The 103422-nt window shown below is 42.6% G+C and overlaps 1 protein-coding gene and 1 pseudogene across 2 annotated transcripts; one reads left to right on the top strand and one right to left on the bottom strand.

The window, feature by feature from the left end:
- Positions 1–12336: 12336 nt before the first annotated feature.
- LOC118604743 lies at positions 12337–12459 on the top strand (annotated as a pseudogene).
- A 953-nt stretch (positions 12460–13412) lies between these two features.
- Positions 13413–71998, bottom strand: GPAM (glycerol-3-phosphate acyltransferase, mitochondrial). 2 transcript variants are annotated; one of them, XM_016159761.2, is made up of 21 exons: positions 71770–71998; positions 43408–43538; positions 42110–42232; positions 40058–40131; positions 37635–37748; positions 35817–35963; positions 35068–35164; positions 34301–34437; positions 31504–31603; positions 30985–31197; positions 28848–28961; positions 27653–27738; positions 26825–26940; positions 24859–24929; positions 23762–24026; positions 23042–23184; positions 21755–21832; positions 20968–21108; positions 19401–19590; positions 17977–18035; positions 13413–17282 (listed from the first exon to the last, which is right to left on the bottom strand). In XM_016159761.2, the coding sequence occupies exons 2-21, from the start codon at positions 43507–43509 to the stop codon at positions 17166–17168; spliced, it is 2487 nt and encodes an 828-aa protein (XP_016015247.1). In that variant the 5' UTR covers positions 43510–43538; positions 71770–71998; the 3' UTR covers positions 13413–17165. The 2 variants fall into 2 exon arrangements, with proteins under 2 accessions (XP_016015247.1, XP_016015248.1); XM_016159762.2 differs by lacking the exon at positions 71770–71998 and adding an exon at positions 45446–45743.
- Between the last annotated feature and the right edge of the window lie 31424 nt (positions 71999–103422).

The raw sequence follows: 103422 nt of genomic DNA on the forward strand, positions 1-103422 counted from the left end.
CGAAGGGAAATCCCCCCTCGCCCTGCAAAAGAAAAAGAAAGAAAAGAAAAGAAAAGAAAAGAAAAGAAAAGAAAAGAAAAGAAAAAAGAAAAGAGAGTCATTATCCTCTGGAGCCGCCTGCTGAAATATTCCTGGATAAAACGCTGCAGCGTCAGGGACCCACTCTGAAATCTTCCGGGCGGGGAGCGGAGGGCAGAGAGATGAAGCGGACCGGCCCCAAGCCGGCAGTTGTCGAAACTGGATGATGGGAGCGTGGGGGGTTGTGCTACATCACTCACTCCACTTCTGTATGTGTTTGAAATTTGCCGTGATGAACAAGAATTAAAAAATATATAAATGAATGAAAAGACCCCCTGGCCAGCAGACTCCTAGCTCTGCTGCCGGCCAGCTGGGGCCCTTGGCCCGGCCTGCTCCTGGCTCTCCCAAGGCCACAGCCTCCTCTGGGTGAGGATTCCTGCCTCGCAGGGACTGGTGTCTAGTACGGGCCCCGGCACTCTCAGTTATTTCTGTTATTTATTCCTTTGTTTGTTTGTTTGTGTTTAGTCTCTGTTTCTTTTGGGACATTCTCAGCAGGGCACCAAATTACTGGATTATCCCCCAACAGGGCTCAGCTATTTTTCACTTTCTCAAAGGAAGTTTGTTTGATACCCAACTCAGTCCAGGTGAGTCCCTGCTCGGAGTCACCCTGACACCCTGCAGGGGCTCAGCACACTGATACCCACATCACCCTTGTGTTGCTGTGGCCTGTTAACTCATCTGCATCCCCCATTAGACTCCTAGCTGTCCTTGGCACTCGGTAAAGATTATTTGACCAACTGAATAAATGAACTCTGGGCTTCTATTTTGCAGAAAGCATTCTGAAGATTAGGCTTCAGAAATATGCCTTCTGAGCTTTGCTCTGTCTCTGCTTTGCTGTGTGGGCCTGGGCAAGAATCTCGATCTCTCTGAGCCTCACTCTGCAGTACACAATGGATAGAAGCTGGTTGTGGCCCACAGACTCCTGGTTTCTGGTGAACCTGCTTCTCAGCACTATCCCTCTACCCATCCTCACCTTCCATCCCTCCATGCCACCCCGACCCACCACCCTCCATCCCCATTAGACGCCTTCCTGTTCCACACAGGCTCCGCATGAGTCCTCAGGCTCGGGACGATTTTCATCACTCAGACTCTTGTGATGATGAAAATCATCCATCAGTGACAGTTAAAACCAAATATATCAACACTCAGACAAGACCACAGGCCACTGGCATCGTTAAGGCGGGCAACCCACACCAGGACTGCGGGAGCATCCAGGTTGGCAATGTTCAGAGATGCTGACGGAGAGAATCACTCCAGCCGGAACCCTGCAGACATGACCCCCTGCAGCTGTGGGGGCCTCCGTGGACCCTGGGGGTCACACAGGCCACAGCGTGAACGGTCAGTCTCCCTAGCTTCTCCAGAGAGCTTGGCCCCATGTCCGAAGGCCAGGGTGTTATAAAGAAAACCTCCCCGGCTGGTTCCCGGGTCTGGGGCAGCCTGGAGGAGATGGCCGAAGCCAGGAGCAGGGTGGCAACATGGGTTAGGTCCTGGTTCTAGGACAGTGGCAGGCCCAGGCGGTCACTGGGCCAAACCCTCTGCAGGACGCAGGTCCTGGCTGCCTGTCTGCACCCTTCTCCACGTCTCCAAGAGCAGCTCTGTGCCCGCCCCTCCTCCCCCACCCCTTCCTCCTCCGGCTGCTCTCCTTCCTCTCCCTCCAGTCTCCCCAGCTTCTGAGCCCATTCTGCAGGACCAGCTGAGCCGCGTCTACACCGCCTTGTCTCAGGCTCACTGTCTCCCAGGGCAACACCACTGCCCTATCAACGGCTTGCTGGGAGCCGACACCCAGTAGGCACACAGGTCCAGTGGACATGATGAGCTCTCATGAAAACAGGATCCAGCTAGGCCTTGAAGGGCAGACGGACTGGGACAAAGATGCCGAAGACAGGCTCTCTTCCCAGGAAGCTGCCAACCAGGGAGGAGGCCAACTCCCACCCCCACCTCCCGGGCCCCACCCCCGCCCCACGGGCTCCAGGGCAGGCGGACGCTGGGGCCAGCGCAGGGAGCCTCGCTGACGTTCACCACAGCTGCCCAAAGTCCCCAGGTTCTGGTCAGGGGCCCCCACTCCTCAGGGCTGCGCTGGCTGTGGTTGGGCCAGAGCTAGCCTGTGAGATGCCCAAGGAAACAGCAGTCACATTTGAGCAGCAGAGGGGAGGAAGGGGGTACAGGGTGCATGAGACAGCAGTTCCAGGAACGGGGGTATTTCTGCGGTTCCTGAGATACCCCAAACCTCTCCCGCTATCAGCTCCTTGGAAGCGACACCAGCGCCCTCTACTGGATGGAAGGGTTTTTGGTCTTAACAGTCTCCACCTGGCGCCCCCAGCTTTGGGGCCGTCGACCCTGTGCCTGGGAAGGAGGGTTAGTTCCCAGGGCAAAGCTGTAGAGCACAAGGCCCTTGCTTTCCAGCCCCGACATCCATTCCCCGCTTTGCCTTTCCTCAGAGTTTCCCCATCTTCCCACAGATGCCAAACACAGAGTTACGCATCCTGCCTTCTGCCCGACCTGGCTTGCTCTGTGGAGCTCAGCTTTACCAAGGCACAAAATTTACACTATAAAGACTATTTAGTATGATAGCCTTTTTAGGAGGAAGTCAGTTTGCAGCCAGCGGTCTTGGTAAGGAGCGAGCTTCCATATAATTGGGGCTTACAGTAGGCATTTCTGGGCGGCAAGGAGGTACCCACTCTCCCCTTCTGCAAGGCAAGCTGAACTATAGGACTCCCGAAACCATTTGCACCCCACTTTTCAGGGCTGAAGAAGTGTAGAGGGGCATAAGAGAGATCCAGAGCTCACTGCTTCAGCCATAACATGAAGGCTGAGTGGGCTCAGGTTCCCTGGGCACAGAGATGGGGCCCACCCCAGCCCCATCGCCCTCTGCAGCCTTCGCAAGCCTTCCTCAGACAGCGGGTGGCAGGCGGCCTTCCTCAGTCACCTGTATTTCCAACGGTGCTTGTGTTGCGGAAGGAAGGCCACCCAGGAAACCCCTTTTAGGGACACCACTATTAATGAAGCATAGTGCCTGCCCTCAAGGAGTTTCAAGTCTGTCACTCGAATGTCAAATCATTTGTCCACGCCGCCTCCCCTGTGCCCACAGTGCTGGTCGCTCAATCATGTCACTCTTTACCTCTGTGACTACACAAGGTCTCGAACCCCACCCCCACAGTACTCCAGGAAGCAGTGGCCCCACCCCAAGCCGCTGGAGCTTGACCCCACCCCTTTGTGATGGGGAAGATCTGCCCCGTCCAGCTCTGGGACAGACACGAATCCGCCCACTTCCCCAGATCCCCACCCTGGTCCCACACACCCCCAGCACTCTGCACTGTGGTCCCTGTTCTCCCCCTTCCTCCAGCCTTTCCCCCCAGTGCCCCGGAAACACACCAGCAACAGCACCCTCTAAAAGGCCAAAACCTGGGTGATTTCCCTTCCACGGCTCCCAGGGGCTTTGTACGCTGGCTCTGGGCTCGGCCACTGAGTTCCAGCCTCTCTCTGTTTCTCTACGGTCCAGTCTCTTCCTTGTCATAGCACCCTGCTCCTACGGCTCCTACTGCAGGACGACCCCCTCCCAAGTCCCTGTTCACAATGCTGGCTCTTTCCCAGCCTTGGGGCTCTCAGCTTAAATGTCAGTGTGCTCAGAGAAGTCTCCCCCAGCCCACACCCCACAATGACGCCCTCCCCCAGCCCCCTACTGGTCTCAGTCACTGCCTTAGAGAAGTTGACACTCTGCTCACACTCCCGTCCACCCCTTTTAGTCGCATATCACCAACTAGGATGTAAGCTGCACACGCGTTAAGGGGTCCGTATCATTCATCATTGTACCTCCAGCACCTTGCTGCATACAGTCGGTGCTCAATGAATACTGGGATGGATGAATGAATGGATGAATGAACGAACGAATGAATGAAAGGGTCCAGTGTCATAAGAGAGATGGAATGAGACTTCAGAAGACTGAACAATCACTTCCAGGTGACTCAAGACCAAAAAATAGTAAGACCTGGACATGGCCGAGACGGTGACGAGGAAACTGCAGACGCGAAGGCCAGAGAGAGGACGGAGGGTGCGTCCGAGGAAGCCTCGCGAGGTGGGGTTTGACTGCAGTCATCGCCCAGGGCCAGGAAAGCAGAGGCCGTCTGGGAGGACTCTGGGCATTATCGACAGGAGGAGGAGCAGAAAGGCTCGTGGGAGGTGGACGGAAGGCAGAGGTGGGCAGGGCAACCAGAGGGGAGTTCATGTCTGCCTCCCAGAGAGTGACAAGAGTGGCCAGAGCCTGGAGCGGCACAGGACAATCCGCAGAGACAAGGCCACAGACATGGGACCACGGCAGAGGCGGCCTCAGATCCCATCCGTTCACATCCTTGTTCCAGCGAGACAGCAGTCAGGAAATGGAGATGAGGGACACAGGAGACCCGGGGGCCCCTTATATCCCACTCTCCCCACTTCCGTCTCTTCCCTGCCCTTTCCTACATTTGGAGAATCCATCTTGAAGTCTCATTTGCCGGTGAGAAGCCCCACTGCTAAGGAGCCTCCCATGGCCTCTCCTAGGGCACACACTCTAGTCCTCTGGTCTGGGCGGTGGCCAAACTTTTTTCCAGCTAGACGTGGTCTAGGAGCTCTAGATGGAGTTCGAGCGCCCCCTGGTGGACAGAGCTGGAATGCGCGGCAGCGCCACACCCTGCATGCTGGCGTAGGTGGGGGCCCAGCTTCAAGCCCATTTGCTACCGAAAAACTTCATGATCTCAGGAGGGCTGCAGAGGCAGGGGAAGCACAAAGACTCATCCTAAACACGGTGCCCCTGTCTATAAGGCGGCTCGCCTGGCGTCTGTCAGAGTATTCCGGAAACCCTGGCTGCAGGAGCAAGTGGGCAGGTGGGGGCAGGAAAGTAGAGTCCTGCGAAAGTTTCCTAAGTCACCCGGAAAGGTGCAGACCTTAAATTTATAAAGCACTTACTGCATGCCAAGCCTGGTGCTAAATGTTTCGTGAACATTTAGGGGTACTTCACTGTACCCCTATTGGGGGGTGCTTGGTGGGCAAGTGCAAAGCTGGGATTTGAACCCAGGCAGCTACGACTAAATTCTGGGCGCAGAACCGCAAAGCAATAACACCTCAGTTGCAGCCATGTCGCAAAGACAGTTGACCCAGAAGCCTCCAGACTTCTGCACAGGACCCTACCTGTCCAAAACTCTAGTTTGTTGGCTCTGTACCCAACGACATTTGGGGTTCTGTATCCAAAGAAAGTGTGAAAATGGACTCACCCCCGACCTCTGGGCCTAGCATCCTTTTCAGTCATGGGATTGGTCCCTCCATCATGCTCAATGCCAGCTCCCACTTCCCCTCCTGCAACAGCTGTGGCCTCTTCGCCCCCGGATTGGGAGGGTTTATCTCCTGAGGCAAACACGTGGGTCCTGAGAGGCGAGTTTAGATGGTGGTGGTAATCATAAACCCCTGCTTCCTGGGGCATTGCCGGCCTTCTCCCTCCACCACCACCCCCATCCCTATCCCACCCCTACATGTGGTGACCGTGGGGACTCACCACACCAAAGTCATGGAATCCACACACTCAGGAAGAAGCTCAAAGTCAAGAACAGCCCAGGGTTCCGTGGCAAGAGCAGGGGTTTGAGCACCAGGCCTTCCACGCTTCCATTAGAAACATGAGGCGTTTCCCAAGACTTTCACACCTCTTCTCCTTGCCTGTCAAACCGGGCGTGGCTGGCTGGTTGTGCCTGCAAAGCTGTTAGCTCAGCGGCTGGCAATTAGTTCATGCTCAGTATGTGTTACTTTATTCTCCCCTGAAAAACAAATTGCCTATCTGCAGACTCAAATGGCTTTCTTTTTCCATTTTAAACAAAGACACACATTTAGAAACATTGCCTTCTATTTTGAAAAGATAAAATAAAACAATAAAACTATGCCAGCCCAATGTTTCAATGACCTCCTGACCCTTGACCTCAGTGCCAGGGCACAACGAGGCAAGGGAAACTGTAGCAAACTAAGAGGCCCAGGCCCCATCTAATTGACCTCTATTCATTATCGACCCATTTTTTCATGTCAATGCAGACCCAGTGCTGCCAGATCTTCTAACAATTTTAACAAAAGCTAGAATTTTACTAGAACTGTCGATTTTAGAAAAATCTGACATCTTTAGCGTCGACTTTATTTATTTGACAATTTAAAGTTACCAAACTAGGCACAAGCCTGCAGGTCACCAGTGTGCACCGACCCTGTACATGAGCACTTTACAGTTTAGTCAAATTTAATTATCAAGTGAGATTTTTGAAGGGAGTCCCCTTCCCACTGGGTGGTTCTCACCCTTCCTTCCAGACCCCATTAAAGACTGACTCTGCCATGTGTCCCTCGGTTGCCATCGGGACTTCTCACGGCAAGTCCTGCATTTGCCGTGACCAGCTACGACATAATTAGGTGACTTTTCCTGGGTAAAGTCCTGTGTCCTCTAGGAGGCAGTGAGCTGCCCCCAGGCGAGCACCGTGCTTTACACTCTGTATCCTCTTCCCTGCCTAATCTAGACTCCGTCACTGTTAGTTATTGATAAGAATAACCCTCCCTGAACTTTCGGCACCCCGAATTCTAATCTCTGGATCCAGAGCCCTCTGTTGATCTTTCTCACTGCCGAGCAGCAAAGGAAACAATGTTTACAGATTGGTTCTCATCACCATCTTCCCACATGGCTCTCGAACTGGGAATTAGAAATGCTGGGTTCTCGTTCCCGTTCCCCTCTCCCCTCACCCCCCCCCCATTATTCTGCCACTCAGTATCATAACGCGTTGGTAAGTCTAACAGTCTTTGATGTCACTTTGTAGCCCAGCATCTAGTCGGTGAATAGTTATGACAACTTAGTTTGAGGTCCCCTAAAGGCAGCTACTAAGACAAGAATTTGGCTGCAAGTGCTGGATGTGTGAGCATCAGTAAGGGACGGGCAAAGGGAGCCATGGAAGGGGACAAGCCAAGGAAAGGGTATAATGAGTGGGTCACTGCTATGGCCAGCTGGAGCTGAATCCAACTGAGGACCCTCCACATTGTTCCACAGGGGCGAAGAAGCCGGGCTATGGATCTTCCAGTGCCCACCCCCTGCCTCGGTTGACACTCCACTGGGTGTTCACTCCCCAGCACTTCCGGCATGCTCTGTGGACCCCACATGCTCCCAAGACAGAGGACGCCCTCAGCAGGGAAGTTTAGACAGACACCGGGTGCAGGAACATCCTTGGGGACCCCCATGTGGCCGAGCAAAGACAAGTAGGATGTTACAGAATCTTCTACACGAACTCTGCCTCAAGAAAACCTTGATGTCATGACACTTAGAGAATAAATTACATTTTCAAATCTCTGCTCACTGGGCTTCCCAATACTCCTATTAGAGATGCAGGGGGGTTTTGTTTGTTTGTTTGTTTGTTTGTTTTGTTTTGCCCTAATTTACGAACGGGAGAAATCAAGCATCATATAATCAGTTATAACTTTAATTTGCAGCCTCGATAAACTTCACATTACTAACGACCTTGCCAGGAGCTTAAGCAACGGCATCTCATCACCCTTTAAAATTATTTTGTAGTTTTTAAAGTTGGTTTGCTTACAGCTTCTCAGGAATTCATCCGGTTCTTGGAGTTGCCTGTCTCATGCCTGCGTGGTCCACTCTGCTGCGGTAACCCTCACGGTCAGTGTCTGCCACCTCGCAGTGTCACAAGACCCGAATGCCCCTTCTGACAATGCCCCTGCTTTCAACCTCTACAATCACCTTTTCTTTGTTTTAACATAAAATTATTTTTCTGGACACTGACAAGATTTTATTATTAATAAAACTGATTTAAAACAGCAACCACGGACACACCATCTAAGCCAACCCTCCTGGGTCAACAGATTAGAGAAGCATGATGAATTCTCATGGAGAATGACCTCAGTGCAAGATTGTTGCCAATAAAAAGTAAGTTTCATCCTGATCAAAGACAACGGCTGTGTTCCATTGCCAGTTGTAGACATATTTTCCAAAGTAATGTGCCTGCTCTGTGCCTGCAGTGAGCAGAAACGTCTGTGGGGGAAAGTTAATGAGGCTGGAAGGGTCCAGCAGAACAGGTTCTGTAAGCATTACAGACATGAAACAAACTTTCTCTACAAAATGACTCGGTTATGTAAAGCACGATGTAGCTGTGGCCCCGTTAATACCCTACGACCCCAGGATTGAAGATTTAGAATGATTTATTCAGTGTTTTGGAGGAAAGGGGACACCTCGTGACCTCCACCGGAGGGGCCAGGGGTGCGGCCCCCAGTGTGAGAGGGACAGAGTGGGCAAGGTGCTGTCTCTCTTCCCTCCGCATAAGAGACAAACTTTTCCAACCCAGTGAACACAGCGGAAGAACTCAAAGCGAGCCCAGCTGCAGCCTGCCTTGCACTCGAAGTGCCTCCCAAGCCAATGCCATCTGCGGGTTCTGTTTCGATGTTATTTGTTCTTTCTTCCAGACGTGAACCCACCAGGGATGCCGAGTGCCTCCACTGAGCATTTTAAGACAGAACGCTGAAGATCAAGTCTGAAAACCACCCCACCCCCTCACCCCCAGCCTGCCAGCAACATGACCTCGAGTTATTGCTTATGTTCAGGTTCCGAATGGGGTCTTTAGGACCACCACCAAGTGGTCGGCATGGGGCCTCACGCACGAGCTGATAAAAATACTAGCCCATCGTTGGCTCTTAAACTGGCTTTCATACACAGAGAGCAGCAAGAGAAGGCAGAAAGAGGCAGACCACTCCAGACAGCCAGGCAGCAGTCTTCATAAGTGGTGGACTTACATATGAGGCTTGACCTGGGCCACCAAAGACGAGTAGATCTTCCGCTCACCAAACATGTAAAAGTTTATATAGAGGCCTTAAGTGCGTTCATTCACTACATAGTCCGAACAGATGGTCTCAACACCTTTCTCTCTCAGGGCTGCGTTCTTGAAACAGCAACTAGTGCAGGAATAGTGGCTGGACGTAACTTCCAGGGTCAGGGTGAGGAGCCTCCCGCTGCAGGAGCCAGCACGCGGGTCAACCAGTAGTCTCACTCTCCATGACTTCCTCCAATGCTAACCGTTGCTGAGTCTGGGCTCTGCACTTAAATCTGCAATAAGTGGTAGCAGATTCTAGCCATCTTCAACCTTAAAGTCTCTCCTGCTCAACCGTGTGCTAAGAGCACAGTCTAAGAGGCATTCTGTGGAACCTTTGGGCTCGTATCACCTTGGCGAACAAGGTTGCCCTCTGTTTTCTACGGGGAGAGCCTCACAACGGATTCTCGGAGAGGAAATTAGGTAGAATGGAGGGAAAGAATCCTTACATTCTGTTGCCCCCTCTACTGACGAGACATGCATGCCCTGTTCCTCCATGCCTCTGTCAGCTGGTCCAGGAAGAAGGCAGAGTTTGCGAACCATCAGAAGAAGTGCATCACCATGGTCAAGAGTTAGTTTGAACTCTGCCTTGGCAGAAGTCTTCAGCAAACTCCTTCGCCCTGAGCCTTCGTTTCATCTCTGGTGCAAAGGGGCTAACAGCACCCACCCCAGAGGACTGAGCTGAGGCATATAAAGTCCCTAGCACAATGCCTCACTCTACATGTGCAGGTATGAGCCCCTCTAGCACAAATTGTTTTGCTGGAGCCAATGAACTTCCTTCCGGTTTCACATCATCATATAATTTTCCAGGATCCACGCCAAACACATGGATTACCACTACTTCACTGGATGGGAGCTTGATCATCCTGCTTACTGGTTCACATGCCATTTGGCTAGTGGTCATGGGATGGAAAAGCAAACCATGACACTTCTGTTCTAGACTATTATCAACTTCCTGTGCAAGCATGGGCGATTTTCTCCTGTAAAACTTGAAGGCTGAATACTAGGTAATTCCTAATATCCCTTGTTGAGATAAATGTTCTGTCCTAAACAGGAAACAGAGAACACCAAATACCACGCAGCTGCAACTCTTTCAAGCTTACAAAACACATTTATTCCACTTAATATCGTCTTCAAAAATCCATTGTGAGACTGTCCCTATACAGTACAGAGGACAACTTTGTGCACTGAGGTGATGTGACTGGCTAAGAGTCATCTACACATGCACAAGAGAGCCAGACCCAACCCTAAGTTCACTGCTCCATGCTCTATCTGCTATAGTCCTTTTATTAAAAACGATAATAACTGATTTGAAAGGCTATATAAAACTCTCACACAGAACAAAACTCGGGCTAGCCTTCCTATTCATAGACCAAGGGCTGAGAAGCACTCAGATGGCAAGTCACATCACGCAGGAGCTATGTTGTCATCTACGTAAATAGCTAAGTAATGACAAGGCTCGAAGCTACCATTTCCCAATGCAGAAGCATCTTAACATGTATAGAGGGCCCAAGCACCAGTTTGGTCAAGTTACCTTGATGGTTTTAATCCATCTCTCAGAAGCCATTTCAGAAAGAGTGTCCATTATCCATCCCCAGCCCCCCCCCCCCACACACACACACTTTGTTTCCAGAATACACTGTGCAAAACTGTAAAACTCCAATTTTTTGCCAAGGCCACATGGCTAGAACAGGAGTTCTCAAACTTTATGTGCTTAGAATCACTAGGGACTTATTCAGTGGGATTGCTGGGCATTGGTGTGGGGCCCAAAGCATTCGCTTTTCCAACAAGTTCCCAGGTGCTGCTGATGCTGCTGGTCTATTAATCACACTAATCTCCAGGGAGCAGCCACATTAAAGCCCTCCTTGATCATGTCCCATGCTATTCTACTTCCTCCTTACAAGGCGAAGGGAGATGGGCAGCTCTCTTCCCCACCATGCAGCTCTAGACTCGTGCAAACGGAAGTGGGAACGTTTTCCTCACCCCTTCAACAGAGAATCGTGAAGCATGTGAATTTGGCTTCAGAGCATCCAAAAGTACTAGAGGAGGGCCTCGTGGGGTTTCCGCAAGCAGGGAGAGATTACGTGGGAAACATCTGGGTGGTTTCTCAGCTGTCTCCTCCTCAGTGCTAAAATTGGTTCCAGAAGCAGCAGGTAGATATTCATACACATTTCCTTACAAGTAAATGTGAAGATGGTTGAAGTTCTCAGGTGATAAACACCTGAACACACACACACACGTATACATATACATACTAGCTCCTTTGCCAACTCTAGCAAGACCCTCTGTCACTGGCAGCCACATCTCCCACGGATACAGTGACCATATAATCTATTACCCAAACATATACTCTTCTGAGAGTCAAAGGCAGCATTATTATTAATCATGAAGGATCATTGCAGGAAAATAAGAATCAAGGTATGGGATCAGCACCCCAATAAGACCCCAGAAAGAAGCAAGGAGGAAGGTGTCTACCTCTGCCCTGGCTTATGCAGCTGCCTCATATCTACGAAGTTCTGTGTCTTAGCCGCGTAAGCTGACTTTCAGCAGACATCAAGGGTCTGTCTATATGCGGTCTTTTCCTTCTAAGTTTCAACCAACCCGCAATATGAAGTGGCAAGACGTTTTCCCAGAAGGCTGGAAATCCATTTTGCTCACTCGGTTGTCTTAATCACTTCATGTCGTACGTAGCTTTTACACCAGTACCGAGCCCACTGATTGGCAACACTGGCTCGTGTTGACATAACTCTCTCCTCGATATGGGTTTGGCAATGCACCTGACATCGCGGGCTGCCTCATGTGCCCATTGCCCCTTTAAACATCACCCAGTGGTCCTCATCGAAGCCTTGCTTCCAGATGTCATCCCTGCTTAACTCAGGTGAGCAAGGTCAACCTCTTCCCAACAATAGGAGGCCTCCGGCTCCTGGAGGGAGTACTTTGAATGGGTCCTTTCATTAACTTTTATCCTAGGCCAGAAAACATGAGCTGACAAGATGGAAATGTCCCCAGAGAGGCAGTTCATATAATCCACAGTCTGTTGTACCAACATGTAAAAATTGGGTGTTTTCATATTTAAAAAAGTACAAGTTTTGGACCAAAATTGGTTGTCTCTTAATCGGAGGATCCGGCAGCAACGCTAGGACCATCTGGTAAAGGGTGAGAGGCAAGAAGCGTTGGAGAAGAACGAAGTCGTGAAAGAGGCTGCAGAGGAGACGAGAGGGCCACGGGAACCAAAGGAGCAAAAGCAGCATCTCGGGGAGAAGCCAGGCCGTGGGGAGGGCACCACGGATGCTGAGACGGCAGTCGGGAGAACTGCTCCGCAACTGTCGAGCAGGTACGTCGGAATCTTAGGAGATACACGTGTTGAAGACGGACGGCGAGGTATTAAAACAGGGAACGAACGGTCTACGGCCATGCCACCCTAACTGAACGAGCCCAATCCAGTCCGATCTTGAAAGCTAAGCAGGGTCGAGCCTGGTTAGTACTTGGATGGGAGACCACCTAGGAAGACCAGGTGCTGTAGGCATAAAAAATAAAAAAATTAAAAGAAGAGATTGTAAACTGATAAGGTCCTTGCAATCTGTGAGGTCAACCAAGGTTGCCTTCCCTAAAAAAAGAAAAGAAAAGAAAAAAGGAATGAACGGGTCTAAAATTAGCAAGTATAGGACTAAACATTAAGAGACTAGGCTTTAAAATCAACATCCACTTAAAGAGAGTGATTGGTCGTAAAAGTCAGAATTTTGCTCTGATAAGGGAAGGTCATGTTCGGGGGCAGCAAAAGAAGTTGCTAAAGCAAAAGAAAGGATAAATGCACAAAAGGGTGAGGGCGTAGTCAGGGCAATGATATCCCAGAGGAAAGCAGAGGGGTTAAGGCACAAAATTCAGATAGAGGCCAGCGGAGAACGGATAGGATGGTCCTGGGGGTCGGGTTCACAGCCATGTCATGCACCCAAAGGTCATGAATGGCATCGCGAGGCACGTCTTACCACACCTTCCAAAGGGCACACTCTTGAGAAAAGGCTGCATTTGAGCAATCTTGAAGGATCCACAGAAAATGGTGCTCTAATAATATACTTGCCTTACTGAAAAAGTAAACTGATATTTTTTTGAGCAATTGTTATGAACTAGTGGGGAAAACCCAACACTTCAGTACATACTTTTATAAACTTAAACATAAAAATATGACAGAAGCACCAAGTTTAAAGGAATTTTTACAGACATCCAAAGAATAAGTCTGCAATGTGAATATTTACTAAGAATAGCAATAGCTAAAATGTAGATATCTACATCTCCAATGCTTGATCATATTTGAAGAGCTCTGAGTCAATAATAAAATCATGCACTGCAGCTTCATGAATTGATGTACGGTTATTTCTTGCATGCATTTTAATAAAGTTCTATGTAAAGTTAAACAAGAACAATTGTTTGTGTGATGAATTATGTAGGGAACTTTCAACTACAAATGCAAGACATCGAGAATATGTTCATTTTTTGGTTTATTAAAACAAAACTACACTTCTGTGCTTCTTACAATACATTAACAGGCATAAAAATCAATCAGTGTTTCCAAATGTGTTGCTCACAGAATCACACAGTGTTATTTCACAGTCCTTTATAGTAATTCTTTTTACAATTTAATGTTCCTTTGTACAACAGGCAAATAGTTTAACACCTTCCATAAAGGCATTTCAGAGCTTTAGATACTTAGAAATAAAATCAAAAGTCTCTTTCAAATTCAATCATTAGTTTGTATTAAACTAAAACGCCAAATGCCAAGTCTCAAGTTCCATAAAAAGTGTTTTAAAAAACAGATTTACATCCTGATTAAGTCTTATAAACTTCAGTGATAGGTCCTGTCATTTCTAAACGCTAGAATTATCTGTGGATAAAAATCTACATTCAATTGTGTGATATTTTCTTCTAGATCTGAATGGAAATCTTCATTATTTATCCCACTTAATCTCTGTGTTAATTTTGCTACTTTCAGTGAAAAACCCAGGATCATTGATGCCTGATCTTTCCATCAAAGGAAAGAGCTCCGACTACCTATATTACTGTTTTCTGTGCTTATTGTCTCAGGGGAGAGAACATACATCCATTAAATGTAACATTTGATTGTACAAAATACTCGAAAACTCTGACTCAGTGCCATCTGTTAGTTATTGTCCCCTTAAGGAAGTACCTAACCTAGTGTTTGCCAAAACGCTTTCCGCAGGATACTAGTGAGAGGTTCACAGATGACCTAAAGGAGATAAAGGTCCAGGGGTCACAAGTTTAGAAATGCTGGGTTAGGCAGACTTAGTTCTGCAGGTCCTGAGTCCCTACTGTGCTAAACTGCACTTAGTAGTTTATAGGAAAGAGGATCCAGGTCCAAATTCACTTTTCCAGTGACCTTTTTTTTCTATGAAACGCTTGTGAACATCTCACAGAGCACTCATATCACATGGGGAACAATGGGAAACGCTCTTCACCTTCAGGTGACTGGAAATTCCACATCTGAGCTTACATTCATTGCAATCCCCCATGAATTTTCTCCACTCACCCTCATGACTTCAAGAGACGTCATAGATCTGAGAAGGAAGACTCAGTGCTTTCTCCATTACTAATGCTACACATTTCATATCAGGTCCTTCTGTTTTCATTAAAATTTAAGAAAGCAAAAATTTCTTCCCCTCTTCTGAATTACTTAGGACATTCTCATTTTGAAAGAGTGCAGTTTCTTATTGCTTATTATTGGGATTTTTTTTTTTTTTGGTCTGTTTTTGTTTTTTAACTTGACTCACAGTCTTTCCCTGGAGGGCATGCATTTCAGCTTTAGAGAAATGCAATAGAGTAAACTGTAATAAATTATTTACAAGCACCTAGTTTGTTTGATCTTACATGGAAGCCATTCGCTTTTGGAAAACAATGAGAATAAATCTTTAAGCAAAATAGTGCTATGTGGAAGCCGAACTGCGATGATGTATGTGTTTTCGGTAAAGAGGCGCTGAAGAATGAGTTGTGCTAGAATTAACTCAAGGGTCAGCTTGTCTGGATGAGCATAACTTTGGTTGAGATTTTTCTTCCTTAAAAATAAGGTTTTCAAAGCACCAGTTAATTACAAAAAAAAAGCATGCATATTTATTCTCACAGTGAGTTAAGTGGCGAGAGAGCTTATGAATCATACATTGCAATCCCCAAAGCATCTGATTAAATTTCTAGAAAACAAACCAAATGTAAGGGGAAAATAAAGCCGGGGAAGCCATTGTTCTCTGCTCAGGCTGGCAAAGCAGCAGCTCTCCGCAGAAGTCATAGGCAAGGCAGCAGCAGCCACTAGGAAGCTCATCCCAACCTTGACGTTCCAGATAACTAAGGGAGAGTTTGAGCAATTCTTGATCTTTAATTTAGAGGATGTATAAAAGAGACTAGTGATATGTTTGCTGGCCTAGATAAGGAATACCCAAGGAAATAAATAAGCCTCCCTGTGTGTTGCCCCAAGCACAGAGCTCCAGCCAAAGGAAGCAGAGTCTTTTGGCCCTAGTCAGTAAAACGGGATGCTACAAGGTGCAGATCCCGCTCCCCATCAGGCAATGGCTGAAGGGGACGTGAGTTCCTATTAAGAAAGGATAGATTTTAAACAGGGAATTTTAGAAGAGTGGACAATCACAACAGCACGGGACTATGTCTATGAGTTTCCAATGAGAGGTTTCATACAACGCGAAATATCAGTCAGTAGCCTTCCATCTCCCAACACACACAGAGTATTCATGGGATACGATTAGTGTTTAAAATCTAAGCTTATGAAAGTACAAATTTACTTCTCAGTACTTTTATATTAAATTCAAAGACTATTGCAATATTCATCAGGAAAAATCCCTCATTCCATAATACCCTGGAGAGAAGGAACAATGAGCTCTTAGAAAATGTTTTAATATTACATGATCGTTAAGAAATCACCATAATTACCACAATTAACTAACACTATGCTCCCTGCTCACAAAAAGGCACCTACCCATCATGAACAGACAAGTTTTCATAATTATTTGCCAGTACGTAGCATCAGGGTTTAGGCATATCACCCATTAAATTTTTAAAGAACCATGGTTTTTCCTCAAAGCTAAATATCCACAGATGCCTCAGAACATTTACCAGTCAGTGGGGCCACCACACATATTGCACAGGTTGTACACGGCACACCTCAGGCGGGTACCAATCACCTGGACTAGGTGCAGTGCGCAACCTGTATACAGTACCTGTGAGTCCTGGGTTAAGAGCCTACAGCCAGAGCACTGTCTGCCAACACAGTCCATCAGGTCAAGCTAATCGAGTTAGGACAGATGCTATCTGGTTGGAGGGTCTCCAAGAAACAGCTGTACCTATGAGAGGCAGGTGCCACCTGAGGGGTGCGAAGAGGTACAGACATAAAACAGAAGTTGCTCCAAAATACTTGCTGGTCGTTTAAAATTCAATGGCACTTTTTTTATATGGGCAACATGTGTCAAAGTCAGTCTTCTGACCAAGTTTACCTTGAATTTTACCAGGCAAATTTTCTTCCTGGTGTTAGCTGTTGGGTCACATTAAATCTACTCCTGACCTAATCGAATATTGTGTTTTCGTGTAGCTCTTTAAACACTTTCTAAATCTGACCGCGAAGGACAGCACAGTGATACCTGGGTGTGAAGCATGCTAGCCCATCCTTTTGTAAAGCACTTTGGGAGGAAAGGTGTTACCATTTAAAATTCAGCTACGATCTAAAAAGATAAAACTGAAAAAAAAAAAAAAAGCGGCAAATGGATGACTCAACTATTTTTAAAGGAAGCATTAATCATTAATCAGAAAGTATACCAGTGAATTCCCTGACAGCTTAAGTATATTATACAAGATTCGGCTCTAGAATACAACTACATTTTTGTGTCCTTCACAGTAATTAGTCCTTAACAGTTATACTTAAAATGTAAATCTTTAATAAACTCAAAAATAACTTTCTGAGATTTCTTTTTGTTATCTATTGATTAGGAATCGCAAGCAGAGGCTGAGAGCCCCCCAAAGTGTTATCTGTAGGCTGCTGTGCCATCTCGGGTTTGGGATGGGCACAGATCCACGGAGGGGAGAAGGCACTTGTCTTCCAGGAGGTCACGTCAGGACAGGTCAGGCCTGACCACACAACGGCACCTTCACCTCTCGAGCTGGAGGCTGGAGCCTACGAGGGACTCGTCCCATGCTCGTCACTTGTCAGAGGTGCCCCGACGTTACCTACAGCACCACGAAACTCAGGATATATTCTAGGAGTTTTTGCCGGTTGCATTGAGGTAGAAAAGTGCTGCTGAGTTCTAAAACAGACACTCTCTTTTGTTTGGTCTCTTTGAAAACCTGGAGAGAAAGTTTAGATTAAATTAAACACAAACCAAAAAGAAAGGGGACATGTCTGTCACCAACCCTGACCTGCGTCCTTGTCCCCAAAAAAACAGTAAGGCATATAAAACCATATCCTAGCTTTAAGTACACGTCCGCGTGGGCATGTATGAGTATGGGGTGGGGAGATTACGGGGGCAGGTGTGGTGTTTTTTGGGGGGTGTGGGTTCAACCAGTGTACTATGCTCTAAAACTTGCATTCGAATAAAGTCACAAATAGTTCCTTACAAAGACCACTAGTACCTCCATGGAACTCATGTCCCACATAATACATAAAATTAAAACTACCTGAGGCTACTTCGAGCGATACTCATTAAATAACAAGAAAATAACTGAAAATCATATGGCATACTTAATATCCCTACCAAATTGTAGTACCATCTTGAAACACGTTGACACCTATTATATACAAAAAACTTTGGAACGAAGATGAAAACTAGGAAAATTCTGGAACATTCAAATAAATCTGTACTGATGGGCCTCACCTTCAATATCCCCCTCCTCTCCAAACCCCAGAAATGCCTTCGTAATCAATCCAGCAAAAACTGCTTTTCTCAGGGTCCACCCCAACACGAGGTGGTTCAAATACACTAGATCTAAATAGAAACAGAAGTAAATACAAGCTTTTATACCATAAGCGGCGGACACTTACCCCAATATCCTTAAACATTTTCACAGCATTCTTCACAAGACAGTATGTGGCACTTTCAGCTGCAGAGAAAGGATAAGACCCTGTCACATATTTAGGCCCAGCAAGACCCCAATATCCACAATCAGAAAGTATGGAGGCTACGAAGAGGATTAGAGCCAGACAGCAGACCACAGTCAAGCTCCATTTCTGCTACCGGTAACCTCAAATAATTGGCTGTTTCTTTAAACCTACTTTGTCATCTTTTAAAGAGACAGAGATAGAGACAGAGAAAGAGGGAGAGAGGGAGGGAGGGAGAGAGGAAAAGAAGAAAGGAGGGAGGGAAGGAAGGAGGGAGAAAGTGAAGAAAGGAAGGAAGGAAGGAAGGAAGGAAGGAAGGAAGGAAGGAAGGAAGGAAGGAAGGAAGGAAGGAAAGGAAAGGAAAGGAAAGGAGAGAGGGAGGGAAAGAGGGAGAGAGGGAGGAAGGAAAATTAGGAAGGGAAGGAGAAATACCTAAAACATCTAAAGATCAAATGAGAGAGAGCAGAAATTCTTTTAAACTGCACAGTGATGCACAGATGACTCCTGCAGCAGTGGAACCAGAGAGAGCACAAGTCTAGAGGTCAGAAGAGTTCCAAACCCAGGTCTGTCCAATAACTAGCTATGTGACCTGGGATAGTTTCCTCATCTTTAAAGTGAGGTGGCCCTATCTCTAGACATTGATCCAGATCAGATCTCTATGTATCTCTAGAGATAGATTATCTCTAGATCTCTTCTGTCTCTAAAAATTACTGATTCAAAGCGGTTTCAGTTCTAAAGCCTGGCTGTATAAGATGCTGTTCCCATCCCAATCACACTGTTCCGTAACAGACAATACCGAGTGCTGGCCAGGATGCGGAGCAACTAAAACAGACACTGCTGGTGAGAGTGCAAACTGATACACCGCTTCGGAACCACTTGGCAGGCCCTGAACATCCACACCCTGGGACTAGGCAGGTCTATCCTGAGATCCACACCCAACTTACTGAGGACACACATTCACGCAAAGGCATATCCAAACATGTCCGTGGCAGCACTATTCACAGTAACTCCGAACTGCAAACAACCCAAACATCCATCAACAACAGAATGAACAAATAAGATGTGTTAAATATTTATACAATGAACGACTACAAAGCAACAAGAATAAACAAACAACTACACGTAACAACACATACGAACCTCGCAAATCATGGTACGTGAAAAATGCCAGATATAAGAGTAGTTAAGTATCTCACTCAATTTATATGACATCCCCGAATAGATAACGGTAGTAACCTATGGATTACTGGTGAGAGGTGATCAGAATAATTTTGCAATCCCCCCTCCCCAATTTTCTATAATTAACAGATCCCAGTAATCCAAAAAGTCATAGCTTTCAAAAGAAGCCAAACTAGTGACACGCGTACCGTACACCGCAATGTTTCTTTCTGTCCTGGTCAGCAGGTATTTGTGCAGCTTTTGCAGGTATTCCGGCTCCGGCACAGGCCCGCTGAAGTTGTGAATGAAGATGGCCGCGGAGCTATAGGCCTCCAGCAAAGGCCCCAGGAGCCTCTGCAAGAAGGTGATGAACTGCTGGTGTTCCTTGGACTGGCTCACCTGGGAGTGCGAGAGCGAGAGGTCAGGTCTCAGAGGAGGGAGAGGTGGAAGCAAGACACGCTGACGGAGGGACCTCCTCGCAGAGCCAGCAGCCTGAGGAGGTGCCCTCTCACGGGCACTCACAGGAGCGGCCTACTGTGCCACGTGCACAAAACCTCTGCTGGAAACGAATGCTGGTTTGGGGAAATGCATTCTCTACTGTAATCATGGACGTTGACGGTATTTGAGATTCTCGTTCATTGAGCAGCTGCCAGGAAGAAAATGTCATACTCGAATGGCATAATTATGACATATCGTCATCACTGAAGAAAGCTGGTCCCGAGGCTAGGCCCTCCCGGGTTTGAAGCCTGGCAGACAGCGGCCAAGTGTGCAAAAAGGTCACCTGTGCACATGGCAAGACCACGAGGATCATCTCAGTCATTTCGAGTCCCCACTTCCTGCCACCCCCACATGTCCTCATGCCCACAGTCTGGCAGAATCGGGAGTGATGGCGGTGGTGACTGGTGATTTGGGGTGGGGGACTCTCGCTGTACCCACTCGACACATGCATCTTCAGATACGCCCCTCTGGAGTGAGGAAGCAAAATCACTGCCCCATCTCAAAACTAATAATGCCCAAAAAGGAAAAAAATAAATGTCATCTGGATACCTCTAGAAGCTATACCTCCTGACTGTGTGTGTGTGTGTGTGTGTGTGTGTGTGTGGGGTAAACTAGGGTGGTTATCCCGCTGCAGAGAAAGTAATCCACTTAAAGTGTTCAAAAAAGATGGGTCATTATTGTTAATTTTTAAAATTATAAATTAGACAAAATTGATTTTTCTAAATCAGGGACAAACTTTTAAAAATCCAAATTTTCTCTTGCGCTAGAATTTGTTTGAAGGCGAAGAGCTCTCAATGTATGAAATTTTTGGAGAGATGGCAAGACTGAGAATGAATCAAAAAGGGCAATCAGGCTAATTACAGCTGAATATTAATTTCTCTACCATATCCAGTACGGTGTTGCCTCGTTTTGGCAATGACTGAACAAAAACACTGCCCCTTCAGGTGTGAGTGCAGGTGTGGGTAAACAGGTTTGCACCTGTGCATTCTGATGAGGGGGACATGAAAGTATCATCCAGAACATTCGCCTTCCTGAATTTTTAGATTCTTGTTTCTTTTCCCATTAACTTATACTCAAACTGAACAATTAAGGTATTAATTCAACTCAAACAGCTTGAGCATCTTTATTTACTAGGTCGAAAGGACCACAGCTGGTTTGTGAGTGCTTTAGATACGAATAAGTCACCAGAGTCCCAGTTTATCAGAATCTCATTAACAAGCAGCAACTTAAATCTCAACTCATCACTGTAACATCCACCAGAATTCTTCAGCAAAGTACCTTCAGGTAGCAATCTCGCTGCTCCTCACCAAAATCACTGTCTTCATCTTCTTCGTCACTTCTCCAAGACAAAGGTTCAGGAAGCTTCTTGTCCCATTGCTGCTCGGCAAGACCAGGACTAATATCTTCCTGATCATCTTGCTGTGCCAAGGAGATGACCAACAATAAACGAATATGCACAGGCATACAAACACCTGTCGGCTAGATCCCGGCCAAAGCGGTTGTCACTCATTCCCTTCCCTACTCTTCTCTAGCCTTTAAGAGCATCAATCCACTCCCTTTTCCAAACTCAAAATCACACAGAAGACAGTAGAGGAGGAAAGAAAGAGCAGAGGGAAAGTTACCAGACAGATTAAATAAAAATGTCTTCACCTCTGCTAAATTGCTATCTACTTTCCCAGGCCATACCTTCTATATCAAAATTAAAACAAAAACTCAAGAGAAAAATATGTATGTGTAAGCTACAAGCACAAAGAGAGGTAAAACACCTCATCTTAGAATGCCAACTTCCGGATGCCATGGAATTAAGACATTTTAGAGAATACCAGTTACACAGAAGGAACCAAAATAATAAACAATCCCAAAAGGCATTTACTCTCCCCATTCTGATTTTTCGCTTCCCCCCATCTGGACTTGACTGAATATCTTCACCTGAACTTGACTCTATATGTGATTATTGGTTAAAATAATTGGTCATAATATTGGTTAAAATAATTAGTAGAAAAGATAAGGAAATGAAGAGCAAGAAACTAAATAAAGACAAATACAGGAAAGCTATTCCTCTTACCTCTGCCACTATAAGAATGCCATACTGGATAAACCTTCCTACTGTTTCATGGCAATTTTGGGAAAATGTCTGGCACGGCTGAAAAGAAAAGACATTTAACTGTCACTGTCCTATACTTAAAAAACAAAAAACAAAAAACAAAAACAAAAATACTGCACAAGGTAGCCACCAGATAGATAGCAGATATCTCCATGATATCACCCACCTCACTCCACTGGGCACATCCTAAGATTTCTAATGCACACCATCTTGACTGATAAATGTGCATGATCATAGGCAAAGCCAAGGAAGAGACCTCGTTCGCCTGACTGGCAGGAACCCAGTGCAGTACCACCTGCAAAGGGTCCTCCTGAGCTCGGTCTCCCCTCAGCAGAACAAACTCTCAGAAGGGCTGCTTGCCAGGCCCTACTACCTGCTGCTGCTTCTTTATTGGACAATTTCTCTGCGAAAGCTAGTGTACAGTAAATATTGTACACAAAGGTAGTGGATGAGGAAACACAATATTTAAATAACTCAAAAAAGGCCCAGGAAAAGGATAAGGGCATTCTTGGGAGCCTTATCTACCCTGCCCCCTCCCACTCTGAATCCCAAGGTTCATGCAAAACAGACCCCCCCCAACAGAGCCACCAGTACACCGTATACAAAGAACGTGGAGAAGGGCTGTACTCATAATAAACGTACTCATAAATGTCCCGGAACACATTCACATAAGTGGGAGAGAATACTAGACTGGAAATAAATATGAATCCTATTTGTCAATGATTTTGAGGGAAAAAAAATGTCTCTACTGCTTAATATGTATACCTCATTTTAAATGTCTGTAAGTGATTGAATATAACATAAATGCTCATTAGTACTGCTGGGCCTTAGTTTTCCCCATTTGTAAAGTGAGAGAGTTAAGCAGATGATTTTGAAGATTATTTCTGACTCTTCCCTTCTGTGGTTCTACCATCCACGACTGGGCATGTTAATTACTCACAAACCTCTGACCCAGTTCCTTATGCACAATGAGAGTTCAGTAACCTTGGCACTGACTGATGGAGAACTTTGAGCAAACGTCCTATCATGCCTCTCGGCTGCATAAAGGGTTCACTAGAGCAGTCACCCTGAGGGCAACCCCAGATAGTAAACAACGTATTGGTTTGGGGGTCATTGAAACCCAGGGGTAGAATGTAAAACTTCAAAACTGGACAAAAAATTCTCTAAGAAAAAACCAAAGGTGGTTTATGTTGTCATAAAAATGCTGGAGGAAAAGAGAAGAGGTACCGCTAAAGAAAGGTTACTTACGAGAGAGATGGTGCCTTCGTTGGAGAGTAGATAGCACAGGCTGGTGGCCTTCTGCACCAGCTGCTCCTGGCTGACCAAACCGGGGGACGTGCCAGCAGGCCCTCCTGCACCCCTCTTGTTCAGAACTGCGTGCAGGCTGCAGGCTGAGGAATAAAAACATCAATGAAGCTGGAAGCCTTAGAGCCCCAAGAACAACTTCAACTGGCTCAGATCATTTGGATTACCTTAATAGACTGTTAATACATTAAAAAGCATTGTCTGCATTTATTGGAGAAATTCAAGTAAATCCTCTCATAATTCACTTCTCATGAGTCCATGTGATCTCAACTCCAACAGACACCTTCCTCAGGGGCTTCAGGCCCCTCTGCTCTTCTTCTCTCTGTTCTCTCTTGATCACAAATGAGCCCTCAACTCACTTCACCACCAGGTGTATGTCTCATCTCCCTTAGATCTTCAGCTCTCTTGGACAGCAAGACAGCTTACCTCTCCTCCATAGTCATAAACATAATACTGTGCATACCATAGTTCAGTAACTACTTGTTGAATAATAGATGTAAAAAGAAGCTATAAACAGTGATACAATAGATTATATTTTTATTTGAAAACTATAAACATAGCAATGTTCTTGTAAACAAGGTGCTATCATCCAACTGAAGTAGACACCACTAAGTATCTTAGGCCCTTTTATTTTCTATCAAAATAGTTCAGGAACCAACATACCTATGATGGCCTCCATGATGAAGACCTGAAGTACCCCGTTGCTATAGAAGTTAAGTTCAAAGACTGACGGGACAGTTGTGCTGGGAGTAATAAAAAATTCATCATTCCTGCTGGTATGGGTGATTGTGACGCAATTTCCCAGCAGCTGTATGGCATGCATGACGACATCTTCCGAATTTCCCGAGAACCCCAGGTCAAAATCACGAGCCAGGACTTCCTCCTTCATCACAAAGAAGTCCTCCACCAATGTGGAGAGATCGATTCCCTAGAGAAAGACAGGAATTGTCTCAAGACCATGGAAAACCTACTTCCACAAGGCCATTCCATGGTTTTGTTGTTTTTTTTGTTTTGTTTTGTTTTTTTGGTTTTTTTTGCCCTGGCTTTCCTGCAGCTTCCTGTTAGCACATGGAGGAAAAGGGCCAGAACGCCAATGCAAAGAAAGTAAAAAAATAAAAAACTGGCTAAAAAGCTGGTTCCTCCAGGAACGTCAAGATACTGATATTCCACGTCCAGAGAACATTCTAGCCACAACACATGACACGAGCACATAAGATCACAAAGAGAAGAAAGCACCATCTGAAAGTAAGAAGTGTTCACTTTTAGCAAGAATTTCCCTCATATTAAAAATTTACCTGACAAATATTCCTTTGGTGCCTCTCTACATACTGGCACCGCGTCTGGGGTTGAGGATGTGACTGTGAGACAGACAAGCCTCTCCCATCACGGCACTTAGAGGAGTGGGAGGGTGGAACGTGGATTCTAAATGCAAATCAAATAGCTCGGAAACCACTAGCTATCAGAGTACTTACTGCATGCCAATGAAATACGTCTATTTAAGTTAACTATATTAACTCAAAGAATATCTTACTATTATATATGTTAGGCAGTCTGAGTTGTTGGTTTCCGCCCCCTCCCATGTAGATTTCTTCCTCTATCGGGTTTGAAAGCTCCTATGGGCAGGGTCCTAAGTTTAGATTACTGTCTACCTCACGGTACTAGCCAGGAGTGGGCCAGATCTATCGGTGAATAAGTGTCTGAACAGCTGACAGAGCAGTCTCATGCTCACCACTTAAGTCCAGGTGGCACTGCAGACGTACCTGCCTGTGTCTGTAGAGGAGCAGGCAGGCCACGATGTGTGTGGACATAATGGCACAGGACTTGCTAGCAGCTGAAAGGCAAACACAAAGCTTTAGTTGCACCTGAATCTTAAACAGGAGTATTCAAAACTGTAAAAGTCCTCTACCACATTTCCCATAACTGATTTACCAAAGGGAAATTGCAACATTATACCATGTTCTGGGCTACTGGAACCTCATTAGAGATCACTATTCATCATAGAGCAGAATTCAGTCTAAGATAGGTCCACCGTCAATCCAGGACAACGGAGTTTAGTTACTGAATGACCAAGAGACACTTTTATGGAAATACCAAGACCCAAGGTATGAGCCGTTCTATGAGCTCCACAGGGTATCCCATTGTGTTCCTTGCCCTATTCCTGGCTGCAGCCTATGATACCTGCAGTTCTCTGCAACTCCGGCAGCTACTCACCGCCATGTTAAAACAAAGGTACAGGGGGCGGGAGGGAATAGACCTGAAGTCCAAAAATCTGGGCTCAGAACCTAACTTGTACACTAATTTCATGACTTGGAGGAAATTACTTAGACTCCCAAGCCTCAGCTTCCTCGCTAGAAAAATGAGAATACCACCTAGTTCATTGGGCTGTGTGGGAATGAAATGGATTGGCCTGCCACAGGATCCGTAGTAATGGCACTCCATATATTTTCATTTCCTCTTTCAACCTAACTCAGAGGTAGGTCAGAGGTAGGAAGTAAGGGGACAGCAATACATTTGCGAATGACTGTAATCCATAACCCAATAGTCTGAGTTTGCAGAAAACTATAATCATATAAATCAAATATGGGACTGTCTAAGGAACATCTGAAATAAAAGCACCATTTGTGAGTTTTCTGAGATAATAATGAATTCATGAATACTTCACTCACAATTGATGTTGTCTTCAGTCTTTGAAAAACAAAATAGTAACCAGTACCATGTTTATAGCCATTAAAAAGAAAATTTATAAAGTGTTTTTTAAAAACATGAATATTTGTTACAAAGGGAAAATAGCACAATACAAAACTGCAAAAAAATATTTCTAGAGACTAGACAGCAACATCCCTGATTACTTGGGTAGTGGGTTTTATCTTTAGTTTCCAACTTTTCGACATTAAGGATGTATTATTTTTAGCATTCAGAATCGAAGCATGGGCGAGAGACACAACCAGATGTGCTGAAGAAAGAATGTTCTGGCCCAGAGTGAAGCAGGAGTAGGAGCGGCCGGAGTGGAAGGGGCGAGAGAAGGTGAGGAAGGCTCCACGTCACTGTCAGCAGGAAGAGCCAACTCTGACCAGATGGGAACGGGGCACAGGGAGAAAGACGAGGTGACCCCACCAGGCTGTGCACTGAGGCACCACGCTGCGGCCATGAGATTATAAAGTGGCCTCTACAACATGACACAACACTGCAGTTTGGAACTTAAGGAAGTCTAATTCTGCACTCACCTCACTCTGTCCTGAGTCACTCCCGCCAAATTATGTCCACACAACTATCCCTCTAAGAGCAGAAGCCTTTGAAGCATAGAACCATTAATTACTCCATTTGAATGCCCCGTCAGCTAGCACAAAGTTTTACATATAACGGCTGTTCCATATTTGCTGAGTAAAAATGGTCATGGGGTCAGAGGAGAAAAGGGCATGCGACTATAAACCTAGATGCTTTACTACAAGTTAGCTCAAGGAAACAAATTCATCAGCGGGAGGCAACAAATCACCGTGGCAATATTATTTATTTAAAGCATAAGAACTATCGCATGAGCATCTACTAATCATCAGGCACTGGGTGAGATGTTTTGCTCAGCCTCATTTTTTTGCTAATAACTTACCTAGCACCACCTATACATTCGGTAATAGAATGAGAAGTGGAACCAAACTACAGCAGATTCCAAAACTTGTGTGGTTTGCACTGCAGTGCGCTGACTCTGAATTGCAGAACTATTCTACTTACTGAAGAGAATGTGCTCGCCCAGATTCGCGATCAATCTCCTCCGGAAGGATTCATTTGTTACATTTCTGGACTCATTAGTGGATGTGTCTGTACCTTCATCAGCAGCATCATTGGGTCTGAAAAGTTTTTATTTTTTTTTTAAATTAGACTTCTACAACCCCACTCTTTTACAAAGCAAACTGTATGGGCCTAAGGTATAAATGTATTAGATACTTTAAATTACTATGTATTCTAAATTTAAACCACAGAGAGATTGTTGTTTTCCTCCATAATATACTTTCTTATGTTTAATACACTCTCCTGGCCAAAACATGTTATTTAGTTATAACTAAATAGTCTACTGTTACATCAGTTCCAAACACACTGGCCAAAAAAAAAAAAAAAAAGCAAGATACCTCATGTTAAAACATTTATAAAATCTTGACACTTGATCACATTAAAGAGCTTAATAGTCAATTTCTCTAAGTTACAATTCCATTTAAATTCTAAAAAGTTCACAAGAAAAACTCTTTATACATTTATGTACAATATGCATAACCTATCATAATGAGCTCAGTTCACAGTTCACTCAAAAGTGTAAATCAAATAACTCCTACTTGATTCACAAAATCAAATAAATTTTATAATGCAAATAATCAAAAACCTCCGAAATTATGAAAACACATCACTTCAATATCCATTATAAGGCCAAGAGAAAAATTACTCAAGTAAGAAAGTGAAAGCAAGAAAAGACACATTCTTATTAAAGTGAACCTACTTATCTATGCAATATAAGAAATAACAGGTATTTGATACTCTAGCTAGTATAAAAAATTTCCACAAATTTACCTTGAAGGAAGTATGGCTGGCAACAATGCTTGCTCCAGCGAAAGTGCAGTGGAGACAGCTTTCTGACTTTGGCTTTCTAAATATTCCTTGGGAAAAAAAAATAAAACAGTCATTTACTCCCATTGTCTCACTTACCTAAACATATATACAATACACTTGATCTTCAAAAAGTAAAAGGGAGTTGTTTTATAAAAGGAGCCATGCTAAGGAAGATGAGAAATACTTCCCACATCCTAATCAGAAGTCCAGAGTGACTCGTAGAATATTGTCAAGCACGAAATCTAAGAACTGAAAGTTTGAAAAACAGGATGATGCTTAAGCAAAATTATTTAAAAATTAAAGAAAAATATTTACCTTTTCTCACATCTTCAAGAAATTATTTAACATTCCCAATATTATTATTAGTGATAACAGATGCAACCATTATTTTTAAAAGAAATCTGGTACCCTAAGGGTCACCTAAGATTCAAAATAACCTCAATCTCAAAGCAATAGTTGTGTTTTTTTTTTCATTGTTGTTGTCGTTGGTTTTAAGCGTAAGAAATGACAAGCTTCCACGAAAGCACTAAAGACCAGAAAGCATCTAACACACCTGTTAGAATCTTCTAAAGTAAAGCCGCGAAGTGGAGCAGGAGGAGGGGCAGGACCTCTGTTCCTTCTTCCCAGGTTCCTGACTCCCTGACCCATTCTTCGTTTTCTCCTTTACTGATTCAAAACTCTTGGGAATTTAAAACTGCCAGGAACTCAGGGACCCGCCACATGAGGGTGGTGCCATCCCTTGGAATATTAGGTCCTGGATTCCACTCATTAGGACAGAGCAACATCCTGGATTGTCAGTTTTACCCAGCTCTGAGGGGTCGTGTTTTGAAAAATTTCCCCTAAAGGCAATTTTTAAATATATATAAATATATAGCATAAAGCAACATGCAAAATTCTCATGAATTTTTTTTTAAATAGCAATAAATGTTGAACCTGATATCTCCCAAATATAGTCATTTACTGTCTTTTTCAACAGGCATACTTTGGTAAAAAAAAAAAAAAAAAAAATTAGAAATGCCATTCTTGACACAGTCCTCCTCATTTAACAAGAGAAGAAAGTGAGGCTCCAAGACACGAGAGGAGGGGATAGAAACAAGGCAAGAGCCCAGATCTGAGCTATGCCAATGCTTTAATAAGCATTCCAATAGCCACTCACCTTTAAGGAAAATGGCTGTGCAAAATCCACTCTGACACACCCATAGTTTTTTCGTAACATTCTGACAACACCTCTAGCCACACTCCAAATGCTCTCATTCTTCTTAGGTTTTCCCTAAATTACAAATTTGAAAGAACAACATGGTAAGAAATAAAGCGAACACATATGCAAACATTCTGTTATCCAAAGAATAAAGTTTTTTTGTCCGTTTTTGTTTTGTAAGGAAACTAGAGGTTTGTTTTGAAAAAGACAACAATGAAGGAAGAAAGAAAGTGTTCATAGACTGACATCTCTCAGAAGATGTTGGCTTTCAAAGATTCTAAAAGATCAAATCATGTCATCAAAGAGCGTTAATTTGGTCAATGAAAAACAAAACATTTAACCTGAATTTATTTACTAATCCATTCACGAAAATACAGATGTAAATTAATAAAGTATAAAAATGATACCACAGGCTGAAAAACTGTTTTGCAGTTCTCAGATAAAAATAAGATGTCCAAGAGACCACTAATCTGAAGTCTAATGACCACCAGAATACAAATATCTAACATTAAGCAATTGAATGTCAAATCCTAACCCACAGCAGCTTTTAAGCTGATTATTCATTTAGTAAGCACTTACTGAATATTTAATATACATAAAGGCACAATAATGGCATATGATGGACACAGGGCTCAGATGTGATCTCGTGAGATAGTCAGGGTGACTGGAGTCCGCATTCAGAACAGATATAAGGAGAAGTCTCATAAGAGATACAGATAATATTCCAGGTCTATCGCTTAACTTTTAAAGTCTCCAATTATCAAGTGTCCTTGAGCTTCTGACATGTTTTGGGCGGTACGCTTGAAATAAGTACCTTGCCCAAGACTTCCATACTAAATAAGAACAAAATTAAATTCTCCTGGAACTCTCACAATGCCGGCGGGAATGGCAAGGTGGGAAAAGCATTTTGGAAGACTGACAGTATTTATTAAAGCTGACCCAACAATCGCACTCCTAGGGTCCATACCCAACAGAATGCACACATGTGGTCATCAAGAGAAATGTACAAGAATGACCATAGTCAAAAATGAGAAACCAAACTGTTTTTCGACATTAGAATACATTGTGGTATTTTCATATATTGGAATACTATGCAGCTATGAGAATGAACAGATTTTAACTAAATACAACAACATGGATGCATCTCACAAACACCTGATTGATCAAAGGAAATCAGAAGCAAAAAGACCACAAACTACATAATATCATTCCTGTAGAGTTCAAAAACAGGCAAAACTATTCTGTAAGAAGTCAAGATATACCCTTGAGGCAACAGTGATAAGAGGGGCATACAGGGAGTTCCTAGGGTCCTGACGATATAGCTCCTTGCACTGGGTGCTGGTCACATGGGTGTTCTCGCCTTGCGATAAGTCAAGCTACATGCCTATGATTTGTGCATTCTTCTATAACTATCGTACTTACTTCAATGAAAGGTTGATAAGAAACATTATTGCCATTTCTCAAATTCACTTATAGTTGCTCTGTCAGCATGATTCTACCAGTTCCTCAGGCTTAACTTAAAATCTGCATGTAAATAGTAAGCCCTGGAGAGAACAAACCACATAAACCTCACCGGCCCCGCCTCTTCGTGGTTGAGATGGCACCTCAGTGTCTAGTGTTTTTTTCATTTCCCAATCCCATGACCAAGGCTGGCGCTGATAAATCTAATCATGTCACTTCCTATAGGTGTAGGTAAGTACCACATTAGCACTACCAATCAGGCCAGGTAAGAGATGACAGCTACTCACCACGCCACCCTATTATGCTTCCTACAATGCTTTAAAATTAGAGAGTACTAAAAAATATCCTTCATTATATAGTCAATAATATTGTAATAACTATGTATGGTTCCAGGTGGGTACTAGACTTATCGGTGGGGGGCGGGGGGTGGTGGTGGATCACTTCGTAAATTACATAAATGTCTAACCACGATGCTATACACTGAAACTAAAATAAAATAATATTGAATGTCAACTGTAATTGAAAAATAAAGAAAAATTTGAGTTAAAAAAAAATTCCTAATTAATTCTAAAAGCACTTATCTAAAGGCCAAGACTTGAAAGCGATGACGACCTTGGGCGGGCAGCGCTCTTACCAGCTGTTCGCCATTGTAGTGGCCTTCAATAATACGGTCATAGGAGATTCCGACAGGTATTATCAAGATGTCTGGGATGGTATTAGAAGACAGAGTATCTACCACAACTGACAAAAGTCCTGCACGAGCATAGGCGGTTTTTCCACTCCTAGACCGTGTGCCTTCCAGAAAAATCTCCAAGAACTGCTGCTGTCGAAGTAGTTCCACTATATGCTGGGATACGAAGAGAAAGTAAAATGTGAATTCGAGACTACCCAACTCAGCAAAGTTAAATCTTAAAAAATAATCATAAAATTAAAAAAAAAATCCCAAAACCTATGGCAAAATATTATATTCACATAAATAATAAGACAGCTTTATTTTGGTGAGAACAAAAAATCATCATCAGACCCATACCCAAGCTATAATTACTCAGACAACAGTTTCGTTGTTTTTTTTTAAATCTCAATCAAGTCTCTTTTTTCTTCTGCTGTAATAAGTGCCATAGCGACTTTAAGGGTAATGAGAGATGACACATACCCCATTGAGCAGAGCTCTGTAGAGAATGTCCTTCCGTCCATCTGGCGTCTCATCTAGCCTCCGTCGTATGAAAAAGCCCCCCAGCTTATGGATCAAGGTACTATAAATTCAGGAATGCGTTAATTATTTATAAAGAAAAGTGTAAAAAGAATACTTATATTCCAAGTTAATTCAAAACATTTGCCATAGGAATAAAAAGCACACGTGTTGTTAGAGCTGCTGACAGTGAGACTGTGGACATTTTCCCATGTTCCATATTATTGACATGTTTCAGTCATTTACAGTCTTCATGAGCCTTTAGAGCATCACCTCGTATTCCAAAGCTCTATTACATCTGTTCCAAAAAAGTCCCTATGCTATCTTATGCTGCAAAGGTGATGCTATAGACTTTGAGATGTATGTAATACTGCTAAATTTTAAAACCCGGCCCAGGATGATCTCAAGATACTGACTGTTAGATATCCCGAAATTTGCCTGTGGCACATATAGTACAAAATGAATGTGATGTTACAAAAGCTACTTTGGAGAAATTTTCTCAAATAAGTATTGCTCAGAGAGTGTCTTTGAGACAAGGATACTTTTACCAGACTGAAACCAAGCATAACCATCTTTCCAAATCCTCAAACAAGAATTTGCCTCATGTACCCACACATAGGAATAAAACCATTCTCACAACCCCAGGTCTCTCCCACAGCACTGGTGGATTTTGATGTGAATGTGTAATTTTCTAATACTTAAGTCAACCTTTCCAAACTCAGATGTTCCTCCTACTCTTTTGAAATAGAACGATACTAATATAAATAGAAACATCAATATATATTTTCAGTATCTTCTATACTCAGTATAAACAGACAACGATAAGATGTCTCCCGAGCTTAACATCATCACTCGTTGAGAGTGAACCTCTGTAGATAAGTTCGTAACGAATGAGATGAACCACCCACAAAGATAACCCACCCTGAAAAGCGGTTTGTGAATGTGCAGACTGGCGTGCAACAAAAGGAAGCTGCAAGTAAACAAACCGGATTGTCTATAATCTGTCATGTCTGAAGGACTGATGAAGCTAAGCAATGACTAGCATATACTCATGAAGAGGACAACTGGGTTACGAGAAATTATCAGTTTATCGAGCACTTCCGAGAGATCCACGTTGAGAAGCTGGAGGGAATAAGAACATGAGTTATTCTGATTACAAAAGAGGCAAACCATTATGGGGCAAGGCTTCTCTGGAGCCTAGACTTTGCTCTAAGGCTATGCCTACCAGCAACATTCTGATTACTTTCTAACTCAGCTTGCCAGCAGACACTGGGAAGAAGTGCCCAGCCGAGTAAACATAGATATTCTAGGACCTGGAAAAGCACATATACCCTGTCGGGTCATATCATACTGTATTACAGCGAGTTGTCTCTGGGTCCCATCAGATTATGAGCTATTTGAAGGCAAAGTCTATGTATCTTGCTCACTCCTGTCGACAGCACAGCTGAGTAAGCATCAGCTGAATGCATGAATGAATGGCTTCCCTTCAGTCATTCACAGTAGTCTAGTCAGCCACAGAACTCTGAGCCAAGTGATAAGGAAGGCGCTCCTTAGACTGTGAGGCTGAGGATCAGATTTCAGGGCACGCGAAGATAGCTGCCATTTTGAGAGGCCTTACCTGCCCAGCCTGCTGGCCCGCTTCTCTTAGTCACTCTCTAAATTCACCCTCCTCTTACTCTCTCCTACTCAGAGAGCCAGCCTTAGAGATGCTTCATGCCTTAAAGTTTGAAACTGCAATTTCCCTAACCAACTAAACCTGTTCCTCACCAGTACCTCCTTGGTGATCAGCTGCACTATCTACCCACCCTCCCAGTGGCAAACACCTGGGAGTCTTCCTCCCTCCTCTCCCCTTCCGTTGAGTCCTACATCTGGAATACGATTTGATCTTGCAAACCGAACTCACTAGACACTTTTCGAATCTATGCCCTCCTCTCCAAGAGCACTCCATGTTTTTAATTTACGCCTTCATTATCCTTTGCCCGAACTACTGCAAAGAAGTCAGAGTTGTTTTAATTCTCTCTAAACCAGAAAGACTTTTCAAAATGCAACTCTCACCCTGTTATTTCTCAGTGCAGGATACACTCTAAACTTTGGCTTAGGAACTGTTTCGATCCAGCTCTCACTACCTGCGCGGCCACCACCTCCAGCCTTGGGCCCTTTCCAGTGCACACTACCTTCCAGACCTACTGAACTCTCTGCCATTTCCTAACCAGACCACGTGTTTGAATCGCTCTGCCTTTTCACGTACTGTTTCCTCTGAGTGGAATACGCTACCTTCTGAAAACCTCTAAAATTCGCACCTTCACGTTGCCTTGTAATTTTTACAGTTTCCTCGCCCTTCCAAACCGTGAGCTGGAATCCAACCAGGACGATTCTCCTTCCTTTCCTTTACACCATCACCACCGCCCCAGCTCCCCGCCCTCACGTCCCTGCTGCCAAGGCTGATGCGGTCATTTGCTATCTTGTTATTCTGTCTTTTGTCCATTTGATAATTATTAATCATCGCCCATAAAGTTTAGGTATTCACGGTTCACCAAGTACCCCATGTAAAATACAGAAATAATGGTGACAGTCTTCACGTTTCTTTTTTCTATTTTTCAAATTGTCCACACAATAAACATGCATGACTTTTATAATGGAAGTAAAAAAAAAAACTACCATCGTCTTTACAGTAACATTGGTCAAAGGTATAATACAAAAAAAAAAACATTCAAAATAGAATCTTTTTTATACCTTAAATTTAAAAATAAGCTGATCTTACCTGAAGATGGGAATGTTGAGATTATTGCCTGAAGCAATATATGGAGCCTTGATGTTATGGCAGAAGAGAATGAAAGTGAGCAGCAGATAGTCAATGTGTGATCTATGAACCGGTAGAAATAGAAGCGGCAAATTCATCTAGTGAAAGGAAACATTTTAAAATTGAAATGTAAAATTCAATCATGCTTTGCAACTTAATAGTTGGTTAGATTACTCAAACATTGGCTAATCAGTGACTCATTCTTTAAAAACATGTTCTAGTGATATGAACCTCTCTCAACTTAAAATTTATATAGCTAAAAAAAAAAAAATCTACAACAACAAAAAAGAATCAGGGAAGGAGAAGAGCAATCAAAATTTCAAGTTGAGCCTACATAGCTCCTGAGAGGCAGCCCTGACCATGTAAAAGGAACACAGGTTTTGGTGTCGAGCCTAGTTTGAAATCTTAGGCAAATCACTTATTAGCTATCACTTGGAAAATTTTCTTCATCTATCTGAGTCTTTATTTCCTCATTTGCAAAATAGGAATTGTTCGACCTGATTCTCAGAGCTGCTACAAGGTAACCCAGTAAAGGATTCATGCATATGGCTGGTGGTCCCTTTTACCTCCCCGTGTCTACCCACACACAACTCTGTGGTCATCTCACAAGAGGACACTCCTGAATAGGTTGGAATGCACAACAGTACACAAGAGAACATTCCAAGAGAAATCTAAAAGCAGCCTACAAATGTGGAGCAAATGGAATGACAGATGAACAGATTTCTTGCCTCGGTCGCAGCTTTAACCATTTCCAGTTGACCTTTGTGAATCTGAATGTTCCAGAAGAAGCTGTTGAACAGTTTTAGGAGCACCCATCCAGTCAGTCTGAAAGTGAGAAAACAAAAGGAAATGTAGAAACACATAGGTACATATACATAGAGATACATACACACATATATATACACACATATATATTTTACTTTTGTCTTCTAAATTTCTGAAGCTATAGCCTAACTGTGCTTGTAAGTGTGTGTGTGTGTGTTTGTGTATGTGTGTGTGTGTTTGTGTGTGTGTGTGTGTGTGTGTGTGTCTGAACTGTGGCATTAAAAAGCAAACTTTACAAATACACTACTTATAGAAGTATCACTTATTAGGGAATAAAATCTTATATTTGACTCTAACTTTGCATTTCAGAGGCAAGTCGACCAAGCAAATATTTAGGTGAGCAGATGAGAGAAAATCACTCCTTTGAAGACATGGATATATGAAACCTGACAACTAGTCTAGGGAGCAAACAATGGTAGTACAATAGCTGCTATCAATTAACAGAGATTGAGGCACCTTAAAGCCTACCACAGTGGGACTGCCCGTGGAAGCTGAATATGAAGACTATAAAGCAGAGTTGGTTTTAACATCAGACTATGTTAAAACATCTTTGCGCAGCATCATGCTAGGAAAGGAGAGTCCAGTGGTTCAGTCCTGTTTCCTCAAAATACGATGGCTCCCACTGAAAACTCTTTGCCTTGCCTTTTAATACCTGATCATTGCTGGTGAGACAGTGGCAACCATTTCTTGAAGGATCCTTTTGGCTCTCTTTCTCACTTTATTGATGGCTTTTGATTGCTGCTGAGCAGAGCCATCAGGGTTTAATTCAGCAGCCACTTCTGCAATTGCCTCTTGCACTCTGATTCGAAAATGGAAAGAAGACAATGTAATCAGTTCTGTGCGACGTTCTGTATTCAGTATTTTCTAAACCATAGCTATAAGTCACAAAACGAAATGTACTTTCTCTCTATTATGTGGTAACATGAGAGAATAAGCTCAAGTTAGAACTGTTTTCTTTGGTCGTCTATTAAATATTAAGGAAATCACTCCTAAAGCAATGAACCTCCGAGGACTCTGGAAGGTTGATTTAGGAATTTAATTCTAATTCACTGTGTAACAACTATATAAATTTGAATGTTCTAGTTATGCCGTGAGGCTCAGTATAGCAGAGGAGAGAAAAGGAAAGATTGTCCGTTTAGGCATGTAATTCAGAGGTATCCAAAGCCCGCTACCAAAGTAATGCCTGATTTTACTTTTAAAGGCCTAATTATTCATTTATAATGTGACTCTATTAGAACTATATATAAAACTCTCTAGGATAGATAAAAGAGGGAAGTAAATATTAACAAGTATTTTCAAATCAAAACAGTTATTTGAAAAAGGCAGAGCTCGAGATTAAAACTGCAGAACAAGAAGCAGTGGGCTCAAAGGAAGATCAATCCAGTTTTGTGAATCTTTCACATGACCTTGAGAAGAACTCCTTAAATCACTTCTAACATTCTAGCTACTCATCAAAATATCTGGATAGAATGAAACATACTTGAAGGTTTTTTATCCAGGAAACAGAATATATAATCATCCAAGCAAATTGAAAATAATTGTGTGTTCTCCTGCTGATTTTAGAATAGTGTATAGCAAAGCTCCACAAAACGTCATAATTCATTAATATAAAAACACCAACCTCACAGGATGGCGATGTTGCCTAAATCTATTCTTTGAATAGCATGTATTTCAACTTGGCTAGAAATGTTTTTATAAGTAATTGACATGATTATTACATTTCCATTATCAATGATCCATTCATTCAATATTTATTGAGTACTTATTGTGTCCAGGCCTTAACAACCATACCATAGGGCCTGCGTTTCTAAGCATCTTTCTATCCAACCCAGCTTCCAGCTCCCCAAATACAGGCAGATGTCAAACATGGGCCACACCAGTGAGGTGGGACAGAGACCAACCACCACCCAAACTCCCACATTCCAACACCTAAACTTCAGAATGATTTCTTGTACCACTCCACCTGAGTTCCAGTCAGTCCCTTCCATTTGGAACCAAGCTCCCTAAGAGCAAAGACAGTATCTTATTCTCTTAAAATTTCTAACGATGACTTTCTAGTACAAGAATGTGTGCCTAGGTACTTGATAATTCTTTGACAGAGATAGCAAACTCACTTCTTTTTCAGCTATAAAATAGAAAATGCAATGTCCCAAACATGCATCTTACAGAATATTGCACTGAGAATTCTGGAGATATATGCCATTTCTAACTCCGACTTGCCTGTCCCATATTAGAAATCCATTCATCTGCCATCCCATAAAACAAGACCACTATTCCCACAGAGCACTGCTCGGAAAACCATCTCTTCTCTGCCTTTCCTTGGTTTCCCTGGGAGCTTACCATTTAACTTGGAAGTGCAAATGCCCCTGGAGTGCCAGACAAACCAAAGGTTAATAAAGAAGACGACTTCCTCACTCTGCTCCGACCACCCGTCCTTGCCTCTCCTTTCACAATAGCACCCCCATCTTACCTATTGCTGTTCAGCACATTTTCAGTCACATTGGTAGCAAACATGCCTTTATGGACATCTCGCTCTTGAACAAAAAGCACGTAAGAAAGACACCTTGCAAGCCATCCTCGGTGCCTGCAATATGAAAAGCATTTAGCAGAGAAAAAAACTCTAGGAAACCCTAAAACAAGTTGCTTAAATTACACAGCGCATTCCCTCCTGTAAAAACAAGGCCTCATTTGATCTGTTCTTGAGATTGGGTTCTCCTATAGCAAATTCTCTTTACTAGTTCAGGATGCTATGCAGAGAATTTCATTCCTAATTTCTTTCATGTACTCAGATAAAACTTAAACTTGGAATTTATGTACTAATGTTTGAATACTGTTACTCTGCCAAGTAATAAACCAAAAATAAAAACAAAAGAAATAAAAATAACTTACTTTACTAGTACCACAAAAAGAAGCAAATATGTTGAATGCTATCCATATGCTATATAGCTTATAGCTATAGCTATGGACTATAAAGATAATTTGGAAGCCTTTTCCTACCATGAAGGGCTAATTTCCTTTTTCGTTAGTAATTCTTCTAAGGTTGTACTCTGGCTCAAGAAGGCAGAAGTTCTTACTCTTTTTTTTTTTTTTTTTTCTTAAACACATTCAACATGCCTAAGGGATAGGACATATTCCTATCAATGACAGTGGGGGACAGGGATCTCGGAACAAAAATGCTACAAACTATAAGAATGCAAAACATTATGCAGTGATTTGAAACCATTCATAATGATTATATAATGCCTCATTATCATTTCCTCCAAAATGATATTCATATAAATAGAAGATTTCAATTATAATTCACTAATTCTCAAATATCCAAAAAAGCCATTGATCGAGGAAAAGTAACTGGAGGAAGAAGAATTGCTGATGAATCACATGTTCCTTCATCTGTCCTGCCTGACGTTCTCTTTTCCTTCCTCTTTTCCTTGCTCTCAATTCTCTGAAAACTTGCCCCAATGTGTTAATGTTAAGGGTTGAATTCTAAAGACTTCCTTCAGGGAAAACTTTTCGGAATTATTACTCAAAAGTACAAAGTCCAAACTCTCTATGAAATCCCTTTGCAATTGACCGGAAGCTGTGTGTGTGTGTGTGTGTGTGTGTGTGAGAGAGAGAGAGAGAGAGAGAGAGAGAGAGAGAGAGAGAGAACGAGAACGTTTAGGCTTTGCTTCATGTAACACACAGAAGAGCCAAAGAGCCAGCTCACCTGCACAGGTGGCTTGGTACACTGAACAGTTTAATACTGTCTCGTCACTGCGGCATATGCTTCTTCCCCCTTAACTGCCTCCAATTGAGGGCAACAAATGGACCCTCTGGCTTTATATACGAAATGTAGAAGAGACCCAATGAGATCTCTTTTCTTAGGATTTTAGTCATATCAACCAAGAGAAAGAAAAAAAAAAAATCAATGGACCAGAATCTTGCCTCCCTTCTCCAAACTTAAGAGAGGGGAAGCAGAAAAGGAGGGAAGAAAAGGGGAGGATAGCTTGTAAATGGGGAAAAAAATATGTCCCTTGACTTCAGTTCTATTTAAAAAAAAAAAAAAAAAGTAATATATATGCAGGTATTGTCACAGTCTTTCATGATCTCATCATCAAACCTGAGCAGTACCATCAGAAAGATTTAAAATTTAAGTATTTGACTTCTTGGATCAATTTTTCATGGAAATTCAAGTACTTCTCATCACATAAGCATACTGCTTACCTACTCCAGGCACTTACTCTTAGAATTACAAGAACTGGTAGCATTTCTGGCTGCCGTTTCTCTCACACCGCAAAGACATTCACAGGACCTTCCGTTCTCCTTCCTCATCCCCTAGCCTAGGTTCGCAGAAAACAAAGCTGCTTTTCTCTGGGGCCTAATAGTCTATCTCCATATGCCTGGAATTTGGAAGTAAGAATTCTAAGAAAAGTCTTAAGCTAATAATAAATAAAAGAACATTTCCTCAATAAAGGAAAATATCTTCTAAAACTCTATAGATTAGGCATATTTCAATCGGTTCCACTTTTTTGAAATCTAAAATAGTCATACCAGATCATAAGACATTCAAACCTACATTTCTCCTCAGACAAATCTTCAAAATTTGGAATACTTCGAATGCAAAATGTATGAATAAATAATAAAAAGCTCTGACCAATACCTATACTCTCAAGAAAATATGTACTATATCATTATGGCAGTGGCAATAGTATTAGGTCTCTCAGGTAGCTGTACTGTTTCCAATTTTTGGACAAAGTCTCTTGTACCAGAAACTCATACCTATTAACTCTCAAAAACATAATGAAAAAAAAAAAACCAACAACCCAGAATGAGATCCATCTTAAATTGCATTAATTAATTAATATGGAGTGTTTCTTTTAAGATGTGTTAGAAGCATAAGAAATTTCTTTTTACCTTGTGTGAGTTTCGTTGATATAAATAACATTCCGCAAACCCAAAGATGGGATACTGGGGTTGAAAAATTTATCCTACATAAAACAAAATAAACATAGACATAAATATATAACTGGCTTGCTGGCAAAGTGCTCACATTATTTATATGAGTAGTACTCGATAACTTTTAAAATTCAAGCATAAAGTGAGGCATTGCTTCAAAAATCTAAGTGATAAAAAAAATTATGTTTTATTGAAAAGTACTTTTTAGCCTTCAAAGAAGGTTACAAATTCAAAATTAATCCTTAACATCTTGTAAAGAAAATAGTGTCTCTGCTTTTTCTGACCCAATCTCCCCTGCTTTAAACAAGAGTTGAAGCCACAAATAGTTTGATCATTGACAGAAATACTGTATTCTGTCACATCCTGACACATAACAATTATTATCCCCATTCTATAGACAGAAAAGGGCTGGCAGATGTTTAGGATTCAATCCTAGATCTTGCTCCAAAGAGAATGGTCTTTCCATTTCCCTCAAATGACTGTTCCACTTAATGAAATAATGTCTGGTTAAATGCCATCCTCTTTATAGGTAACCTTGAAAGATAATCCAGAAATAACTCTGTTGAACAGAAAAAGTCTGTAACTTTATCTGTGTGGACAAAGGTAAACTTTGCACAAATAAATGCTGAGAAAGCATAATGTACCCTTAACAAAAGATGTAAAAATACTTAAATAAAATCTCTTTAGAGAAAAGGAAAATAGGATTTCAGAGAAAGGGTGACAAGTATCAAAAAATTACTATAAAAATATTATCAAGCAGTAATATTTTAAATAAATATGCGATGAAAGAATTTGAAGATCAACTTCAGTTCCATCAGGTACTATATTTAGGCAAATATCAATTATTTGTTATACAACTCACCTATCCCTAACCCAAACCATCACTACTACCAAATAATTTCCTATACTCTCTCCTGATTTAAGAACAGCTTACAGTTAGGGTATTCTTTTGATCTTTTAGGTATTCAAAATTAGAATTTGCTGAGATGCCAGACCTATTTGCCTATTAATCTGAACTACCCTTATTCCTGGACTAGAAATTTCCATGATCCTTCCATCCTACCAAATTCTTGCAATAAGGCACCTGTGATTTAAAAGAGACAATATTTCTATCAAGACATTCTTGAGCAGACCTGAATATTTAACATAAACTGCTTGGGTCCCACACAAATCTCTCCCAGGTGAGTAAATCTCTTTATACCAGACTCAGAATTCTACTTCCTGCCAAGCCAACCCTGAGCAGAAAATTCACACAACATAGTTAGCTATTCACACAGGTTATAAGAAATCTCTATAAATGACAGGTACTTAAATGGCAGAACTCCTATGTCCTGATAACCAGCCCATCTCAGAGAGTATTTAACATCCAGGTATACCTTTTAATAGGTAACTAACACATTAAAACACCCATATTAGATTCTACAGCCATGTGCTAACACATCCCTCTGACAAACTGTCCTTTGAATCATCCCTCTTATGCAACAGACTCCCCTCAAATATTGATACCAGCACCATGACATTGAAGACTTTGTATAGCTTGTATTTTTTCACCAAAATACAAACAAACTCTTACACACTCTTTTTTATATCTTCACCTAACCTTTTAATGGTCATTCTTCACTATCACAAAGTCAACAGATGCCCTACCCCCACTGTCCCCAAAATAGAAACCTAGAAAGACTAGAGCAAGCCACAGTGCTGAAGTTCAACATCTAGAAGTTATGTAAAGTTTCCCACCAACTCTTTGGAAGAGCTAACTGAAAGTAAGATCCACTCTCCCCTTAAAGTCACACTAAAACTACTAAAGAACCAAAATCGCAACTATTGGACCAATAAATGAATGGAAAGAAAAATTGAGTCAACATCTTCACCTGGAATATATGGTTTATAAACATGGCTCTAAATTCTAAAATGAATAAAACCTATTAAGGCCACCCAGCAGCAAATTCACACAAAGTTGGAAATCTATGACATATATTTCATAGGTTCAATAAGCAGGAGCATCCTTACCCAGCTCTGGGGAGTACAGGAATAACAGCATCTTCCAACAAATGGCCTTTTCCGGCTCATGAAGCTTTCTTTCCATTTTAAGGTTGCAGATCTGAAGACAGTAGGTCTGAAACCACACTCACCCTAATAAATATTAAGGGGAAAAATAGTCGCTGAATGGCAAGAAAATTATACTTATCCAAGTGATGTCCAAAACTAAGATATTTCAGATAGAAGAGAAACTGATGACATATTTTCCTTTTGGTAGTTGTATAAGTATGTGTTTTTCAGAGTGATATTTATTCAAGGTACTCCCTACATGATCAACACTTGGAATATGAGCAAAGACTGAGCACCTAAGAATAGTAATAGCTGGCAAAGTCTACTGCACACTCAAAGCAGCATTCACAGTTTAAAAACAAAGTCATAAAAGGTCAAACAGCCTCTGATGATAGCAGAATAAATAAAATCAGATTCTTGGATCCCTATGCTAACAATCTTACTCTCTCTTAAATCACACTCTCCCAAAAGAACTACCAAGGCCTTACATAGTGAGAAGCTGTTATAATACAGCTTAATTACTTTAATAAAAAACAAGTACACTCACGAAGCATTCCTTTATTCTAACAAAAGAATTTAAAGGCTGGAATTGAAATTATAGTTGTTCCATACGATTAGGGTCAAACCCTGCTTTTCTGTTCTAAACATTTTTCTCTTAACTTTGAGTTCATTAGTTACTCAAATCTCACTAATATAGCATTCTCAAAAATAAGCAAAACAAACCAAAAAAAAAAAAACCCCTCCATCATCATTTTTTACATAAAGCAGAGAGTGTTCAAGAAATATTTTAAACATGCCATGTTATGTTGAAATAGGGAAAACAATCCAAGATAACACATGACCTTTGGATTGGGTTTATGCCAAAATTTATTTCCTATTTTTAAGTTTTAAAATAAACTTTATTTCTATCACAGAATTTACACTTACTAGATATGATTATGGAAGATACAGAATTTTTAAAAAATCTCTTTATAACTACACCACTCAAAACAACTACTAGCAGGTTTTTTCCTATGCAAAAGTGTTTTACTTTTTAGCATAATCATTATACTTAAATTTCTTACCCAATTTTTCTTCTCAATTAACATAATACCATTAAACTTCATAAACATACCTTTTAACAGCTAGAAGAAGTTGTTGTAGCTATTACCCTTTATTTGATATTATGTTGCCTCCATTGTGTCTATCTTTATAAATAACATTGAAATGAACATCTTTAGGTCGAACACTTTTAATCTGTATCATAATCATAAACTTACCCATTCCTCGCTTGCGTGCTTACATCGGCCAACATTGTATTCTGATGAATTTGGCAGGCAAGAAACATCTATTGTGCCAAGGGTCAGTGCAGATTCATCCATGTCACAGAGTGTAGCTCCCAAATCATGTACTGTAAAACAATATATACCATTTAAGTTAATGAAGAATCTAGAGAGTAAAGACCAGAATTCAAAATTCATGATTTAGCTCTATAATAGGATGTCAAATGAACTAACGATGGACTTCCACCATGTTAGGTCGAAGTATAAAAACAGACTTTGATGTGTTTCTACAAATTCAGTTACGCAGCCTTAATTTAAAAAAAAAAATCAACTTTTGTATCTTTAGACTTCCTAAACAAACCAGTTATGAATTTGCAAGGGTAAATAATAGCTTATTTTAAGTACATGATGAAGAATTATTTCATTTATGTTAATAACTGAATAGTTTCTGGGAGGATGAAGGCATGTGTTTATTATTTTTATTTTATTTATTTTATTTTATTTTATTTTACGTTACGTTACGTTACGTTACATTACTTTATTTTATTTTATTTTATTTTATTTTACAGCAGAATAGAAAAGCTTTATTGGAAGCATAGCTCAAACGCCGCATGTGTTTATTTAATTACATGGAACACACAAGTAGATAATTTTTAAAAATTATGTGCTAGGAATTTTTGGTCATGCATATTAAGCAGTGTAAAATGGGTGAAGGCGATGAGGGCACCTCAAAAACTTCACACTTAAATCGAATTAAGCTCTTAATTTTGTGATGTCTTAAATGAAGTGATATTTTGTATTTTTAGTACATCTACGAAGTTCTAAAACAAAACCACCCTATTTGAAATAACTAAGTTTTCATACTTTTCAACAATTTTTTTCCTACCCTATGAGAAAATGCTAACAGTGAACTGCTAAAGAAAATTGATAGATACCAACCTAAAATATAAAAACTTTCTGATATAATTCTCAAATAGTTTTTAAATAGCTTTTGGCTATTTCTCACTTGGCCTTAAATTATTCCTTTAAAACCTTGAAAGGTCAATTGCAGGTTAAAAGTGTTTCTAGGAGGGCATATTCTGATTTTTTTAAAATAGCCACATGAGTTTGCTGCTGTATCTGCTATCCTCAGCCTAAATGTCCTTAACAATGTAACATGAGTAACAATCTAACACAAAAGGCGAGAGGAGAGAATAGTACAGTAATACACGTGGCAAGAAAACTCTTCGTTATTATAAAAGTCAGCTATCCGTTTCAGTTGCAGGATGTTGCAACTACAGAGGGAGCTCCTCGCAGCCTGGGAAAATGAAGAGGCTGCTGGCCTCAGCGACGAGGGGAGGAGGGGAGGAGGAAAGGGTTCGGTGCCAATAGGAAGTCCACGCTTCGCTCCTCCCTTCCCACGGCGTTTATCCAAGGTCGAGAGAGAGAGAGAGAGAGAGAAAAAAAAAAAATCTGGAGGTACCATGGGCTGAGGGAAGCCAACTGTGGGTTCTGAAAGGGACAGCTCTGAAGCCAGACATGCCCGAGTTCAAAAGCCCCACCGCTCACCATCTGCGGGACTTTGGACAAGTTGGTTAACTTCTATGCCTTGGCTTCCCCATCTGCAATGTGGGCATAATATGATAGCTCTTACCTCCTGGGAAGCTGGGAGGACTGGGACATACATACAAAGCGCATAGCACAGTGCAGTGTCTCACACCCAGCGAGCGCTCAGTCCGATCAGTGGTCATCTGTCACCGGAATGTCCCCGGCGCCAGCCTGCTCTCCGAGCACCCCTGCTGCCTCAACGCCACAGCCAATGCCCCCACGCCCCATGCAGGGGCGCACGGTACTCAGTCCACAGCGGACGCCCGGCCTCGGCCTCAACCGAGTCTCCCGTGGGGGAGGCACAATCCTGACGGCCACCCCAGCACCAGCCAGAACCCATTTGTCAGGGGGAACCCCGGAACTCGGGGGAGGGGGCCCAGGGGGGACACAGACCGCCCCGGCAACTTGCAAAAGTTGCATCGGCTCCAGCGCCGAGGCGACCACGCACCTGTCCCGGCGCTCCCGGCTGGAGCGGCCTCCCGTCACCCGCTCCCGCCCTGGCAGCTCGCACCCGCAGCTCCGCCGGCTTCACGGGCTGAAGCTGCCTGCACTTAAAAGTCTCCACCAGTGCCTGCTGCAATGTCGCACCATGATGACGCAACGGGCTCCTGGGAGTGACGGGAGCGGCCTCGAGTCTGCTGGCTCCGGGCCACTCGTGGCCTTGCGCGCTGGGTGTGTAGCGTGTGTGGCCACGAGTGAGAGTCTCTGTGGCTAAGCAGGGTGCACACGAATGCCTAAACGAATGGTTCTAAGCGCTGAGTCGTGTGTGTGTGTGTGTGTGTGTGTGTGTGTGTGTGTGTGTACACGGACCTAAGTCTGCGCTGTGTAAACTGCTCCTCTGGGAGTTTGTATCTACACCAGGCTCTGTTAGGAATGTGCGCCGTGGGTTGTCTGGGTTGCTGTGTGTATGTGTGGTCTGTCTTTTTATGAGATTTGGAAGATTATGTCGAATTTATTAGGGATAGGGGAGGTGGGGATTGGGAATGGTCCTGCTGTGTAATTTCCGTAACAATGGTCGAGTGCCTTTTCCTTCAAGGAAGAAAATGAGGAACTAAAGAAATAAGACTTGAAAGAGTCTGAGTCCAAATTTGCCTGCTGTTAGCCCGTCAAACAAAGTAACACTGAGCACAAAGAGGTTCTTTGACTATATTTGTGGTGCTGTAGACAAGGCCAGTGGTTATCCAGCATATTAGCAATTTAGAAGGAAAAAGATAACCTTCTACATGCACTTAAGCAGCAAGCATTAAGTATGAACTAGTAGCTGGGAATACAAAGATGGTTAAGATATAGTCCCTGCCCTCACACCTCTGCCCCCAGTCCTAATCTCTGCACACATTAACCCTAACCCTCTCTTCAGAACAAATCTGTCCATATCCACCCATCTAACTCCCCACAGTCCAGATGCCTAAGCCTGGCACATGAGGCAGCCACAGGTAAGCCTCTACTTTTTCCACTATTCTCCAGCAAAACTCCCTTACTTCATTCACCCTCTCCGATTGTCCCTAGCCATAACCTGGACACTCATACTCCTAACTGTGCTAATGCCATTCTCCCCTAAACGCTATTATTCCTTCCTGAACTAGGTCTCCAAGCCTTCTCTAATCTCTCCAACCCCTCAATATTTGCTGTGGTACCACACCTTGGGACTTAATATTTCTTCCACAAATAATGAACTCATCATCAGTATTAGTGACTTATCTTAGTTTCTTAGGTAACACAGCAGTGCTTTGTTATGTTAATTACTCAAGAAATGCTTGTTGAAGCTGAGGAACAAGAAGAAAAACAGGAATTTCTTCTATTGAACTTTCTACTTCTAAGTCCATCCCAAAATGCAAGTGTGACCCTCTTTTAAAACAATCCAAAACAGAAGAAGTGGTTATTCATTAAAAAAAAAAAAAAGGCTTCTTGAAGTCAAAGACCCTGTTTTTATCAGCCCCACTACACCTTAGCTCTAGGCACACACCAAAGTACTCAAAGACCATGTTGATTAGAATAAGATGAATTTGAATCCCAAAACATTGTGAAATTTTATGTATAGATTACTGGTCCCTGACCAAAAAAGAAAAAGATAAAAAAGTGGGGAGAGAAAACAGGAAAGCCTCAGAGTTCTAGTCATTACTAAAGAGAAAGTAATGAGAAATGAAGCAGAGAGAATGTCACAGGAATTAAAAGTCAAGCCAGAGGGGGAAATTAAATTGTCTTAAAGTTTATTTGTAGACAGCTCTTTTGTCACACTCATTGCACAAAGGGTTACTGTACTCACAGGAGATATGCATTGCACATCTTCAAGTTACTTAATGAGAATCATTTTGGAAAAAGTGACACCCTTGATAATCTGTTTTATCAGCAGTATCACAATAACTTAAAATAATCCAGTCTAACCGGCCAAGATGGAGCAACAAGGACTGAATTTACTCTCCTAAGACAACTAAAATAAATAAACAATGCTGCTCTGGTTCTACCTAACAAATTCCAATTAGCCCCAAAAGGATTGAACTGTTTTCAAGAATAAAATGTCCCAGAACAAAGCGCAAGAATACTTACAGGAAATCAAAAACATCCAGCACCCAATAAGTGAAATTCACAATGTCTGACATGCAATCAAAAACTATCAGGCATGCAAAAAAGAAGCAGGAAAAAAAAATTATTCAGTTGAAAGAGTCACAGAAATAATAGAGATGATAGAATTAGGAAACGAGAGAATTTTTAAAAATAATAGTCTGTGTCTAAGAAAGTAGAGGAAAGATTGAGTGTATTAAGTAGAGATGCAGAAAGTCTTTTAAAAAAGGCTTATAAAGCCATCACCTGGAATTTTTAATACATGGTAATTCCACTTATATAGGACTAACAGCAGATTAAACATTACTGAAAAAAAAAAGATTAAAGAACCTGAAAATATTGCAATAAACACTATGCAAAATGAAACAGAAGGAATGGAAAGAATGAAAATAAACACTGTCAATGAGACTAATATACGTGCAATTAGAATCCTTGAAGGAAAGGAAAAATAAGAGAACGAAGAAGGGTCAGGGAGGACAGAAAAAAAATATTTCAAGAAATAATAGCTGATATTTTTCCAAATTTGGTAAAAACTATAAACTCACAAATCTAAGAAGCTCAACAAACTCTATGCAGAAACATTAAGAAAACTACACTAATGAACAAAACAATTAAATTTATTAAAACCAGTGATAAAGTGAAAATATTAAAATCATTCCCCCCAAAAAAAGACATTACTGTGCAGAGGAACACAGAGAAGAATGACAGCAGAATTCTCATCAGAAATTTGCAAACAAGAAGACAGTTGAGGCAACATCTTTAAAGTACTGAAAAAAACTGTCAATCTAGAATTTTTCCCCCAAATATACGCATTTCAAAAACAAGACAAAATAAAGACATGTTCTGACATATAAAAGCTGAAAAAAATCATCAGCAGCAGATACTTGCTACAAGGAATGTTAAAATAAAATTCTCTAGGTAGAAAGAAACTACAGTCAAATGGAAAGATGAGTCTACAGAAAGGAATTAAGATCTCAAGAAATATGTAGGTAAATAAAAGTTTTCCTTTAAAAAAAAACACTTTTAAAAGGTAATTGTTTAATGCAAAAATAAAAGCAATATTTTGTGGGGTTTATAATATATGTGGAAATAAAATGTATGACATTACAAGGTCTAAAAATGGAGAAGTATTCTGTTGTAACATTGTTATGTTAAGCATAAAGTAGTCTAACATATTTCAAGGTAAACTGTCATAAATTGTATACTCTAACTCCTAAAGCAGCTACTATAAAGGCAAAATAAACAGCAATATCTAATACAGCAACAAAAAATATAAAGTACATTTATTTAAAATCACTCAATGAATCTAAAAGAAGATAGTAAATGAGGACAAAGGAAAGAAAGAATAGATGGCCTAAAGAAAAAACACATAGCAAAATGGTAGATTTAAATCCAAACATATAAGTAATCACCCCAACTAAAGGCCAATTGTCAGACTGAAGAAAAAAGCAAGAACCAACTATATGCCACTTAGTTTTAAAAATCACTTTAAATATAAAGATAAAAGTCGAAAGTTATAAAACCATATACCATGCTAATGCTAATCAAAAGAAATATAGGTAGTTACATTAATATCAGACAAAGTATAGTTCAGAACAAAGAATATTACCAGAAAGAGGATCATTTCCTAAAGATATGAGTCAATATTTAAAAGAAAAATCAGTTCTAATCCTTTATGCATCTAATATAGAGCTTCCGCATACATAAATCAAAAACTAACAGAATTGCAAGGGGAAAGAAAAATCCACAAGGATAAGCCACTTCAATACATCCCTCTCAATAACTGACAGAGCAAGCAGGCAAAAAATCAGCAAAGGTCTACAAGGTTTGTACAATACTGTCAATCAACTTGGGCTAATTGACACTACACCATCCATTGTAAGTGCACACTTTACTATAAGATGATACCCGACAACAGGAGATTGTCTCTTTTCACGTGGGCCATAAAAGGAGGCTCAATAGATTTATAAGGATTCAAATCATTTAAAACACACCCCAAATGGAAATTAGAAATCAGTAATGTCCATATATTTTCAAACTAACACACTTCTAAAAATACCCATGGTTTGAAGGAGAAATAAGAACGGAAATCAGAAGATACTTTGAATTGAACAATAATGAAAATACAATATGTCATAAGTCGAGAGATATACCTAAAGCTGTATTTTGTGAGAAATTTATAGCAGTAAAATAACTACATTGGAAAAGAAGAAAGGTCTCAAATCATTTATCTCAGCTTCAACTTTAAGAAAGACAAGTGAATTAAACTCAAAGTAGGCGAAACAAAAATAATCGAGGACAGAAATCGAGGAAACAGAAAACAGAAAAAAAAATAGTATTGAAACTGAAAGCTAGTCTACGGCCATGCTACCCTGAACAAGTCCCATCCTGGCTGATCTCAGAAACTAAGCAGAGTCGGGCCTGGTAAGTACTTGGATGGGAGGCCACCTAGGAAGACCAGGTGCTGTAGGCATAAAAAATAAAAAAATAAGGGATTGTAAACTGACAAAGTCCTTGCAATCTGTGAGGTCGACCAAGGGTTGCCTCATCTAAAATAAACAAATAAACAAACAAGCAAGCAAATAAATAAATAAAAGAAAAAAGAAACTAAAAGCTGTTTTTCTGAAAAGATGAGTAAAACTGATTAACCTCTAGCCAGATTTATAAGATAAAAAGAGAGCGAAAACACACATTACCAATATCAGGCATGAGAAAAGTGACATTACTACATATACAGTAATCCAGTCTTCCCATTGCCCAAACTTGTTGCCTTTTGATTTCAAGGTGGTGTTTCAAGACACTGGAGTCCCTGCTTTCATAAGGGGTGTCTGATTAGATCCCATAAAAAGCCGGTCCCACTGATCATAACAGAAAAGACGCTTCCAAAAAGCCAGACTTTCCCCACCCTACATTTGAGAAAGTGATGGGCATCTATTTGTACGCACTCTGTGTTGTATTTTGTTTCATCCTTTTTCCACTTTCTAGTCTTTCAAGATATGTTTAAAGTTTTTTCTGCCACACATTGACACACCTGCTAAAATATTAAATTAACATGACTCATTGACATAATGATCCTGCAAGATGTTATGATCTTTGATTTACGGATAAGAAAAATGAGGCTCAGAGAAATTTAAAAAGTTGCCAAAATTACCCAGGTAAAATGTAGCAGAGAAGGGATTTGAATCCTGGCCTTTCTCTTACTAAAACCTATTTTCTTGCTATTAAAGCCTGTTCAACAGGCTTCCCTTCACACTGACTCAGATTCATTGGTCAAAACTTACCTGGAGACATTTGTTTAAGTTATTCCTATTATGGAATAATTTCTCTGCAAGAATATTACAAGGAACATTGTCAACCGAATTGCAGAAATCCCATGATAAAATATCTATGGCATGCCCTTATCTGAACTATAACAATTATTCTATCAAAAACTTTTCTAAAAAATAAAGTAAGTTTGGCCTGCATTATTCTTACCAAATTCATACTGTTCTCACCATTTACCTTCCTCCAGATTCCTTTTATTTATTCATTTGTTCAATTAGTACATATAGAAAACCTACTGTGTGCCACGAATCCTATTGTAGATACAGCAGTGACGAGACAACATAGTATCTCCTCTCACAGCTTACCCTTAGGAAACTTACACAGCTTCTTTTTAATGATTGTTTCAAAGAACTTTCGAAAATCAACATCAAGTTGATTAGCCTACAGCTTTTAGAATTCACTGAGTTGATTTGGGGCAAGCACTGAGACCTGCCTTTCCAATATCTATTCCTACCCAATTCCTAGCTATCAGAAAATGATTTAATCTAGGGTGATCTTTTGTCCAGCCCTAAACAAAGAATAAAACAAATATCTAGGCTAATTATGATCATTTAGTTCCATAACATTCTAACTGTCCCTGCATCCAAGGTGGTCAATGTGACCCAGTTCTGGGCAATGAGCCCTAAGAGGAAGTCAAACAAGGATATCTGGGTTTTTTCTTTCCTAGTAAAAGGAAACAAACACACCTGGCACTGCTTCTTCCTCCCCCACCCGCCCACACCCCTGGGTTTTTTTCCTATTTGCTTTGTAACATAATCTCCAAACCCAACACCGCCAATCACACAACCCTGAATTTTGTTAAATCTCTGTGTTTAAAACCACTGTAATCTTGTTTTCTGTTACTCCCAGGCAAATGCATTCCTGACATTTAGTTTTGAACACAGTTCTAGCCTCTAGAAAAGCATAAACATAGAAGGAGGGAGGGGGAGAGAAAGAGAGAGAGAGAGAGAGAGAGAGAGAGAGAGAGAGAGAAGAAATGGTTTCTGCCAGTGTATCATTCCAGAAGATGGCAGTGGAAGTGACCTTAGAGCCTACTATTTAGAAAGTACCTTAGGCAAGACGAGAATGGAATCCCTCTGACTCACTCCTACCACATCTGTGGCAGAATAAGGACTTCAGTCTAGAATGAAAACTGCTTTATCATTATATTAAACTAGAACTATCAAATAAGCCCAGCAGAGGCTGTCAGGTTTCTGGAGGGATTAGTCCTGGCAAGTCAAAAGTGAAAAGCTACTTGACACGACTCACCCACCCTGTACCTCCTACCCCCACTCCACGAAGGAAGGCTAGCAGAAACTAGGTAGGGTTCCAGACTTCCAGCTCCTAGTTCTAGAGGGCACCTGGGTCACTGGATTAGATAGCTGGTAGAGCATGGTAATTAAGAAATTAGTTTGTTAAATCAACTTTTTTTTTTTTTTTTTTTTTTTAGAATTGTTTGTTATTTCATCCTTAAGAAATGAAAGGTGTTTTATTTTTTCCTTCTCCCAGGAATATGTATAGCCAGGCTCTGGATTTAAATCCTGAGGTTCCCTAAGCACTTGAGGAAGGCTGAATAATTGCATTTAACAGGTTTTTTATTTTGTTACTCAAAGCCAAAAAAAAAAAAGAGAGAGAAACTGTTGCCTGGGGGTTGCTTGCCAAGAAGACAAAACCTACGAAGGCCCTTGTTTTTCGTGTGGAATCGAGCTGGATTGTGTGAGCTGAGGTTGTCCAGGAAGGGCGCAGAGGTCAGAATGGCCCAGGCACTGAGAAGAGGCTAAGGGTTCAGGGTTCTGATTGTGGTTCCTATTTGAGATTCCTCCGACGCAGGGCCATGGGGACGACAAGTCTTTAGAAGGACGGCGAAGGTGGGAAGACTGTGAATAGTCTAGAGTCTCAGGATCCTCAGCGAAGGTCTCACTGGCTAAGCACATTGTGGAGGGAGTGGAGCTCCATGCAGCATGCAGGGCCTGGGCAACAAGCTATGGCGAATGAGGCCAGCCGAGCTGGGTCAGGCTTCCTGCACAATGCAGGCGCCAGGGGAAGGGAGAGGAGGGGATCCCCAAAATGAGCACCACTGGGCTTCTAGCGATCTTCGACATGAGCAATTTAGAGAGATTAATTAAACGTCTATTCATTTATAACACATTGACTGACAGTCTGTTTTGTGCGAAGCATCTTTTCTGGGCACTAAGGATACACAGATGAAGAAGACACACATAGATCCTGCCTTTGTGGAATAGTCTAATGGCTTGTGGCATGTTGGGAGGAAGACAGTAGGGAGAAAGAAATAGACAGATAAACAAATGAAATCATAACGAACTGTGGAAAGTACAGTGAAGATCCAAACAGCATGCATCACAGAGGATGACAGACGTGACCGCATTTGACAAGCTGGCAAAGAGGGCCTCACTAACGGAGGGGCAGCAATGCTGGGGCTGGGGTGTGAGGAGGATGTTCCGTGGGTGATACCCAGAAAAGACCTTTCCCAGAAGGGGAAACGATGCTTGCCAAAGCCCTGAGGGAGGACAGAGCTTGGCGGAGAGAGCTGGACACTGTGGGCTGGAGTGGATAAGGGAGAAAGTCACAGAGAGAGGCATCAAAAGGCCAGAGCGGCCAGATAAAGCAGCGCTTTTCGAGCTGTATTAAGAAGTTTGGAACATTAAAAATAAAATTGTGATAAATGTCATTAATGTTGGAGGAATTCACATGCCCTTCACCCTGTAAATGTTAGAGAAGAATGAATGAAAACAGAAGCCCAGGTCCGTGGAGTTGAAGGAAGAGGAATGGGCAGTGACTCAGGAGCTGTGACGTAGGTAGGGGCCTGCCTGGGACAAACTGGCAGTAGAGAATCTAGGTAAGAGGAAAGTAAGCCATTTCATAAGCTACCATTTATCGAGCACATATCATATGCCAAGCACTGTTCCGAGTACTTCATCGGCGTTATCTCAAGCAATTCTCTGTTATCCACCCTAACACAATCTAGAAAACATGCCCAGGCCAGACAGTCAGTAGTGGGACTTTAACACGGAGACCTACTTAGAAAGGTCTTAGACGAGCTGAAAGGATGAAAGGGGTGGTGAGGCAGCCCAGAGATTAGCAACAAGAGAAGATCACTACCCTTCAGAGGGCTGCAGTGACAAACCAGGTTCTTAACAGAGCCAGGTGACAGCTGGGACCAAGGAGAGAGGGGCCGCCTAGAAGGAGCCAAATCCACAGAACTGTCACTGCTGGAGATGCCACCTGAGAAAGAAGGAGACACTCTCTCTGGCTTTTCCCACTCTCCGGTCTCCCATCACCTGCCAGCTCCTCTGACTGGCTGAAGCAAACTGCAAGGCAACCTAAAGAATGAGTTAGGCCACCCCCCTTCCCCCCGCCACACGCACACCCCACAAGATGTAGAGGATTGTAGAGAAAGATGGGGAGTGGATCTGTGGGTACATAGGCAAAAGAGACATCTTCTCACCCTCTCAACAGCCCCATAAATGAAGAACTATTATTGCCCTATTTTTTATATGGGAAAACTAAGGCACCAGAAGAGGCCCTGGTAGGAGAGAGGCAGAACTCCAAATTTAATTCAGATCTATCCGATTCTAGAATCCAAACACATTATTGATATCTTATTCAGCCACCTTAAGTGAGAGCCTGGTAGTTAGGACTGGGCCACGAGATCCCAGGTCTGAAGAACATATCTTGAGGTTAAATCTCATTCTGTAAAGATTGTCAGATTGGGTTGGCTTCAGAACCGATCCACGCATTGAGACATCAGTGGATAACTCTGAGTCCTTCTAGCAGAACGTCTGAGGCTCTGCAAGTGCTTTGGAGCCAAACAGCTTGGGTTCCAGTCTTGGTTCTGTCACATACTAGCTGTGTGACCCTGAGCAAGTTATTTAACCTCTCTGAACTTCAGTTCTCTCATTTTTAAAGTGGATTTGCTAATGTCCACTTACTTATTGCATAATTATAAGATAAAATGGAATAATGTGTACAAAACAATTAACATGGTGCCTGCCACATGTTAAGATTCACTAAATAGTAGCTATTATTATAGCCGTTGTTAGTTTCTTCTTGCAGAGACTCCTGGGGCAAAAGAGAGATTCTATGCCTTTGAGCCTGAATCCTGGTATAGAATTTGTCCTAAAGTCTTTGGAACACTTATGAATCCTTAAACTTACTTTATTCTAGGAAGAGTGTCTCTGTATCAGTCAGGATGGGCTAGTTTATGATATAGTAACAAATGTCACATAGTCTTAAAACAACAGTTTATTTCTTGCTTATGGCGCAGGTTAGTAGAGGGGCTCTGCTCATAAAGCCCCTGAAGGAGGCTCCATCACAATCCATGCTTTCTTGACGCTGAGCCTGGGAATAGGGTATAATGAACCACACAATGGCTCTTAAATCATACATCACTTCCACTACCATTTCATTAACTAAAGCATCATGTAAAGCAAAACGGTGAAGAAATGTACTCCAACATTGTGCCCCAAATAAGATAATTAAACATTCATGAACAACCCCAATGATTATCAGAGCAACCTCAGTGAACCTTCTGGTTGAGCTGGATAAAGTGAGGGTCCCAATCTGGAAGAAAGAGATTTAGTTGCTTCTAACAGGCCAGACTACACTATGTGATGTCCTAAAAGTTTGTAGTGCCCAGAATTGCATCTCTAAAGACAACATGACTTTTAGGAAAAAGTTTTGTTCCTAAATATCGCTCAAGACCACAACCCTGAAAATCACCGTTGGTTCTTGTAAGATATTGTCTAAGGGTCATGGAACTGAGATGCTGGCTTAAAACAAAGCATCTTATCTTCCGAAAGAGGGATTGTTGCATAATCTGATGTCAGATTATTGGCTATTGATGTTTTGTTGAGAAAGTTCAAGCCCTAGGTGTGAGGAGCAAGGCCTTTTCTCAACTTTTACAACGCCATGCCCTCCTGGGGTTTTTTTCTCACCTACCTAGATGTTTTTTGTTGGCATCTTCCACTAGCTCAAGGTCCTCTTTCATTCTTACTCCATACTCTCTACTTAGTAGACCAGGAATCTGGGAGTAATTCTTAACTTCTTCTCACATCCAACACAACACTAACTTGCAGTAATTTTATCTTTTGAATCACTTTAAATCCATCTTCCTTTCATCTCCCCCTCTACCTGCTTTGTCCTAATTCAGCCCACCACTATCTTCCCCGGGAGGCATTAACAATGCACTACCTAGACTTTTCATGTTTGCTTCCCACTCATCACCCTCCCAAACATCCCACACACTGGCCAGAATGAACAACTCTGTCAAACACTCCCATTTCTTTGCCTGATCCCCACTCCGACTGATTAAAATCCTTTCAATTATTCTTGATAGTGTTTTAGTGTCTGGCACAGTTCGTCCTTGCTAACTTTACTACCCTCACCTCCTCCCACTCACCATTTTTCTCTCTGGCTTTGGCCGCTCTGGCTTTCTTCCAGTTCCTCGGCACAGACTCTGCTCTTTTCTTGCACAAACTGCTTCTTCTTCCAGCAGCGGTCTCTCACATAACCCCTTCTTTCTCTCCAAGTCATGCTTTGTAATAAAATCTCACCTCCTCTTAAAAACCTTCATGGACTCTTAGACTAAGTCAGGCCCGTTGTCATATACTTTTTCTTCATGGGACTTATCGCAATTATAATTAAATACTTAATATAGAATTATCACTTACTATCTACCTCTGTCTCTTAAATGTCCTTGTTGACTTCTCCTATTCCCTTCCTCTGTGTTCCTAACACCTAACGGTGCTTTTGCACAAAACGGATGCTCAGGGTCTATTTGTTGAATGTCTAAATACAAGACACGAATAGCTAACTATTTAATAAAGACAGTAGAAATGGCTGTGACAACTGTCGACAGTCCTGGACAAGGTTGGTACTAGGAACAGAAGTCTTTAAGAAGGAATACATGAATCGAGTACTGGGGCCTCAGGACTCTACAGGTCTTAGAGAAGCCATATAACCAAGCTTGATAGAGACAGAAAGTAGATTTCCCACTCTTTCCCCAGGCCACTCCCTGGGCCAGAATAGAGGGAGCAACATAACTACAAGGGAGGATGGGGGCCCAGGTCTCCAGTGGTGACCAGGAGGTAGTGGCCCACCATGGAACAGCATGCCACAATTGAGAACAGGACAAAGTAGGGACTGGGAGGCAAACACACACATGCCCAGCATTGCTGAAAAGAATTTGAAAACACTAGAAAGGGAAAGCTAGCCATGGCTAAAGACAGACATTTCTCTTTCATGAATTTTTTTTTTCTTTTTTTTCATGAACAGGACAAGGAAAAGCAGTACTATGCATTTAGGTTATTCTATTTCTAATGAGTTCAAAGTGAGCTAGAACCTTACTTATCGAGTCCAACTGGGAGCAAGATCAATCTAAGTCCAAGATTCATCTTTAGAATGCTTTTAAAGAAATTTAGTTTTATTACTTTTGAGGACATGGCTCTAAAGTTTTCTTGTGGAAATTTTACTCTCTTGGATCTTCTAAACATACTCCTTGTAACTGTCTTTAGCTTTAACTTACAGATTTCCCTAAAGAAGAGGTTTCTAAAGTACAGTGTTATCAACGCAGTTATCTAAAATACCTGCTGTTAAGCAAAACCTGAATAAACATAATCCAATTCACTGCAGTTTTAACAAAATCTTTTCTGACAATCACCGTATTATTCTAGAAAGTATTTGAAATGTATCACAACGATGATCTCCAAACATGAAAGTAAGATATTGGATAATAGGCTTTCCATAATCCAGGGTCACAGGGTACAATCCCTTCTCCAAGCCCCACTTTGTTATCCAGCTGATTGGTTGGGTCATTGATCCTGACCTTTCACTCAAGGAGCCTTATACTTCACTCATTCTTACAGCACATTCAAGTCTGCCTAGATGACAAAACATTTCTGCTCATTATCAAGTTATTTTAGTTACTTTTTTCAGAGACTCTCAGTTCTGGTCCAGGATTCCTACTTTACCCCCATAAATCACTAGAACACATGCAAATTTAACACATACACATGAACTGTAGAATTCCTAGTAACCACTATAGGTACAGATGGGATTAAATGAACTTTAGTATCCATAATACTGGTTTTTCTCTAGGTTATTTATAAATGATGTTTTGAGAGGGTAGTCCATCTAAATTTCTAGGTCACCAGCTCATTAACTATTGAACAAATATAATCTAGGTAAAGAGTGAGTTATATCTAAATCCCAATCAATTAATTGAATCCTAGAATGAATGAGATTCTAACTTCCCAGAGATAAGGTTTAGTTAATTTTAAACTCTACAGGGTTATGACATGCTTAATATACACAGCATAAATTTTTTAGTGGTGATGATAGTTATAACAATAAAATTATCTACGTGGTCAGTAGCTCCATTTTATAAACCGTAGTAACTCTTGGCCAAATTCTAATTAAGCAGAGTGGTCAGCTGGCTCTTTGCATGTGACCTGAAATCTGTTCTTATTTGCAAAACCAGAGGTGACACATATAGGAATCTTGTTATTAATTAGGCCACCATGTTGTAATCATGGCCATCATTCACATATCCAAAATGATAATTATTTTAAACCATTCATTACAGCCTGACAAACTACATTATCCAGAACCGTGAAGGGTCTTGGAATGTTGAATGTAAACTTAACCTATGGTTTCAATCTCTCCCTACCTCATTTTCCTCATCTGTAAAACAAGGCTAATAATACTAAGTACTTTATAAGGTGGTTTGTGAGAATTAAGTGTTAAAACATGTAAGGCACTGGGCCTGTACCTGCCACATGCTGGGCAGTTGTAAGAGTTCCTATGAAAATGTCCGGTCCTCAAAAAGGAAGGCTTCATTTGGTCCAGGTATTTATTGCTGCCATAGGCCATCATCAATAAATGTTTTATTTTAGAATCACAGGCTTCCCTCATCCAGCCATAGCAAGCCTACGTTTTCTAGTTACAAAACTGCATAGAGTTTTCTTTTGATAACTATATAGATGGTCCCCACCTTATGGGTTCCATTTAGAATTTTTCGACTTGATTATGGTATGAATGCAATACGCACTTAGTAGAAACCACACTTTGGACTTTGGATTTTGATCTTTTCCCCAGACCAGTGGTATGTGATTTGTTACTCTCCTGGTGATGCTGGGTAGTGAGCCCCAGGTCCCAGTCAGTTAGGGGATCACGAGGGTAAACAACCAATATTCCACAGTGTACTGAACTTTTTGGATATTATATTCTGAACGCATTTAAGGTAGGCTAGGCTAAACTATGGCGTTCAGTAGGTTAGGTATATTAAATGCAATTTTGACTTATGATAGGTTTATCAGAATGTATCTTTGTCGTGGAGCCTCTGTGCTTTGATTTAGTCAGTGAAATCTTTAAAGCAGTAGCTCCTAACTTTTTTATTCAGGGTACACTTTGAGAATCTGATGAAACTCTTTAGACTCTTTCCCAAGGAAAGATACGTATGTAAAAGTTAATATTCAATTTCAAGAGGTTTCTAATACCCATCTGAGGTCATTCATGGACCCCAGATTAAGAATCAGTGTTTGAAAGCATGATTTGGAAGGTACCAAACTTGGATTTCATTCCTTTAACAATGTCTAAAGCAAGATGAGACAGAAACATATATTTGCACATTTTAAAGGAATTATTCACTACGATTAGCTAGCTATGTACTTTCCAACAAAGGGTTTTGATGATGATGAAGGGTAAGGAAAATAAAGAGAACAAGAAGAGGAGGAGGAGTCATTCAAAATGGATAAAGGTAGGTAAACTAAGGTATACTTTTACCTTTGAGTGAGCCAAGTATGTAGCAATGCTTTGAAACTGGGACTGGATAGCGGTTATTATTAGATGTTCTGGAGGCAGAGTGAGTAACTGATTATGTCTAAAGCTTGCTTTTAAACCTCAAACAGGTAAAATATTATCACTGGGGCTCTTCACACCTGTTCAAGGATTCAGACACAATGGAAATGCTAATTATGGGAACTGAGCTGTGAATTCTGAGTGACCCTAGGGACAAACTGATTATCTGGCAGTCTTTCGTTGCTGGAAATTTATTAGAGGGTTTTAATATTACATTAACTGATTTTCACCTTAAGTGCTCCACCTGGAGAAGCATTAAAGGTTCCTGATAAGGGACATTTCAGAGAAGTAGCGGCACTGGCCAGATCTTTCGGGTGAGTCAGGGGTACTGTAAGGAGAAAAGCTCAAGTGGCTGTGTCCAGCAGGAGCTGTGTGATGAGCTTGCCACACCAAAAGCTGCCATTTGACTAGGGTGCACTAGTTCCCCACTCACTTCCTGTTTTCAACAGTCACCAGTGCCAGAGACCAAAGAGGAAGAGTAATGTATTTATAACAAGGGTCACAGAATGGGGCTAAGGACCAGTTACATTTCTGCCCCATTATGGTCTCATATTGAACCCCTGCCTCTAAAAGCCAAACAATCTTCTCAGGGTCTGCAAGTGTCGACACGTTCTTACCCATGCTGACCTCTGCTCCCTCGTTCTTTCCCATCTCCCTTCCCTCCCTCTGCCCTTGTGCCCAAGGCCTTCTCTCTGCTCTTGGACCATCCCAAGCTCATCTCTGGTGCAGGGCCTCTGTGTTTATTGTCTCCTCTGCCAGGAACATTCCTTCTCCAGATATTTGCGTGGCTCACTCATTCTTATGTTGCAGTTTTAGCTTGGTTAGCAACTTTCTGTCCCCTGCCTTGTCATTTTCTTCCATATCATCCTATTTTATTTTATTTATGGCACTTAATATCTAAAAATAATGTGTTGATTGGTTTTCTTCATGTTATCCATCTTCCCCGTTGGAATGTGAGCTCCGTGAGCATAGGCACCTTCTATGTTTTGATCACTGCTGTAGCCCCCAGGCATAGCACAGAGAAAGCACTTGATATTCATTTATTGAAGGAAGAAATGAATGCTCATCATAATAGCTACCATTTATTGAACACTTACTCTGTGCCAGTCACAGAGCTCACCAGATTCTCACAGCGACCCTCCAGGGTAGTTATTTATCTGCTATCCCAGTGGTGCAGATTAGGTTGCAGAAAGGTTATGCAGCGTTTCCAATGTGAAAACTAGCTTGTTTCAAGCCAGCAAGTAACCAAGACCTGATTTGAACCTAGGCATGTTTGATTCCACAAGTCATACTCTAAATCAAGAGTCAGCATGCTTTTCCTGTAAAGGGCTAGAGAGTAAATATCCAAGGCTTTGCAGTCCATATGGTCTCTGTTAGAACTACTCAACTCTGTTGTACTATGAATGCAACCACAGACAATCCATAAACAAATGGATGTGGCTGTGTGCCAATAAAACTTTATTTACAAAACAAATGGTGGGCAGGATTTGGTCCAGGGCCATAATTTGCAGATTTCTTCATTATGTCATTATTCTATATGCTATGCTAAAAGGAGGGGTTACAAAAAAAAGAGAAGGAAAGTAAAAGAAAAGCATTAAAATGTGTGCTCGGTGCCTGGTGAGCCCTTTTCAAATAAGAGAGACAGCAGGTGGACAAACTAAGTTAGAAACACAAAATCAATAATAAGGTTTTGATAGGAATTGTGATTCTACTGATTCAACTTCCCAGCTAAATTATAACCATCGCTTAAGACTACAGTAGAGTTTAATTCAGATAAAATATTCCATTTTAACCAAGGTTTCATTCATATTATAATTATTACACATGATTTCACCTGCTAATACCCAAACAGATCCACACAAACTTTTACCCCAAGCAGGCCCAAAATAGTAATTATTAAAGGACGAAGTATATCAAATCACCGTAACTGTTCACACTTCCTCTTTCAACCTTTGAGCCTGAAAATAGTTCAGTCTTTCTTTCTCAAGCAAACGTATGACTTATTGGCAAGGTGAAAGACACAAATCGCAGGTCTGAGCCAGCCCTGAGAAATCTCTGCTACCTCATTGGGAAGGTGAACATTATTGGTATTTAGTTGTTTATTCATTCAGAGTGGCTCTCAAGACTGAATATCCACATTAAAGCAAAAAATCAGCTCAGTCTGGGTCTGAGATGGGAGACAGAGGACAAAGGCAGTGGTTTCTATAGTGTTTATCTGTGTATAAGTGACAGGCTGGTATGGGGCTTGACCCTCGGGGGGAGGGAGTGACAAGACTTCCTCATTGCACCCTGTTTTTCTCTCCTACGTCATTAGAAACACATTAGACAAAATATTATTTTCCTCATACCCTAAAGAAAGAGTCCTTCTGTGAATACCATGTGTGTCTTAAACCAAAAGTCACATTTTCCTCAATTTGTTTGCAATTTTTTAAACATGGGTATTAAATATTTGAGCAGGTGACAAAGATTAAACTTTAATTAGGCTCCTGAACCTTCTCCAAGGCCCAACTATGCACTTTGACTATGCACTTGTAAAATCCAGTTTTCAAGAACCCTGCTAAGTCAGTTTAGCTAGAATTCTCACCTTTGGTATTTAATCAGGTTCCACATCCTCCACCTTCCCCCAGGTGAGGTCTAGACCTCTCTGTCTTAAGCAAAGAATCCTATTAAGCCAGTTTAGCCAGAATCCCCTTACCTCTGATATTACCGCTTAGTAATTTTCCATCCACTGCCCCCAACCCTGCTCTTCAGCTATAAATTCCCGCTTGCTTATGCCGCGTTCGGACTTGAGCCCAATCTCTTCTCCCTCACTGTAAACTCCCATTGCAGTGGTTCCTACACCTATCATAATGGTCCTGAATGTAGTCTGCCTTACCATCTCTAACAAGTATTTCTGATTTTTTTTTTTCCCCTCTAACCCATGAAGGTAGCCCCAGCATGGCAAAACCAGCATCTGAAGGAGAATCGAGAGGTGTAAGATCTGTCCCAGCCCAGCCACAAACCAGCAGTGTTGTCCTGGGTACCTCTTCCCCTCACTTCCTTTGTCTGAACAGAATTCTTATCTGTAACAGAATGAGTCAATCTCATACCTTTTCATCTACCCAAGCACCCATCTTTTTATTATCTATTTAATATTTGTTATATTTATTATCATTTATAAGCTACTACTCAAGATGACTCATATTATTAACAAAAATGGATTCCTACTGAGCATTTAGTATTTGCTATATGCTTTCCATGCATTCTATTATTTAATTCTTACAACCTCTTTTGTAGGGGGGCCCTTGTTATCGCAGACTTTGCAGAAATGACAGCTGAGGTTCGGGGAGGTGACATAAACTTCCCAAGCTCCAATAGAGAGTTAATAGCAGAGCTGGGATTTGAGCCTGAACCTTTGTTTTCTTTTCTTCTTTCTTTCCTTTCTTTCTTTTCTTTTCTTTTCTTTTTTCTTTTCTTTTTTTAAGAACTACACTGTCTTCATGTGCCTTGTAACCCTGGGTCAATGTCTGACCCAAGAGGAAAATACAGATTCAAACTCCCTTGCCCTGACCTCCATGAAGCCTCTCACCATGTCAGGCTATGAAATACCAAGGTGTCTTCCCTGGAGGAGATGGTGCAGGAGCTGCCATGGGCAGCCAGCACACAGTCTTTGCCTTTGAGAACCCAGGAGAGATGATCGAATCCATGGCACAATCAATGCCTCAGGAGGAATGGCGCTGATAATTCACACAGCAGGAGCGATCTCACCCTCCGGTCCTTATTGTCATTTTTGGGCACAGGCAAACACGAAACAATGACATCTGCAAACCTCTGGTTATTGGAGAATCTTTGTCTTTGCTAGGGAGAGGCAATCCCTTTAAGGAAGGACAAAGTCAACAGTGTAGTGACATGAAATATCTGGGGGCTCTCCTTGAAATGAACAGTTACTTTTAATAATTCATATCAGGCTGGGGACACACGGTGGGATCAGGACAGATTCCTAGAGAAAGCAGAGCGAGGCTGGTAAAGTTAATATTTTGTGCACATCTGATCCTCTCGGGGATGGGGGCGGGGAGAAAAAAGAGGAACGAGTTTAATTACTGACTATCTACTATGACCTAAGTACTTTTATACACAGTGAGCACTAGGTCCTGTCCACAATATGTAAAGTTGATGTTTTACAGATGACGCTAGTAAGAATCTAAACAGGAATTCTATTTATTTTTCACTCTTTGTCAATGCCTGTGTAGACACTAGCCTAGCTCTAATTCAGATTTACATAAGGTAGATGGCATTTTCTCAATAGAATATATGTGGAAAAAAATATTTAGACTACTAAACCTAATACAGTGCCTAGCATAAAGTAGAAACACAATAAAAGAGGATGAATTAACAACTATTAATGTGTTTTTTCAAACTGGGGTGGAAATCATCTGATTCAGTAGTTGTCAACTAGGGGTGATTTTGCTCCGCAGGGGACATTTGGAAATGTCTGGACATATCTTTGGTTGCCACTAAAGAGGGGAGGAGTACTATTGGCATCTCGTGGGTAGAGGCCAGGATCCTGCTAAACATACTACAATGCACAGGACAGGGCTGCAGCAAAAAAAATGATCTGACCCATAATGTCAATAGTTCTGAGGCTGAGAGATTCCTATGTAATCCAATCTTAGAGATGAGGCGACCATGAGCCAGAGAGATAAAGAGACTTGCCCAGGTCCATACAATCAGTTGATGGCAAAGCCGTGACAAGAAATATCCCCCAGAGACTTTCTACAATGTTCATGTCAGATCTCAAGCTGTTGACCAGCCAGAGGACTCTACCTGCTATGACAGGGACGGGTCCAGTGAGGAATGCTGTGTTGGCACAATAGCCAAGGCAAACCAAACACAATTAGGTAAATATGAATGGACGAAGCCTGTCGTTCCTCAGTCTGGATATCTTCTCAGTAAGCATCCAGGGAAGGTTCCAGAGAACGAGGAAACCAAGCTTTGGACGGACTGCCCACCTAGAGGCTTTTGCTGCTCGCCAGCTTCTCTAAACTCCCACTCCTTCCTTTTCTTGAGTTGCAAACCAAGACACATTATCAAATCGAAGAAATCATTTTCTTTTAATACTTAAATAGGCAAGTTAAAAATATTATTGATTACATGGTCATATTAAGTCAAGGTAGAAATGGCCGGCAACTGATTCTCTCCAAAACATATTAGTCGTTTACTTTATCATTTTCACCAGTAACAACATTTTGGCTTTCTATGTGCCAAGAGCTGTGTTGGGTCTCGGGGGAAAGATGGGCAAGAGGAGAGGGTGTTCGCCAATATCATTTGTAAGGCATACCCTTGACCTCAAGAAGCACTCAGTTCAAGCATGGAAGTCTTGGCAATTGCGAAGTCAACATTGCAAAATGGGTAACACAAAACCCTCCTTAGAGCTAACTGTCTATGCCTAGCCTGACTCGCTTTTTTTTTTTTTTTTTTTCTTAACAACCTTTAGCACAGAAACATTCAGCTACAGCCCAGGAGTTTGTACTTTACCATCCTTATTATTAAGATTTGGCCTGCCTGGTGGGCATTTTTTTTCTATTCATTGATACCCCAGAACATATCTAAAATGACAGAGAAACCAGATGCAATATGGGACCTCACTGAAACACTGAATCCCCTAACTTAGCAGGTAAATGGAGGGCCCCAAAAGCCGGGGTGCTGGCACGTTTTCCAGCAGTCTCTAAGCTGCATCTGAGTAGAAGCTGGTGGTCTGGGTTAACACACTCTAAAGATTGACTTTTATCTTGAAATTTCAATGAAAAATTAAACATGCTGATAACATTGGGTACTAACGGTTCTTATTTCCATTGCAACTGCCTTCTGAGACGGATAATTTCTCTTTAGATTTTCATGAGTTTGGCCCAGAAATCAGATACTCAAGGCATTAAACATACAGGAGCCTGAGATGCCAAGAAAACAGTAGTATCTATTTAAGGATTTGCCTTCCACAGCCAGCTAAGTGTCTTGGAGAAGTGAGTGAAATTTAAATGTATCAACTCTGCCGCTCTGCTACAGACTGGGAAATGAGACACGAAGAAGGGCACCCCAGAGGCCCCCACTGGCACTTGGACATGGGTGTCAACCTCGCTGACAAGCAGCTTGTTGGGCGCCGCTTCCCAGTGCACTAAAGTAAGGAATGCTAATTTCTATTCTGCCCTGCCACAATATTAAAATTTAAGTGAACATCCATGGACAATCTAAAAACACCATCATTTGATAAAAGAATGTTCAAACATTGTAACAAGCAGGAAGGATAGACTCTCAAAATAAAGAGAATCTCCTCAGATTGAATACCTACCGATAACTGTATTAAAGACTCACTATTTTGTCCTTACATCACTGTAGGCTGGGGGGGGGGGGAGGGAAGCCAGAAGGTAGGCCAGGTAGGTGGTCGGCAGCTTGAGATCTGACATGAACATTGTAGAAAGGGGTGACTATGAGGAACAAGGACCCACGAAAATTGAAAACCTTGGGACTGTGAGTTCCGCTTGGACTTGGCAATGGGAAAACAAGGGGGATCGAACAGGGGGTGCTCCCCACCCCCATCCAGCCCTGCTCCTGCGCAGATCACCAGCTGCAGGGACCGTGGGAGACGAACTGATCTTTCACTCACTGGTTCCCTGGTACCTCCCTGGGGCAGCGGTAGGCCTGACCCTCATCCCTTCTCCTTGGGACACATTTTAGTTTGTCTAGTGGAATGAAGCTCAGGGCGAGCCCACCGGGGAGGATGGAAGTGGGGCCTTCTCCACCACACCAGCCGGAAATGGCACACATGATTGGATGAAAGTGTGCCCTCTACTTCTCAGATTTTATGGGTTCATGAAACAGCACTGTGTATCCCCGGTACTTTGCTATCACTCTTTCAAATGTCTGCTTACTGTACCATTACCCCTTCCCCGCATCTAAGCAGCTCCGTGACTCAGGGCAACAAGGCACAGTCACTATTCTCAAGGAACTCACAGCCAAGGAAGAGACAGGTAATTAAACAAGCAGGTGGGCACAGCATGGCAGCATGGAAAGTGGCATGGAAAGTGACTCATTATTCTCAGGGCAGTTCCTGTTCCCCCCAGTTCTTGACCCCTCACCCCTTCCTGTCCTTGACCTGGAATGCCTCTGGGTCTCCATCCTAATTCTTTCGCAAGGGACTCCAGTGGCCACTCATAGTGCCCACCTTCCTGCCACCAACCCCTACAGCTTAAGAGCCCAGGAGTGATGATGGAGGGTTTTCATTGGCACTGGCTCAACTTGCAACCAGGAGCCTCATTAAACACCTGAAATGCTGCTCAACCGGGCTCCACCCACAGTGATGGAATTAGCAAGGCTTTGGGTCCTGTGAACTGAATATTGAGGGTGGGTTTCTCATTGCAAATATCCTGCTGTTTTCCTCTTTTGACCTTTGTGGAGGAGGAGATTTGATTTGGGTTACAACTTGCTATTCAAAGTCTCTTTGGAAATGCTCCAGGTCTGGTGCGTTATTTACTGGAAGGCATCTCCGTTCCTTCTCAACATCCAATCCTCTTTGACACTCCCACCAAACAGAGGTTTTCAAACCCTATAATCAGGTGAAGACAGTTGTGTGCTTTGAAGTATCAACCCCATTGCCTGTCTTCCCACCATGACTGCTCTCTTCTGGAATCACTTGTTAAAACACTGATGTCCCTGGGAGGTTCTGCTGAGCTCTGTGGCCAGCCAACAGTAGGTGAGCATGAGCCCAGGGAGGAAAGAGGAGGTGGAGGGAGAATTAACATGTCTCTGGAGGTCAAGGGTACAGGGTTGCCCACAAGGGAAGGTGGGAGAGAATTGAAGATGCTGACATCACCGTTCTTTTACAAGCCCAAGGCCAGTCATTTCCTTTCATCATTCTCTGTGAGCTTAGCCTTCTCATCACCTCCCAGAGATTCTAGCTCTGTCTGGGGAAAATGCTAACCAGCTCTTCACAATTGCTGTCACTAAAGTCCTGGCCAGAGAGCTCACAAAAGACACTGTGTGCAGTGCAAGAGGAACATGGTGCTCCTGAGGGGAGCCAAGGGGTAAGGAAGAGGGCGGCCTCGGAGCACTCATGGGCAGCCAAGGAAGACAACGAGCCCATTCCCAAATCCTCGGCCCTGCCCGTGCTGGAAATTTGATAAAAGGTGCCCGCCCCAGGTGGGTTAGTCATCCAGGCTGGACACGTAGGAACTTGGGGGAGAAGGACACTAAGAATTAGTTTTTCTTTCCCCAGTCCCTGGGAAGGGGCTTAGGGATTTTTATGAGAGGAGTGACTTCAAGAGAGTGGGGATGCTGGGCCCCAGCTAAAGAGTAGGAAGGAGATGCTGAGAGAAAGGGGATTCGAGAAGACGGAACTGACCAATTCTTCTTCCTGACCTCTTTGAGTTTGGACCCAGCCTCTCTCCATCAGAGGTGACACCGAACAGGGGATCAGGAGGCCCTCTATATCACGGGGAGTCAAGAGAATCACCAGTGGCAGAGACAGGTGACTCAGTCCTAGGAACCATTCAGTCCATCCCCTCACTGAAAACTCACAGAGCATGAGTCTCAGAGAGCTGCAGGCACTCAGCCAGGATCACATGCATTGAGCACCTACAGCATTCTGGTCGAGGGGGCATGTTAGGTGCTCACCAGCTGTTGATTCATCAGGAGGGCTTATCTCGACTAGTTCCCCATTTCCTTCTAAATTAATTACTTTGTTCTTTTTCTCATCGCAGTTGGGAATGACCAATTTAGCTGTGAGATTTCTTTTTTTTATGCCTACAGCACCTGGTATCCCTGGGCGGTCTCCCATCCAAGTACTAACCGGGGCCAACCCTGCTTAGATCAGATGAGATCGGGCATGTTCAAGGTGGCATGGCCGTAGACGCTGTGTGATTTGTTTAATGCCTCTTGCCCTCTACCCTCTATCCAGCTGTAACTTCTATGAGGGCGGGGCACTCTCTGCCTCATTCTTTGCCATACCCCAGTGCACAGTAGGCACACACCCAGATTTACTAAACTCAGAATATCTATTCTCAAAGGAACCCCATGAGAGAAACATTACCCCCGTCTTGCAGACAAGGAAACGGGTGCTTAGACAATTTAAATTACAAGCAGAAAAAAGCAAAACTCAGCAATGGCGCTGAATGACTCTCCCCCATGCTGTATTACTCTTCCGATGAGGTTTATCAGACTCGGGAGGTTCCTTAAGCTGGGGGCCATGATTTAGGCTTCTCCAGCTGTGATGTTCTAGCACCAGATGCCCCAAGAGCACTTCCCAAGAGAGAAGGAGAGTGGGAGGGTCACTCTGGGACTGAGAGCAGCTGAGAGCCAGGAGCCCCAGGCAGGTTACCAGTCTGGCCAAGCCAGGTGCTAGATTGGGATCCAGGTAGGGAAGACAAGGCTGAGGACCACCAGCAGTGAGGAGGTCCCTACTCAGCAAACGGAGAGGCAGATAGCAAAACGGGAGTATCTGTCTGACAAGAATATGAGGGGACCAATCACCAAAAAGGGATGAGTCCGAAGCTAAAGGTCTGTGAAGCCCCAGGTCTATGGGAAGGGTGGGCTCTGAGGCTAGACGTACCAGAAATTGAGTCTCAGCTCGCATACTTACCAGTTTGGGCCAGTTAATTATGTTTTCTTAGCCTTAGTTTGTTCCTCTAAAGCATAGGATGATGCTAATCCGACTACCTCACTAGGAAGATAAATGAGATGTGCCAGGGAAAGCCCTCAGCACAGTACCTGATCTAATACGCGCCTCCAGCCAAGTTTAGTCTCCTCACGCACTTCCTTCAAGGCTGGACCAAATGCCTAATTTGGAACCCCTGTCAGTTTTTAGGTGGGAACGCGCAAATATTTAAACCTGACGACAAAGGTAGGTGAGAGGCTGCTGGGGAAAGCAGATTCTGATAGAGAGAGTGAAGCTCAAAACCAAAAGCCTCTCAGGCCAGTGTCTGCTTAAAACTGTGTCCTCTGAGGCTCGCTCACAACGTGCGCTGTGGTACACAGGCAGCAGGCTCAGCTGAGTGAATGGGCCCAACGGGTCAGGTGGGAGAGTTGCCACGTCCGACCATCAGCCCGATATCATTCATCTAGTTTTCACTGACTCATTCGGCACCAGAGAGGCGTCTCCGCATAGGAGTGAAAGCACGGGTTTCGGAGTCCACGATTTACAGTGCTGTCTCTGCACTCACTGTTTCTTCAGCTGTTACATGGGTTGACACTCACCTCACGGGCTTGTTGTGAGGAGTGAGTAAATACAGGCAAGGGATTTAGAGCAGTGCTGGACAGGGTGAAGGCACTCAAACAGTGTTCGCCATTGCTACTGATAAGAGTCTGCAGAGCATCAGACATTGCTAGGCTCTGGGAGCCAGGCCGGGAGCGAGGTCCCCGCCTCCACAGAGCTGCCCGTCTAGTGGAGCCAATGGATCAGGAAACAAGCGATCATAAGACAATGTGATTATTGACCCAATAAGGTGCATTCCAGGGAGCCCTAATCTAGTACCAGAGAAAGCAGCTTTACTCAGAGACCTGACAAATCTGTTAACTGGGCCAGACCAGGGAGCAGGGAAGGGCGGAGAGGCCTCTAAGCAGCAAAGATAACATGCAATAAGGTTGACCATGGTGAGTGCAAGAAATAGTGACCCCAGGGCAGGGCAGAGATAGAGAACAGTGAGGCAAGAGTCAAGAGAGACAAGCAGGATTCGGACCACTCTTCCAGATGACAGCGGAGGGAGGAAATGCTCCCAACATAGCAGAGAAGAATCGGGCCCAGAAGGTGTGTCCCCCTGCACTGGGCTTGTCCTCCACTTTTTGACTTTTCCCTTAAAATTACAAAGGGGGAGCATGATTCAATTTAATCAATTTCTCACACCAATTACTCTGAATCGTCTCAGGAAATCCAACAGGACCTCCCCAGAGAAAACTCCCTGCAGAACCACAAAGCAGTCAGCAGGAAGAAGAACCCTCCATCCCATGGAGAAGCCATGTGGGACAGCGCCTTGCCAACATCCCACCCAGCCGACGAAGCTGGGACGATCTTGAGGATTAAGACAACAAGGACAGACACGTTTGGGAATTAAGACGGCCACCAAAACTAGAGAAAAAAAAAATCCAGTTAGCATGGTTATTTTTTAACCTCAAGTGCAAAGGGAAAAATCAGGTTTAAGAACATCAATTTACCAAAAAATAAAACCACTCTTTTCCACTTAGTGCCAAAATGAAATTATCGCTTTCCTTGGTTTTGCATCATAGGACCCCCTCCTCGGCCACCTCCAGCCAAACCTAACAATTGACAGAAATGACAAGGGCCACTCTTTCCATCTCTCTTTCGTCTTCATTCCAGGTGGTTAAATGCCTTCTGCCACCACAGGAGTCCAGCTCTCATCCATAGCAAGGAAATCCTTCGACATAAAGTTCTGTCTGCCCAACTCAAACTTGGAAAGCACACCCCGGAGTTGGGAGTATGATGGGAGTGAGAAGAGACAACGCACACCAAACACAGATCTTGGACAAAGTGGGAACCAGATTCTCACGTATGAGGTGCTTGGCGCCACTTCCCTTTCTCCGTAACCAGCATCACGGGGATTGGTGCCACCAAGTAGAGCCTTGGAAGGGTATGTCCCATTAGCAAATCAGACTTGATGTTTCGAGTTAAAGCAATTGGGTTTCTCATAAAGTGTCCAAAACCCTTTAAGAACTTTGGAGTTCAGAGCCAGAGGGAAGGATGACAAGGAGGCCAAGAGAGTAGCTAGACCTCAGGAAGGATTATACGGGGAATAAAAGCATGCAGACGTGAATGTCACACCACGATCCAAGCTCATGCCTCTCTCCAGCTGCAAACAGCTCACATCTTGGCTCAGCCTTTCCGGAGAATTCCAAGATTCTGAGTTCTATTTTCTTCCACTTCCTTCCTCTACTTTCTTTGCCTCTCTTGCTTTTTGCTTTGCCACCCACCCCATTTTACCCCCATTTCTAATGTCATGACATTCTAAGAAATTAGTTCCTCCTTCCCCCCCCCCAAAAGAAATTTTTTAATACCTGTATCCTTGACTCTGTGGTATCTGAGGAATTATTTCCAACCAGTTGATTAGCCAGCTGATCAAGACTCTGGAGAAGACAGCCTCAGCCTGTGTAGCAGTGAATAAAAAGCTCCACTGAATGCCTTTTGTATAGCCAGAGGCTGAAGGACTTTAGGTGCTCAGCAGTAACCTCAAAAAAAAATTCCCCAGGAAACAGCAAACTCTCCCAGCACAGTTTTGAAATACCCCAGGAGGAGGGAGCCTCTTTAATCAAATAAATAACCAGCCAGAGATAAGGCCTGCTAGGCTGAGCTCAGCCAGCCAATCACATGCTTCCTTCTGAGTGCAAGGACAAACAGACCCAGACTTCTGGAGTGAGTTTCAGGGCTTATAATAATTTAATGATGCTGCACGTGGTGTCTTCTTGGCTGTGCCTGGTGGGGGTTTTCTGACAGGGAAGTGAAGCTCTGAGCTCAGGGACCTCATTCTCAGTGGAGGCATGTGGCTTCGGGGCCGTAGGTGAGGATCCTGGGTGATCACAGTGGACGCCAGCTCCTGACCTGGACGCTTCCACATTGCCCAGAGGTCCTGCTGATGCCAGGCCTGAGCGGAGCTGAGCCAGCCTGGGTCACCAGGAGACGAGTACATTTGACACTGGATGTGCATCTCATTGACTGTGTCCCTGAAGAGGCTGTGGAGACCCTAGTGACTTGCTCTCACATGTTGGAGATGCTTAACATATACTTCCATGGGTTCTTACCCAGAAATGACTTTGACTTCTCTATATTTATCATCCTTTCAAGGCCCCTCCCCTTCCACTGCAATCAGTACTCTGTTAGGACACAGAGGTATCATAAAGAGGGCAGGTTCTGGGGGCTATCCAGGTCTGGTAATGAATAATGGCCCTACTTGTTTCTAGCCTTGTGACTTTGAACATGTCACCTAGCCCCTTCCTCGCTGAGTTGAATTAACTGGGAGAATTCTGCCTTGTCTTGATAAGGTTCTCATAGGCCCTCAGGAGATGTAAACAAACCCTTGAAATGGCATTGATATATTAGAGCTCCATATTTAAAGGAAATTAAGGGGATCCCCTTTGTTATGTGAATAATAACCTAGCCATCAGCAGAGTCAATTTTAGGACATTCATTACCACGCCGCTGCCCCGCAAAGAACCTCTTCCCCTCATCAGTCATTCCCATTCCCCACCATCCCCACCTCTACCATTTCTAATGCAACCAAAAATCTACTTTGTGTTTCCCACAAACTTGCCAAATCTGGACATTTAGTGTAAATGAAATCATATACTATGTGGCCTTTGTGGATCGCTTCTTTCACTTAGCATAATGTTTTCAAGGTTCGTTTTATTTCTTTTTATTGCCAAGTAATATTCCATTGTATGGATATATCATAATTTGTTTATCCATTCATCCATCGATGGACACTTGGATCGTTTCCATGTTTTGCTGTTGTAAATAATGCTTCTATGGATATTCATGTACCTACCCACAAATTCACAACCACAAAAAGGAAAACAAAAAGGAAACAAAGAAGATGAGAAAATTAACCTTTGGAGGACTTCTCTCCAGCCAAAAGTTAGACTCTCATAGCAGTAGCTGAGTATGGTATTTGCAGACTTCAATGATGCATAAAGCACCATCGCACATTCCATCTTATGTAGTCCTCCCACAACCCTAGGCATGAGGGACATATTATTTTTATTGCCATTTGAAGATGAGATCATGAGGAATAAGAAAGTTTGAGTAACTTGCCAAAAGTCACCCAACCAAGAATTAAAGCCAGAATTATTAAGCCCTATGTTCTTTCTACTCCAGCTCCTCACATACAAAACATCTTTTTTCTTCTCTTACATATTCAATCTTGGCTTCTAGGATGTGTAGTTCAAGGAGAGAAAAGAATCAAGAAATAAGAAGAGCTTCATTATTATTTATGAAGAAAATGGCAATGGGGAGAACACATAGTTGTTGCTGTCCGCATTTAAAAATTTGTATGTAAGGCTCAGAAATATTAAATGTTTTAACTGAAGGCACACGGAGCTAGTAAACCAGCCGTTGATGATTTAAAGGGAGATACGTGATTCCCAAACACAAGCTAGATTAACTTGCTTGTTTCCTGTCATCTCATCGAGAGCAATAGAGGTCTTGGTTGTTCAGAGGGGAACAGGGGTAACTTTAGAAGGGGCACTGCAGGTGAGGATAGGTCTGGATGAAGGAGACACCACACATAGCAGGAAGTGTAGAAGGATTAGGGAACATGAAAGTCTGAAGATGTCGAGAAAAGATGGTTACGAAGAGAAGATGAGCAGGAAAGAAAACAGTGAGAATGTGGATAGACTTCTGCCGAAAGGCTGTCCAAGTTCCCAGTTTGTCCCATGGCTAGGAATGTTTCATCCAAATCCTTGAGGTTGCTTGATAAATAATATGAACGGGCACTTGATAAACAACAGGAACAGATGTTCAGGGTAGAATGATGCGGGAAAGACAGCAGCCAGGGGTAGCAAGTGTGATGGCAGAGCTAGAGGGTCCACCCAGCTTCTCATCACCTATCCAGCCCCAACCAAAAAGCACAGCCTTGGTGGAACAGCACCCAAGGGAATCCTCCTGGAAGCAGGAAGGCAAAACTCTCCACAGGAAGAGACGAGGCTGAGAAGGCCAGATGAGCAAAGGTGAGAGGCCCAGCCCCAGCTCGCCACTGAGGTAAAGATTCCAGCACAAAGTGCTTCTCACTCAGGAGTGGGGGGTCACAGGATGGACAGCAGGGGTGTCAGAGGTCTGAGACCTGCCAGGCACCTCCCGGCTCCTGGGCCTTGACTCACTGTACCGAGATCATGCCAACTTCATTTGATTTTCTTGGGCCCATTACTTGTAGAATGCAGTATACACAAGGGGAGCCACTATCAAAAAAGTCGGTTAGAAAAGCTCTCTAAGAATTCCCACGCTAGTTCCAGGCCCCTCAGATTCCTGAGCCATCTACAAGAGCCACTTCTGGAGGATGAAAGGGTACCTTCAGATCTGCTCCCACTTCGGAGCACCAAGAGTATCAGGAGGCAGAGCAAGGCAAGCACCTGTCAGGAGGTTCAGCTCAGTGAGAAAAAACAATGTCTATTGACATCTACCACAGCCATGTCCTGGATAGATGCTGTCTCTGTCATATCTTCTCTTCACAAGAACCCTGTAGGGTAGTAATATTTATGCCATTTCAGAGAATGAAAGAGTCCAGCTTGGAGAGGTTGACATGTGATGGAGCAGAGACTTGAGCCTGAGACTATCTTTTTATTATTTCTATTACCCATGATTTTTCTATTATTTCATGTTACCACTCATGAGAGAGTTCTTAGATTTATTTTCTTTCTGTCTCTCACGAGGTGCCATTTATTTCCATTCTCCCTTCGGTGACTTCTTTTTCATTTTTGTGTGTATTGATACATAACATATGTGTCTAGATTCATTCTCACATGTGTCTGTGAGAATAAATATCTGTGTACATGTACTCATGTGTGTCTCCTTGCTTTTAGCGAGCTGCATGTGTTCGGTTGCTTTCACAGAGGGTGCAAGCAGCTTTGGTTTTAATTTCCTCAAGGCTGTGTGAAAGTTTATCCTGAGATAATTGATTGATGGCAGTCTTCCTATTGTATGTCAGTTCCTGAGTAGAGAAATTGGCTCCTATGATGGGGCAATTTCCCTACTGCAGGCATCTTCTCAGTGCCTGGTCCCAGGATGGCTCTGTTATCCCACAGAAGAGCTATACAAATTTCCGTTAATGGAGATACCTATTGATGGGACCATAGGCGTCTATGTCATAATCACACACAACGCTCTTTGATTTGGGCTTGATCTGCACTGCCCTAAGGACAGAAAACACACACACACTTACACACACACACACACACACACACACGTTTGTCAATTGAGTAAGAAGACTATCTAACACATCACAAATTCAAAAGCATCTTAGCTGGACTTGTCTGGGGAATCAATTTGTAAATTACATGGATATCTAGCTACTATGCTATGAAACCTGAAACTAGTGTAGTATTAAACATCAACTATAATAGAAAAATAAAAATTTAAAATACCTGAATAAAAGAACCACTGTGGGGAGGAAAAAGCATCTTAGTACCAGCAGATAATATAAATGAGAAAAATGGGTTAGGTGTAATTAATAGGTAGTGGGGGCTGAGATGGACTGGAGGGAACATATCCCATCTAAGGATATCTACCAGCCAAAAGTAGCCATGGGAAAATGTAGGCTCAGTCTTTTCAGATTTTGTTATCTTTAAGAGACTGGAAATATGGATTTTAATGTGCAGTTTCTCACACTTTAAAAAATATGGCAACTATTCAAAGAGATTAAATAATCCTCAGGCCCAAATAACCACACGTATTTGCAAGGTAAATTCAGTATGAGCTGCCAGTTTTTGCCTCCTAATGTAGACAAAATAGGCACTCACATACGTGCACTTATTAACTCCAGCAGGTGAACAAAGCTTCTAAATAGACTGTAAGGACCAATCCTCCGAGTGGCTTGTGGGTCTCTCTCTCTTGTTCCCTTAGTTTAGAGACATTAAAGTGTGGTCAGAGGACCCCTGCATCAGAAATTTCCATACAGAGATTTCTGGGCAACTCCCCAGGAGCCCTGGGTGCAGAACCTGGGAGTCTGCATTTTAACAGGATCCTCCAAGTAATTCTGAGATGCAAGGTAAGACCATACATCTTCTCACCAGTTTCTCCTTACAAAGAGCTTCTCTCTTGCCCTTTATTCTAAAGATGATTTTCTCATCGGGGCAAGTGAGCTTGAACGAAGAGGACAACATGTAAGTCTTTTTACACCTGTTGAATTCCTGCAAATCAAAACAAAGAGAGAAGTATTTATGCAAATACAGATTCCAATGGATTTTTCTGTCACAAAACGGTGACTATAGTAAGAATTGAAATTTTAAAAAAGGAGAATCTGAACGAGAGAATGTAGAAAACTGATGGCTGTGATAGAATAAGAAACGTGTATTTGGTCTCTGCCCCTCTTTCCTGTCACACGGCTACTAAAACCCTTGGACTCTCCGAAGCAATGTGTCCTTTTGGATGCCTAGGTGACCAACGCCTGAATGAAGCTGGTTGCCAGTGGGCCCGCCAGCTGCAGCTCCCACCCTCCGCCAGAGGTTGAGTTAATCGTTAATATCCAGAGGTTTAATCAATCATGTCTAAATAATGAAGCCTCTATAAAAAAAACAAACAAACAAACAAACAAAAAAAACCCTAACCAGAAGGATTCGGAGAGCTTCCTGGCTTCCTGGTTGCTGAACACGTGGAGGTGCTCAGAGGGCGATGCACCTGCAGAGGCCTCGGAAGCTCTGTGCCTTTTCCCCACACCTTGCCCTGTGGGTCTCTTCCATCTATCTGTACCTGAGTTGCATCCTTGATAATAGTTACTCAGAGACCTATGCTGATTCAGGCCCCAGCTTGCTACATGTTTCCACAGTCGCTGTGGCAAGGGAAAAAGTTTGTGAATGAAGCACAAAAAAGGATGTGAATTTTGCCCAGAACAGATACAGAATTTTTGACAGAAGTAGGTCACATCACCAAGCCTGTTTTCAAAGGTGATGGGAAAGGACGATTCTACAACATGCTCCCCAAGAAGGACCACCAGAAACAGTCATCGAATAGCACTGATGATTACCACATTGCCTCATACTTGAAAGATGGCTGCCACCCTTTCACACAGCACATCTACATTCAAGAAGAACAGGAGAAGAGGGAAAAGGAGTAAACAGATTCAGTGCTAGGCTTCTGCCCTTTTACCAGCCAAAGCATTCCCAATATCCCCTCACCCCCAGCAGATTTCCGCTTACATCTCATGGGCCAGAATTCTATGATATGACCCCCCATGGCTGGAAGGGAGGCTGACCACAATGAGTGTCTTATTTTTCCAGCCTCAATTTGGAGGTGGGGCAATGAAGAGAAATTGCTGGTCAGGGTAAAGGAAAGGCACCTACCACACCTTCCCTTATCCTCTTCTCCCTGTCCTTGAAATCTCATGAAATGGTCATCTTATGCAATGGCAGAGGATGTGTGGGTTTGAAGTGGGGGCTACTCCTTGATGTGTGAGATTCTGGCCCCAGCACCCGCTGCCCTGAGTCACTGCCTGTCAGTTTCTCTTGGAGCCCAGCTGCACAGACTGTTTATGAACTGCCTAAATATTTTCTGTACTATCTGAGAGCATTCCTAAGGGTCTCTGAACCTGACCCTCGGGCTTGAGGTTCTTGAAAATAGAATTTTCAAAACATAAGAGGAGACAGGGAAGATTTGGGAACTTCCGGCTAAGCCTGGAGGCAGCAAAAGACAGACACCAGCCCACATTTGGGTGGGTCTACCTGCTTTCCAGAATCCTTTTATATTTATTTTCTCTGTAGACAAACCCACCAAGGTCAACTCCATTTTACAAAAAGGGATCAGAACTCCAACAGTTTGGCTCGGATATGGTGATCTTGGCCTCTGTGCCACTGTTAGCTGTGTGGCCTTGGGCAAGCCACTTAAGCAATCCTGGTATTGCCACATCTTTAAAAAGAAAATGAAAAAAGAGTCCGCTCCATAGGATTACTCTGAGCACTGACTGAGTTCAAATACGTGAATTCTTAGAACAGAGAAAGGCATGTGCTGAATTCACATTAAATAATAGCAATATGTCATCCCAGACTCAGTGCCCACCAGTGATGCCTGACAAGTTCTGCTGCCCACTGAGGCAAGTCAAGTCCCTGACTCCCCTCTTCTCGAGCCAATCCTTCTGGAAGTAGTTGGTCCAAACGACCCTGTCCAAAGGTTTTTGTTCCCACCGGGGAATTTATACTATGACTTTCGCCTCTTCTCATTTCAAAAGTGGAGCAAATGGTCCTGCCTTTAACATGAACTTCTTGTGTCTCCTCTATCCTTGCACTGGGATCAGGTCCCTGAAACCATGGACCCTGCAGCCAGATGGCCTGTCTTCAAATTCCAGCTCTGCCATTTACAGGCAGGGTGACTGTGGTCACAGTCCTCTACCTCTTTGTGCCTCAGCAGTCTCATTTGTAAAATGGGGATAATAGTGCTCACAGAGTTATTGTCAAGATCACATTAGTTAACATGTGTAAAGTTTATAGAACAGCTCCTGACATATCTTAAGGGCTATATTCATATTATCATTATGACTTTTTTTTTTTTTTACTACAGAATTTAAACTTTTTTCATTGTGGTAAAATACATAGAATACATACACAGAATAGCATAGAATTTGCCAGCATAATCCTTTTTAGGTGCACAGTTCAGTGGCATTAAATATATTCACACTGTTGTGTGGCCCATCACCGTGATCCACCCACAGAACATTTTTTATCTTCCAAAACTGAAACTCTGTACCAATTAAACAATTCCTCATTCTCCTCTCCCCCCACCCCTGGCAACCAGCGTTCTACTTTACGTCTCTCTTGATTAGGTACCTCGTGTAAGTGGAATCACACAGTATTTGTCTTATCATAACTGGTTTATTTCACTTAGCACGTCTCTAAGGTTCATCCATGTTGTAGCACGTGTTAGAACTTCTTTCCTTTTCAAGACTGAGCAGTACCGTACGTATCTATCACACTTTGTTTATCCATTTATCCATCTACCTTTTGGCTATTGTGAATAACGCTGCCATGAACATGGGTGTATAAATATCTCTTTGAGGCTCTGCTTTCAATATGGGAAATCCTAGACCTAGAATGAGAATTGCTGGATTACATGGTAAGTCTGTTTTTACATTTTCGAGGAACCATCACACTGTCTTCCAGAGCAGCTGCACCATTTTACATTTCGGTGTTTTACCAAAAGTGTCTCAGGGTTCCCTTTTCTCTACATTCTTACCAATACTTGCTTTTCTCATTATATTTACATAATAGCTGTCCTAATGGGTGGGGGGGGGGCGTCGCATTGTGGGTTCGATTCGATTTGCATTTCCCTAACGTTAGTGATGCCGAGCACCCTTTCATCCATTTATTGGCCACTCGTATATCTAATCTGGAGAAATGGCTCTTCCAGCCTTTTGCCCATTTTTAAATCAGGTTGTTTGTTGTTTTGTTGTTGTTGTTGTTGTTGAGTTTTCATCATGATTCTTAAGCACTGAACCCCTGTAATCCACATGATTTGGAGTCTGGTAATATTCAGAAAATAACAATTGCTCAATTTCCAAATGCCTTCCAAGGAGGGAAAAAACAACCTCTTAAAATTGCAGTCAGAAAATTAAAGGAAAGGCCATGCTATTGAATTCAAGTGCCTTTTATTCTCTATACTTGTATAAACACTGAGAGACCAGCATATTAGCATGAAATAGCATTGGCCATCAGGAATAAAAACACCTTTTGTTGATTAATAGATATTCAGAGAATTTTATTTGAATGGCTGATACTCTAAGGGAATTAACATAAATCTTGAGACATAAGATTATTAATAATAATATGAACTGATGAGATGGACAAGATTCAACTCAAAAGGCCAATAATTGGAACTTATAACAGTCACCATCATCTCCAAACTAAAAGTTCATAAAAAGGATACAAGACTTCTGTGTACGCGAGAGACAGATTTTATGTTTAGGTGATGTTTATGTCTAGATGTCTATAAGAAGAAAAAAATATATGTATGAGCATTAAAAAATTCAGGTAATCATAATTTATTTCTATTCAAAAAAGAATAATTGAGCAATTTGAAAATTAGGATTCTGTTTGGTTCTTTGTTACCTAAGCTAACTATTTCATTGCTTCTACCTTGAGATGCATGTTGAACATATGAAAACATCACTTCATTTTATGGCAGGAAACAATAATTTTCCACACAAAGTGTTCTGTGAAAGCAGAAAACATGCAGCTAATACATTTCTTAGTTTTTCTAATTGGATTGAAAAGTCTGGGGGCAGAAATCATGCTTTGGGGATTTTATTTTCCTCCACAATGGGTAGTATAGATCATATACATCATAATATAACCATGACTATGGCTAGCACTTTATATAAAATGTGGCTAATAACCTTGCAAAGTAGATACCATTATGCCCATTTTATAGATAAGAAAATTGAGGCTCAGTAAGTTCAAATGTGTGACAGTAGCATCGTGGATATGTTTTATAAAAAAATACAGCATCTTTATGTAATGTCGGGGATTTCAAAATCCTCGACATTATATAAATGGGGATCCAAAATCACACGAGAGGGAGAAGTGGATGAGGCTAAAGATGTAACAAAATTTGCCATGAATTGATAATTGTTGAAGCTGGGCGATGAATATATTCATGGTCCCTTATATGATTCATTATTCTATATTTTCATATTTTTCTGTAATCTTTCTGTTTTTTCACGATGTATGGAAAGGAAAGACGTTCTTCCTACTACTGCATCATGAATTATAGAGCTTAACAAATATACGGTAGCTAAATGAATGGCTTTGACCATTGTTTGTGCCTCATCATGAATATTGGCAGGTTTCCAGTCATTAGGAAATCACACATAAACTCACACATACTTCTATAGATTTCTTTTTTTTCCCCCATGATTCATCAGCATATAAGGACCCTCAATATTAGAAGCTTATATAAGGCCAAGAACCTGCACAGTCACTACCTAGCACAGAGCCTAGTGCTGGGTAGGTGCTCGGTGAATGCCAAGTGCGTGGAAGAAACAGGTGGGAGTGAGAAAGGCGGAAATGATTCAGAACACCTAGCACTTACACTTGTCATAAAGCCTAATGAGGACATTCCAGGTTTTCTTCCAGGAACTCCTCTTCGAACCTGGAGCACACATTGTTCCTGACAGTCTCAGACTGTTCCATCACAGTCCTTTTATTATTGCCTTTGCCAGTATTTAACTCATATTTGTTTGTTCAGGTGTGCATGTCTGGTCTTCCCAACTTGACCACGAGCTTCTTGAGGATGGGAACAACATTCCTCAGGTCTCTGTAGCCTCCAGGCTTAGCACAGGGCCTAGCACAGGTCCTGACACGGGTGTGCATGCAAACAGTGCATCCATGGCAGCGATAGAGGTACACTGCTTATCTTACCCTTCAGGAGAACCTGCTGCAGGAGCACAGTTCACTGTCAGCCTCTGGGTCTGGCCCCTTTGGATCTATCGCACTTTGCCACCAAGGCCACTCGTCCCCCCAGGCTGCTCCTGGTCAAGGGCTGGGCATGATGGGGGCACTAGAGCCAGTCCTCTCGTGCCCCATGCAGTATTCTCCCACCAGCCCAGCAGAGATGTTCACGGGGCTGCACTGTGGCCTGACGCTATTCCTACCCAACCCTTCCTTCTCTCTCTCCTTTCACAGGGCTCAGGCCTGTCTCATGCTCTGACCTCTTGCTCACTATCTTTCAAAAGCATTTCTCCCATTAATATCTTGCATGTCCACCACTGTTTTAGCACCCGCTTTTTGGATCACCCAAACTGTTAAACAGTTTAAGTGACTGATCGCTAATTACCAGAGATTCCATGCTCCCTTTCTGGTACATGGAAAAAATTCTATTGACCTCTAAGTTTACATTTGAAGACTTGGTGTAAAATTCTATCCTAGCATCATTTAAATAAATTCTGCCCGAAACTGGGATGTTCACTTCAATGCTGAAACCACAGGTTGTAGTGGAATGAATCACGAACCCTGGGGTCACAATCCGTGGCATTGTGACCTTGAGCAGGGCACCTTCCCTGATGGTGCCTCATTTTGTTTATTCTTAAAATGAGGCAAATAAGATCTTCCTTATGTTGAAGTAAATTTCTAGACTCAAGGTGGAGATGCTTCTGCCCAGGGTGTCACATTATCGAACCAAATCCTGGATAACTTTCACTTCCTTGTAATGCACAGCCAATCTCCAAGCATTCCTGCCCCCTAAGAAGTCAAGTTCCCATACAAATATTAAATAGGTGAGTTTTTGCCATTTGGTATCAACCAACCCTTTTGGAATCTGATGATATAGCCATGGACTTTCTCCATAGGAAATTCACATGTACTGCAATCACCCCCAAGCTTTACAGCCTCCAGGATCACCTCTTCATCTGTACCTAAACAATAATCTCAGATGAGTTCATAACTTAATCATTCCCATAGGCTGCAAATGTCATTAAGCAGAACACCTAAAGGCTCAGTTTGAGGCACATGCCTCAGGATTACTCCTCTTCAGGGCCTTCCTGTTGATCTCATGTAGGTGTCAACCTCACAGCCACCCAACAAGGGGTCTCCCAGGGGTCCCTCCCAGAACAAGTGAGTGCTGTCCTAGAACAGATTTTAGCTTCTGGTCTAGAATGCATAATATGCTATATTTTCACAACATGGCACTAACCGGAATCCCTCGCTCCACACAGAAACAAATTACCCACAATTTCAAAGTCCACAAAGAGATACCAGCAGTGGATCAGCCCCTCTAGCAACCCACCTGAGAGTCCTTGGCTTCTAGAGACTCTTGAGGGTGGGAACCGCTTTGTCAAATCCTGGAAAGCCAAGCGCTTGAAGTTCAAAGCTTCAAGACACTAAGCCTCCTGGCCCAGGTATCACTGCACGCCTTTCCACTCCACAATTCCACCCTCCCAGCTGTCATAGCCAGCCAGTCTAATTTCACTACCAGGATGTCTACATGGGGAAGTAAAGGAAAAAGAATTCTAGGGAGCAATTGGTCAGGGATGGGAGGATCCTGAGTAGAATCCCCTGGCACTGTGATCTCTTATGGAACAGGATGCAGTTCCCTTTTCATAAGTGAATTTTCTCTGACCTCTACATATACAATGGCAACTCCCCACCACCACTTAGAATTTGTTAAACACACTTAATGAATAAATAAATGAATCACACGTGGCCATATTTTTGGAAACTTGTTCAGGCTTTGCCTTCTCTGATAGCTCTAAGGATCACACCATTCTTTTCTGTGGCACTCCCTTAATTTTTCAACAAGTTTTTATTGAGCACCTACAATGTGTTATATCCCTCACCAGGCCTTGGAACTATAGGAAAGACTAAGGAAAGTCTTTGCCTTCAAGTAACTCACAGCATAGTTTAGCACATACTAAGCATCCAGTACGGGTCTCCAATTGCTTCCTTATTATAGTTTTTTCTCCCCAAAGAGCAAGAACATACTGAAGAAGGGAGCAGGCTGACATTGCCAGAGCACCTGGTATATCCTCAGCCTGATGACATGTGCTCTTCTGTAACCAAGTGGGTCTTTTTTCCATTGAAGGAGGGCCATCAATGAGCAGATGATGTGAGGGGACAGAGAGGGGACTTGAAGAGCACAGAAGTCAGAACCCAGAGGCTGAAAGGGAGCAGGGAGCCATTTCTCATTGTAAATATACGAGGAAGCTTGGAGATGTGGAAAAGAATCACCAGGCTTGGAGTAAAGAAGCCAGGTTGCACCCTGAACCCATGTGACCTCGGGCACACTGTTTTCCTTCTCCTGGACGTTTCCATATCAGAAAAGGCAACTGGTTGCCTAAATGGCCTCCAGATTTCTTTATGTGCAAATATCTATGATCCTTTCTAACTGACATAGCATCTTCCTCCTTTACTTCCTGTGGACTCTCTCCTTATAGAAAATGACTTACAGTGTTTCCATAAATGTGTTTTTTTCATAAAGGAAGGCGCATCAAACCTGAACTTCTACTTCTTAAAGAAAAATAGTTCGAAGGTTGAGGGGCCATAACAGAGCTCAGTGGTTTCTCTATTCTATTCTTTCCAACTGCCCCGAGAGCCCTCTCTCATGCTCTGCCCTCCCCTCCGTCACTTCTCTATCTTGGAGCCCTTCCATTGGCTGTCCTGTTTCTTCTCTTGCTTAAGTGATTTACCTGATTGGCTATGAGGCCAAAGCCCAATTGTCTCTTGTAATCACCAAAGGCTTTGACTTCTGGCCCTCTGGCCTCCCATAAGGTAGAAGCAAGCAAGACTATTCTCTCAAGTGACTTTTTCCTCATCACGCTGGTCCCAATGGCTAAAAAAAATGGATTGAGCCAGGCAAATAAACATATGAGCTTATGACATTCATTGAGCAATTGGCTCTCATCCTACTCCTGCAAGTGGACAGGCAGAGGTCAAGGTTCCTTCCCCAACCTTACCATTTCCCAATTGCACATCAAGAACTGCCTGGCAAGAACTGCCTGGTTTTTGAAACCATAAACAGCCCAGATCAATTTATTCCAAAGGCTCATTGGGCAAACACACTGCCCAACCTCCCTGACCACGAGGCTTCCTGATGACCACCACCTGAGCAGAAAGGCAAGAACACCGGTCCCTCAATTACAAAAGTCTAGGATGCACCAAGAAAAGTTCAACTAGTTGACCATATCCCATTTACAATCACAATGAGACAACATGAGCTGAATCATAGCCTCCTCACTAATCATTTCTAGGTCTTCCCAAACACAACCTCTCTTTCCAAAGTGTTATTTTACCACTGGACTGGGATATGTTGCTAGTAGCAATAATTAAGTAATGGATGATGGGCAGGTGAAAATATTCCGTAAAGTAAGGAGTCCTACAGTGTCATTTTGACCACTCTGCTTAGCATTTAAAAAGCAAATGTCATTTTGTGTTTGTGGGTTCTATAAAGATGTCTAAATCAAAAGTGTCAGAAATTTGTAAACATTCTATAATCAAGAAATCAGAGTTAAAATCAGACAATCAAACCACTAATATTTATTATCTATCATTCACAAAGCACTGCTATGGGTTGATATATGGAAATATAAAACTTAGCCCTGGACTTAGAAATGGTGAGTTGGTCACTGAAGGGGGTTTGAGGACAGAAAAGTTATAAAACAACACAAAAAAAAATTGAATGAAAATAGTCAGATGTTACAAACTCCCACTGAAATGAACATCTGAAACAGGTACCTTGCTGGATTGGGCCCCATCAAGTTCTGATGTCAGAGTTAGTAATTTTACACAGAGCCTGAAGAGATAAAAGACAGACATAAATAATGTTAGATTTTACAAAGCATCATGCGTCTTGAATCAGTTAGGAGAGCATTCAGCTGCAAGTGACAGAAAACTAACAGACAAATAGTGGTTTAAACAAGTATGAAGCATATTATTCTCACTCAATATGAATTCCAAAGGTAGAGCGCTAAAAGCTGGAGAAGGAATCATGAAAATCATAAACAGTTTCTACTGTTTTTCTGCTCCACTATCCTCTGCTTGTGGATTTTTCTCCTCATGTCTTTAAAATGGCAGCTGCACTCCAGGCATCATGACCACATCCCAAGAAGAAAAAAAAGAGGCAAGTGCAAACTGCACAAGTCTTCTCTTTCTTAGTTACTGTATTTTTATTTAGGAAGAGAAGGTTTCCTTAAGTATCTGCTTCCATCTCATTGGCCAGAACAAGTCACATGGCCACCGCCAGGTTCAAGGGAAGCTGGGTATTTTTCACTTTCCAGGCTCTACAGCGGAGAAAAGCAAGGGCAAAAATGATTTAAATACATTTCACTGGACCAATAGCATTTATCATATACTTATCACTTAATAAGCTTGTAATGGATGAGATGTACTTGATTTTAAAGGGTCATATTATAAGAGACTATTTCCCTGTCTTTTACTGAATGTACAACATGACTTTATTTTTACCTTTCTTTAAAACAGGCTTTTAAATATAATTCTATTTTAAGAATATATTTTAAAGAATAATTAGATATACATATTATAATGATTATTTCTGGTGAATTACAAAAATTTTTTTATTTCTCTGTGCTTTTTGGTCTATTTCATTTCACTTTCTAGTTTTCCATAACAAAAGTGTATTATTTTGTGATAAGAAAATGAAAATTTTTTATGAAATAAAATGTTTGTGATCATTTATGATATATTGCCAAATAAAAAAGGAGTATATATGATATGATGTGTTCCCAATTTTCACAAATATATATGAGAGAATAAAATAATAACTTATTTCTCTCATATATATATATGTGCCAATTTTAAAAAAGTATTTGCTGATATTTCTTCTTCCATATTCTCTGACGACTCACCCCATGCTCCCAAAATATAAGCTTCTTGAAGGCCACATTTAGTATATTGTTCTCGCTGTATCCCCAGGCCAGGCACTGTGACCAAATGGATGGATGGGTGAGTGAATAAATGAGTGCCTGAGAAGTGGGCTGTCTCTCTTTGAAGATTATATATATATATATATATATATATATATATATATATATATATGAGAAATAAAAGCCTGAAGAGTTGCCTCTGAGTACTAGGAGTACAGATTGTTTTATTTTTCTTCCTTCTTCTATCTGGTATAATTAAGTAATGGATGATGGGCGGCTGAAAATATTCCTCAAATTAAAGAGTACTACAGTGTCATTTTGACCGCTCTGCTTCACAATGAGAAGTATCAGAAACAAACAGCAATCATGAGTTAAGCAGCTGTCCACCTGGACCTGAGAAAAGGCTGCTTTTGAGCATAAACTGAACAAAACAAGGCTTTGAGAATGAAAATTGCACCAAAAAAAAAAAAAAAAAAAAGTGGGGAAAAAAGCATTCCACTCAAGAACAGGCCTTGTTTGTTATGACCAAAAAGGATAGAGGAAAATGCTTCTGTCACCCCCTTTTTTTTCCCCCACAATGCTGAGAAACTTTAAACCCCCTTAACATTCTTCAGGGGATTCGTAAGTCTGAGGCTCCTAGCCCCACAGAGGGCTATTTGTTCCTTTCTAGTGAGTCAGCTGTAAAACGTAGCTCATTGTTTTTCTGGCAGATATGGTCCCTGGAAGGAACCCTTTCGCCGCCTTCTTTCTCTCCAGGAGTCTGAAGAAACTGGAGAATGGAAAGACAGCTGATGTCTCCTCCGCCTTCCAGGTGGCCCAGCCCACAATGCAATGCAACAGCCATTTCCTCTCTCTCTCTCTCTCTCTCTCTCTCTCTCTCTCTCTTTCTGTTGTTGTTGTTACGTTGTTTGTTCATGATGTTTCAGTTCATTTCTTTCCAGTAAATACTCTGCTTTCTCCCAGAAAGCAAGAGGGCATCTACAATTCTCCTGAATTTGCAGAGCCAGGGGCTATAATTCGAAAAGGTCTAGGAAACAAACAATCCTGTAAAGAGGATCTCCTACAGGATCATCTTCAAAGAGAGACAGCCCACTTCTCAGGCACTCATTTATTCACTCGCCCATCCATCCATTTGGTCACAGTGCCTGGCCTGGGGATACAGTGAGAACAATATACTAAATGTGGCCTTCAAGGAGCTTATATTTTGGGAGCATGGGGTGAGTAGTCAGAGAATATGGAAGAAGAAATATCAGCAAATACTTTTTTAAAATTGGCACATAATATAAAAAGATATGAAGCAGGATACGGTTCTAGAGAATCACAAAGGAACAGGGTGGGTAGTCAGGAAAGGGTCTTTCAAGGGGTGACATTTTTTGAATTGTCGCTTGAATGATGGGAAGCAGGGAGCTGTGAGAAGCTCAGGTATAATGTAGACAGGCAACAGCAGGAGTCGGGATCAAAGCAGTGGAAGCATGAGGTCTTAGGGGCCGTCAGGAGGAGGGCAGATGGCCACGGACGGGGTACTGAAGAGACAGAGCGAAGGTTGCAAGCAGCCGCGCAGCCATCAGCCCTGCTGGATGGGAATACAGAGGATTCCAATAAACGCTTCTTGTTTCCTAGGAGTGTCTAGTTTCGGCCAGGAGACAGAAACCTAACATAAGTATGGAAGAATTCAGACTAAGCCGTGTGGCTCTCATTCTATACAAAGTCATTGGGAGCAGGTGAGATGAGTGTGAGCAGAAGCGGTCAGAGGATTTCAAGGGGGTGAGGGGTCTAGACCTAGAAGAGGGGAAGGATCGGATGAGGATGGTGCAGGTCACGATGCAGGCACTCACTCACTCCTCCTTCCATGGCAAACACCTTTAACCATCCACTGCTCTCTTTCCCACTAACCTTGGCCTCAAAAAACTTCCCGAACTGCAATTTCAGACAGATGCCTCTAGTTAATCAGAATTCGTACAGGAGGAGAAATCTCAGCCTAAGCCAGAAACAGTGGGTCAGGGAAATCATGGGGAGAAAGTGCTTCCCAAATAGAGAGACCTAAAGATCATTTTTAAGCAATGGAGTTACTTAAATGAAGATTGCAAAGACAGTGGTTCCAGCCAGAACAGCATGCTCAAAGGATTGAAGGTGGACAAGGATAGTGCAAGCAATTCCATATGGCCAGGGCTATAAAAGTCAGGGGGAAGATAGGGCTGGAGAGATGATCAAAGAGGGCGATGGGAGCCATGGGAAGAGTTGGGACTTTACAGGACAGGGGTGGAAATGCTTTGAAGGGCTCGAGCAGGGGAGGGGCGTGATCCTAGTCTAACTCCAAACATCACTCTAGCTGCTCTGCAAACCAGGTAGGACCCAGGATGGGAGGCTGCTGCAGGAACAGAGATGAGAGGTAGCGAGGGGGCTGGACTAGGGTGGTGTCCAGAGGAATGGAGACAAGTAGCTGGCTAGGAGGCAATCGCTCAAAAGTGATGATTAAACATGAGCGTAGAGAAGAGAGTCAAAGATGGGGTGCAGCTTCCTCACATGAGTCCTCAGTGCCCCTACTGACAAGGGAGAAATGAAAACTGTTAAGCCCAACTGAGCTATGCATTCAGATCTAAAATACCCACAGGAAGCCATCAGCACCTGACGCTTTGCCAAAAGATGTGCACATCCTTACTGAGAACTCGACACACCGGGCATGCAGCTGTTTCTCACTTCCACTTTAAGTCTCAAGCAAATCGTACACAAAGGCCTTCACGTCTAGGCCATCTCATTAGTAATGGCACTGAGCAACAGCCCGAGTTTCGAAAACCACTTGATATTTTAATCTGCCAGTGTCCCATCTTTGTAGAGGAACATCCAAAGGTTCAAAGACACTGGGAATGTTATTCAAGGCCACATAGCAAGTTGGAGGAGAGCAGAGAGTTGGATCCAAACATTTTCAATTTGTTAGACCCCTTGCTGTTCGGACCCCACAGAGATCAAGCATCTTAAGTTATACTGCTGCCCATCTTAGCATATTTAAGCAATGGTGCCAAGTGTAGGAGAAAATGACTCGCCCCCCCCCCCCCGCCCCCGCCCCTCTAAGTGTTGGGTCGGCACCTCTCGTCGACGGCTTCCCACGTTATAAACAAACCTCAGGGTTCAGCCTGGAGAGCATGTAGATGGGCAGGCAGTGATCCGCAGCACCCATGTGCATCCCGCTTGCTCCCCACTCCACCTTGCCCTTCCTTGACGAGCTTTTTATAGCTAAACGAAGGTAAAGTGAGGTATGTTCAGATTCTTAAACATGACATTTAAATAGCACCTCGCTCTTGCTATCTCGAGCTGTGAGGTGAGGTACCACCTCTGAATCTCGACTGTCGGATTGTCCCCCGCAGCAGGTGTCTGAGCACCTACTATGTATTGACACCTACTGTGTATGGGCACCACACTTATCTCTATGCACCTCTGTTAGGGCTTCTAATAAGCACATGATGCAGACTAGGAAAAAAAAAAAAGATATTTTAGAATTCGCCTTCTGCCTAACTCTAGGCCCTATCTGGCCAACCTCCTTGTATGGAGCATGCAAAGTCAAAGGAGCTGAATTGCTGTGCAAAAAAGTAAATGATGAGACATCTAGAATTCTGGAAGTGGGAAAGAGGTAAGGAGGAGGGGGAAACTGGAGGCGCAGAGGCTGGGAAAGCCCCAGACAGGAAATCCCCACTCGGAGTTGAGCCCAGCAGGCAGACAGTGACTACGATGGGCTCTCTCCATCACCCACATCTTCATTCGCCCATTCAACAAATACTTACAATTCACCTAAAGTGTTCTGGATGCTGGGACTATACTAGCAAACTCAGCAGAACCAAATCTATCCTCAGGTAGCTGATGTTGTGGCAGAGGAGACAGGTGATAAGAAGGACATCAGATACAGGTAGTGATGCATGCTGGGAGAAAACCTAAGTCAGGAAAGGGGGCTCGTGGAGTGGGCAGTATGTGAAAGGGGAAGAGGAGAGGTGTTTGGGCAGGCCAGGGAAGGCTTCATGGAAGAGGTGAGTTTTTATCAAAAACCAATAGAAACGAGGGATCTAGCCCTGCAGATATTTAGGAAGGGGGGGGGGAGAACATTCCAGGCAGAGAAACAGAAAATGCAAAGATCCAGGAATGGGAACATGCTCAGAGCATAAGAGAAGCATCGAGTTGGCCATGAAGCTAGAGTAGAGCGTGGAGCAGCTGAAAGTAGGAGCAGGAGCAGGGTGGGCATCCTCCAAAGTACAAAGATGCTTAGTTTTTGTGTTGTCATTGAAACAGGCTCAACCAATAGAAATAAGAGAGCCGGTGAACTTTGGGGGGACATATGCATTTTATCTGTTCACTCCCACAGCACTACGAATAAGGAAATTGAGGCTCAGGAGAAAGAAAGAAATCGTCCGAGATTCTAGGTCGATAGATCCCGAATTTGGTCCTGTGGCTGTTCAGTCAAGCCTTCGCTCTTCCCAATCCAGCTCGCTAAAAAGTGAGCAGGTAGGAGGAAGAGAAAGGAAGTCGGAAGAATTGTGAGCGATCCAATTGTCCTGGGTCCGTTTGTAACACCTGGGAAGGCGGCAAGGACCCAGAGAAGGGGCCACTGACTCTGTGCCCAGGCAGAGAGGACCTGGACAGCCTCACAATTATCCCTCAGCCTAATCTGGCAGAAAGCCCTGCACAGTGGGGTCATGGAAGCTTCTAGGAGAGTTCTCGCTCCTGTGGCTGGGAAAGGGGACAAGACAGCTGCATTCTGCCTGGTGGACTCCTCCCCCTGCAAACTTTGGGAAGGAGGCCACCTCAGAGGACACCACCGTGAGTAGGTGAGGACCCCAGAGACACATACCTTCTCAGGTAAAAAAGGCCAGGGACTCTGAATAGTGCAAGATGGTGTCTAACATAGAAAGTTATCTTGGTTATAGAAAAATTAGGAAATTTACACCTTTTACACAGCTTAGTTGTGGACCAACACTCATTACTATTATGACGGCTGCCATTGGTGATTCATTCTTTCACGTATGCATTTATCCGATGGGTTTTGTAACAGGCCCCATTCTAGGTGTTAGCAGTACGACAGTAAAAAAAAGGGACAATCAAAAACTCATAGATACATGGTATATCCGCACAACGGAATACTATACGATAATAAAAAGGAATCGAGTTCTGATACATGTTACTACATGGATGAATCTTGAAAACATTATACTAAGTAAAAGAAGCCAGACACAAAAGGCTACAAATGATTCCGTTTCTATGAAATATCATGAAGAGGCAAGTCCATGAAGATAGAGAAGGTGTTAGTGGTTGCCAGGGGCTGGGAAACATCGTTCAGTAAGGGATTTTTTTTTTCCCCCCTTATTTAAAAAATCTAAAATCAATTGTGATGATGGTCAAATAACTATGCAAATCTACTAAAAGCACTGAATTATGCAACAAATGGATAAATTGTATAGTATGTGAATTAAATGTCAATAAAGCTATTAAAGAGAAATCGAATTTAAAATTTTACATTTAAATTTTTTAATTAATTAAAATTGATGGAATTAATAGAAGTAGAAATAAAAATGTTTAAATTAAATAAAGTTTCTTACTGAATGACAACTGTCATTATTTTCATGTATTTATTATGATGCAATTAACGTTGATCCCTGTGAATGGTCCATAACACAAAAGAGAGGCATGAAACAGCCAGGGCAGAACACAAGCTTGAACTGAGAAGGCTACCAAGAGAGAGAGGAAAAAAAAAAAATGTGGAATTTCTGGGTCTTTCATCGTCCCCATACTTTTTGACTTTCATTAGTTCAAGGGAATCAGAAGATAGCAGATCGGATGGAATTTTCCTACCCGTGAACTGTTGAGAAAAGTTCTCCCGAGCCTGTTTGGGTGCTGAGCTGTGTTTGTTTGATTCTGGGGAAGCAGAGCCCGAAATGAGCACTCGGGAGCAGTTTCTCAGGGCACAGGGCGAGGATTTAGGACAGTGATACTGGCGGGAGAAAGCCAGCAAGGAGCGTGTTGCCGACCTTGGGAAATGAAGTCCAGTTCCACCAGGGACTATGCAGAAGGTGACCCACAAGTCTCCATATGAGCAACACACTCTGCTATTTCATTTTATTCCACTTTGGTTTCTAAATGCCAGGTGCAACCACCAAATCGATTTCGTAATCCACTGATGTACTCCATGCCAAGGTATGGAAAAAACACTAGGTTACTTACTTATTTAGTTACTTATAGACACATATATAGTGTCCCACAAAAGCCACTCCTCCACTAATAGTCACAATATTTTTAGGTATCTGTTTCCCTCAGCCTTGGCCAGTTCCCAGTTAAATGCTCTATTAAAGTGGGTCAGTTGTTTTCAGATGGCTGCTATCTGTTTGTACTTAACCACATCCATTTGCATGGTCATTGAAATTGTTCCTAAGGCTCACTCTTAACTAAGTCCACTATGGCTCACCTATCTCCCTAGTGGCAACCCTAATATACAGCAGGTGCTCAGTATTTTTTAATGAATTCATTTTCAAAAGAATGACTGGTTTGGGGCCACTACCCCAAGATGTAGTCTTTATCTCCTTTCCTCTTTACAACAACTCCACGAGTGAACCAGGAGGGTCCAAACCCTGCCTCCAAACCCCACAAGTTGTATGACATACGACAATTTTCCCATTCGCAAAAGAGAAATAATAATGGCTCACCTCAAAGAATCAGTGTAAGGGTTAACTAATAACATCTCAGTGAACACCACCACCAACCACAAAGGTTTCCTACAGAAAGCCCTGAAATGAAATATGGTCAAGTGAGGCAGGTGTTATGGGTTGAAGTGTGCCCCACCCCCCATGCTTAAGAACAGATTTGTTGAAGTCCTAACCTCCAGTATATTAAAATGCAACCTTACTAGGAAATAGGGTAGTTGCAGATATAATTAGTTAAAATGAGGTCATACTAGAGCAGTGTGGGCTGCTAATCCAACGTGACTGCTGTCTTTATCACAACATGGCCACACAGAGAATGCCCTGTAAAGACAGAGACACCCGAGGGGAATACCATGTGATGACAAAGCAGAGACTAGAGTTATGCAACCGTCAGCCAAGGACTGCCAAGGGCCTCAGGCAAACTCTGGAAGCGAGAATCCAAGTAGGATCCTCCTACAGGTTTCAGAGGGAACATGGCCCTGAGGACACCTGGACACTGAGCTTCCAGCCTCTAGAATGGTGAGACAACAAGTGTCTGTTATTTTAAGCCAAACACAGGAAAAAAAGAAAAGAAAAGAAAAGAAAAAGAAAACTCAATGCACAGTAGCCAGTGCTGTGATCTTTCTACAGATGAGGGCAAAGCAATATCATTCGAGTCCAAATAAATTAACTAACATTCATCCTTTAGGGACGGGACTGCCTCATGGGCTGGACCTTGTGCCTATTTCAAATGTACGCTTTGACAACAAAATCCAATTTTAACCTTTAAACGTTTCAATCCATCCCTCCAGTAGCAAAACGCAGTGGTAAAAAAATTATTGCTTCGTCTCAATTTAAGGACGGGAAAGCTGCACCTGTAAACATTCCATTCTTGCCAACACGAGCTTTAAATTACCTCTTCCAAATATTTCCTCTGCAAGTATCAGGCCTTCGAAATTATTCTCCTTAAATCTGTCACTCAGAGCATTTAAAAACTTGTGATAGGGAAGGGGGAGGAAATAAGCCCTGGAGGGGGATTTTCCCGGAGTACCTAGAAGAGAGAGTGAGGGAAAATTGGACGAAGGCATGAAGGTGGCATGCAGGAGCCTGAAGCTGGGGAAGCATTACCCCTAGCCGTTCAGATCACAGATTTTTTGACAGCAACCTGCTTGCCTTTCAGGGTCTAGAGTTGACCACTGTTGTGGTGTGTGTGTGTGTGTGTGTGTGTGTGTGTGTGTGTGTGTGTGTGTGACCTGCGATGGGATCTCACTCGAAAATGGCTGAGAAGTTTTCTTGGAGATAGCACCCACACAGATACTTGACTGGTGACTAGCCTGGGAACCTCCCGCCATGTAGAAAAGACACCATAAATCTTTGTTCAAATGTCCCCTCCTTAGTAGGCCTATTCTTAAACCTACTCCTCACCCCTGAAACTTCCTATCACCTTCTCCTGCTCCATTTTTCTCCATTGTCCTCATCACCACTATATATGTTGCTTATTCATTTATGTCCATCTCCCTCCATTAGAAAAGTCTACAGCAGAGCCTGGCAAGAATACATGTAGGTACTCAACAATATGTACTGAATAAATAATCAGTATGTGTCATCCCACAGCAGATTGTATATACACACCACTTTACTCTTCTGACCTGATTATTAGTCCCCAGTTTCACTTGGGCTCTGAAGCCAGGTAGCATCTTTCAATACCAATAATGTTCAAGCAGCAAAGTTTAGCTGCAGCAAAGCATTCCTTGTTCATGTGAACTCCAAGCTTCCCAAAGCCTCCCTGATCCTGCTCACCCAGAAAAATAAGTCCTAGACATAAGAGCAACCCAACAAGTGTCACGGGCAATCATTGTAGCGATGCTAGAAGTTTAATATGTTTTCAGTGATCCCTGAGCTTCTCACCTGAGCGATGTGCTCACAAGTGATTTTCCTCTTCAGGTTTCCTTTCCCTAGTCAGATACACAGGAACACGCAGAAGGATGGAATGATGCAGCAACGAAGCAAGGACTGGACTCCAGGCTCCAGAGCTAAATTCTAGTCTAGGCTCCTTCGCTTCACAGCTATGAGTTGGGTGAGTCCCCTGCATTCTCTGAACTTCAGTTTCCAAAGGAGAACATAATCCTGATCATCTCCATATGCTTCTTTCGACCTATGACATGTTAGCATCCTATGAAATTCTTGCGAAAATGACGCTGGAGCCACCCCAGCATTGAATTGTCTCTCCTCCTCCACTTGACCTGTCTTCTCCCTCCATTTCTTCCCCCTGTACACACAACCTTCTGTTATACTCCAGGGCAGTCTTGATTACAAGATTCTTGAGTAGGTCACCTGAGCTTTAGTTTGGTCATCTCTGAAATGGGATAAGCACACAGACCTCTTTACACTGTGTGAGTGGGAAACGAGCTCATAAACACAAACCACCTGCCTCCATGCCTGGCATCTCCCTTTTATGGCCCCTTTAGGGTTCTGTTTTGATGAGCTCAAGGAAAGAGAGAACACACGAAATTATGAGCCCCAGCCTGGCCTCAGTGAGGTCATCAGGATGTCAACAAGCATTTTGTGGATCATTCGCAATGACTATTTTTTGCAACATGTATTCTCTCACTTAATCTTCACGACACCCCTGTGAGTTAGATATCATATTCCCATTTTACAAATGAGGAAATGGAGGAATAGGGTGTTAAGTAGCTACTCACAAGCTGGTGAGTGAAGGGATTGGGAACAAACTTCCGATTTTTCAATGCGCTGCTCTTTCCTCCTTCCCAAAGCCATTTGGTGCAATAAGTTTGAAGGAGTGAGTCATTGCCTGTGAATGGGCCAAAATGGAGCAACTAACATTGCCCTCGGCCCTGATTTCTTAAGGGGTAAAAACGCATAAGCCTTAACCTGTAAGCACCCACACGTATAATGTATTACATCTTATTTCTAATCTTTTCAACAACCCTCCCTATAAGGAAAATGGGGCTCAAAAAAATTAAGGAATTGGACTAAGGACACCCAAGCAGTGACTAGGAGAACCAGGGTTTCCACCCAGGCCCTTGGCTCCATGGCTTGCCCTTCCTACTCTCGATTATTTTGGCTGTGGGCCCTAAGGGTGAAATTTAACAGCCAGCGTTATCTGAGTACTTACCCTGCATAGAATCCTGCTCTGCGTCTCTGTCATGGGAGGACAGCAGGAATTTGGCCTCAGCTTCCCCTCCTCTCATCTGAGCACCACCTGAGCCCACCAAGTGCCCTCCTCGCTCCAAACACTCATGTTCCTCATCAGCTGTCCCACTTATCACATGTTGAAATTGCTCTTAAGGGGTAAAAACGCAAGGACAGAGACTGTGGGGGTACGTCTTGGTGTCCTCCATGGCACCTGGCATAAAGCCTTTTCATAAAAGCTTGAAAATAACGAGGAGCACATTTTACTTCACTGGCGAAATGTGCTTGTCAATCTTTAAAGGAAATGGGCTGTGAAACTCAAGGTTAAGCAGTAAGTAACTAGGTGGTGAGTGACTTGAGAAACTGATTCAAGAGTGAATGCTTAGATCAAAGGCTCATTGATGACCACAATGGACAGACTTCAGCAGGTCTAATAACCCCTAATATATATATATATATATATATATATATATATATATATATATGAATATTTTTGAGTTTGTTCCCTTGTCTACCCCAAGAATCAACAGTTTTCATCAGAGTGGGTTAAGACCTACTCCCTGAGTCTACTATAGCTGCTCAGTCATATATCTGACAAGTATTGAATCAGTACTATTCTTAATAACCATTTGCTAATTGGATTCATGATTAAAGGTCAGAAGTATGCAAGGTGTAGACTGTTAAAGTCGGGTCATCATTTTCAATGGTCTGTGTTAAAGTCTTTGGAGTTTTTCTAGGTGGTCAAATTCTCCTTCTCAGTTAGGATATCACTTATGTCAACACTCACAGGACAAAACTGAAAACCGGCAATTTTACACAAGTTTGGGACTGGAAATTGGAAGACCTGAATTCCGATTAGGTTGTTACTAACCAGTCAGAGTGACCTTGGGCAAGTCCCCCAAAGCAAGGTGGTTTGTAGCAGTTTTTAACCTGTATTCTGCCACAAACAAATGACAGATGGCTTTACTATGAAAAAACAGGATTTTTTTTTAATGCATGGGAAAGTAAAATATGACAGTAATTTATAAACACTGTGTACATTAACAGCATGTTCCAGAACATTTTTATAACACTACACACCCCCATTCTTCCAATCCCTTACACACCTCACCCACTTCTGCCTTCTCTTTCATTTCCACCAAAAAAGCATATGAGCAACTCCTTCTCATTTGATGTATAAGTTAATCATTTCCAAACATGAGCATTTCGATGAATGTACGTGAGAAACGTCTCACCTGTGACATTCCTGCAGGCAGATGGAGAGCGTATGGAGCTCAAGGACCACAACGTGAGAGGAGACATCCCTGGCTTGACAGTTAAGTCAACTGGAGAGCAAATCTGAGTTCTGTTTATTGGCTGTATGGCTTTGGACGGTCAAATGAGCCTCTGTTTTTTCATGTGAAAAATGGAGGTGATACCCCTCATTCATTAGGTTATGAGGATTAACAGGGCATGGGGCGGAAAGAGCTCCTACTGTGCTTGGCTCATGGTAATAAATTTTAATAAATTTTCATACTCACTTTCCCTTAATTCCTCTCTCCAGACCTCAGGCTCATGGTCATCAGGATGAGAAGGTCAGATTAAATCAATGTTGGAACGACCTCTGTTGGCTTCCCTCACCTTCTGCTCCAACATGGCTCCCAGCTACCTTGGGAAAATGCCTTTATTAAGAAGAGGGAAAGAGACAGAAATACTGTTAGCAAAATAATGTATCAAAGATTTGCTACATAAGAACTGGCCGATATTATTAAAAGGAGCTTATTTGCAGACACTTCTCTCTGAAGAACAGGAAAGGTCTGCTTTATACCTCCCTAGCAACCACAAAGGGAAAACTGAAGGAAGTAGCCTGTTCAGGCCTTCCATACCCTATGTATAGAATTAGGTGGTTACAAACCCTTGCTTCTCATATTAAGGCACTGGTATCTTTGCAGGAATGCACCAAGAGCTAGAGACACCCAAAGACACAGGCTGAGCCAGCTCATTTTCCTGTGATGTCAGGTTTATTCTGATTTATATTTTTTAATATAATTTTTATTTTTCATGCTAAGGTTTTTAAGTGGCTATATGAAAGCTTATCTTAGTTCTTATTAAAATAAACACAGAAATATTACAGTGTCACAAAGATTTTATGGATTTTTAAGACAGGGGAGGGGACAAAATGCATTCACATATTCTACGGTGAAGGGGAAACTTTTAGAGACACAGGACAGAACCATCTCCTAAGACCTTATGTGGTGTGTATTTGTCAGCTCCAGGCCTGCCTCAGACTGTCAGAGCTTTCCAAAAGCAATTAAAGAAATTAAAATACAAAGCGGGGGTAAAAAATTCAAGTTCACATTGGAAAGGATTAGATCCAAAAGCAAGCAAGCCAGGGGCAGCCAATAAAGTAAGTCTACCAGGCGCCGTAGCTGCATAACCATAGGCAGGTATTTCCATTTTATGCCCAGGATAAAAGGCTTTCACAAACATCCCACAGCCTGAAGCAGGTGCCCACATGATGCTGAAGGCAGATAGGCAATGGGTCAACCATTCTTACGACATATTAAAGGAAATCCAGAAGATAAACGTGCTCCCATCCAAAGAAAGCTCACGAAGCAACTAAGCATCAAGAATGACACAATTTTTATCATTTCTGGACACTGGTTACTTTTCAAAAGCAATTCATTTTATTGTACAAAATTGGGAAAGTGCAGGAAAGTGCATAAACCAGAAGTGAAAACCACTCATCATCCTCGTCTTAGTTAATTTGGGCTTAAATAACAGAATACCAGAGACTGAGTGGATTATAATAATAGAAATTTACTTTTAACAGTTCTGGAGGCTGGGATGTCCAAGATCGAGGTATTAACAGATTCATTGTCAGGTGATGGGCTACTTCCTGGTTCATAGACAGCCATCTCCTTACTATGTCCTCACATGGAGAGGCGGTAGAGGGCGAGAGAGCTCTCTGGGCACCGATTCCATTTTGAGGACGGACCCTCATGACCCAATTGCCTCCCACAGACCCCACCTCCTAATACCATAGCACAGGGGGTTAGGATTTCAACGTATGAGTTTCGAAGGGACTCAAACTTCCAGTCGATAACAAAGTTCTCTCCCAAAGGTAATAATTGAATAATTATTAGCATATATATATATATATATATATATATATATATATATATACATTTAATCCATTCCATCACTAAGGAAGATACTACCATGTTAAAAGCAGAGGTTTTGAAGCCAGACTTGTCTGAGTCCATAATCCTAGCTCTAAACCCTTAAACTTAAACCCTTAAGCCTTCTTAATTTCCTCATCTGAGAAATGAGGATGATAAAAGCACTATTTCCCTGGATTGCTTTGGAAAATCAATTGAGATTTTACCTGATAAGTGCCTCAAACGGTGTTCCAAAACTAATAACTCTTAGTAGCGTCTTTCAGTGGAAGCATTTTTGCCAATTGAGCCCCAAACTTCCCCCCGGTGATACAGTTGCAATCAATGAGGCCCTTGACAAAAATGGAGAGTTCTCTTATCCTAGAAGGTGGAGACGAATCCAGGCAACGTTTCAGGAGTGGACTTACATTCAAGTCACACCAGGAACCTCACCTGAGTTCTGTCACTTACTGGTTGGAACCTGGCAAAGGATTTCTCTAGAAATTTCATAACCGGTTTGACAACTTGGCGCTCCTCTGAGGAAGATTGGATGCCAACCGACAGAAGTTGAGTTTTCTGCCCTCTATGAGCCCAGGCTGGACAGTCACAGACCCACAGGATAATCTTGCCCCTCCAGCGCAGATCTAGGGAGAAGTCCTTACAGAAAGTTCCAGAGGGTCAGGGAGCCTCTGGGCCAGGAGTGTGAGGCTTGGGGGTGGTAGGGACCGATCATGAACTATGCCTTCTCAAAAGTCTCCAGAAATATCTATCCACATTATGTTTTCAGGGAAAAAAAGAAGATGGCTTTAGTTAGTTTTATTTCTAACTAGTAAGAGAAAGAAAGAGACTATTCTCCTTGGATGTTTTCCAACTTTCAGAATTTACCACCCCCGAGAGGGCGCCAGCTTCCTCTAGGCCCCCAGGGTTTATCCAGATGGCTATCAGGACAGTGTCATCTATAAGAAATGAGAAAGTATCACTCTCACCACCCAATGGAGCTGTCCTGGTCCACACACCTGTTGCAGAACCAACTCAACAACTCTCTGTTTCTTTTAATCGCTCACAAAGTAACTGAAAACGCAGAAACAGGCAGTATCTAGGAGGCTCTGAAACCTCCAAGAGGAAAGGTTCATGCTCTCCCTTCACTCCTACTTCTGCAGCACCCCTGCCTCTCTGCTTTTATAAATCTGAGAAAAATCCCATTTTTCTTCCTTCCGGTTTGTCATGTTTTCTTATAACACAGGAGGCTGTTTCAGAGATTGAAAAATGGCCACTTTTACCCGGAAATTCCCCTGCCCTCCCACTAATCCCAGAAAATGAACTTTTCTGTTTGAAGCCAATGCAGACCTTACCCTACACTGGCCTTGAGAAAGAAGGTACCAGAGGGTTGGCCAAAGTGAGAGGAGACTGAGAATAGTCCAACCTATCAAGGTCTCCCTCAGGACCCCTCCTGTCTACCGGCACTTTTGGAGATTAAAAAGGAACTTTTTGAAAGTCAGAAGAAAGTGACAAAAAGCCTCTTGCAACAATGCTTTCACTGTTACAAGATCCCTCTAACAATATAGAGACAGGAGACAGATGATACAAGAAGGGAATGTTCCATATGTTCTCACTCATTTCTCCTCCAAAAGTGTATCCATTTTCAGGGGAGAAAAAAAAACAAAAACCACCCAGGACTATTATGCTTACTACACTTTCTGGTCCACAGTCCACCAAACGTGGGGAGATCCAATAAGCTAGCAGAGAACCTGTTTGTTTCTCATGCAAAACACTGCAGTGTTTTTTTTTTTTTTTAGCTTAAATTTGTTAGTTTATCTTCTGCAAGAAATAGCACAGACTCCTGGATAGATACACTTTTAAAAACAAACTGAAGCACCAAGCTCTATTTGTAAAGTAACAAAATGTCAGCTCTACAAAGCATCTTTAGAGAAACCTTATTCCAAACCCCTCATTCAGCAAATGAGACATCTGAAACTCAGAGAGATGTGATTTGCTCTAGGTCAGACATGGACATGGTGACCAGGAAAGGGAGGGGTGGCTCCTCACCAAATGTCACGGAAGCCAGGGCTGTGATAAGACCCCAGCAAACCACAAGCAGCCTCGAGAATATGAGAGTTCTTAAAGATTTTGTTGTTTTATAATTTGAAAAGAGCATTAAAAATTCAGAACTATGTTGGATTCTTGATATCTACTTCATCGTTTAGTGTTGAAATTTTGAATTACAATAGGAGAGGGGGTGACATGAGCTTTGTAGGGCGTAGAGCTCTGCAGTGTCGGACGTGGCCTTGCTCTCCATACCTCCCTAGGCCCCCAAATCTTTATCTCAAGCATCCCCCTTCTGCTCCCAAACACTCATATTCACAGCCTACTCAGATGGCACATTGACTTTCTGTACATTTTGCCCTTTTCAAGAGGCTGCCCATGATAATTCCGTTGACCTTGAGCCGTGAGATGCACTGGCAGCTGAGGGCAGCAGGAGAAGGTACATGGGGATTTGCCCTGTTCGCCCTGAGTGGGAGGGGTTTAGAACTAATCGCACACAGAGAGAAAGGAAGCTGGGATCGAAATCCCTCATTTTAACTAATTACATCTTTAAAGAGCCTTTTCCCAAATAAGGTCACATTCTGAAGTACTAGAGGTTAACACATCAGCATATCTTTTGGGGGGACACAACTCAACTCATAAAAAATGTCTAATCATGACATCGAATGGAACAGGCTCAGAATGACGCCCTGGATTTTCCTTCCAGCCCCTTTTTCTCAGGGTCTTCCCTGTGTTAAAAAGTGGCAACTCCATTCTCCTAATTTCAGAATGAAAACCTGGGCACCACCCTTGAGGACTCTCTGTCCCCCACATACCCCGCCTTGTTCCTCACCATTTACGCACATAAGTGCTAATGGGATTCACCAGACCCTCATAAGCCAGACCTCTTCCCGCCCCCTCACTCCGAGAGGTCGTGTTCTAGGCAGTCCTTCAGTTTGTTTTAACAGTGTTGGGTGGCGGGGGGCGGAGGGGGGAGGAGAATTATATATTATTTTAAAATCATTATTGTTTTCCTTACAGCGGGAGTTGCAAACACGAGTGCCTACGGAATCTGGACCAGACATGGACGTGAGAAGCAGGAGCAGGCAGAAGCACACATGCGAAGTCTCCAGTGGGCGGTAGGGACTGTGGCAGCCGGAGAGGGTGGGACATGTCAGCGAAGGGCAGCAAGTACTCTGCAGCTACAGCCACTCGCCAACACAGAACGGTGGGCATGGTCTTGCCAGAGCTGTGTGTTCTTCAGGTTAAGTTAAAAGTTGGGTCGTTATGTAAAATCTACCAGTTTTTAAAAGTTGGGTCAAATTCCTAAGTCCCCATGAGAGCCAAACGAGTCACGCTATTTACTGGTCGAATCGGCCCACGTCCTGCCTGTTTACAACCTGCGTTGTCAGGGAACACTCTTTTGTAAATAGTTACAAATTAGGTTAGTGGTGGGAAATGACCCTGAAAAGAAAGTAGCAGAGGGGAAATGCTTGAGCAAAAGTTGGAGGTATTAATCAGTGGAACACGATGAAGACACTGTGATTAATCTACTGAAAAGGATGGAGAAGAAGAAAATTAAACTGGAAGCATAAATTAAGAAGGATCATTGAGGGACCCAAATACTGATGTATGGGGATTTGATTTTATCCTACAAAAAATAGGGAATCATTAAAT

Source organism: Rousettus aegyptiacus, unplaced genomic scaffold, assembly GCF_014176215.1.
Source record: "Rousettus aegyptiacus isolate mRouAeg1 unplaced genomic scaffold, mRouAeg1.p scaffold_m13_p_6, whole genome shotgun sequence".
In the NCBI taxonomy this organism is placed as follows: Eukaryota; Metazoa; Chordata; class Mammalia; order Chiroptera; family Pteropodidae; genus Rousettus; species Rousettus aegyptiacus.

What these genes read in the sequence shown, in the direction of transcription:
- GPAM (XM_016159761.2), bottom strand. Translation starts at nt 43,509, where the DNA reads ATGGATGAATCTGCACTGACCCTTGGCACAATAGATGTTTCTTGCCTG. An exon ending in GGGCGAGCACATTCTCTTCA is followed by an intron (nt 24,930 to 26,824) that starts GTAAGTAGAATA and finishes TTTGCCTTTCAG; the next exon opens with CTGCTAGCAAGTCCTGTGCC. An exon ending in TCCTCTACAGACACAGGCAG is followed by an intron (nt 24,027 to 24,858) that starts GTACGTCTGCAG and finishes GTCTTTCTCTAG; the next exon opens with GGAATCGATCTCTCCACATT.